Source organism: Oncorhynchus mykiss, chromosome 7 (genome assembly GCF_013265735.2).
Source record: "Oncorhynchus mykiss isolate Arlee chromosome 7, USDA_OmykA_1.1, whole genome shotgun sequence".
NCBI lineage: Eukaryota > Metazoa > Chordata > Actinopteri > Salmoniformes > Salmonidae > Oncorhynchus > Oncorhynchus mykiss.
Window position 1 is genome coordinate 47255252 of NC_048571.1, and position 103524 is coordinate 47358775.

A 103524-nucleotide genomic window follows, 5' to 3' on the forward strand; every position below is an offset into this window, starting at 1 on the left:
TGTGTCTGGCTAGACTGTAAACTCTCCTTCCAGACTCATATCAAACATCTCCAATCCAAAATCAAATCTAGAATTGGCTTTCTATTTTGCAACAAAGCCTCCTTCACTCACGCCGCCAAACTTACCCTTGTAAAACTGACTATCCTACCGATCCTCGACTTTGGCGATGTCATCTACAAAATAGCTTCCAATACTCTACTCAGCAAATTGGATGCAGTCTATCACAGTGCCATCCGTTTTGTTACCAAAGCGCCTTATACCACCCACCACTGCGACCTGTATGCTCTAGTCGGCTGGCCCTCGCTACATATTCATCGCCAGAACCACTGGCTCCAGGTCATCTATAAGTCTATGCTAGGTAAAGCTCCGCCTTATCTCAGCTCACTGGTCACGATAACAACACCCACCCGTAGCACGCGCTCCAGCAGGTGTATCTCACTGGTCATCCGCAAAGCCAGCACCTCCTTTGGCTGCCTTTCCTGACAGTTTTCTGCTGCCAGTGACTGGAACGAATTGCAAAAATCGCTGAAGCTGGAGACTTACATTTCCCTCACTAACCTTAAACATCAGCTATCTGAGCAGCTAACCGATCGCTGCAGCTGTACATAGTCCATCTGTAAATAGCCACCCAATCTACCTACCTCATCCCTATATTGTTTTTATTTATTTTTGCTGCTCTTTTGCACACCAGTATCACTACTTACACACCATCATCTGCTCATCATCATCTGCTCATCTATCACTCCAGTGTTAATCGGCTAAATTGTAATTATTTGCTACTATGGCCTATTTATTGCCTTACCTATATATCATTGAAACAATGTTGCGATTGTTGGTAAGTGTGTGTGTGTGTGTGTGTGCGTGCGTGCGTGCGTGTGTGTGTGCTCAAACACACATGTATGTGGGGGTCTGGGAGAGGAAGTGTGTCCATCTGATGAATGGGCATGTGCCTGAATTCAATTGTATACATTAATTGTCGTCTCACCCATTCATTTCTAATGACCGGTCATTTTTGACCGGGAACACCACAGGTGTTAGTACAATAGTACAATAGTTAAGAAAACACCCAAAATGTAATGAAAATCATAATCATGTATTTTGTGTGTTCAGATGCCCTGTATGGACAAAGTTATGGAACCATATAACAATCAGATAAAAATAACAACATTTTTCAGAGCGAAAATTCAACTGGATTGCAGCATGTTTAGTTTAGTTTATTAGGATCCCCATTAGCTACTGCACATGCAGCAGCTACTCTTCCTTGGGTCCACATAAAATGTACAAATACATGACAAAGTACAGAACAGTTATAGGCAAGAACACCACAAGATATTAAATTAAATTAAAAATTAACAATAGACAGTTATATAGTGTAAAGACACCAAGAGACATCCAAAATACTTGTTACACACTATTCATGTATACATATTAATGTTCTTACACAGTGCTTTCAGAAAGTATTCAGACTCCACTTTGTTACGTTACAGCCTTATTCTAAAATGTATTAAATTGTTTTTTTCCCTCATCAATCTATACAATAAGCCATAATGACAAAGCTAACTTTTTTTTGTTGAAATTGTTGCTAGTTTATTAAAAATAAAAAACTTAAATATCACATTTACACAAGTATTCAGACCCTTTACTCAGTACTTTGTTGAAGGACCTTTGGCAGAGATTACAGCCTCGAGTCTCCTTGGGTATGACGCTACAAGCTTGACACACCTATATTTGGAATAGTCTCCCAGTCTCTGCCGCTGTAAAACATCCCCACAGCATGATGCCGTCACCACCATGCTTCACCGTAGGGATGAAGCATTCTGATGCTTGGCATTCTGGCCAAATAATTCAATCTTGGTTTCATCAGACCAGAGAACCTTGCTTATCATGGTCTGAAAGTCTTTAGGTGTCTTTTGGCAAACTCCAAGCGAGCTGTCATGTGCCTTTTACTGAGGATTGGCTTTCGTATGGCCACTACTAAGGCCTGATCGGTGGAGTGCTGCAAAGATGGTTGTCCTTCTGGAAGGTTCTCCCATCTCCACAGAGGAACTCTGGAGCTCTGTCAGAGTGACCATCGGGTTCTTGGTCACCTCCCTGACCAAGGCCCTTCTGCACCGATTTCTCAATTTGGCCAGCTGCCCAGGTCTAGGAAGGGTCTTGGTGGATCCAAACGTTTTCCATTTAAGAATGATTGAGGCCACTGTGTACATGCGGACCTTCAATGCGACAGAAACGTTTTGGTACCCTTCCCCAGATCTGTGCCTCAATACTACAGACAATTCCTTCAACCTCCTGGCTTGTTTCTTTTGTTGACATGTACTGTCAGCTGTTGGACCTTATATAGACAGGTGTGTGCCTTTCCAAATCATGTCCAATCAATTGAATTTACCACAGGTGGACTCTAATGAAGTTGTAGAAACTGTTTTTGGTTTGGGTACCATGAAGAAACCCATAGTGGCATGTCTGGTGGGGTATGTATGTCTGTTTGAAGTGTATGCAATTGGATTATACAAGTAGTTAGGCATTTTTAACACTCAAATGTTTCTTAACCTTTTACTGCAGTGGGCTAAATCAGGGTCACACAGAGTGATTAAACAAATCTACTTTGAAACAAAAGTATGCACCTCACACACATGGTTAACAAAAAGAAGACACCTGTTCTACGACAGAGTTTGCACCCCAATATTACACTTGATATACATCACAGAAGAAGAGAAATATAACAAAACCATTTGACATCAACACCAGATTGTTTTTGGGGGGGATAATCTGTATTAATTATGAAACTATGAAAAATATGAATAACATTCCACCCATGAGGCCATTGACTGCAGGAACGGGCTACAAAGACTATAAGATAAGTACATTTCTCCTCAACCATGAAAGACTATTATGCATGCTGTTGATGTTAGTTCTGTGTGTGCAGTTAAGGGCAAGGCGTGCTGTTTTGTTTTGAGCCAGCTGCAACATTGCTAGGTCTTTCTTTGCAGCACCTGACCATATTACTGGACTGTAATCGAGATTGGACAAGATCAAAGCCTGAATCAAAGTTGATCTTTGTGTCAAAAACACAGAACGTCTTTTTTATAACAGACATACCTCTCCCCATCTTCACTACAACTTTGGCCATATGACTTGACCATGATAACTGACCATCCAATATCACTCCTAGGATCCGATGTTCAATGGTTACACCCTTTACGCACAACTCAAGTTGAGGTTTAAGTCTAAGAGAATGCTTTGAATCAAATACAATGCTTTTGGTTTTAGATGTATTTAAGACCCATTTATTATTATTACCCATTCTGACACTGACTGTAACTCTTCGCACGCACGCACACAGGCAGGCAGGCAGGCAGTGCGGTGAGAGAAAGAGCAGGCTCTTCATCCCCTCCTTCTGTAAAACCCAGGGTTCTGCCCTCCCCGGTACCCAGACACATTTTTTGACGATGTGCGTTTCTCTCAGAACGAATCAAAGTCTCCGCCATCTGGGAATTCACTTTTGTTCTTTGGTAGCTTGGAAATAAAGAAAAACTTTATGTTTATTTCCCTCTGGTTTTATTTGTCTTTTATTATTTTTGTGTGCAAGAAGCAGGATTATTGTGACTTCTTTTTCAACTTTGCTGCTATTTTCCACAGAAAGTCAGCTCGTCTTTGGATGAGTGTTTTATGGTTGTTCTTCCCATTTATTCATTACAAAAACAACTCATGAGCTACTGACCACTGTGTGCAGTCTTAAAGATAGATAGATATGCAATTTGAGAGTAAGGAAAGGATGTTATGCATATGGAAAGTACACCAATACATGTTTTTCAATGAGATGTCTCCATTTTACTTTATGGTGTTCAGAACATGTGATTTACATATTAAAGTGCTGTGTTTTCACCATAGTTCTCCAGTGTTCTAGTAAAACACTGGCCTCTAGTGGAAGTCTTGCTCAATGACAGTACTGATGGACAACTCATGAGGGTTTGCCAGTGATGGTTTACACAAGTCTCATTTGTATCTGTTACTGTAAGTGTACAGTAACAATGGATGAAGCCACCACATGGGAAGAAGCTCATGTTAAAAAAGAAATACTACTTAAATGACAAATGAAGAATCTAGAATAAATATGGCAATTTATTACACTATCTAAAACACATTGTGCACGTGTAAAGGTGCAATTCAATTGTTACATTCCTGAATAAAATGGGTATTCCGCCACCTCCTGGTAGATTAGTGTGTTTACATTGTCTAATACACTCAGCGATAAAGGCATGGGATTCTGGTTAATCCACAGTAGATTTATGGATAATTTCTATGAGTGAGTTGAAAATGGAATGGTCCCGGGATAGAAATGTAATAAATTGACATTACATCATAAAATCCAGATTTTACATCGTACATTAGCAATTTATGTTATTAGTAACTACTATTGTTGGCTTCGCATTAAATAAACCACTCTATATTTGTTATTTGCGGAATCTCAGTTTTCAGAATTTAAGCAAGCTAAAATTCCCACTTTGACATTGGTAGCTAACTCGAAAATGCATCTTCTTTAGGAGTGATATTTATATCTTGTAGATTACTGACCATTCATCCATACTGTGTGTATCCCATCATTGCAGGTCACTCATGAGCATCAGCCAGTTTAATAGCCTGGTTTTGTTAGTTTAGGAAAAGATGTGGCACATTCTAGGTATATTATATTCCTTCACCACAAATGTGACAATTTGTTCAGGTTAAGTTTATATATTTTTGGATACTAAAATGGATGATAGTTTATTGTGATGTTGTAAATATGAGATTACACATGGAAACAATGTATTTATTTTATTATAGTTAGGAATTAGGAATTTTTAGAAATTGTTAAATCCACCATACGATCACAATGACTTTGATAGACATTTCAATTATTATTTTTTTTTTTGTATATTACACAGCAGATTTATGAAGAATTGCTGTGGGAGTTCTATTTATATCCCGTCGACTACTGACCATTCATCCATACTGTGTGTGTCACATCATTGCAGCTTTGGAAATAAATGAACTATCCATCCATTGCTCCTTCCTGTGTTGACTCACTGACTTGAGGGACGGGACCAGGAAGGTCACACATTAAATAAAAGTAACAATAACAGGTCACTGTTAAAACGTTAGGGTCCATTTTGTTTTGTAAAAGTATGATCCAAATGATACAGTATAATTACTTTATCTCAAAAACAATTAAGAGAAAACATATGGACATTACATCCACTCTTATAATACAAAAAACTTTGCCAGGTAGTATACTATAATGTGAATGGGGGAAGAACTTTCAAGTCCCTTAGACTTTGTGCATTGCAACTGCTTCCTATCGACACTATGTAGTAAAAGATAATCAACAATCTTTAGTTAGACTTTTTGAGGTCCTTGTGCTCATAGCACCAAACCATACTACATGTACCTGTCCTGGTGTGACATCAGGACACTGAGCGTGTGTCTTCAGTGTCTGAGGAATCACACTCGTCTGCGGACTCAGTGAGGGCGGGATAGGGGCGTGGCTGGTCCAGGTTGACATAGGTGACCTTGAGGTTGATGTAGTGCTCCCCCTCCAGGCCAGACAGGATGGTCAGGACAGCAGACACCAGCGTGGCAAAGCTGGGCCTCACTTCTGGGTCTGGGTCCCAACACTGCAGCATGATGGCATACCTGGAGAGAGTTACATACAGCACTTAAATCAAATCAAATGTAGTGCCTTGGACCGCACTTACAGTTTTACTCAATCGCGTACAAGCATTTTTGGATCTGTGTTGAAATGTAACTATACAACTGACATTAAATTGCTTGTTACTGGGTAAGTACTTAGTAAATATGTGTATATCCATTGCAACAACATTGTAATTACAGAGTTGGTTGTTAAAGATTGTTATATTGTAAGTACAATGCAACTAAAAGGGATTAAACTAATGTTCTCCTGTCCCTTTCTCCTAGTAATCTTATTGTCATTCTAACTACATAGTAATTATAAAGGTTATACCCTACTGGGTTTCACTTTACATTGTAAGTTGTTAGCTCCTGGGTTGGTACATGAAAATTACAAGTATATCTTATGTAACTACATTGTTCTTACATTTCACTTTATTCAGTATACCCTTTGAGCCGGGTATGTATTGTAAGTAAATACATGTATTATTAAGTAAATACATTTATATTTAAATATGTACATGTATTGATCTACTGGGATTTTAAAAAGAGAGACTAACTTTCTGTTTAGTCTGCTTGGACTCTAAATAAGTATGGTTGCGTTAATCTTTTTGTAGACAGTTTCTTTTGATTATACGAAAATTGTCACGTTCTGACCTCTATTTCCTTTGTTTTGTATTTATTTAGTATGGTCAGGGCGTGAGTTGGGTGGGCAGTCTATGTTTGTTTTTCTATGTTTTGGGGCAGTTCTATGTTTTCGGCCTAGTATGGTTCTCAATCAGAGGCAGGTGTCATTAGTTGTCTCTGATTGAGAATCATACTTAGGTAGCCTGGGTTTCACTGTGTGTTTGTGGGTGATTGTTCCTGTCTTTGTACCAGATAGGGCTGTTTTGAGTTCTCACGGTTCTTGTTTTCGTTAGTTTGTTCATGTATCGTGTCTTCATTAAAATACAATGAACAACCACCACGCTGCTTTTTGGTCCGCTTCTACTTCACAACAAGAGAACCGTTACAGAATCACCCACCACAACAGGACCAAGCGGTGTGGTAATGGGCAACGGAAAAAGCAGCAGCAGGAGCAGCGCGAGGAGGTATGGACATGGGAGGAGGAATTAGACGGAAGAGGACCCTGGGCCCAGCCAGGAGAATATCGCCGTCCCAAAGAAGAACTGGAGGCGGCGAAAGCGGAGAGGCGCTGGTATGAGGAGGCAGCGCGGCGTCGTGGATGGAAGCCCGGTAGTTAGCCCCAAAAATTTATTGGGGGGGGGCTAACAGGGAGTATGGCTACGCCAGGTAGGAGACCTGAGCCAACTTCCTGTGGTTACCGGGGGGCTAGAGAGACCGGGCAGGCACCGTGTTATGCTGTGGAGCGCACGGTGTCCCCAGTGCGGGTGCACAGCCCGGTGCGGTACATTCCAGCTCCGCGTATCGGCCGGGCTAGAGTGGGCATCGAGCCAAGTGCCATGAAGCCGGCTCTACGCATCTGGTCTCCAGTGCGTCTCCTTGGGCCGGCTTACATGGCACCAGCCTTGCGCACAGTGTCCCCGGTTCGCCTGCATAGCCCAGTGCGGGCTATTCCACCTCGCCGCACTGGCAGGGCGACCGGGACCATTCAACCGGGTAAGGTTGGGCAGGCTCGGTGCTCAAGAGCTCCAGTGCGCCTGCACGGCCCGGTCTATCCGTCACCACCTCCACGCACCAGCCCTCCGGTGGCAGCTCCCCGTACCAGGCTGCCTCTCCGGCCCATCCTTGCAGGGGCTCCCTCCTCTCCAGCGCTGCCGGAGTCTCCCGCCTGTTCGGCGCTAGGAGAGCTACTCAGCCCAGCGTTGCCGGAGCTTCCCGTCTGCCCAGCGCCATCTGAGCTTCCCGTCTGCCCAGCGCCAGCGCCGCCCGTCTTCCCAACGCCGCCAGCGCCGCCCGTCTGCCCAGCGCCGCCAGCGCCGCCCGTCTGCCCAGCGCCGCCCGTCTGCCCAGCGCCGCCCGTCTGCCCAGCGCCGCCAGCGCCGCCCGTCTGCCCAGCGCCGCCAGCGCCGCCCGTCTGCCCAGCGCCGCCAGCGCCGCCCGTCTGCCCAGCGCCGCCAGCGCCGCCCGTCTGCCCAGCGCCGCCAGCGCCGCCCGTCTGCCCAGCGCCGCCAGTGCCGCCCGTCAGCCAGGGGCCGCCAGTGCCGCCCGTCAGCCAGGGGCCGCCAGTGCCGCCCGTCAGCCAGGGGCCGCCAGTGCCGCCCGTCAGCCAGGGGCCGCCAGTGCCGCCCGTCAGCCACGGGCCGCCAGTGCCGCCCGTCAGCCAGGGGCCGCCAGTGCCGCCAGTCAGCCAGGGGCCGCCAGTCAACCAGGGGCCGCCAGTGCTGCCAGTCAGCCCAGCGCCAGCGCCGCCAGTCAACCAGGGGCCGCCAGTGCCGCCAGTCAGCCAGGGGCCGCCAGTCAGCCAGGGGCCGCCAGTGCCGCCAGTCAGCCAGGGGCCGCTAGAGCCCCTCCGCCCGGAGCAGCTGCCCCTCCGCCCGGAGCAGCTGCCCCTCCGCCCGGAGCAGCGCTGCCCCTCCGCCCGGAGCAGCTGCCCCTCCGCCCGGAGCAGCTGCCCCTCCGTCCCGAGCAGCTGTCCCTCTGTCCCGAGCAGCTGTCCCTCTGTCCCAAGCAGCCCCTCTGTCCAGTGGGGTCATTGAGAGGGGTGGGCATGGTGAGTAAGCCACGGAGGCGGACAATAAGGCGGACTAAGACAATGGCGAAGTGGGGTCCGCGTCCCGCGCCAGAGCCGCCACCGCGGACAGACGCCCACCCAGACCCTCCCCTATAGGTCAGGTTTTGCGGCCGGAGTCCGCACCTTTGGGGGGGGGGTACTGTCACGTTCTGACCTCTATTTCCTTTGTTTTGTATTTATTTAGTATGGTCAGGGCGTGAGTTGGGTGGGCAGTCTATGTTTGTTTTTCTATGTTTTGGGGCAGTTCTATGTTTTCGGCCTAGTATGGTTCTCAATCAGAGGCAGGTGTCATTAGTTGTCTCTGATTGAGAATCATACTTAGGTAGCCTGGGTTTCACTGTGTTTGTGGGTGATTGTTCCTGTCTTTGTGTTTGCACCAGATAGGGCTGTTTTGAGTTCTCACGTTTCTTGTTTTCGTTAGTTTGTTCATGTATCGTGTCTTCATTAAAATACAATGAACAACCACCACGCTGCTTTTTGGTCCGCTTCTACTTCACAACAAGAGAACCGTTACAAAAATCAACAACATTGTCTTGAGAAAAACTGTTAGGTGGTGCTTTCTTATAGCAATAGGAGTATAATTCCTACAAAATGCTTAACTTAAATAAAATAGTATTGTACTAGCTATGTCCTCATTGAAATTTACAGACCGAAATGATTAAGCAAAAGCGATAGGGAGGTGATTTATGGCTTTTACATATTTGAGATATTGAGACCCATGTTTGTTCCCACATGGAAAAGTCAGCCATTATGTTGTGTTCTTCTTCTCTACAGTTTTTTTCTCAATCGTTAATCTGTCTTTCAACACTTCCTATTTATCACGGTGTGTGCACGTGCGCATGTGAGGATATCTTTGAAGTGAAGCATAGTGGTGATCATTAACTCTCAGACTACATTGCTTAACCATATTCGGATATGACTGTGGTGGACATTTACGAGTTTAACACTGCAGGTTGACCTTTCCAACATCCTTTAATTACTGGCTAGACTTTCCTGTTCCGCTTTGCTGCAACTGAAGAGGTGGGAAATTCATACTCCATAACTGTCTGATTTGTTTTAAGCCTCTCTGTTACAGTATAACAATATTTACTATAGACATATTTATTTACTTTGAACAGGGCATTTCTTCTTCTTTTGAGTTCTAATATGAGGAACAAAAAATTTTTTAAAAAAATTTAAATGAAATGTCACTAGACTATCATTACCACTACTTACAAAGGGTCAGGACAGAACTGTGGTTGGGGGAGTCTCCTGCCCTTCAGTAGATAATGTGTGATGTCATAGGGGTCCACCTCTGGGTAGGGGCTTGCTCCTCTCGTTAACATCTCCCACATCAACACCCCAAATGACCACTGCAGGGGTGGGCATGATGAGAAACTTAGCTTGGTGAGAAAGGATTTGGGGGTAATATAAAGTTGCTCTTATTACTATGTATGAACACTATAATTATTCAAGTAACAACATAGTCCGTTCTAATTCCACAAATGCTGCCTAATTCTTATTGTGTTATCAGAAAGTAATTCCTTCACTTACTACATCTGACTTGGCAGTGAATTTCTGTGTCTGGAGGCTCTCGATGGCCATCCACTTGACTGGTAACTTAGCCTTCCTGTGGTCCTGAATGCTGTAGTACTCCTTATCAAACACATCCCTGGCCATGCCGAAGTCTGCCACCTTCACGGTGTACGACTCATCCAGCCTGCACAAACAATAACAAGGGCAAACAGAAGGGCCCCAGATTGGTGATCTGTGAAAGCAAGCCTGCAACTATCATACAGCAGCATTACTAAGTAAAATATCATCTGTTTGCTTATGTCAGGTCTAATGTATAGTTTAAATTGGCGACTAGCCCCAGTTACAGAGAACTGAACTGATTGCTTAACCCTGACTTACATGCAGTTGCGTGCTGCAAGGTCCCTGTGCAAAAACTTCATGTGTGCTAAGTACTCCATCCCCTTGGCAACCTGAAGCCCAAAGCCAATCAGGTCCTTCACTGTGGGGTTCTACAGGAAGAATCAATACCACACAAGAATAATGTCTGTCACATAAGCCTTGAGACACACTGTATCATTGAGGTGTTAAGGGAATCCCTTGTATGCTGATGAAAGTGAACAGATGGTAGTTATTGTTTTGTCACTTCCTTACCCTTTTCTCACAGCGTATGAAGTGGCGGAGGTCCCCGTGTTTCATATAAGGTAGTACCACCAGGGGTAGCCCTTCCTGAGGCAACAGGATGCCCAGCAGAGAGAGAACGTTGGTGTGATGGAACCCCTTCATCAGGATGCCCTCCTTCAGAAACTGCTCTACCTCCTCTACATCTGTGATCCCTGATATGACACACACACACATGCATGTACGTACGCAGGGCATACACACATATATTAACGTAAAAACTGCTTATGAACAGCCAACATTTACAGATAAAGCCTAAAAACCCTAAACAAACCACATTTAACCGAGTTTGCATGTTCAATTATCCCCACACACTAGCAGGGTTGTTCCATATTTACCCAGTTGGTCACATGTACAGGTGACTAATACTCAGTCCACCTGGTTCAGCTCTAGAACATTGTGAAGGAGATACTCACTGTTCAATGACTTGACAGCACAATGGATTTCTCTGTTGTTGTGGTCTGTGAAGTAGCCATGATAAACTGTGCCAAAGTGACCTGAGGGAGATAAGAGAACATTATAATTGGAATGAGATGGGTTTAAGTCCCTATTATAAAAAATGGCCAATTTGATATATATGGTATAATAACAGAGACTAAAAGGTATGGGAGTAGTAGCCTATGTGCATTTGATTGTTGTCTAAAAACACGCAATTAAAAAGCATTCTATGTAGAGTGCTGTACACACTATAATGAGACTGACCCTTGCCAATGATCTGGCAATGCTGGACAATGAGCATGTCTGCTGGGATCAGCACATCCTTCACCTCTTCCAGGAGCTCTGGTCTGAAGCTGGAGATGGAGATCTTCTCAGGGGGTAGGAGGGGGGTGAGTGTGGGGTCCATTCTGCCTGCAGGGTAGGCCAGACTGGGGAACACCACTGGGCTTCCCAGAGCCGAACTTGGCCTCTGAGGCAGGACTACTAGAGTGGAAAAGGGCAAGGTCAGTAGATTTCCTTCAGTATGTGTCGATAATGCACATACATCAGTATGTGTCGATAATGCACATACATCAGTATGTGTAGATAATGCACATACATCAGTATGTGTAGATAATGCACATACATCAGTATGTGTAGATAAAGAATCAGTATGTGTAGACTTCAACCACTGTTGTTGAAACCTAAGAACAGAAACTGATCGAGACACAATATATATTAGCCAATTAGAGTCTCACCTCTTCTGTAGTCAGTTACAGATGACAGTTCCAGACTACTGCTGTTGGAGCGGTTGTGGTTTTGGGCCAAACGGGTCTCCACCTGAGAGTCTGGAAATGTCACCAGAGTTTTCAATCGTAAACCACGGGAGAAGGAAAATGCATCAAAAGTCAGCAAGACAATGCTAGCTACCACTGTCACTGTGCATGGCTGTAGATGTCCTACGTTAAACCAGTTGCATTAGACATCCTCATTACCAGTCATGGGGTTGTGTAAGATGGCCTGATCAAAGTCCAGACGGACAGGGAACCCCACCTTTCTTCTGCTTCCTCAGGTGCTTCATGACTACGAAGGCCAGCACAGCCCCCGCCACCAGGGCCCCCAGTATCCCCAGTACGATGCCCACCATGTAGTGATTACTGACCAGGACCACAGCCCCAACGTTGTGAACCTGCCCATTGATGGAGATCTGGGGAAGGAAAGACAGTGGGTGGGTCTTGATTGATTGATTTTACTTCCTAGTTTTAAAAAAACACATTCACATATAGATACAGACATATTTTTTTTGTCAGCTTTTGACATTCTTTTTAAACTAAGTTATGGTCGGCATGGTCACACACTACTGCCAGAGACTGCTGTCTTGTTTTCCTGTAATTTCACCACACATGTAGGGAAAACAACCAAGTACAGACCAATAGTAGGATGTTTATTGTTAACATATCCTAATGTTGAATGCACAACATAGTGTCCAGTAATCAACAAACCTTCACAGGCAGTCCTTCACTTATGGTTACGTTTCTGGGGATCCTGCAGGTGATTTCATTGTCCAGGACTTTCGCGTCACAATCCACTCCTCCCACTGTCATAGTGATTGTCATGCAGGAACTCACAAGGTTCAGTTTCTGGTGCTGTGATGGGGAAGAAAAAGAGACTTCTGAGTTTTCCTTCTTGAAAATGTTTAAACAATACATAAGCAATATAAAACTATATTCCTACTCCTTCTGACAGTAAGTAGCAGTCAAATAGACATTAATAAGGTGTGTTGTTATGGCACTGTTGCACTTACATGCAGTGACACTTCATCTTGCCCATGGTACAGCCTAAGTACATGGCCCTCAGTTTCAAAGGGTATGGGCTCGCCATAGGGGTGGTAGGAGAACTCTCCATTCCACAGTCCAACAGCTCCATCCATATCAAAGGAGAGCTCCCCTTCCTCTGTTTCTTCCCGGAGGAGAGCAGGAGTTATGCACTCCATCCGTGTAGGCAAAGACTTGCCTTTGCACACCTGGAGGGAATTATAAAAGAGTTGTATGCATCTGATTACATGAAAAAAAAATGTTTTATCTCTATCATGTATACAGTATGTGGTTGTATAATATTTTATTGGCCCGTACTCTGATGACAGGCTTCAGGTGTCCCTCGTTGGGCTTAAAGCGAATGATGGTCCTGTAAACAGAGTCCAAGTTCTTCCCTTCAATGATTATCTTTGACCCCCTGGAGTCGACAGAGAAAAACAATGGAGTGGAGCGAGTGACAATAACAGATTCTACTGAAACCCACCAGCAGGGCTTAGATCTATCCACCTTTTATTTTGGTAGAGATGGTGACAGATTGTAAAGGCTTGGCCTACCTGTCGAAACTGCAGTCTGGGAGGACAGCTGTGACCTCTGGGTTTTCTTTGTAGTAGAAGACTTTGGTGGTGAGGACAGGTGACTTGTCTATGAACACAGTGAGGGGGACGTCCCTCACCTCCGCGATGGGCTGAGACAGACAGATGATGGAGGACATGTTCCCTCTGGGCGCTGTGACACTGGAGGCAGGTGAAGTAGGGAGGAAGTCCAGGGTTAGTATACTCCTACAGGTAGGACTTATGGTCACCTCACTCCACATGTGGCTTTATGTGTTTATCACCCCACAACATGAAAATGACTACTTAGAAGATATGTATATTTTGAAAAGAAATAAAAGGATACACCACACTGAGTTAGTCATCACAACTACTAGTTTTTCATTCACTCCCTGTAATTGAATGGTACACAGTCAGATTGCGATCAGTTTGCGATTACTATACACACACACATGCTGGGACAAGCATGGGGCACACACAGGTAAATAGTCGATAGTAAATGATGTCATACAGGCAGGTATTTTAGAAGTACAGGTTAGAGGAAACAGGCTTTGGGTGAAAACATCACAGGAGAGCCATAATGACATAACCAGTAACTGGATCGTTCCACGAAATGAGTGCCTTTGCATCCTTTGATATTTTAATTAGACATTTTGCACCAAAATTGAAATTGAAATTAAAAGCCAGTTATATTCAACTAAGTGGCCTTTAACATAGACCACATGGAAAATTGAATAAATGTGTTTACTTTCAATAAAGACTTGATAACGGGCCAAAATCATAATTGTAAAGCCTTAGTTATTTTGTTTCTTTGACAAAGTCATTTCTGAAGATTATTATTTCTTTCATGTGATTAATGATTCATTTGATTAGGGATTCGTCCCATTTTTTAAGGTCAACCATGTTGACGTGAATTGAACTCTCGTTTTAATATGGTTAAACAATTCCATTTAAATATTATTTTCAAAAGAAACATTGAACATCTAATAGTCAAATCATAGTGTAAAAGCAGGTGAGCTGATCTGTCAATTTTCTGATGTTTTGTGATGGAAAACATAGTGGGCAAAGCATAACAAGTCAACCCTGTTACCCATAGTCATTTTGTTATTCAACCTCTTGAGATGGAAAAACTTGTTTTTTATTCAGTTGAACATGCGCTTTATGACAATGTCACATTTTTTTGAAATCAACAGTTTTTTTTCACCAAGTTACACATCTCAAAATGCACCGAATTGGTGGAATGACCCAACTTCATCCACCTGGTGATTGGGCAGGGATCTCCATTCAGAGTGACCCTCCTGTTCTTCCCAGCGTCCAGGTGAGGCCCAGTCACAGTAATCAGAGTTCCCCCAACACGAGGCCCGTAGTTGGGCTGGATGTCTGTGATGTTGGGAATCTGCCAAAGGGAGCAAAATGTCACCAATTTAATCCTAAAGCCATTCATAAAGTACCCCTGAAAGAGTGATGGTGACTTTGTATGTACAACAGAGGATACTTCCAAACTCACTTTGATATTTACAGTATGTCTCTGTTACATGCAATAATACATATTATTATTAACAGAGACATAATCAAATGAGTCACCCAACTGAAAATAGGTAGTGCAATCAATTGTAGATTCAAATTACCACAAAGGTAAATCCTGGCATTTCTGATTTTCCATCGATGGAGTAGCGGCCCTCTATCTTCTCCTCATGCACCTCCACAGTGATGTTAACTGATTTGGACAGCTCAATGGGCCCAGAGTGGATCTTACACACCAGGCTAAGGAGCGGCACAACAACAGTGTCAAAGTAACATAAAATGTAAAAAAAGATGAAGCAGAAATCACCATGAGACGTTTCAGTTGAGTTAACATCTACAGTATGTTTCCTTAATGTCCCATACTAGTTGAGTAAAACCTACCCACTGTACATACAATAAACCTATATGTCAATATGACTAATATGATCCACTGTGCATCTCAAATCAAATCAAATCGTTCACATGCGCCGAACACAACAGGTGTAGACTTAACCGTGAAACGCTTACTTACAATCCCTTTCCCAACGATGCAGAGTTAAAAAGTAAGAAAAATGTGCACCAAATCAAAAGGAAATAGTAACACAATAAAATAACAATAGCAAAACTATATACAAGGTGCACCGGTACTGAGTCAATGTGCAGGGGTACGAGGGAGTTGAGGTAATATGTACATGTAGGTAGGGGTAAAAGTCACTAGGCAATCTGGATAGATAATAAACAGAGTAGCAGCAGCGTATGTTAAGAGTGTGAACGTGTGTCTATGTGTGAGTGTGTGTGTGAGAGTTAGTGCAAATAAAAAGGTAGTCAATGCAAATAGTCCGGGTAGCCATTTGATTAACCATTCAGCAGTCTTGGCACTCTGGTACCACTTGCCGTTGAGTAGCAGAGAGAACAGTCTATGACTTGGGTTGCTGGAGTCTTTGACAATTATTAGGGCCTTCCTCTGACACCGCCTAGCATAGAGGTTGTGGATGGCAGGGAGTTTGGCCCCAGTGATGTACCGGGCCGTAAAAACTGCCTTCTGTAGCGCCTTACGGTCGGATGCCAAGCAGTTGCAATACCAAGCGGTGATGCAGCCAGTCAAGATGCTCTCAATGGTGCAGCTGTAGAAGTTTGAGAATCTGAGGGCCCATGCCAAATCTTTTCAGCCTCCTTAGGGGGGAAAAGCGTTGTCGTACCCTCTTCATGACTGTGTTGGTGTGTTTGGAACATGAGCGGTCCTTAGTGATGTGGACACCGAGGAACTTGAAGCTCTCGACCCGCTCTACTACAGCCCCATCTATGTGAATAGGGGCGTGCTCTGCCCTCCATTTCCTGTAGTCTATAATCAGCTCATTTGTCTTGCTGACGTTAAGGAAGAGGTTGTTGTCCTGGCACCACACTGCCAGGTTTCTGACCTCCTCCCTATAGGCTGTCTTATCATCGTCTGTGATCAGGCCTACCACCATCGTGTCATCGGCAAACTTAATGACAGTGTTGGAGATGTGCGCGGCCACGCAGTCGTGGGTGAACAGAGAGTATAGGAGGGGACTAAGCATGCACCCCTGAGGGGCCCTCGTGTTGAGGGTCAGCGTGGTGGATGTGTTGTTGCCGACCCTCTGTCATTGTGAGTGGTACTCACTGTGTGTTGTTGCTCTTCAGTGGCAGCACGGCGCAGGCTGTCTGTCCCAGTCTCACCAGGTGGGTTCTGGAGCTGATGGCAGGCCTCAGGGGAGACTGAAACTCCCAGCCACACAGAGTCAGCTCTGATTGACCATCAGGGGGAGCTGTCTTAGGAAAGAACTAGGCCAAACAGGAACAAACAGATTCAGCATATGAACTTTCAATCACAACCTATCATTATCACAACATACAAATACTATACAAAGTTATGGTCACGTTATGGTTATGCCCAGGAAATCTGTGACTATGGACAATCTCAAACATATCTTTATGATAACCATAAAGATATGTTTGGCATTTCTTTGAATTCAACAACACATTATTCCACATAGAACCTGGCCAGCAGTAAGATCCATTGTATGGTAGGGTAGCTAATTGCTCCAATCCAAACCTCCCTACACAAAACAAACACATTCCTCTCCCCAGTTCTTCTCACCTCGGTAATACCAGGGGGGCAAGACTCGTTCCTCCAGTGGCCACTGCACTCCTCCTCCCAGGAACACTCTCCAGAGCACCAGCCACAGACCATAAACTCAGGGGCTGTCAGGCACATGGCACAGGTCATGAAGTGCTGGCAGCCTGGCCCTCTCTGAGGCACCTGGATCACCTGCCAGCCAAAGAGAGCGATTTGATTAACTTTGATTTTTTTTTAAAGAGTCACTTTGATTGCTGTTTTTGCTAACTGTAACTGATTTTGAACTGGCTTTTCCAAACCTTGTCTCCAACCACAAACAGTAGAGATTCTGACGAGTACACAGCAGCAATTGGGGAGACCCTCTGGTTCTCTACCAAGGTGTAATTGGCAAAGATAATAGGGCTTGATCTTCTCAAAACAAGCTGCCAAAAAGACAGAGCAGAGCGTTAATAATCTATCGAAGAAGAGCAGAACTATAGTATGTTCACATTTTTCATTTAACTCCATCTTGGATTAGATCATCTTGGATCAGGATCACACTCTGTTGTGAGCTGTCCCCCTCCATACCTGGAGGAGCCGTCCAGTGGAGGTGCCAATGTGTGCCACGGTCTTGTTCTCTATGGTGGTGACAAGCAGGGAGGTGAGCAGGATGTCATTCATCTGCCTGTTGAAGAGGTCCACTCTGTAATAGGGCTTAGACACCATGGTGGGGTGGTCCCTGCAGGTGGCGTTGTTCTCCATGCTCTGGTCACAGGGAGATGGGGCATAGTAAATAGGGAGATGTACGTTCTGAGTAGGGCCAGGAGTTTTTTCTGGTCACGAGCCTAGAGCGGGAAAATAATTGGGCCCTAGCTCCCAGAGTTTTTTCTGGTCAAGATGAATCAGAATAATTCTGGGCTGCAAACCAAGGACTCATAGGGGCATGTGTTATTAAATCTACTTGTGCTATTCAAATAACATATTCAAAACTACTTACACAATACTTAGATAATACTTTTTCAGCTTTTGGTAATTTAGTGTTATCTTGATCCATGTACAATGTGTTCACATGTTGTAAAAAAAGAAATATTACAAAAGCTCTCCATCTACAACCTGTTAAAGTGCAATAGTAAATGTAGGGTATTATATCTGGTACTTGACATCAGGCCTTGAGGCACTAAAGCCTACTGCTGTTGTTTCGTGAACAGATGTTCTCGGAACAAGGAACTGGGTGAGCAGCTTACCTGATGCCAAGTGAAAAAGGAAGAAAAGGTTTTAAAGCAAATGCACCCTAGCTTGTGTAATGCTTTAGAAGGGAACACTTTGAGAACACACTGACCAATGAGTTCCTCCACAGCTCTGATAGTATTATATCAGCTATAGACTGTGCAACTGTATTGACTGGTTTTGCCCACCTTCCTCATGGGACCAGAAACTTTCCTGAATGAACCACAATGGCGTCTGACCTCAGATGACAAAGACCCATGGTGATTCATAGCTCTCGCTACTATATTATATTTATCATACTGACTTGGTGCAAAGAAACTCCATCTAAAGAGGTACAAATAACATGTTAAAAAAAACATAATCAATTGTCTCAGATCTCAAGTTCCAACAGTCATTGTCATGAATATGCACAAAAACTAGAAGAACAGGGATATAACCAAGGAACAGTATGTAATTATTAGTTCAGGTTCAACAGAACTGTTGGTGCTATTTGGGAATCAGAATTTGTACCACTGATACAGATGCCAAAATGGAATATGCCTTATCAGTGTATTTTTCTGACACTCTGTATGTATATGTTTTCTCCCACAATACTGTACTAGAAAAAGGTTGGCGAAGGAGGATTTGTTTCCATGGCTTCATAACATCTGGGCATGCTGGAGGTAGACAGTGTGGCAAAGACCAGACAACAATAAGCACTCAATGCCAGGAGCCAGTAAAAGTACACATAAATAGGCTTCAAATTATATAATAATTATATAGACAATGACACTCATGGGAGGTGTAGTTGTTCTTGTGAGAAGCAGGGTTATTGGTAGCAGCTGTGAGCTAACGTTGGAGAGGGAGGGACCCGGATTTCAGATTCCTGTAAATTCCAGCTGGCAGGCCACTCCTGTCCTGAATTGTGAAAACACAATGAAACAGCCAAGTACTGTGAAACTGCAGTTACGTTGGTCGTACTGGGGTACGGATGTAAAAATCCCTCAAAATCTGCTGTTGATTCAAATTAGCCCCCCTAAAGAATTTCAGAGCCAGAGATCTGTAGAGGTCGGGGAATATTTGGGGAGTCAAATGTGATCTCATAGTGGTAACACTCACTCACTGGCACGTTTTCAGCTATTTGCTGAGTAAATAAAAAAATGTAAAAAGAACAGTCAAAAATGTAAATGGTCATTATGGCAGACACGCAGTTCAATTTCACAGTATTAAAACATGTTCATTCCCAGATAAATGAGGCATACAATTCATTTGACTGACAATAAAACATTGCCAAAGGCACCGTTCCATGAGAGATTTATTCAAAGACGCATATCCGGAAAACAAGTTTAAAAGCTAACTAACTCCCAAATACGTTGGCCTCTGTCCAAAATCATGTTCTTTTTCAGCTATTTGTGTTGCTATCTTGTGTTGGCTGTTGTCTTTTGTTGGCAAACTGTTGTGTCCTTTTTCCATGAAGCAGTTTTCCATCCCACAAAAAAAAGCTTCCAAACAAATGGATTGCTCTCTAGAGGAGTCAAGAGCCAGTGAATGCTATTGGTTGCTACAGGAATCATGTTACAACTGTGTCATGGCCTTGTCTATCCTGAACCTGATAAAAAGGATAACAGCATATTTAGATTTCAAAGACACTGTTTGGCTTACTGCTAAATATACATGTAAACTGACAACTAAAGAATTTTGATTAAGCCTAAATCACAGTTTCCTTTTTATGGATATGTCATCTGGATCATGTGAGACGTAGAGGATGTGTGCATAGTGGATCGACTACCCAAGGCAGAGAAGAAAAATAACTTGAACACACTATCAAGTCTCTGCTTTGGACTGGGCAATACAGAAACATTTTGTGGAGCAATTGCATTATGACCTCAATGGATTTCTCTCTGTGCCTAGATAGCTGTTTGCACATGAAAATAGAGATAAAGGATTTTTTGTTGTTGTGATTAGTGATTGCTGTCGGAATCAAAATAACTCCTTCCTTTCAACCCTCATCTGCTCCTGTGTAAACCAAATTTAGCAGGTTGAGACAACCTATTGCGTGATTAAATACAGAACATTAAACTCTGACATGCCTGCTTTTGTTTAACATCCTTGGCATGTCCATGCACTTACTGTAAGAGAAAACATCATCCTTTCCTTACCACCCACAAGAAATTCCATTGGCTCTTACTATACCTAGCCTACAGTGGCGGTCGGTGTCATTTAAGATGAGGGAGGACGATTATTTTTTGGGAGCATGGCCTTCTTTCTATTACAGCATACTGGATGACTGTCATTCAAACTCCATTCACCCAGTTCAATGTAACATTGATAAGTTTAGGCTACTACATGCTACTCAAATATTGCCTATACCCATCATGAGATTGTGACAAACGAGCCTAAGAATTAAAGTTTTCAGTGTAGGTGCACAGGTTGAGAGAAATTTGAGTAATCAAGGGGACAGACATTGACACATTCAATACTGCCTGGCACAATCCTGCCTGCATCTAGCTGATCTAGGATGTAATCATTAGTCCAACAGTTGCAAACAAGAGTTTCTATTGGACAAATTCACGTATGTTTATCCCCGTTTCATTCCGTTTGCTTCCGTTTAAGAAACTTTTTTTCCAACAGAATTGGCAGAGTGAATACACCCCTGATCACACACAAACACAGTTCACTTTCATAGCAGCCACATACAAATAGCATGATTCCTTTTATCATTGGGATAATTCCTTCTCACATCTACACGCTCTCCTCCTCTCACCTATTCCCGTCGCTTGTGGACTTCAGTGCACAACACATCAGCTGTCTGTGACATGGCAAAAAAAACTTTCCAAGCCAAACCTTCAAAACCTCTAACCCCTACACACAGCCTACATCGTTGTCACCATATTAGCTAACATAGCTACTAGAACTAATGTGTTAGTAAAGCCGCTACATTCATACAGTACAGTGTACAGTTTGCAAGCAATTTAGCAGTTACAATACATCGGCGGGCCCCAGTGACAATACATTAAAGTTAAGCTTAACTTGACTTGGAAGAATTCCAGTGTTGGATAGCCATAGCCAGCTAGGTAGCATAGCATCCCTCTCTGTTTGAGCCAGGTGTTTGAGTAGGCTAAACAAGCTAGCTGCATTTGCTAGCTAAGAAAGTGAATATACAAAATACAGCTAGCTCTCTCTCTCTCTCTCTTGCTTCTCCTTAATTTTTGAAGAAATTAATTTGTTCAAAACTGTTCAACTATTGTCTTTCTCTCTCTTTGAGTCAACTGCTCACCACATGTTATGCACTGCAGTGCTAGCTGGCTGTAGCTTATGTTTTCTGTACTATGTTAATTATCTGATCCTTTCATGGGTGGGCAAGAGCTCTGATAGGTTTGATGACGTCCTCCGGAAGTTGTTATCACTACTGTGTAAGTTTATGGAAGGCGAAGAGAACCACGAGTCTCCTAGGTTTTGTATTGAAGCCAGTGTACACAGAGGAGGATGGAAACTAGCTGTCCTCTGGCTACACCATGGTGCTACCCTACAGAGTGCTATTGAGGCTACTGTATACCAAAACTGCAAAACAGTGTGTTTTAATCAATTATATGGTGACATGAGTATATTTAGGATATCAAAAAGGACATATTTTTTTATGTTTCACTAGTTTAATTGTCATGAAATTCACTGAGGAGCCTGGTCCTCCCATTCCTCCTCTGAGCAGCCTTCACTGATACACAGGAATGAGAGTCATTGAAATAATCTGTTTTTCTGCCGAAAGAGTAGTACAGGATGTTCCATTACTCCTCTGGAGAGTCCACTTCTTCCTGGTTGGAAAATAGCTCACACTTTTGTACAGTTGTTTTTTTTATTTTATCACTGGATCACCCACTCTCGCTGACTCCACAGACATCCAAGTCTCCATTTTACCAGTCCAGCCAGACATGTACGTAACGCATCTAGGCTCAGGGCCGGTCCGTCCTAGTCAAGACAAATAAATTGCCGTCCCTACTAGAATAGTCCCAGTAAGCAAAATGACGTTGAAAAGATATCTAAAATACATATTTTCCAGATATCAAAGTTGGGTTCACTTTAGGTTCTGAATGAATGTGAAAATATGTGTTTTCCAGATGTTGAAATCAGGTTAATTTTCAGTTCAGAATGAAAGTTGAAAATATGTATTTTCCCTACATTGAAAATATGTATTTTCCGGGCATTGAGATCAGATTCAATGAAAGTTGAAAATACGTATTTTCCGGATGTTGAAATCAGGTTCATTTTCGGTTCTCAATTAAAGCTGAAAATACGCTGTTTATAAACATTTATGTTTGGGCCAAATCAAGGCTGGTCCAGACGGACAAAATCTGAACGTCCGTGGACGTGGAAATCAAGGCCGGTCCGGACTGCACCAAAAAAGGATGTTCAAAAGTATTTTAGGAATGCCGATCTATGTGGTAAGCCTACCATATGTGACCGACCGTCTAGATCCGGTCTTATGTAGTGAACTTTTAAAGGGTGTTGACTGACTAAATAAAAGCAGGGCATCCTACTGGAGAATTTTAGAACTTGGACACTGTCTCATTGACCTAACGTTATATCCTAATTTGACTTTGATGCAGGTCATGTTGTTCTTCACATTACCTTCTATGGTAAACACACACTATATCAACTACAATCTAAGTGTATTTGTCACATGCACAGGACACAGAAGGTGTAAACGGTACAGTGAAATGGTTACTTGCATAGTGGAGTCTTTTGTTTAGACATGGAGCTAGCTAGCTAGCTTAACAATGAACCATAATCCCAACTCATAACATTACTACCCTGTATGAATCTACTGGTAGCTAAAGCTAACCAACTAGCTAGGTTGAACGTGAGCTAGCTAGCTAGCTAACATTAGGCTATAACTAGAAATGCAAATGTCTCTGAGATAAGAATAATATTAGTACACAGATCATACACGTAACATTAGCTAGCGAGCCAGCAAGCTAACATTAGCTAGCTAGCTAACAGTACGCTTTAACTTGCAATGAAAACGACTTTCTGACTAAATTAGAAACATATAATATCTGATATTATAGCTTTTTTTTTACCCGTATACATGGATGAACACTTCTCCCTCTCTGTCATGGATGCTATGGTGGCCCTTAGTTTGAAGATGTCATCCGGAGACAGGTGTTTTATACAACAGCCTTCTTCTGTGTGTTCTCTTTTCGACTCCCTCCGCAAATTCATAGGGCAGATATGAGACCCTTCTCTGTGGTAGAGAATGCGGGGTTCAGAAAAATGTTTAAAGTGGTCGAGCCACACTTCACTACTCCTTCCCGTACACATTTTGCCCAGACATTAATACCGGCCTTACACAAACAAACAAAAATGACAACTTGAGAGCGAGTTGTCAGAAACGTGGTCTGTTGCTCTAACCACAGACAGTTGGACATCTAGAGCTACCTTCCTGTAACGGCTAATTTCATTATGGCAGAGTGGGAGATAAAAAGCCATATCCTTCAAACAGGTCCCCTTAAGAGTAGTCACACCAGTGTAAACTTGGGGGAAGAGCTAAGGGAAGTAGTTGCAGTGTGGAAGTTGGAGAGCGATAATGTAATGATTCCTGTGACCACTGATAACACTAGAAATATTGTAAATGCAGTTGCGCTACCTGGATTAGGGCCACAGATAGGATGCTTTGCTCACGTTATTCATCTAGCATCTCAAAAAGCAATGTCAGTGAATCCAATCTCTCGCCTCTTAGCAAAGATCAGGAAGGTGGTATCCTTCTTTCATAAAACCACAACTGTTGCACATGTTTTCAAGACAAAACAGGAGATACTGGAGCTGCCAAACCACAAACTAATCCAAGATGTCCCTACTAGATGGAATTCAAGCCATTACATGTTTGAGAGATACCTTGAGCAGAAAGTTGCGGTGTATTCTACACTGACTGATCAAGCTGTGAGGAACAATGTCAAAGATATTGTGACTTTGTCTGAAAATGACATAAGACTAGCAGAGGAAGTAATCAAAGTGTGCAAACCTCTCAAAACAGTGCATTCCATCAGTTTCCATGGTCCTGCCTATGAAAACAATGATCCTGAAATCAATGATGGCATCTGATAAAGATGAACCCGTAGTAAGGGATGTCAAGACTGCTATCAGAGTTAACCTGGAGCCTAGTATGCTGACCCTGGTGTCCAAGACTTCTGACACAAGAGCACCGCTTTGGACCCCCAGTTCAAGTCCCTGCTGCACCTGGATGCTGCTGCTCGTCTGAGAGTCTGCAATGAACTCACAGCAGGGATTGTGACCAATATACAACAGGTATTGTAATTATTTTGTTACATTTATTTTATTAATTAGTGTTTTAACAATTCATTATAAAGCAATAATTGTAATTGTCATAATAGCGTCTGATATATATATTTCTAACAACAAATCATATTTTTAAAGCCACTTCAGAGATTGTCATCTAATTTAATTCTGCCAGGTCAAGCCACAGATACCACAGGAGCCAATCCCTCTCCAGAGACGGCAGACGACAGGGGTTCTCCTCCAGAAAATAAGTCTGCCATGGCTGAGCGTTTTGGGGAGTTGCTCACGACCCAGGAGTAGGGAACCAAGTCAAAGGTCAAGGTCGTAGAGGAGGTGACCTCATACAGGGAAGTGGACCTTATTCCTCTGGATGCTGATCCACTTACATGGTGGAAGACCAAAGAGTTAATATACCCTTATGTTACCATGTTAGCAAGGCGCTACCTGGCTGTGTCTGGGACCTCTGTCCCTAGCGAGAGGGTATTCTCCACAGCTACCCGGCTGTGTCTGGGACCTCTGTCCCTAGCGAGAGGGTATTCTCCACAGCTACCCGGCTGTGTCTGGGACCTCTGTCCCTAGCGAGAGGGTATTCTCCACAGCTACCCGGCTGTGTCTGGGACCTCTGTCCCTAGCGAGAGGGTATTCTCCACAGCTACCTGGCTGTGTCTGGGACCTCTGTCCCTAGCGAGAGGGTATTCTCCACAGCTACCTGGCTGTGTCTGGGACCTCTGTCCCTAGTGAGAGGGTATTCTCCACAGCTACCTGGCTGTGCCTGGGACCTCTGTCCCTAGTGAGAGGGTATTCTCCACAGCTACCTGGCTGTGTCTGGGACCTCTGTCCCTAGCGAGAGGGTATTCTCCACAGCGGCTGACATTGTCACAGTAAGCCGATCTGTGCTCACTATTGATAATGTGGATAGACTAATCTTCTGAAATAAAAACTAGAAAATCGGATTATTATTATTTTTATTTTTTTTAAGTAACCAATCTCAAGTGGTCCTATTTTGTTTAAAGCACTGCTATGTGACTTAATTTTGATATATGCTGCTGGACTAAACACTTGTTGAAGTTCTGTTTTAAATGACTATATTATTTCATGTTATAAGGCAGGCACTGCTGATTTTTGTTGTCCCTTTGTTTCCATATCCTCCTGAGAATTCAAGCTACCCATGTTTACTATTATAATAAATGGAAAATCTAAATACAAATGACATATTTCTGAGGCATTTATTTTGTCGATGTATCGAAACCGTACCGAACCGTGACACCACAGTACAGTATCGTACCGAACCATGAGTTTTGTGAATCGTTTCACCCCTATTTGGTAGCCAAACTAACTAACGTTTACCCAGTCTGTCACAAATATTATAGTGAAGTGAGGGAATAACTCTCATGCTATCTATGCATTGTGAAGACAACCTAAACAGACTGTGTACGCATAATGTATATAACACAATTTACCAACACCTCTCTGGATCAACCTGCATGAGTGAGTGTTGAGTTGGTGGGCTCACCTCATGAGGACAGCTCTCGCAGGCCTGGAAGTGGCAAAGTCCCCGGGACAGCTGCTCTGGGCCAGACTTACAGCAGTCATCCACCCCATCATCAATGGCCTTGTTCACATTGTCCATTGGAAAGGCACAGAGGGCTGAGTCGTGCTCTGTGACCCTATTGTCATCTGTGACGGCGAACACTCCATACAGGATGTCATCCTCTTCCTCTGCTCCAAGTTCATCCGCCAGCTCACTGCCTGCCTTCCCAAAGTGGGCGGCCTGCACCATGTTGTACACCACATCCTTAAAGGCCTCACTCCCGCTTACCGTGTTTCTTCTCCTCCGTTTGGGTTCAAACCGGCACTCCAGAACCACCTCCCGGTACCTCCTCATCTCCCACTCATTCCTCGGCAGGCGGCCCAGCCGTGTCTGAAACGGGGAGAACTCTTGGTCAGGGCTCTCTCTCTGGACGGACAGGAAGTAGACAAACTCCTGGGTGAAGAAGCTGTAGACATACTCAATGTTGTAGGTCCTGCGCAGGCTAGGCAGAACGGTCAGTCCCCGCACGTCATTGTAAAAACCGTCTTCTGATGCCAATGGTCGGCGCACTGATATGGACTTCCTGTCATATCTCTGTGTCATGCTATCATTTACAGTGGAAGCCACAAAAAAGTATACAGTCTGTCCCTCCTCCACCATGGTGACTTTGGTGCCCAGCGGGCTGGCAAGGCAGTCAGGACAATAGGCAGCAGAGTTAGATTCTTTTCTGAATAAACATTTAGATGAATTCTTATTGGGTGGTTGTCCATCTGTCTTAAGTTGGTGGAAATGGCATACACCATATTGAGAACTCCCACAAGAGTATAAATACATAAAGAATGTATCCAACAATAATACCTCATTGTCAGTGTTCTCTAGGAAGTTGGGATCCTTGTCAACGTCACACAAATCACAAATCTTACACTCAGGGCCGCCCACTGGGCCTGTAGGAAGCTCCCACACCTTCTCCAAACTCATGTTCACAGCCTCGATCACATTCTGAGATGCCACATACACTTCCTGGTACATTGAGTTGGTCACTATGTTTTGGATGGGGCTCTTTGTTTGGAAGAAGGGCATGGTGTAGACCACAGAGAAGTTGACAGGGCTAGGGGTTGTGGAGGGGCAGGTGTCCAATGTGGAGGTCAAGACAGTCTGGAGCCAGACACATGTCAACCACTGTGTGGCCCAGTGGACCATCTCCACTCTCAGATGCAGAGAGAAGGGGGGGGGGGGGGACGTCCTTGCGTTACCTCCAGGTCTGATTGTTGGACAATGTCATCCTTATTGAGACCAGCTGCAGATCTCTGAGGAAAATAAAACATGATAAATGATTAAAGTGGTCCTGACTGTCCACAAGATTGCAAATAATATGATTCCTAAGCTATAAACATAATGGGATTCTATCTAAAATAACGTAGAGTATAGTACTTTCTGGTCGAGACAAGTATGAGAGAGACAGTGATGAAGAAATGTGGTCATAAGGAAGCAATGTTAAAAGCTTCCGCTGTCTCATAGTAAACAACAGCCTAATAGGAAATGTTTAGATACCGGTAGCCAAAAAGAGCTGTGTTGGTATTACACAGTATGTGTCTGTGAAACCTCTTCCATCATGACATACAAAAGCCTTTTTTTAATTAACAATCTGAAGTATTTCAAAGTGCCTGAAAAGGTCATGCTCTGTCCTTTGAGCTTGAAAATGCCTTGCTAAAGCACAACCTAATAACGTAAAAAGCCCAGGTAGTGTCGAAGCATCTACCCCAAATTGTGCCATGTTCTCATACAAAGCAGGTAAAAGTCATTCCAACCCTCTGTCTTTCCAGTGCAATACAGATCAATTATCCAGACATCTTCTAATGCAAGAGAATAGCGATTTCCCTAGAAGCTTTAATTTCCCTAGAGGTCTTTACGTTCGAATGATGAATGGGTTAAACACATTCTAATTGCTAATCAATACTGAGCCATGACATGACATACATGTAGTTGACCAGAGCACTTCATTTTCCCGGGTAGTTGACCAGAGCACTCCATGTCCCGGACATTGCGCATTTGCATTGAGCCACATCCCCTGGGTTGATGATTAACCGGACATATCACAGCCAGGTCACAGGTAGCACTCAGGAACCTGGGCCTCTCTACTTTGCATTCCTGTCACAACCACTACATGCCTTTCTGGGAAAAAGATGCACACGGACTGATGGCCATACAATACGTGCCTCTTAAGTCCCACATGGAAAGCGGGAATTTCAACAACAGAAGCATTATAATGTGGTTATATAACAGTCTTCAAGATACAAAACAATACCTATTATAAAGTTATTAGCCTTTAGACTTGATGAAATGTTGGAAATCTTAATTTATATAAATATATATATACAGTATATCAATAATTCATAGAATAGCATTGGCATACATGTTACATTTTAACACCTTTAACTTCATGTGAAACAAACAGAGGTTTAGTGTTTAAAAGCAGCAGGGACATGGGTGTAAGGACTGAGTGACTTTCTTCATGCTCATGGTTAATAAACCAAAGGTTTGACATTTAGTTTCCATTCGTTGCCATTTACAGGTAGGCATGCAACGCATTGCAATCTGGTCTTGGTCATTGAAAAGTCACAAATAGCATTATCTTCATTCAGGTGCTTTCTGCAAAGGTCATTTGAAGAGTAGAGCATTTCAATATGTATCAATGAATAGAGTGGAGTTCAGTAGTTCTGAGAAACCCATGATTTGTCTCTGCAACTTGGTCTACTGTCTGAGCTTGTGAACATGTCCAATAGCGCTAATACATGTTTTAGCTATTCAACTCTACAGAGACGTGATTAATAGGTTTATAATTCCCACAGACACCCTGTTAAACATGGAATAACGCAATATGAGTTTATCTGGCTTGCAGGAAATGCCATGTGTATATCATATTGAAACAGTTATGATAAGGTACACAATTCCTCATAAATCCGGGTCGACACATACGGTCGTAATCAATACACTGATAATATATAATTTTGGGATTTCAGCAACTATCAATCAAATTCAAAGACTGACAAAAACAACAAACCGAATAAATGTTCTGTCATTCAAGTGGAGTAGATATAAACAGAATATAGAATACCATATAAACAGAAAGAATGGAGTTGACACGTTAGAAGCACCCCATGTAGGAAATGTTTCAGATTATTAAATCAATCAGTGTTCACAATATACATTTTAATTCACTATAAAGTTGAATATATTCGATAATGTTGTCTAAAAATCATAATATACATTTTTGGGTGAGAACCACAAAGAACGAATAAACTCAGAACTCTCTGCAAAATTATGTAACGCATGTTACTAAACCATAACTTTTCGCTACTTACCTGTTTGAGGTAATGCACGAACGTCACGAATCTCAGAGTTGTCCTCTTGACAGCATAACTGACAATTCCTTGACCACGCGCGGACTTCGAAAAGTTTTCCCTTCACCAATATTTATTTTCATGGAGAATGTGCTGTATGCGTAGCCTACGCTATTTTCAAACAATGAAAACAGTTTTTATTTCCAGGCGAAAGGTGAATCATAGACTGCAGTGCACCAGACGGTTTGCTGTACTCCTCAACTGAGCGCACGCATTCACCTCCTCTTCGCGCATAATACAGCGTGACAACTTCCAAGTGCATAAAATGACGGTGAGGTAGATAATGCAGCTTGCCACTTCACTTAAAACATTTATTTCCAATTTCATTATTCTAAAATAGTCATTGTCATTTTTGCCAGTTCCTGTTGGATATATTCGGACATTTTGGTTGAACATAAATGGTTATAAGCCTACTGTACTTTGTTTCGGTCTTGTTCTTGGAATAATGAAAATCTTACAAAAAAAGAAACAAAATCTATACGATCTCTTTTTATTTTACATAATAGTTTGTTACACTCCAGATACAAACGAACAACAATTTACAGACACACAAAAAATGACTACATCTCATCTGGCCGGACACGCATGCTTACATGCGTTGGTGGTTGACATGGTGCCATGAGATCGCCTAGGGCTAGGCTGAGAGCTCTTGTAAAAAATAAAATTGTAAAACTTTCAAATCCATAATTTTTTCGTTGCTAAATCTCTTTTTTTGTAGAATATTAAAACATACAATCTACTTGCAGTGAAGACACTCAACATTTACATTACATTCAGTAATCTAAAAGACTCCCATCCAGTGCGACCCACAGAAGCATCCAGGGTCAACGTCCTGCTCAAGGGTACGTCGACAGATCTCCCACAAGATCAAAAACGAGGGCCGAACCAGCGACCTATCAGCCACAGGCCAAAGCTCCCAACCACCAGCCCCCCCCCCCCCCCCCCCCCCTATCTGACAGACTGACTTGCTCCATGGCTCTAATGTTGGCTTACCATCGATGCACCCTCTGCTCAAGCCATACTGACTTTTCCAAACTGCCTCAACTCCATTCGTTTTCTATGTTTAATTCGTTGTTCATTGAGGGATGATGTAGTTTGTTAACAAGAGGACCACAATGGAAATACGTTTCAACACTTTTTTTGTGTTATATTCAATGGTTTTTACATACATTGTATCCACATGTGTGGTTGAAATGTGTCTTTATTTATGTTTCTAATAAATCAAATATATACACATACATATATCCTATACACCCCCGTCACTAGTGCCTGCATTATTGTTTGCCACCTGGCCTTAAATTGTACCAATTACTTTTCCTTGGGAACTCATGCTATTTCAATAATAAATCATTAGATTTTCCATTGTGTCAATGATGGCGGATTGATTGACTTCCAAGTTTTTTGTAAAAGTTTTTTCAAGATGTGTGATGAGAAGAAAATTGTCCAGCCCATTGGGTATCTCACTACACCCCCATATGCCATGTCTTGAAATATGCATTGTAATACCACAGACAGAAGGGGTAACCCAGACGGGTCACATGGCTATAAAGCTGAACCATCCGTTTAGAACGTTTTCTCGTTATCCTGTGAGAGCTTTTGTTCCGAAGATACTACAGTGTTTTAGGTGCCATTCTTATGTTCATGTTGCAGCAGTGTGCAGGTGGGAGGTTACTAGATGTGAGAAATGTGCGGGAGGGCATGAGATTAAGGAACGTGTAGTATTGGTGGAGAAAGTTGTGTGTCTGTAAGCTGTGGGGGTACCCATGGGGCTGGAGATCAGAGGTGTCCGGTCAGGGAAAGGTAGGTTGAGGTTGCCAGGGTCAGAGTAATACAGAAAGTGTCATATGCTGAAACAGTGAAGAGAGTGGTAGAGGAAGATGGGTACAGGGTAAGGGATCCTGAGAATATTCCTGTGAGTAGTCAGAGACCAATAGAGAGGGATGGGAATAATATTTGCTTCGGTCAGGTGGGTTTCTTAGCATTCATAGCCATGATTGTCAACAGTACTGCAGAAATGGAACTTAGGTCACAGAAAATAGAGGTTGTGGTGGCAGCTACAGACAATTACTTGGGATTGCAAGGTTTTACTGCAGAAGATTTGTTGGGGGTGTTAAGTGGTAGTGTTCTGTTCTTGCAGAACATTGGCCTGGAAGGCCTGGAATAGGATTAGATAGGGCTAAATAGTGGAATGGGGTCCAATCCCAAAGAAGAAGAAGAACATATTTTTCTCACCATCAAATATGGTAGTGAGAGGAAGTCCAGTCCCAGGTAATGGGAGAGGATGGATTTTTGTGAAACTGGGACAACATTCTGCAAATCTTCTGATCAATGAAACATCTGATCTCAATAAATGTTTCTGTTTCCAAAACTAGAAACTGTTACAAACACAGTGCACTAAGTTTTATAGACTTGACTAAGTTTTATAGGCACAAACAAAAGTGAAACAAAAGTGTTGTTTAGAAGGAGTGCAAGGTTGAATTAAGTTTGTGCACATGCACACTTCACTGAGGAGGCATTCCCTAATGGAAATATGCAATTCATGCTACAACACGCCAATTGGATCTCAGAAGCTCGTGATTGGCTTTGCCCACCTCCTTGTTGTTCTGCTCACTATGCTTCTCTCACAGTAAATGACATAGGTGAACTGTCTTAGGTTAGCGATAAATATCTTTGGTTATACTTCTGACAGCCAACGTCCTAGCTCCACCCACAACTTCCAGACTTTATAGCATTCCCAGAAAGCTTGGATTATTGAGTCATTATTGGTTTTACACTTAAGACATTACTACTAGTGTGCTGTAGAATTTGTGAATGTTGTCTCTTGTATAATACATTCTATACATTAGTTTATACTGGATAACATGTTCCAACTTTCCCTCCATATTGTGCCAACAAAACAGTTCTTTTTAAGTCTTGGTTCTAATAGTTTATATATTTGTTCTAAGATATTGTCAGTTGGATATGCTCTCTGCAAGATTTTATATATCTTCCCTGTCATATGAACATCCTTTTCTGACTCAAATAAGATTTCAAAGACACTTTTGGCTTGCTGCCAAATATAAGGTGACAACTAAATAATTGTTGATGAATCCTAAATCATCCTTTTCTGGATATGTAATCTGGATCATGTGAGATATAAATAAAAGTGTGCATATGGGATCAACTACCCCCAAGCAGATAAGAAAAAGAACTTGAACACACAATAATGTCTCTGCTTTGGACTGGGCAATACATGTATCACCAGGCCAGAAAAAATGTTGTGGAGCTTGCATTATGTGGTCAATGGATTTATCTGTCTAGATACCCGTTTGCACATGAAAACACAGTTAAAGGATATATTTAGTGATAAGTGATTATTGTATGTTGGAATCAAAATAAACCCTCCTCTAGCTTCTGTGTAAACCAAATTGAGCAGCTTGAGACAAACCATTGCTTGATTAAATACAGACCCTTAAACTCTGACACCCTGGTTTTGTCTGACATCCTAGTCAAGTCCATACACTTACTGTAAGAGAAAACATAATCCTAGACTTACCACCACCATGAAATTCAACTGACTCTTAATATACCTAGCCTACTCCCTGAGTCAGCAAGGGAATGGATGACACCCAAAAACAGTTCAATTGAATGCCTTTCATGCACTTGAGTATGATGCCAATCTTGACCCATTTAATAGATCACACTGTACATCATGAAAAATACCATCTAAAAATCATCACATATAGAATATACATTATCTTATACTGTATCTTCATATACACAGGAATGAGAATCATTAAAATAATCTGCATTCCTGCCAAGAGTAGTACAGGAAGTCCCATTGCTCCTCTGGAGAGTCCCTCAAGGTTGCTCTGTTGTCCAAAATACTTCAAATCAAAATATTATGATATGTAACTTTTAAGTTGCGTGTACAATATTTTAAACTATTGGTCAGTCCAAAACGTATTTTTAATTCTGTCATGTTACCAAGTCATTTACGGATTCTATGCCTTTAGTCTTCAATGTGGACCAATGTATTGGGGAATTCTGAAAAGCTCTCCAAGGATTGCTCCATAAGGTTTTGTTTTCAGGGTGTTATATTGGCTCTTGAGAAAACGTTTCATTTTCTTCCATGTTGTTATAGTGTTCTTCACTATGAAGTTGTTAATGTTCTTAGCTTTATCGTTTATCCACATAAAAAGACCCTGGAGATGAGCATGCGCATCTTCAATATGTACCCATTACTCCTCTTTAGTGCATTTAACTATATGTCGCAAGTAGAAGCCTTGGGTGGCAAGTTGATACCATTCCAAGTCTGGAAGGTTACAACCACTATCAGACTTAAGAAGATGTAAAACTTTCCTTTTTATTAAAATAATTTATTTGCCCATATGAAGTCTATATTGTCTCTTGTAAGTAGCCTATGTGGTTAAAGTGGCAACAGCAGATGAAACAATAAGTGTCCCCTGCCACTGCTTCGCTAAAAGCCTGAGGAGAGAAATGTAACCACTATCACATTTATAGACAGAGCTATGGATACAAGGACTGACCATCCATGATATCAACATTATAGTTTTAACCATGTTTTGAAGCGATATAGTGTTTGTTTACATTTACTTTGTGTCACGCCCTGGTCTTAGTATTTTGTGTTTTCTTTATTATTTTGGTTAGGCCAGGGTGTGACATGGGTTTATTATGTGGTGTGTTTTGTCTTGGGGTTTTTGTAGGTATTGGGATTGTGGTATAGTGGGATAGTGGGGTTGTCTAGAATAGTCTATGGCTGTCTGGAGTGGTTCTCAATCAGAGGCAGGTGTTTATCGTTATCTCTGATTGGGAACCATATTTAGGCAGCCATATTCTTTGAGTGTGTTGTGGGTGATTGTTCCTGTCTCTGTGTTAGTTTGCACCAGAATAGGCTGTTTAGGTTTTCACGGTATGTTTATTGTTCATGTTTATATTTTATTAAACATGTATCGAAATAACCACGCTGCATTTTGGTCCGCCTCTCCTTCGACAAAAGAAAACCTTAACGCTTTGTTTAGAAACATTGGAGTAAAACAAGCTTATAGTTTGTGTTCAGATTGAATACGACAGTTGAACTAAGCTCATGGGGCATTTATAAATTAAATCCTTTAAGAATCAATGGGTACATATCATTCATATTACAAGTCCAAAAATGGATGTAGCTACTGCAGATTGCTACCCTGACAACTCACACTAAAATCTTCCGCTGCTCTGTCGTTTGCTACATACTTTAGTCTGAGACTGCCATCATTGAAGTCGTTTGTGGTGACGAAGGGTGTTGTACAAAAATTTTTTATCAGCGATTGGATCGTCTCTAACCAATCAGAGTGTCAAAGCCAATGAAGAATTTTCAAACCAACACTTTACCCACGTGTGTTCTGGCTTTGGCCCAACCCATCAGTTTCTGGACCAATCAGATGGCCCAGAACGTGTTTGCATTCGGTGAAGGTTTGGAGAGGTACTCAGATCCAGGCTCATTGCGTAGAAGAAACTAACGTCTCTGGGCGTAGCCTAGCGTTTGGCCGGAGCTATTTAAGCGTCAAAGGTCATATCTGATGCCAGTTGTCTTATGATAGCCTACAGACAAAATCCTCACACTGTGTTGTATTCAGATATTAACACTTGTCCAATGAACTTGTCCAAATGAAATCCTTTGCCTGCTTTTTAAAGCTACTTTTACTATTAATTTGCTTGATCTCCAAGGGAAGGCTATTCCACAGACATACCTGTATGGAAAAAAAATGCTCCTCGCAGTACTGTTTACTCTTGGGATTTTACAAGACAAAACACTAGGGCTGGTATTGTGACTGTGTTGGTTATAGACCATATCAATGTGGTTTTTCATGTAACCTGGGGCACAATCATTTAAGATGTCAAACATGATTCAGTTTAAGTTGGTCCACTCTGGACTCCAAAGGCAACAAGTCCACCTCCCGGAACTCCTGCATCCCTATGTGGGTCCTAGGGGGGACATTCAGCATATACCTGATAACATTATTTTGCATGACCTGCATGCTCTCATTCAGCTTTAGCCCACTATACCACAAGATACTTTCCCAAGCAGATCACCTTTGACAGTGAAATCCTTCATCCAAAACCCAAGCAACAAATAAAGACACAAATAATAATTAAAATAACTAATCTGAGCAACACAACTGTAATCATGGGAGACTTTTCCCCTTGGAGTATGCAGATAAACAAAAGAGTGGAATTAATAGAAGTATGTGTTTAAAGTAGGTGCATATACAGTACTGTAAGTAGAGTGCATGGGGCTAACTGCATTACAGTCAGAAAGTGAGATTAATCTTTCTTGGTTTCATCAATTAATGAGCTAACCATTACGGACTCTTTTGACAATAGAAGGCATGTTTCCATTGACCCACGTGTATTTGACAAAAACAAGTCGCAAAAAAACAACATTAGGACGTGTAATGGAAACGGCAACTATAAGAGAACTGTTCTAAACAGCGTCATTTTTATCTGCTCAACGGGTGGATTCTTATTTTGTCTGGCTTTCTTAATTTGTCACGACTTCCGCTGAAGTTGGTGCCTCTCCTTGTTCGGGCGACGTTCGGTGGTTGTCGTCACCGGCTTTCTAGCTGCCACCGATCCATGTTTATTTTTCCATTTGTTATGTCTTGAGTGTACACACCTGGTTCCCATTAAGTTATTATTATTTCCCTATTTAACCCTCTGGTTCCCATTATGTTTTATGTGTGACTATCCCTGCGTGGATTATGTTGGCTGATATATTTTACTTTTTTTAAAGTACGTTATTTTACTCAATTCTGTGTCCTGCGCTTGACTCCGTCCTCACCTCTGCACAACTGACATAATTGCAACAAATGATGGAAACTGTTTTTCGAATAAATTATGATTGCTGAATCATTTTGAAGGTACCCGGGCACGTTGTGATCACGTAACTATAGCTAAAGCTCCACTCCACATTTAAGTATAAATCCCTACTGCTTGCTTCATCTTTTTTCTCAACTATACACATTGTTTCTTCCAGGACAAGGATTGTCCTGACTTTCAATAATGCCTGAATTGCTTCACCTTGTTTTTCTGGTTGGCTGGCTCACCTGGATAAAACGTTCACTATGCAATTATTTCAAATCTACAGGAGCGCACGTTTTACCATGGCACGGACCGTGGCGATACGTTGGCAGGGCACATTATAATTATTAACATATGGCAAATTAACGACAGGTCTATTACAGTTTCAAATAATCATCATCTTATAGCAATTTGGACACCCATCACAGATTTCAGCATTGTTATTAATAGAAATGTCTACTGCATATCTCTCAAGTCCCAATAAGTCAACCACCAATTAAAATCATGAAATTCTGTTTGATAAAACATAGCTTTACCCTCATTGTGATTACCTAATTTTACCCCCTGATGACCATAGACTGAAGAATCTGCAAAGAGCAAACAGACTGCATATGCACAAAAGTGATGCATGATGATTTGTTGGCATTACATCCATGACCTACAATAGTGTCCATCCGTCTTCAAGGTCACAAGGAAGCAGGTTTAGAGGGCCAGGGTTTCTTAGTACTGTAGCTAGGTCAGCTGTGGGCTCAGTATGTCAGGGAACTGAGGACAAAGAGGCAGTCGTCCTCCCTCTTGATCCACTCCAGCAGCTTATTAACAGCGGCCACGGCCTTGGTCCCCAAGGGACTGAAACAGCGGTAGAGCTCAATGCCACTTGTCACCTGACGGAGAGGTAGGGTAATGGAAGAGGGTTTAGAGGAGAGATTAATAACCATGGTACCACAGATATCCCCTGAAGAGAGCCACATGGACAAACATCTTCCTTCTACACTACAAGACTGTGCATTTCAAGATCAGCTGCAATGGTATAAAACCAGTGTACTATGCTTACCCAGGCCAGCATGTTCTCAGTCTCTCCACAGCGGTAGATGGAGCGCAGGGGGCGTGTCGGGTGGTGCAAGTGGCTTTGGAGGTACTGGTACAATCCCATCAGCCTCTCCTGCTCCTCTACAGATTGGTATAGCAGGGGCAGCTCAGGGCTGGTGGAAGACACAGAAACAGAATGGGGAAAAAAATAGGTAAGACGGGTATCAAGGACTATAAACCGTATAAGCCGTGATGGTGTACACCAGTGGCTCCCAAACTGTGGTTCCCCAACCAGTGGCTTCCAAACTGTGGTTCCCCCAAAAATTATATTATTGTTTATTTTTTAAAGGAACTCAGTCCGGCTTTCAACTTACTCTTGAAAGTTTTAATAGTAGAATGCACAAGGAGCAATTTAAAAATTGAGTAGTGTTTTCCTCTTGTCATGTCAGTCATGCATACCATAGAGAGCTATTTATAACTTTTCAGAAATGTCCACATCAACTAGTCCATGTCAGCTAACATTTTTAGCTAGGTTGTTTAGCCCATAGAATTTGTTGTAATGTTTGAGTCACTTAAATATCACACATTAGACATGGCAAAATGTATAGAATTGCAAGAAAATTAGCTTTAAAACTGCTACATTTGCTCTGCACCCCATGACAAGATGTGTAGAATTGCAGGAAAGCTTTAAAGCTGAAAAATATATATTCAGCAACATGAGGGGTGTGAACAGTTTGTACCATGAAAAGTGCTTGTGCCAATAGAAATAGACATGGCATGCATGGGGGGGCGTGTGATGTTCCCCAATACTTGAAAGGAGGGCCTGAGTGAAAAACTTTGGGAACCCCTGTTGTACATTACATAAATCGTCCATACTCACCTTGTGTAGATTCCAGAGCTCTTGGACTTGTACAGAAAGTGCCTGAGCTCTGGGATGTCGACCTGGCTTGACAGAGTAGCTGGGGCACTTCAGCGCCTCCTTCAAGGCCTTGTAGGCAGTGCATTGGCTCAGCCGCTCCAGGAAGCAGTGCTTGCAATCAGAAAGGTAAAAAAATTCCTCCCGGTCGGCGGACACCAGGATGAAGCAAAGGTCAGAGGCCAGTTCCAGGTAAGAGATGTGGGTGTGGAAGAAGCCAGCAGTGCTGAACTTAGGGTGGCAGATGGGCGTCCAGCCTTCACCCTCGCGGAAATATGACGCCCACCAGGTTGAAGAGCAGGTGCAGGTTCATATGGTGCAGGTACTGGTCCTTCTTGCGTACCAGAGAGACCAGGCAGTCCCCAGCCAGGAGGATGGAAAAGACCAGGTTCTTGGTCTTGGCAGCCTGGAGGAGACCAAGTCGCTGGTGGAGCTGGCAAGGGGGAGGCAAGTGACAGTGCTGACGAGCAGGCCCGGGTCACGGTCCAACAGACGCAGCAGGTTGTCCGTGAGATGCTCGGAGCCTGTCAGTAGGCGGCCCAGGTCATAGTTCTGCTTGTGCTGGAAGATGTGGTTGAGCTGGGTGAGGTTGAGCTGGCGGACGATCTGGTAGTAGATGTACTGCAGCTCACGCGTCAGCTCTCTATCTGACTGACAGGTACGGGATACGCCCACCAGGACCAGAGGAGTTTCGCGAAGGAACACCACTTTGTAACTGTCTTGAACAGAAGATTTGAATGAGAGGGCAATGACACATCTACAGTACAGACAGATTGTTTTTTTGCAATATGGCATATCTTACTGACTGCGATTTGAATTGCATAGCCTACTTTATAGTTGTTCACTATGTTTCACTGACAAAAACTATGGCAAAGCTACTTTACCCTCTAACTCTAATTTTCCACTCCACAGAGATACTCCCCAAATCTTCTACTCACCTGTGTGAATGGAGCAAATTATACTGTTGTCTGCCTTCACGACGAAGGCCAGGCACCATCATGACCCCCATGGTGTTGGAGAGGGCCTCCTTTGTGCCGTAGCGTGAGTAGATGGGCTTGCCTGCCTCGCTCAGTACAAACATGTTTCCTGTGGCTACGACAGGCCTCACTGCACACATCCTCTTCCTTAATCCTGCTTTCTGGGCACACCTCCTCCTCTACCTCCACCTTATGCTGCTGCTCCTTCTGGGTCTCCTCCTCAGCCCCCAGACACAGAGCCTCCTCCTTTACAGACGGTCTTGACTCCCAAAGCACAGTCTCTCTTTCAGTTTCGATCTCAGTAGTCACCTCACTGTCAGCAGTCAGGTCCTCAAAGGACTGTACATGAACAAACACTCTCATGGCCAGCACCTGTGAAGATGAGATGTTTTTAATACAGTGAATCTTGACATAAACCCATTCTCGTAAAAAAAAAAAACGTGAATACAGGGGGAGCATATATGGCTTAACTAACAGCAAACCCTGGGTTAAATATTGATTGGTCTGTTATACTGTTGTGAAGGACAATTGTATGCCTGTGCTTTTCTAATAACCAATTTGACTGGGTTCATGCAAGTGACTGATTGATCGTGCCTGGGAGGAATCCTCACTATCAGTATCTGCAATTTGGCAGTACGCCCAGAACATTGTCTTGAGAACCAAAAGGGGTGTCTCAGTTTCAAGGTCTCAGCTTGGAGGGAAGAGGCCTCGTGAGGTATTGGTTGGTTACATGCATGAACCAAACGTTAACGATGAATCAATTATGAATAATGAATAAGCTAAAATCATGCAAATATAACTTGTCTGTGTAAGAAGTATATACTGTGAGATAACTAATGGGACTTCCTCGTCAGAGCTCACTTCAGACCTGCACTTTATGCATCTAAGTTTGACTATGACCTCTCCAGCTTGCTGATTACTTTAGGTGTCCCTGGTGGTAATTTCCACGACACTGTACTATTACTTACAAATGTCAATTGATGAAATAGTGAAATCTACAGGGGAACAAAGGAAATTAGTAAAAGTGTAATAAAGTATAAGTGAATTCAGTTTATGGATCTTGCTGGAAGGACAGAGAACTGAGCTGTTTCAACTGTGCTTTGACTGCGACACTGAAAACAGTCATTCCAGATAAAGATCATGAATGGTGTGTATTATGAATTTGTTTATTTTACCTTTATTTAGCCAGGTAAGCTAGTTGAGAACAAGTTCTCATTTACAACTGCGACCTGGCCAAGATAAAGCAAAACAGTGCGACACAAACAACAACACAGTTACACATGGAATAAACAAGCGTACAGTTAAAAACACAATGAAAAAAAGAAAGTCTATATACAGTGTGCGCAAATGGCGTGAGGAGGTAGGCAATAAATAGCCAATAGGAGTGAAGTATTTACAATTTAGCAGATTAATACTGGAGTGATAAATGAGCAGATGATGATGTGCAAGTAGAGATACTGGTGTGCAAAAGAGCAGAAAAGTAAATAAAAACAATATGGGGATGAGGTAGGTAGATTGGGTGGGCTATTTACAGATGGACTGAGTATGATACACTGACAGTTTTTCTGTGTGACTATGTTGTTATCATGTTAAAAATAAAAGGGAAATATGACTGGTACAACACTCTTCAGTCAATGGCTATGGTCATAGAGATGGAAAGAGGCCTCATCATTGTACCTGTGCCATTGTGGTGTATGTCACAGCATGAGCAATGCCATTGAGCCTATCTCCATTTTAGGGAATACGTTTTCTTCTTCACGATTGGCAGATCCCTCCTGGTGACCCTGTTGGAGTCATGTCCAACTGGGTCACCAGGAGGGATCAGCCAATGAAGTTGGAAATTACACACTGTTGACTACATTAAAATGGTGGAAGCGCTCAATGGAGCTGCGGTGCCAATGCTAAGACAGCTTTTCGGCCACTAGAGGCCTCTATCATTCTCTGGCAATAATGTAAAACCACAATGTTAACAACTTGAGCTGAACTTCTTTGAGCTGTTCCTGATCTGCTGAGACGGAAAACAGATAGAAATATCTGTCATTGTTCTCCAGATGTATAAATGTGAAGCATCCGATTGGCGTTTCCACTCACTACCAAATATGGTGGTGAGAGGAAGCCCAGTTGCCGGCAGTGGGAAATTATGGAACTTTGGCCTTGCTACATTCTTCAAATGTTCTCATTGATGAAACATGTGATCTCAATACAGTTTTGTTTCCAAAATTCAAATCTGTTACGAGCAGAGTGGACCCTTTTGTCGACTTTACTCAGTCAAAGTTTCCAAAAAGTGCTAGATTCCAATCTCGCTAGATCCTGCTAGGTTCTGCCCCTCTCCTTGCTTGTTCTGCCCACTATTACACATTTGTTCACATTGGAAACGACAGGCCGTGGTCTATCTTGAGTTAGTTATGAACATCATTTAGCTGCTAGATATGCAGCTAAATAGAATAGTTAAGAAGCTGAAAAAGTTTCCTGCGTGTAACGTTACACAAAATATTATTAAATCATAGCTACCTCTAATTTCTTCGAGTCGAGTTAAAATGCATATTGAATGTTGTAACGTTAACCGTTGACTGTCACTGTATAAAATAATACCACTCGCTTGGGCTGGCTAGCACATCATTTTCTGACAGAGAAGGTACAGGGGTGCAATCATTAGTACACAGTTTCGTTTTGCAACAGAAACGAGTTTATTTTCGACAAATTCAGGTATGTCCCTATTTTCTCCACATTTTCGCTCGTATTGGATACGTTCCCGAATGCTTATATTTTCACTTCACGATGGTTTGCATGGCCTTGATTGCCACAGATTCGTTCATATTTTCGGCGGGTTTAGCTCGCTATTTGTGTTGCGGTTAACACTATTTCAGGGTTGAAAGAATGCCACGGTTTATCTCAGAGTAATCTCTTTTACGGCAGAACTCAGACTGAAAGAAAGCAGACAGGAAGATATCTGAACGTACCATTTAGATGATTACGTACACGCAAGGGGCGGGGACTTTTACGTTCGAACTGCGCCGCGCGAGTGTTGTGCGTGCTAGCTAGGCGTAAACAGGATTTCATAGTTATTCGAACTGCAATGAATAATATACGTTAATGTAACAAATACTCGATAGCTTTAAGGTAAATACGGGCGAATGTATGCAACACAGCCTGCTGTATCGTAGGTGACAATGAGGGTTAACAGCTATCTAGTTGGCTAGCTAGGTTGCTAACTATTGGTTAGATAACTATTGGCAATAATAGCAAAGCTAGCTAGCTAGCAATTTAGCTACCGGTAGCTGATATCAACATTAGAACCAGCAAACATGACTATGTTGAACACAAACATGATAACTTGCTTTTTTCTTGACAGGGTGGTCTTCAAAAATGCCTATTCGTGCCTACTGTACCATCTGTTCAGATTTCTTCGATCACTCCAGAGATGTGGCTGCCATCCACTGTGGGCACACCTTCCACTATGAATGGTGAGTTACCAATGACTGTCAGATGAATCAGTCTCTACATTAAGGAAATAGTTTGACTAGCCAGTACTTGTGGCCTAGCTAGCCAGTACTTGTGGCCTAGCTACACTAGCCAGTACTTGTGGCCTAGTCTAGCTATTGTTAAATGTCAGTTGTGTGTAACTTTTCACTCTTTCCTCTGCTTACAGTCTTCTTCAGTGGTTTCAGACCGCCCCCAACAAGACATGTCCACAATGTAGAAAACAGGTAGGACTAACTTGCTATACTGCTGACACCCTTCTGAACACTGGTGTTTCATTCTGTACACGTTACATCAATCCCATTCATCTCAAAATAACCCTACAAATACTTTTTCTACATGTTCATCTTTGTCTGGACTCTCCCCTCAGGTTAGCACCAGACACATTATCAACAAGTTGTTCTTTGACATTGGTGGTGAAGGAGAGGGATCCTCTGCGGATCCAGAGTGTTTGCAGGTAGGCCTACACCAGGAGGACTACCATCTTGACTCACGTTGTGGCAACATTGAATAGAACATTGTCATGGTGTGTGAATTTGGGATATTATTGTATGATGTCGCTTATTCAGTGTTTCATTTTTTCTTCTGCAGAACGAGCTCGATAGAATGAAAGCTGTTTTAAGTACCAAAGGTAAGAGGCCAGTGAACATAACTGATGCTTGCTTTGATAGACCACGTGTCATTATGATGGTGTAACTGTTTTTGCCATTTGGACAGCTGAAACATTGACTTGTATTTCTATCCTCAGAGAGAGACTGGAGGGACAGACTGAAGATGGTAGAGGGCTTGAAGGAGACTGTGGACAGGCAGAAGAAAGACCTGGACATTGTTAGGAAGGAGATTGGCGAGAAAGATATGCTCTGCTCAGTTCTCAGGGTAGGATGTTAAGTTGTCAAACATAAAGCCAAATGTATTTACATGCTCCTTTCTACCTGACATCTCTCTAACATTCTGAGGGTTTTGGAACTTTCAGAAACAGATGAAATACCTGGAGAACCAGCAGAGTGAGACTCAGGCTGCTAAGGAGGAGGCCCGACGACTCAGGACCAAAATGAAAACATATGAGAGGTAGCCCACAGACTCGCACAATAACAATTTTCTGACTTTTGTGCCAACCCAAACCATACTGTGCTGGCTTGTATATTTTACGTGTGTGTGTGTGTGTGTGTGTGTCCTTGTCCTTCCCAGTCTGGATGTGGTGTTACAGGGTCAGAGGGCTGAGGTGGAATCCATGATCAGTGACATGGGTGTTGGCCAGGCTGCCATGGAGGAGCTCTCCATCTACTGCATCTCTCTCAAGAAGTAAGGAATGTCAAACATTTACATTATACACTGAGTATAGCAAACATTAGGAACGCCTTCCTAATATCAAGTTGCATCCCTCCCTTGCCCTCTGAACAGCCTCAATTCATCAGGGAATGGACTCTACAAGGTGTCAAGCGTTCCACAGGGATGCTGGCCCATGTTGACTCCAATGCTTCCCATAGTTGTGTCAAGTTAGCTGGATGTCCTTTGGGGGTGGACCATTCTTCATACACACAGGAAACTGTTGAGCATGAAAAACACAGCAGCGTTGCAGTTCTTGCGTCTGGCACCTGCTACCATACCCCGTTCAAAGGCACTTAAATGTTTTGTCTTGCCCATTCACCCTCTGAATGGCACACATACACAATCCATGCCTTAGTTGTCTCAAGGCTTAAAAACCCTTCTTTAACCTGATTTTAAGTGATATCAATAAGGGATCATAGCTTTCACCTGGTCAGTCTGTCATGGAAAGAGCATGTGTTCTTAATGTTTTGCATTCTCAGTTTACATTGTCAGGGCAACAGTGTTTTGTAAGGATATTTATCAAGTAATTCCTATTATCCTTTGCAGAGAATATGAGAACCTAAAAGGGAGCCTCAGATATTCAAATGAAATGTCTGAAAAGCTCAAAAGGGAGGTGTTTGCTTCAAACAACAAGGTAATACATGTAAAAATATATATATATTTTTTAGAAACACATTCATTGAATTGTTCTGTGATAATGTGGGATGTCTCATCTATTTCCAATCTGAGACTGACACAGTTTCTCATATCTCTGTAGTTGCAGAAAGCCACAATGGAGATGAACAGGACCAATGATGACATGAAAGCTGTCCAAAATGACTTGACCAACGCAGACAAAGAGATCACTGTAAGGAGCCCTCAATTCTGTAAATTATGAGCACTATACAATTTGCAAAGCTATATTTGGGTAATTAAAAATACTAATGTATTTGAAAATCTGAGTTTACTATTCCACTACTTTTTAACACTGTTAGAGTCTGAAGAAAAAAGTTGAGATTCTTCAAAAGACCCTGAGCACACCAACCCGCACTAACGAAGCCTTGAGCCGACTAGTCTTTGAGAGGTTTGTCACTTCACGAATCGATTTTCTACACAGCGCGTGCTACTTAGTATATAGATACCTTCTTGGTAGATCTGGTGTTAGTCACTGATTGGGGTCTTTCCCCCTTGTCTTTCAGCCCTGCCCCAGTGCAGCTGCAACAGCCCCGTCTCCACCAGCCTGCCAACAGTGAGGACATTGACCTTAACATGACCTTTGACATCACCACCCCTGACCTGGTGGATAAGAGGGCGTCACAGGTCCCATCCAAAAAGATGCGTCTGGATCCAGCCACGTGAGTCTCCCTCTACAGTGTGTCATTGACGAGGGACACATGCTCCTGACACTTATTTGTTAAACGTTTCTGAAGTATTGATCATATTTATCTTTTGTTCTTTCTTTCTCAGGTTGTCGTCCTCGCCAACCAAACACCGTGACAGCGCCTCGTTTGGAAGCAAGGTATTTTACCACTTCCAAGGGTTCACTTAACACATGCACCACATGTACTGACTTTGTGATGACCACATTGCTTTGGATACATTTTAAAGCTAGACGTGTTGTACTTTAGTGTGCATGGCATGCCGTAAGCTTCTGTGTTTATGAATTCTCCCAGGCCAGAGAGGAGGAGGTGCCAATGGGTACATTCTTCCGTAACTCCATTCTGTTCAGGAAGAAGACCTTTGGCAGCATGCTGGACCCCCAGAGGAGTAAACTGGGAGCTGTAAGTAACCTGACTCTATTCTCTTTCCCTCACAACGCTACAGTTACTGTATGATTGTTCTGGTGTTTTTCTTACTATGAGCCTGTTCCACATTTTCACACCCTCAATTACAGTGAAGTACAGTGCATTCCACCTAATGACTTCCAAAACATGACCCACAATTGCCCTTGCTTCCCTGTCTTGTTCCTGTCAATGAAATAACAAAATGTATGACTATCTCATATTCCAGGTCAGAAGTGGTTATGATGGACTTGGAGGGAGAACCAAATTCTTCCAACCTGTATCCTTTTCTTAAACCGTACAATTCAGGTTTTGAAGTACATATTGTGACTGTAGTATATCCTCTATGATGTCTATTGATAAATGTCTGTTATACATTACTGTAACTAATCTCATAGGAAACAATCAGGGAGAACAGGAAAATGCCATTTGTTATGGAATGCCATTTTCCTTAATTCGGCCACCCACATCAGTCTCCTTTGTCAGATATTCGCCCGCTCATGATGACGGCAAAGAGAAAAAAGGTTTCCCGACCAGCTCCTCCCAAGATCTCCACCTGTCTTACTCTGGACAGTTATCTGGAGTGACCTATGACCTGTCCATCCCTGACTAATACAGACGTGTCAGATGTACCTCTGACACTAGGGGCCAGCCGGTCTGGAACAATCGAGAGAGGAGCAACCTGAATAGGTTTACCAGTCCAGTAAAAGGACTATGGTCTACTTTGGTTTGCACTTCTTACTTGAGGGCTTGTTCCAGGCTTTGGGCATGAATGGGCACAGTAGATGGTTTGGTGTAGAATATTTGTTTTGGTGTATTGAGACTTCTTTTGTCTCATCATGGAACTACGTAGTAATCTTGTTTTGAGGTGTTTCAGTTTCATCTAATTGTAATTAAGTGTGCGGTACAGAGTTATTCTGAGAACTTTCCTGTATTATGAGCATCTGTGAAATGTCAGCCATTTGACTGTTGCACATTACAAAAAAATCTCTTGCGCACTTGAACATTTATTGTTTTACTAACGCTGTCTGAATATTGTAATACAGCACTGTATTGAATATTTGTTTCCCACTTCCCCAGAACATCATCATCTTTTAGTGCTATTTATTTTAGATACATACTTTTACTTGTGATTATTGTGTAAGATCTCTTATGTTTGTGAAATAATAAACTATAGTTTCCTTAACTTGAGTGGGGTGTGTTAATGTATGTTATTTTTTTAGTTTCCACACTATGCATCTCACTATGATACTGTAGCAGAGACGTCCTCTCCACCGCATGGTCCAGTAATGTGTCCCACAGTCCAGTCTCCATGCTACAGAATGGTTAATTAAGTTTCTTTGCCAGCACGTTGCTGTTTTACTGTACATTTTTAATAAATCTCCAGCAGGGGGCAGTGTAATGATGATGGCAGCCTCACAATGGCTACAGTTACAGAAGTGCAATAGTACGAAGGTTGAATTATTGGGTTTTATCTATATTTTCGTTTTCACAGTATTTTTAAGTTAAAATTATTTTTTTAATTAAATACTTTGTTTCCTGAACTTGAGCATAATCCCAGCCAAGCCAAAAAAGAATCTTACTGCAAATAACTTAATGGAAACGGTGCCGCATCCACTGCATTGTGTTCTGACAAAATCAGAACGCAATACCGCTCGGCACAGAGTGATTGCTACAATCATGCGATATGCAATGTAGGACTGCTTGGAGTGTGACCTGAACTGGGCTACCGTCATTTTGTGTACCATTACAGTGCCAAAGCATTCATTTTCAAATACGTTTACATAATTTAAATTATATAGTAATTTTATTTTAAGGGAAACTTGTAACATTACATACATTTTGAGAACACAAAAGAGTGATTTAATGGCACAATATTGAAGAACACAAGTGATCATTGATGCTAAAACCAGTGATATTATCAATGAACTCAAGTGTTACCATCAACTGTTCTCACAACCGCAACACCAGCAGCACTATAAAGAAATTAGGAACAATCTACGGAAATGCCATAAGTTGCTGTCTAGTGTCTACCATGTGTTGTTGTGATTCTAACAACAATTGTCTCAGAACACAATATCCTGTTCAGATCCACTGCTTCTCAATTTAGAAAGTAGCATCGTATAGAAGTTATTACTGCTAAAGCAAACTAAACCAAAGCATAACAGAAAATGTTATAATATTAAAATGGTACCTTACATGAGATCTGGCAGTATTGATGTCAGTAATCAGAATTCCCTACAGTTGTTTCTCTTTATCACTATGTCATTCAAGAACCCAACACTAGTTATTCCAGGATAAAGTGGTGCATAGAGAAGCTAGTTCCTTCCAGTGTAATCAGTAAAGTATAACCACGTGTCAAAGTTGTGACACCCATACAAACAGTACTGTGGAAACATTCGTATAATGTACACACAAACTCACAACCCATGCAGTGCTGATAAATCACGTAAACAACTAAGCTTGTTCTCAAAGGATCCTACTTTAGGTCTTCCAGTGAGGAAAAGGTTTAACATTTTATTCACTATTGATCCAACTAATTGTCCTGAGAGAAATTAAAGATAACTAATTAATTGCCATGGTCGCTTAGACATATCCTAATGTAAAAGGAGACTTTGTCCTGAAATCTAGCAAAGCTGTCCACAATGTTCATTGTGTTCTGTTCAGGATTCAGGATGATCCAGGATGATCCAATGCGTTCCATTTACAGTCAGGTCACAGCATCTGTGGCGAGTCAGTGAGTGTGTATTTCAAATTACAGAAAAGGTAGCATCTCCATTTTCCTTTATTTCCATTCCACCCATGAGACAATGTAGCCTTCACCACTGATCAAAAACTGGCTTTTATTCATTTATTTGAATTTTACTTAACCTTTATTTAACTAGGCAAGTCAGTTAAGAACAAATTCTTATTTACAATGACGGCCTACCCTGGCCAAACCCTAACCCGGACGACGCTAGGCCAATTGTGCGCCGCCCTATGGGACTCCCAATCACAGCCAGTTGTGATGCAGCCTGGAATCGAACCAGGGTCTGTAGTGATGCCTTAGACCGCTGCGCCACTCGGGAGCCCCCTCTCTGCATGTGAAGGAGTGCTTTGCCAAGGGAGACCATTATAAGCTGTCGTCTGTTAGGTGCCAGGTGTCGTATTCATCTCTGGTTTCCTGCTGGATTATCTAAAGTGATTGAAGAGAGAGACAATTACCAATTGTTTTAGTGAAAAATGAACACTAATCTGTTTCTATATCATTGTGAATACATAAGGTAGCACAGGTGAGGGATCAGTGGATACCGTCGCTGCTTTACTCACTGTGATCGGTCAGGCACTATGGCACTACTTTTGGACTCTCCGTTCTGCTTGTCGTCTTTCTGGGAGAGTTGTGAGGTCACTGTGGAAGCCACAGCCTTGGAGCTGCGCTTGCGTTTCTGTACGTTCTGCTCCGGTTGGAAGATGATGACATAGACCTTAGGGACGTACAACATGCCCAGGGACACAGTGGCACTCAGGCTCATGGACACCGTCAGGGTGGTGGTCTGGATGAACATCTAGAGCAGAGGGAAAGCAGGATGAATGTTTATAATAAATACCTGAGTATACACCTAGACATTTTACAATAGGGTTTTGATTGCCTGGCTGAGTACTAAATGAATTGTTTGTATTGCGTTCACAATTCAAAAGACACCTTTTCCTATTTTTCCTTTCTATCCTATGCCTATCCTTCCATCTATTTATCTGATAATACCCTGAGAATGAGAATATAGTATTCTGATACTATTCTGAGAATACAGTAAAACTGTACATTCAATCAATATTAATAATAATGTATGTCTTACATAACATTTCCATGGCAATCCCCATGACATACCTTTATTATACCTAATTATTGTATGAAGAATTGATCGACAGATGGTCAAATAGGAGGTACACAGTATACAGACGTTGTTTCTTCATCTGAATGCTCAAGGAGACAGTTGTGTTTTTAGCCTGGGATGAATGATTTATATCCCAGTATAAGCACTGAGGAGTGGTGCTCTATTTATGGGCCTTCAACATGTCTATTCACGTGTTGTTCCTCTGTTGTCAGGCTGGCAACAACAATACTGAGAACAGACTTGTGATCCGAGTCCGATGCACTGACAATTCAAACGCAGTACATGTCATGAATAAATGAAGAAATACATGCCATAAAAAAAACGTATTAACAAAGACCCAAAGTGCATTTGGAAAGTATTCAGACCCCTTGACTTTTCCCTCATTTTGTTACGTTACAGCCTTATTCTACAATTGATTGAATTGTGTTTTTCCCCTCATCAGTCTACACACAATACCCCATAATGACAAAGCAAAAATAGGCTTTTAGAAATTTTTGCAAATCTATAAAAAAGTATCACACGTACAAAAGTATATAAACCCTTTACTCAGTACTTTGTTTAAGCACCTTTAGAGGCGATTACAGCCTCAAGTCTTCTTGGGTATGATGCTACAAGCTTGGCACACCTGTATTTGGGGAGTTTCTCCCGTTCTTCTCTGCAGATCCACTCAAGCTCTGCCAGGTTGGATGGGGAGCGTCGCTGCACAGGTTTTTTCAGGTCTCGCCAGAGATGTTCGATCGTGTTAAAGTCCGAGCTCTGGCTGGGCCACTCAAAGATATTCAAAGACTTGCCAAGAAGCCACTCTTGCGTCGTCTTGGCTGTGCGCTTAAGGCCGTTGTCCTGTTGGAAGGTGAACCTTCACCCCAGTCTGAGGTCCTGAGAACTCTGGATAAGGTTTTCATCACCATTCATGACCATTCATCTTTCCCTCAAACCTGACTAGTCTCCCAGTCCCTGCCGCTGAAAAAAATCCTCACAGCATGATGCTGCTACCATCATGCTACAATGTAAGGATGGTGCCAAGTTTCCTCCAGACTTGAGGCTTGGCATTCAGGACAAAGAGTTAAATCTTGGTTTCATCAGACCAGAGAATCTTCTTTCATGGTCTGAGAGTCTTTAGGTGCCTTTTGGCAAACTCCAAGTGGGCTGTCATGTGCCTTTTACTGAGAAGTGGCTTACATCTGGCCACTCTAACATAAAGGCCTGATTGGTGGAATGCTGCAGAGATGGTTGCCCTTCTGGAAGGTTCTCCCATCTCCACAGAGGAACTCTGTAGTTCTGTCAGAGTGACCATCGGGTTCTTGGTTACCTCCCTGACCAAGGCCCTTCTCCCCCGATTGCTCATTTAAGAATGATGGAGGCCGCTGTGTTTTTGGGGACCTTCAATCCTGCAGAAATGTTTTGGTACCCTTCCTCAGACACAATCCTGTCTAGGATTGGGGCAAGACTGTAACTACCAATTGGATATCATGAAATTGGGAAGAAAAAGGGGGTAAAGTTAAAAAACAAACATATATACAGTATATATATATAAAATAATAATTCACACATTGAGGGAAGTCAGTAGAAAAATGTAAGAAAAAATAGCCAACCCCCTAAGTTTGCCAACACCTTACATTCACACTTCCCTATTGATCAACTTGCAATTCTTTACACTTTTCTGAGTACCTCTCAAAGTCTAATGCATCAATAACCTTGCATCCAATCTAAGAACACTCCTTCCCTGTTACTGTAATGTTTTAATACTGTCTGGTCAAAAATGTCAACTAATGCGATCTGAGAACTAAATGTTATTGATGCTATATTTAGATGTTCTAAGCTGTAAGTGTGTAATTGAATAGCACGTAGTGGATATTTATTTGTCTCTCAGAGACCCATTTTATCACTGAGCTTATCTGACCTCTTTTTTGACCTCTTTGATTCATTTCATTTCGATTTGCAGAGGTGAAAAGACTTTAAAGACTTCATTTAGGCTGACTGATTTAACAACATACTCTACTAAACTGAACAGACACTACATTGCCAAAAGTAAGTGGACACATGCTCGTAGACTCTCTCATTCCAAAATCAAGGACATTAATATGGAGTTGGTCCCCCCTTTGCTGCTTTAACAGCCTCCACTAATATGGGAAGGCTTTCCACTAGATGTTGGAATATTGCTGCGGGGACTTGCTTCCATTCATCCACAAGAATATTAGTGAGGTCGGGCTCTAATGTTGGGAAATTAGGCCTGGCTTGCAGTTGGTGTTCCAATTCATCCCAAAGGTTTACGATGGGGTTGAGATCTGAGATCTCTGTGCAGGCCAGTCAAGTTCTGCCACAATGATCTCAACAAACCACTTCTGTATGGACCTCACTTTGTGCACGGGGGCATTGTCATGCTGAAACAGGGAAGGGCCTTCCCCAAACTGTTGGCACAATGTTGGAAGCACAGAATCATCTAGAATGTCATTGTATGCTGTAGTGTTGAGATTTCCCTTCACTGGAATTAAGGGACCTAGCCAGACCATGAAAAACAGCCCCAGACCATTATTCCCCCTCCACCGAACTTTACAGTGGGCACTATGCATTCGGGCAGGTAGCGTTCTCCTGGCATCCGCCAAACCAAGATTTGTCCATCAGACTGCCAAATGGTGAAGCATGATTCAACACTCCAGAGAAGGCATTTTCACTGCTCCAGAGACCAATGGTGGAGAGCTTTACACCACTCCAGGTGACGCTTGGCATTGCACATGGTGATCTTAGGCTTGTGTGTGGCTGCTCGGCCATGGAAACCCATTTCATGAAGCTCCCGACGAACAATTATTGTGCTGACTGTCACGCCCTGACCGTAGAGCGTTTTATGTCTCTATTTTGGTTTTGTCAGGGTGTGATTTGGCTGGGCAGTCTATGTTCTATGATTTTCTATTTCTGTGTGTTTGGCCGGGTGTGGTTCTCAATCAGAGGCAGCTGTCTATCATTGTCTCTGATTGAGAACCATACTTAGGTACCCTTTTCCCCCACCTGTTTTGTGGGAAGTTAACTTTGTCTTTGTTCAGAGCCCAAAGCTTCACGGTTTGGTTTTTGGTCTTCGTTTTGTCGGCGTCATTTTTGAATAAAGAAAAAATGTACGCTTACCATGCTGCACCTTGGTCCAGTCCTTCAACCAGCCATGACACTGACGTTGCTTCCTTAGGCAGTTTGAAACTCGGTAGTGAGTGTTGCAACTGAGGTCAGACGATTTTTACCTGCTTACACGCTTCAGGACTCGGTGGTTCCCTTCTGTGAGCTTGTGTTGACTACCACTTTGCGTCTGAGCCGTTGTTGCTCCTAGACGTTTCCACTTCACAATAACAGCACTTACAGTTGACCGGGGCAGCTCTAGCAGGGCAGAAATGTTACAAACTAACTTGTTTGAAAGATGACATCCTGTGATCGTGCCACGTTGAAAGTCACTGAGCTCTTCAGTAAGGCCATTCTACTGCCAATGTTTGTCTATGGAGATTGCATGGCTGTGTGCTCGATTTTACAGACCTGTCAGAAAAGGGTGTGGCTGAAATAGCCGAATCCACTCATTTGAAGGGGCGTCCACATACTTTTGTATTTATAGTGTACTTCCTTCTTTTAAATCCTGACTATTGTTCCGCTGTAAGTCAATGAAGAGGATGCTGAACATACTGTGAGTGCCTCATGGAAAAAATCTGATATTAAAGGTAACAAACAAGCATTTGATAACAGTCTAGAACCTATTCTAGAAAACATACTGATAGTTCTAGGGTTGCTTTTTTAAGTATATAAAAAATGGTCTTTCTCTGCCAATGGATAAATACCAGCAAATATAGAAATGTGATTGATTTTCAAACCTTCTCAGTAGACTGTGCTGTACCAAAGAAGATGGGCACAAAGGCCAGCCAGATGATACAGGTGGTGTACATGGTGAAGCCAATGGGCTTGGCCTCGTTGAAGGTCTCTGGCACCCCTCTGCTCTTGATGGCATACACAGTGCAGGTCACCATCAGCACGATACTGTAGCTCAAGCAGAGGACCAGGGCCAGGTCGGACATGTCACATTTCAGGACCCCACGTGCAAACTCTGGGTTGGGCGGCCGCTGCTCCTCATAGTCTATGATGGTGTGTGGGGGCACCACTCCGAACCAGATGAAAATGCCAAGTAACTGTGGAGATACAGAGAATGATCCCAAGATTGATGTGGCCCATGATTCAGCAGATCAATCTAATTCTCCTGTATACCATTCCAGATACCATTTCCTGTGTCTTTAACAAGCACTGTTGTATTACTGCCTTGTTTTCATCAAATGCAATAGGAGAGAGGCAGCAACTCACTCACCTGCACTCCAATGAGTATAAAGGTGATGATCAGCTGAGAAGCAGGGCTGATGAATGGAGGTGGCGTGACTGCTTTCTTGCCCTGCTCAAAAATACGGTAAATGCGGTTGGTCTTGGTGAGCATAGCTGAGTAGGTAATACACATGCCCAGGCCCAGCAGCAGCCTGCGGAATGCACACACTGGGGCGCTGGGCTCTGCGATCATGAGGAAGGTGATCAGGTAGATGAGGAAGATGCCTGTCAGGAGAACGTAGCTGAGCTCCCGACCGGAGGCTCGGACGATGGGGGTGTCGTTAAAGCGGATGAAGGTGATGATGCATCCGGAGGTGGCCAGGATGCCCAGGACAGCCAGGAACACAGGGATGATGGCCCAGGGGGAGCTCCACTCCAGTTTGATGATGGGTGTGGACCGGCAGCCCGTTCGGTTTGGCATGGGACGCATATCGAAGGGACACATGTCACAGTTTAGCTCATCCAGCTGGTATTGATATCCGTCGCACAGTTCGCAGTGCCAGCAACAGGGTACACCCTTCACCATCTTCTTCCTCTCTCCTAGCTCACAGGGGAAACTGCACACCGAGTCAGGGACTGCACGGTCCCCACCCGACCACTGCATCTCCTCAGCCTTTAAACAGAGACAGAGACAATGTTGAAGAACATCAAGTGAACTCCTGAAGTAGTCACATCATGTCATTACTGGGGGAAAGAGAATGAATGACTAAATGGAGCTAAATAAAAGTGCATGAATAACTGGAATGAGTTTGGTTAAATTGAAAGGTTGTCAACTCAAAACACAAACAGTACATTCCTCAATGCAATAGCAACACTGATAAAGTGAACATCGTCATTGAAAAATAAAATAGACCAAAACAAATGTTTACATTGAGTCGCAGATTGTTTGTCCACTGGCCAATACACCGGTAGCCAGGGTTGGTGGTGTTGGAAAGTTGGAACTGGAAGATGTCATAGCGACCAGGAGCATCTCCATTCTCATTGAACATGACCCCAGTCCCTGCACTGCCTGTTGGATAGAGGAGCAAGGATTTGTAACAGGGCTACCCGCTAGTGGGCCGTGCAATGCTTTTACCTTTGAACAAAGAAAAATGAAACCTACGGTGAACCTAAAGCTCATGTCTTATGCAACCAGTGCAAAGCTGAGCATAAGATTCTTCCTGCTGAGGGTTCCTTTCCATACATGCCGCTATTTCGGTACTCTCTGTTCCCTTCAAGCATTCAATCAGAGGGCTTCCACACAAGCAAAGGTCATCCACAAACAGGGAAAAGGAAATAGCTTTGCTTTTCATAGAAAGCTCCTTGGACTCCAAGAAAAATATTTGTTGTGAAAGATGGAGATGAAAAGAGGAGTGTTTCTTGTGTATGAAGAAAGAAGAGAGGCTGCCCTGTGGAAGAATAGTGCATTGAAGAGGTTAACACAGAGTGCAGTGATGTCTTCAGACTGACTTCCATCCACACTTTTTTGGAGTGACTGACCTCTCAGACTAACCTCTCTGATGGGATGTGATGGGAACCAGTAGTGGAAAATGCTTCATGAAACCAGGACATTTCCTCTGTTTGGGCTTTAATTATAAAAATATATCATTTCAATTATCAAGAGTATTATCTGACTTGACAGCCACAACAAAAAGAAAGGTCAGGATAGAAGATACAATTTCAAACTCGATCCAAACAAAGTTCATTGAACGTTCCCAGACCTGATTAACTACTGCTCCAACGAAATTTCTCAAGACCCTTTTTAACAATCCCTGGTCTGTACATTTCCAACTCACCATTAAAGTTGACTGAGCGAATGTAATGGAGCAGCTGACTCCCTTCCACTGGGTCCATCTTCTCACAGATGCCCATGGAGCCCGGACAGAGGTCCAGGTGCATGCTGTGTAAGGCATGGGCCATGGCATACACCGCGTCTATCACAAACTGTACTTTCCCTTCCTGCTCGTACTGAGATTCCTGTGCAATTCTCTCTTCCCCTGAAGAAGGGAGGAAGGGTGGCATACAATGGATAAAACCTGTGTAGCCTGTAAGTAAATCTGCTTATTTGAGATAAACCTTTGAAATATGTCAGAAATAACCTATTTTCCTACCTGTACATTTTCTTCTACCAAGGTCGTACTTGATACCTGGTCGAGTGAGTTTACATTTGAAGTCGTCCTCCCAGTATTCTGCAAACCAGATGTTCCTTCTGTTGTTTTTCAGAGATCTCGAGGTGAAGTAGTTGTCGAACCCTGGGCAAAGGACCAACAGAGCATCACTATCACCTTATGTTTAAGACTTTCCCAGACTTTCCCATCCCCCACTAAAGTTAAATTCATATTGAACACCAAAAGACAATGTATCTCTGCAATATCTTTTTCATGTGTTTGCCTTACCATCGATGGAGGCCCTCTTGGGGAGGATGGTGACAGCCCCCTCAGCCACATCCTCCTGGTCCAGGATGGGGGAGCTCTTGGCCCCCCAGCTGTCAGAGCCCACAAACAGGAAGTGACCCGTCAGGTTAGCCCTCTTTGCTGCCTCCAAGACACGTCTGTGATAAGTGGTGATCATGGATTAGCACACTGGACCTTCATTAGCTTTGAGTCTATAGGAACTTGGTACTGTGGTGCTTAGAGAACAAGTAGCATGGTAGTTATGTGACAGCAGTCCTAGGGAAAGGAACTAGTTTGCCACTAACCTGATGTCGTCCTCATTGGCAAAGATGATGACCCCACGAGCATTAGAGGTCTCCATTAGTCTCTTGATGATCTTATCAAATCCACCTGGTTTCGGCTCTCGAGGGATTTTGATGGATTGGCCGATGCATAAACCTCCTGAATGAAGGGAGAAGAAAGACAAGACCCAAACCAAGGCTGCTTCTCCATTGGACGTCATGTCCTCCCCATATAGTACCATCAGTTTCAACACCATGTTGGCCATGGTTAGGCCACACCAGAACATTTGAATTCCCCACTAAATTCGGTACAAACCTGCCTCTCGAGAAATCTGGAGGAAGGCATCGACGCCGCTCTCACCGTAGTTTCCTTCTGAGGCCAGTGTAGATACATAGTTCCACCCCATAGCCTTGACGATGTCCACCATGGCCTGGGCCTGGTAGGAGTCAGGAGGGACCACGCGGGAGAAGAACTCATAACGACTTTTGTCACTCAGCTCTGGAGCCGTGGACGCATAACTAATCTGGGGGATCTGAAAGATACATACGTTACATGATGTTAACGGCTGCATGGTTTTAAGAAGAGACCTGAGACAATCATTAGATTCAAAAGGAGCGTTAATGGACGTTGGACAGCTACTGAACCAGACACCATGTGTTATTATCAAATCAATCTTCGTCGGGATAAATCAGACACAGTTGGTAAACTAACCACTTAATACCTCATGATGACACGTTGCCAGTAATTGAGAGTACTGAATAGTTCTCACATGTCCAGCCAATGTAATCCACTAGGACATGGCGACAATCATCCACTGTAATATTTCTAGAGCTTTACTACTGGTCTGTGTCGGCCATAAAAACCAACGTCATGGTGAAATACAGATGGTAAATTTCACTGCTGTAAAAGCATTTGTTTGAAAAAAATTAATGGATTAGAGGATTAATTTACTGGTGTGCTACTTCCTTAATGACATAGTTTATGTGAGTGGGCTTGACTCTGATCCCACTAATGCCCGCCCATGGCTTGATGAGAGGTTCTTTAGAGGGAGTAGAGAAAGGTAGACATACAAAGGGTTGTGAAGGGAGAAGAAGAGAAGAGGGAGAGAACCATTTCACAGATTATCTGGAAGGATTATATGGGTTTTAGTCTAATTACATTGAACACAGAGGGACAGAGACAGAGATCAAGAGACAAGGTTACCATATCTCAGCTGTAAGCCATACAATATATTTAATTCTGATGGTCACGTGCAACTTACATTTGCTGCTTTACTTGAACTCTTTCTCTCTAGAACATTCATCTATTACTGTGATAGGTATGGCTCCTACTAGTTTATAATCTTCTGTCTGGGAGGGTGAAATTCGATACACCAAACATTGATGTGATCAATGATAACGTCATTTTCAAATATTTACATTCCGTCACTAATTCCTAAAGAAACATGAAGCCTCCTTTAATCCAAAATACAAGGATGGCATAATTTATCTTCAAAATCAAGTAATTATGGCTGTCAGACAGTCCATTAAAAAAAATACATCTGTAGACTGTTATGCTATGTTGCAACCCTAACTGGTTCTTTGGCCCTACCATGTACATTTCAGTGCCATGCGTGTTGAGTTCCATGACATATCCAAGGATCTCTGACCTCAACCCCATAGACAAACCTAACCTTTTTCTGACAGGAACATTTAGAGCATAATTATCTAGATTTCCATTCAAATGTTGTTGTAATCCTTATCATTGGCATAAAACATTCATAACTTAACTGACCTAGAGTAGCTGACATGTTATTTCAAGGTGTTATGACACATTCCTCTTCTGTGCAAACCATTTTCATTCAGAATATACTGAAATTACTGATGGCAATAGCATGGTATTGTTTCGTAAGTGCGCTAGCACTCTCCATTTATAGAATCCTATAGAAGCTCTTACAATTCAATCTCAATGTTTGTGTAGTCACAATTCAAATGTCTGTGCTGAAATTCAATAAAATACCACAAAGAACATTTAGTTCAGATGTCATGTTAAAATATTATGTAATGTGATTAAAGAGAACAATCATTCAAATATCTGATATGGGCAGAAAGCTTAAATTCTTTTTAATCTAACTGCACTGTCCAATTTACAGTAGCTATTACAGTGAAAGAATACCATGCTATTATTTGAGGAGAGTGCACAATTATGAACTTGAAAATGTATATAATAAACCAATTAGGCACAGTTGGGCAGACTTGATGCAACATTTTGAACAGATATGCAATGGTTCATTGGATCAGTCTAAACTGCTGCCATCTAGTGGCCAAATTCTAAATTGCCTGGGCCTTTCTCTTGCATTTCAAAGATGATAGTGCAAAAAAGCATGTTTATTTCTTTGTATTATCTTTTACCAGATCGAATGTGTTATATTCTTCTACATTAATTTCCACACACTTCAAAGTGTTTCCTTTCAAATGGTATCATGAATATGCATATCTTTGCTTCAGGTCCTGAGCTACAGGCAGTTAGATTTGGGTATGTCATTTTAGACAAACTTGAAAAAAAGGGTCAGATCTTAACTGAGTAACTGTGCATACTCTAAAAAAGTGCCTACTGGGAAATGCCAAAATAAAGGAATCACTTGAGTAAATGAGGGATAGAAAGTATATCGAAAACACAGGTGTTTCCACACAAGTGTGGTTTCTGAGTTAATTCAGTAATGAATTCCATCATGTTTAGGGTAATGTAAAATAATAGAGTCAGCTATAACTCTGAGTTGGACTGGGACAGACTGTATAGAGCACCGAGATGGACAGTATAGCAAGCAACTGGACGGACCCGCTAGGAGGAACCCTCAAATGGATGTTGAACTGGATGCAGTTCAACAATTGAAACAATTGTTATTGTTTCAAACATTTGTTTTGGTTGTAGCAGTTGGGCTAGCTAGCATGCTAGCTAACAATCATACTGGTTTGGTTAGCTAGTTAGCTAATACACACTAGCTATCTAGCTAGCACAATAGAGCACTAGCTAGTTGGGTTTGGCTAGCTAGCTAGTACACATTAGCTAGCTAGCACAATGCAACACTAGCTATTTGGTTTTGTCTAGCTAGCACAATACAACACTTGATATATAGCTAGTACAACACTCGCTAGTACACATATGTGCTTGAGCCAGACCCTACTGAACCCAACTCTTGATTGGCACTACTTGGTGGGCACGGTGTGTAGTTGATCGTCACTACACATTGCGACCCCCAATACTTATTTTCCACCATAATTTGCAAATAAATTCATTAAAAATCCTACAATATGATTTTCTGGATTTATTTTCTCATTTTGTCGGTCATAGTTGAAGTGTAACTATGATGAAAATTACAGGCCTCTCTCATCTTTTTAAGTGGGAGAACTTGCACAATTGGTGGCTGACTAAATACTTTTTTGCCCCACTGTATGTCCTAAATGTTGAGGATTTTATTTCACAACATGTTTTTCTTCATACACAGTACCAGTCAAAAGTTTGGACACACCTGCTCATTCAAGGGTTTTTCATTATTTTTCCTGTTTTCAACATTGCAGATTAATTGTGAAGACAAAACCATGAAATAACACATATGGAATCATGTAGTAACCAAAAAAAGTGTTAAGTAAGTCAATATATATTTTAGATTCTTCAAAGTAGCCACCCTTTGCTTTGATGACAGCTTTGCACACTCTTGGCATTCTCTCAACCAGCTTAAAGGAGTTCCCACATATGCTGAGCACTTGTTGGCTGCTTTTCCTTCACTTTGCGGTCCAACTCATCCCTAACCATATTAATTGGATTGAGGTCAGGTGATTGTGGAGGCCAGGTCATCTGATGCAGCACTCCATCGCTCTCCTTATTGGTCAAATAGCCCTTACACAGCCTGGAGGTGTGTTTTGGTCATTGTCCTGTTGAAAAACAAATGACAGTCCCACTAAGAGCAAACTAGATGGGATGGCATATCGCTGCAGAATTCTGTGGTAGCCATGCTGGTTAAGTGTGCCTTGAATTCTAAATAAATCACAACAGTGTCACCAGCAAAAACACCCCCACACAATCAAACCTCCTCCTCCATGCTTCACGGTGGGAACCACACATGCAGAGATCATCTGTTCACCTACTCTGTGTTTCACAAGACATGGCTGTTGGAACCAAAAATATCCAATTTGGAGACCAAAGGACAGATTTCCACCAGTTCATTGCTTGTGTTTCTTGGCCCAAGCAAGTCTCCTCTTTTATTGGTGTCCTTTCATTTTTTGCAGCAGCAGCAGCAGCAGCAGCAACGAAGGCCTGATTCACGCAGTCTCCTCTGAACAGTTGAAGTTGAGATGTGTCTGTTACTTGAACTCTGTGAAGTATTTCTTTGCAATTTCTGAGGCTGGTAACTCTAATGAACTTATCCTCTGCAGCAAAGGTCTTCCTTTCCTGTGTCGGTCCTCATGAGAGTCAGCTTCATCATAGTGCTTGATGGTTTTTGCGACTGCACTTGAAGAAACTTTCAAAGTTCTTGACATTTTCCATATTGACTGACCTTCATGTCTTAAAGTAATGGACTGTGGTTTCTCTTTGCTTATTTGAGTTGTTCTTGCCATAATATGGACATGGTCTTTTACCAAATAGGGCTACTGTATCTTCTGTATACCAACCCTACCTTGTCACAACACAACTGATTGGCTCAAACCCATTAAGGAAGAAAGAAATCCCACAAATTAACTTTTAACAAGGCACCCCTGTGAATTGAAATGCATTCCAGTTGACTACCTCATGAAGCTGATTGACAGAATGCCAAGAGTGTGTAAATCTGTCATCAAGGCAAAGGGTGGCTACTTTGAAGAATCTAAAATATACAGTATAATGACTTATTTAACCGTTTTTTGGTTACTACATGATTACATATTGTAATGACTCTCGTGGGTTGAAGAAGGAGACCAAGGTGCAGCGTTGTAGGCGTTCATGATTTTTAATAAACTGAACACCGCAACAAAATAACAAAGCAGAGAAACGAAAGCGCACAGTTCTGTCAGGAAACAAAACATCTAAACAGAAAATAACTCTCCACAAAACCCAAACGGAAAATCACAACTTATATATGATCCCCAATCAGAGACAACGATAAACAGCTGCCTCTGATTGGGAACCACACTAGGCAAAAACAACAAAGAAATAGAAAACATAGATTCTCCCACCCGAGTCACACCCTGACCTAACCAAATATGTGTTATTTCATGGTTGTGATGTCTTCACAATTATTCTACAATGTAGAAAATAGTAAAAAATAAAGAAAAACCCTTGAATGAGTACGTGTGTCCAAACTTTTGACTGGTACTGTAGATGTTAAGTTCACACAACAATCACCCCAGACTTTTTTTAACACCTTTCTATCAAGTATTTTAGCTACTTCTCAGATACATTTTATACCTACATTTCACTGTTTTGCTCTTGTCCCTGACCCAGACATTTGAGCTTCTACTATGTTTTTCTATGAGAAGACATTAATAATTACACATTATATAATGTTATTTACTATAGAAAGAGTCAATGGCATAAAATCTACATCAAAATGTACTTTGAGTATGCCCTTTATATATTTTTTTCACACAAAATATACCTGTCCTTTGGTAGTGGTGTCATTTCTACCACTGAGGACAAATAACTCATTGATAAACTTTTTTCAAGAGAATGTTATATTGGAAACTTAATGTGACACTGAAGCACATGGCTGCAGCGGACATTTGTTCCAGATGTGATGTCCAGAAGTTTGCTTGTGTAGAGAATATTATTTTTGTCAGGCATTTCCAAACAGGCTATAATTTCTTTAATTTGTGGTAGAATTTTGTATATTTGATGTATTTATTGTAAACTATATGCTAGTTGTAATACTAGCCAAAGCATGTCAAACTGCCTGTCATTTTTCTCTAAAAACTGTAGTAAGCATAATTTCCACCACAGTCATTTCCGTTACAAACTTAACTGTGGTGGAAATGACAGAACGTGGTGGAAATGATCCATTATGTTTTTTTTACTTTAGGTTTATTTAATCATGTTTTAAATTAATTAGAAGATGCCACATAAAACAGCACAGACATAGAAATAAAAATAAAAAAGGATCCTATACAATACCAGGAACATCTGCAAACAGACAGGGAGAGATACTGGAAGAAAAAAGAGAAGGGAGAAGTGAAATCTATCTCTGAACTTACAAAGCGAGAACAAAGAAGCAAGCGAAGAAAAAGGAAATGCAACCAACGGAATAGAAGACAGGCTTTAAAGATAAAAGTTGCAATGGAGACCTTACCTATCAGGCAACACACCACCTCAGTCACCAGATGACTTGCAGCCAGAGGTCAACATAACTGCCCCTAACTTACCTACCCCGATGCATGCCCTGATACCCCTTCCTCATTGTCTGCAAGAGGAATGAAAAGTCGAATACTCGCAGGAAGGAAAAAGGTTGGGAGAGGTCGCTCAAAAACATACAGAGATCTTTGCATGACAAATGTCAAACTTCATAATGCTTTACGCAAAGCTGAGAAATACAAAAAAGGTATTCCCCAAAGACAAAGACAAAACAGCAAATGAAGGGAACTCTGAATAACTTGAGAAGGATTTTACTGTTTCAAGATTCCATCATTGCAGAGTTAAAGCAAAAAGTATCAAAACATGTTCAGTGCCAAAAGGACAAACAAGTGGCTTCAAAAATGCTCAGAGGCCACATCCTGAGAAAGTATGGCCTGGTCAAAGCCACAAACAGAGAATGAGGGAAAAGGAAAACAGGCCAACAAGTCTTCAATACTCCATTAAAAAGCAGTGTAACAGATTTATTACAGCCACAGGAGACAAAATCACTAGATTCCATGAACGTGATGACAACAGAGCAACAACTGGGAAAAAGGACACACTAACGAGGAACAAGAAGAAAAAGATGCGCTTCTTGAATGGTACAATTCAGAACCTTTATCATAAGTTTAAGAGGGAATATTCAGAGATTAAAATGTCCTACTATGAATTCTTCAAAAGAAGAATTTGGGTTGTCAAGCCAACAGTCCAGGATAGGGACACATGCCTCTGCAAAATCCACGTCAACCTCCAGTTCATGGTGGACAAACGACAGTATCACAATGTGATCAGCTGCAACAACATTGAGAACCTTAGTGAGTCTTTCTGCTGTGAGGACCTAAAGAAAGAGTGCATGTACACAGAGTGCTCCCTTTGCCAAGCAAAAGAGCTTAAACATCTGACTTTGATGCTGGTGAGCAGACATGCTGGTTTAGGTGGAAAAACAAAGCTGAAGAGACAGAGAGAAGACAAACAAAGAGGGAAACATGGAGAAGTTCACGGTACATTTGACACTAAAATAAAATGTGTGCGGCACACTACAGACTCTACTGGAGGACTTCTCCAAAGGAATGAAAGAGAACTTTGGGAAACACGTGTACAATATTCGACACCAATAAAGACGAGATCATTGTGCATATTGACTTTGCAGAGAACCACTTCTGTAAATGCACCAGTTAAATCCAGGCAGTTCACGTTGGTGATTCTCACAAGCAGTTGACCCTCCACACCTGTGTTGGATATACCACAAACTATACAGTTTCACTTTGCTCACTGAGCTCTTCTATGCATCATGACCCCTCAGCTATCTGGGCCCATCACTCAGAAACACTGGCCTACTTCCTTGAGCTCTGCCCATCGGTTACTTTTGGAATCTTACTTTGTCTTATATTAATTAAATGTTTAACAATGGTTGTTGTTCAAAATGTTTGCAATAAAATATTGTTTTCATACGTTTTGTTTTAACATACTGTAGATGTCATTTCCAAAACACCCATATTTTCTGGGTAAATTACACATACAGTGGGGCAAAAAAGTATTTAGTCAGCCACCAATTGTGCAAGTTCTCCCACTTAAAAAGATGAGAGAGGCCGGTAATTTTCATCATAGGTGCACTTCAACTATTACAGACAAAATGAGAAAAAAAATCCAGAAAATCACATTGTAGGATTTTTAAGGAATTTATTTGCTAATTATGGTGGAAAATAAGTATTTGGTCACCTACAAACAAGCAAGATTTCTGGCTCTCACAGACCTGTAACTTCTTCTTTAAGAGGCTCCTCTGTCCTCCACTCGTTACCTGTATTAATGGCACCTGTTTGAACGTGTTATCAGTATAAAAGACACCTGTCCACAACCTCAAACAGTCACACTCCAAGCTCCACTATGGCCAAGACCAAAGAGCTGTCAAAGGACACCAGAAACAAAATTGTAGACCTGCACCAGGCTGGGAAGACTGAATCTGCAACAGGTAAGCAGCTTGCTTTGAAGAAATCAACTGTGGGAGCAATTATTAGGAAATGGAAGACATACAAGACCACTGATAATCTACCTCGATCTGGGGCTCCACGCAAGATCTCACCCCGTGGGGTCAAAATGATCACAGGAACGGTGAGCAAAAATTCCAGAACCACACGGGGGACCTTGTGAATGACCTGCAGATAGCTGGGACCAAAGTAAGAAAGTAACATCAGTAACACACTACGCCGCCAGGGACTCAAATTTAATTTAATTTAATTTGCAAATAAATTCATTAGAAATCCTACAATGTGATTTTCTGGATTTTTTTTCTCATTTTGTCTGTTATAGTTGAAGTGTAACTATGATGAAAATTACAGGCCTCTCTCATATTTTTAAGTGGGAGAACTTGCACAATTGGTGGCTGACTAAATACTTTTTTGCCCCACTGTATGTGTAATTTACATTGATTGGTTTGTTTTAGATAGGTGGTTGATATCATAATCTCACAAAAAGGTTGGGTGGAAATATTTTATTTTTCAGGATAAATAAACCTTTTCAGCTATCACAAAGGTAGGTTTATTGAATTATTAGTATTAGGAAAACCTTAAACATCACTTAAAATAATATTCAATACAAGTTCATGTACAAATGTATAAGAAATGTGTTCTAAATAAATTGTATGATATTTCATTTTCAACTAAAATTGATTTTTAATGACGTAATGGAATTGACATTTGTCCATGGCTGTCAGGGGAAAATGACAAAAATATATACATTCCTGAATAGTACGATCGCAGCCATTATCAGATATTGTTTCTAGACAAATCAAAGACAATTATAATACTGGTAAAATGGTGTTTCAATAAGTTTTAATTTCTGAAATCTTGCAGGGCCAAAGTGCCCGAAATTGCAGAATCACCCAGTTACCATGTTGATCATTTTACATTTGTCTAACTACTGTTGCCAACTTTTAGGTAGACCCACAACTTTTGTTTAGTCTGGAAAATATAATAACCTCCTACCTATAGGCTGTCTCATCGTTGTTGGTGATCAAGCCTACTACTGTTGTGTCGTCTGCAAACTTGATGATCGAGTTGAATGGCCACGCAGTCACAGGTGAACAGGGAGTACAGGAGGGGTCTGAGAACGCACCCATGTGGGGTCCCAGTGTTGGATCAGCGAAGTGGAGATGTTGTTTCCTACCTTCCCCACTTGGGGGCGGCCCATCAGGAAGTCCAGGACCAAATCGCACAGGGCGGGGTTGGGACCCAGGGCCTCAAGATTAATGATGACCTTGGAGGGTACTATAGTGTTGAATGCTGAGCTGTAGTCAATGAACAGCATTCTTACATAGATATTCCTCTTGTCCAGATGGGATAGGGTAGTGTGCAGTGTGATGGCGATTGCATCGTCTGTGGACCTGTTGGGGTGGTATGCAAATTGCAGTGGGTCTAGGGTGACAGGTAAGGTGGAGGTGATATGATCCTTGAATAGTCTCTCAAGGCACTTCATGATGAGTCCAGTTACCTTTGCCTTCTTGGGTACATGAACAATGGTGGCCATCTTGAAGCATATGGGGACAGCAGACTGGGATAGGGAGAGATTGAATATGTCCATAAACACACCAGCGAGCTGATCTGCGCATTCTCTGAGGACGAGGCTAGGAATGCCATCTGGGCCGCAGCCTTGCGAGGGTTAACACATTTAAATGTCTTACTCACGTTGGCCATGGAGAAGGAGAGGGGGAGGGCACAGTCCTTGGTAGCGGGCAGCGTCAGTGGCATTGTATTATCCTCAAGGCGGGCAAAGAAAGTGTTTAGTTTCGCTGGAAGCAAGATGTCGGTGTCCGTGACGTGGCGGTTTTCTTTTTGCAGTCCGTGATTGCCTGTAGACCCTGCCACATAGGTCTCGTGTCTGAGTCGTTGAATTGCGACTCCACTTTGTCCCTATTCTGAATTTTCGCTTGTTTGATTGCCTTGTGGAGGAATTAACTATACTGTTTGTATTCGGCCATATTCCCGGTCATCTTTCTATGGTTTAACGTGGTTGGACACGCTTTCAGTTTTGCGCGAATGCCGCCATCTAGCCACGGTTTCTGGTTAGGGTAGGTTTTAATAGTCACAGAGGAAACGACATCTCCTATGCACTTCCTTATAATCTCCCTCACTGAATCAGCGTACAAACCTATATTATTTTCTGAGGCTATCTGGAACATGTCCCAGTCTGCGTGATCAAAACAATCTTGAAGTGTGGATTCCGATTGGTCAGAACAGTGTTGAATGGTCCTAGTCACGGGTACATCCTGTTTGAGTTTCTGCCTATAGGAGGCGAGAAGCAAAATGGAGTCGTGGTCGGATTTGGCGCACGGAGGGCAAGGGAGGGCCTTGCATGCATCGTGGAAGTTAGAGTAGCAGTGATCCAGTGTTTTGCCAGCCCGGGTACTACAATCGATATGCTGATAGAATTTAGGTAAGCTTGTTCTCAAATTTGCTTTGTTAAAATCCCCAGCTACAATAAAAGCAGCCTCCGGATATATGGTTTCCAGTTTGCATAGAGTCCAGTTGAATTCCTTGAGGGCCGTCGTGGTGTCTGCTTGGGAGGGGATATACACCGCAGTGACAATAACCGATGAGAATTCTCTTGGGAGATAATACGGACGGCATTTGGTTGTGAGGAATTCTAGGTCCAGTAAACAGAACGACTTGAGTTCCTGTACTGTATGTTGTTACAATTACACCATGAGTTGTTAATCATAAAACATACACCCCCCACCCCCGATGTTTATTCCTCTCGTCGTGACGCACAAAGAATCCCGGTGGCTGTACCGATTCCGACAGCATGTCCCCAAAGAGCCATGTTTCCATGAAACCGAGTATGTTACAGTCCCGGATGTCTCTCTGGAAAGCAACCCTAGCCCTAATTTCGTCTACCTTGTTATCAAGAATCTGGACATTAGGGAGTTAGATACTCAGAAGCGGTAGGTGGTGTGCGCACCTCCGAAGTCTGACCAGAAGGCCGCTCCGTCTACCTCTCCTGCGGCGACGTTGTTTTGGGTCAGCCTCTGGTAACATTTTGAATGCCTTAGGTGGTTTGAACAAAAGATTCGCTTCAGGAAAGTCATATTGCTGGTCGTAGTGCTGGTAAATTGATGTCGCTCTGATATCCAATAGTTCTTCCCTGCTGTATGTAATAATACTTCAGATTTTCTGGGCTAACAATGCAAGAAATAATAAATAAAAAAACAAAATACTGCAGAGTTTCCTAAGGACTTGAAGTGAGGTGACCCTCTCTGTCGGCGCCATCTTGCTAAGAAGAAGAGATTTGCTTGGTCCAAGAAAAACGAGCTATGGACATTAGACTGGTGGAAATGTGAGATTTTTGATTCCAACCGCTGTGTGTTTGTGAGACGCAGAGTAGATGAATGGATGATCTCCGCATGTGTGGTTCCCGCCATGAAGCATGGACGGGGAGGTGTGGTGGTGCTGGAGTGCTTTGCTGGTGACACTGTCAGTGATTTATTTAGAATTCAAGGCCCACTTAACCAGCATGGATCCCACAGCATTCTGCAGTGATACGCCATCCCATCTGGTTTGCGCTTAGTGAGACTATCATTGGTTTTTCAACAGGACAATGACCCAAAACACACCTACAGGCTGTGTAAGGGCTATTTGACAAATAAGGATAGTGATGGAGTGCGCATCAGATGACCTGGCCTCCAAAATCCCCCGACCTCAACCCAATTGAGATGGTTTGGGATGAGTTAGACCGCAGAGTGAAGGAAAAGTAACCAACGAGTGCAAAGCATATTTGGGAACTCCTTCAAGACTGTTGGAAAAGCATTCCAGGTGAAGCTGGTTGAGAGAATGCCAAGAGTGTGCAAAGCTTTCATCAAGGCAAAGGGTGGCTACTTTGAAGAATCTAAAATTCTTCAAATTCTTCAAAGTACAGGGAGTACAGGAGGGACTGAGCATGCACCCCTGAGGGGCCCCAGTGTTAAGGATCAGCATGGCAGATGTGAATTTACCTACCCTTACCACCTGGGGGCAGCCCATCAGGAAGTCCAGGATCCAGTTGCAGAGGGAGGTGGTTAGTCCCAGGGTCTTTAGCTTAGTGATGAGCTTTGAGGGCACTATGGTGCTGAATGCTGAGCTGTAGTCAATGAATAGCATTCTCACATAGGTGTTCCTTTTGTCCAGGTGTGAAAGGGCAGTGTGGAGTGTGGTGGTGTGCAAATTGGAGTGGGTTTAGGGTTTCTGGGATAATGGTGTTGATTTGAGCCATGACCAGCCTTTCATAGCACTTCATGGCTACAGATATGAGTGCTACGGGTCGGGAGTCATTTAGGCAGGTTACTTTAGTATTCTTGGGCACAGCGACTATGGTGGTCTGCTTTAAACATGTTGGTATTACCGACTCAGACAGGGAAAGGTTGAAAATGTCAGTGAAGACACTTTCCAGTTGGTCAGTGCGTGCTCATAGTACACGTCCTGGTAATTCGTCTGGCCCTGCGGCCTTGTGAATGTAGACCTGTCTCACTCACATCGGCTGTGGAGAGAGTGATCAGACAGTCGTCCAGAACAGCTGGTGCTCTCATGCATGTTTCAGCGTTACTTGCCTCGAAGCGAGCATTAAAGTAATTTAGCTCGTCTGGTAGGCTCCTGTCACTGGGCAGTGCTTCTGTGCTTCCCTTTGTAGTCTGTAATTGTTTGTAAACCCTGAAACATCTGACGAGTATCGGAGCCGGTGTAGTATGACAGTGCCGACTGAGATGGCAGCATAGCGACTAGCTCTTAGAAAACTTTGCAGTATTTTTATTTATTTTTTACTATTTTTTACATTATTAGCTCAGGAAATGTTTTGTGTCTTTATATACAGTTGGGAAGAACTATTGGATATTAGAGCGGCGGTAACTCACCAGAACTGCCAGCATTATGTCCAGGAATACAACTTCCATGGAGAAGATTCTTTGTTCACTCTCCCCAGAGCAATTTAACTTATTCCAGAGGCCAACCCAAAACATCACTGGCAGTGGAGAGGCACTCAAGGCGGTCTACTGGTACACGCATACCACCCACTGCTTCTGAGTATATTACTCGCCAATGTTCAGTCTTTGGATAATGAAGTTGATGAGCTTAGAGCAAGGATTTCTTCCAGAGAGACATCGGGGCCTGTAACATACTTTGTGTCGGAGTCGGTAAAGCTCAGACATGAATAAATATTTATCCGGGAAGCAGAAGGGTGGAGGGGTGTGTTTCATGGTGTGATTCTAGGAACGTACAGGAACTCAAGTCATTTTGTCCACCCGACCTAGAATATCGCACAATTAAATGCCGACCTTATTATCTCCCAAGAGAATTCTCCCCCATCATCGCCACGGCCGTTTACATCGTACCTCAATAAAAAACTTTGATGGCCCTCAAAGAACTTCACTGGACTTTATGCAAATTGGAACTCACATATCCTGAGGCTCAATTTATTGTAACAGGGGATTTTAACAAAGCCAATCTGAGGACTAGGCTGCCGAAGCTCTATCAAAATTTTGACTGTCTTTCTCACGCTACTAAGACTCTCGACCATTGAGGGCCTCCCGGGTGGCGCAGCGGTTAAGGGCGCTGTACTGCAGCGCCAGCTGTGCCATCAGAGTCCCTGGGTTCGCGCCCAGGCTCTGCCGTAACCGGCCGCGACCGGGAGGTCCGTGGGGCGACGCACAATTGGCCTAGCGTCGTCCGGGTTAGGGAGGGATTGGTCGGTAGGGATCTCCTTGTCTCATCGCGCACCAGCGACTCCTGTGGCGGGCCAGGCGCAGTGCGCGCTAGCCAAGGTTGCCAGGTGCACGGTGTAGCCTCCGACACATTGGTACGGCTGGGTTGGATGCGCGCTGTGTTAAGAAGCATCACTGGCTGTTTGGGTTGTGTATCGGAGGACGCATGACATTCAGCCTTCGTCTCTCCCGAGCCTGTATGGGAGTTGTAGCAATGAGACAAGATAGTAGCTACTACAACAATTGGATACCACGAAATTGGGGAGAAAAAGGGGTCAAATTCAAAAAAAATAAGAAAAAAAAGACTCTCGACCATTGCTATTCAAACTTCCGGAATGCTTACTCCCCCGCACTCCCTTTGGAAAATCTGACTACGACTCCATCTTGCTCCTCCCGTTCTATAGACAGTAACTTACAGGAAGTGCCCGTGCTTCGTACTATTCAACACTGGCCTGAACAATCGGAATCCACTCTTCAGGATTGTTTTGATTACGTGGACTGTATGTGTATGTACATATGTCCAAGGTAGCTTGCGAAAATCATCTAGACACATACACAGATACGGTGACTGAGTTCATAAGAAAGTGTATAGGAGATGTAGTACCCACTGTGACTATTAAAACCTACCCTAACCAGAAACCGTGGATAGATGGTAACATTCATGCGAATCTGAAAGCGCAAACCATCACATTTAACCATGTCAAGGTGACTGGTAATATGGCAGAATATAACAGTATAGTTATTCACTACACAAGGTAAAGGAGTCGCCATTCAACGACTCAGACACGAGACCTATGTGGCAAGGACTACAGACAATCACGGACTACAAAAGTAAAACCAGCTACGTCGCAGAGACCAACATCTTGCTTCCGGACAGGCTAAACACATTCTTCGCACACTTTGAGGATAACACAGTGCCTCCGACGCGGCCAGCTACCAAGGACTGTGGGCTCTCCAAGGACTGTGGGCTCTCTATTATTGGTAACATTTGAAAGGAAACACTTTGAAGTTTATGGACATGTGAATGGACTGTAGTAGAATATAACACAATCGATCTGGTTAAAGATCAAATAAAAAAAACGTTATTTTGTATTTTTTTTGTATTTCATCTTTGAAATGCAAGAGAAAGGCCATAATGTATTATTCCAGCCCAGGTGCAATTTAGATTTTGGCCACTAGATGGCATCAGTGTATGTGCAAAGTTTTAGACTGATCCAATGAACCATTGCATTTATGTTCAAAATTTTTAACGACTGCCCAAATGTGCCTAATTTGATTATTAATAACTTTTTATGTTCAAAATTGTGCACTCTCCTCAAACAATAGCATGGTATTCTTTCACTGTAATAGCTTCTGTAAATTGGACAGTGCAGTTATATTAACAATAATTTAAGCTTTCTGCCAATATTAGATATGTCCATGTCCTGGGAAATGTTCTTGTTACTTACAACCACATGCTAATCATATTAGCCTACGTTAGCTCAACCGTCCCGTGGAAGGGACACCAATCCAGAAGATTTATTAACCCTTGCAAGGCTGCCGGCCCTGACAGATCCCTAGCCGTGTCCTCAGAGCATGAGCAGACCAGCTGGTTAGTGTGTTTACGGGCATATTCAATCTCTCCCTATCCCAAGCTGTTGTCCCCACATGCTTCAATATGGCCACCATTGTTCCTGTGCCCAAGAAGGCAAAGGTAAATTAACTTAATGACTATCCCCCCGTAGCACTCACCTCTGTCATCATGAAGTGCTTTGACAGACTAGTCAAGGATCATATCACCTCTACTTTACCTGCCACCCTAGACTCACTTCAATTTGCTTACTGCCCCAATAGATCCACAGACTATCCAATCGCCATCACTCTGCACACTGCCCTATCCCACCTGGACAAGAGGAATACCTACGTAAGAATGATGTTTATTGACTATAGCTCAGCGTTCAACACCATAGTACCCTCCAAGCTCATCATTAAGAGGCCCTGTGTCTGAACCCCATCCTGTGCAAGAGGGTCCTGGAGTTCCTGAAGGGCCACCGACAGGTGGTGAAGGTAGGAAACATCACCTCCACTCCGCTGATCCTCAACACTGGGGCCCCACAAGGGTGCGTGCTTAGCCCCCTCCTGTTCACCCATGACTGTGTGGCCAAGCACGCCTCCACCTCAATCATCAAGTCTGCAGACGACACAACAGTAGTAGGCTTGATTACCAACAATGACAAGACAGCCTACAGGGAGGAGGTGAGGGCTCTGGGAGTGTGGTGCCTGGAAAACACCCTCTCACTCAATGTCAACAAAACAAAGGAGATGATAGTGGACTTCGGGAAACAGCAGAGGGTGCCCCCCCCTATCTATATCTATGGGACCGCAGTGGAGAAGGTGGAAAGCTTCAGGTTCCTTGGCGTACACATCACTGACAAACTGAAATTGACCACCCACACAGACAGTGGCGAGGTCAGTACAGGTGCATCAAAGCTGGGACCGAGAGACTGAAAAACAAGGGCATAGACTAGGAATCACTGGCCACTTTAAGGAATGGAACACTAGTCACTTTAATAATGTTTACATATGTTGCATTACTCATCTCATATGTATACACTGTATTCTATATTATTCTACGATATCTTAGTCACTTAATACCGTTTACATATCTTGCATTACTCATCTCATATGTATATACTGCTGTTTTCTATACTATTCTACTGTATCTTAGTCTATTCCGCTCTGACATCGCTCATCCATATGTATATAGTCTGAATTCATTCCTACTTAGATTTATGTGAATTGAGTATATCTTGTGTAATTTGTTAGATATTACTTGTTAGATATTACTGCACTGTCGGAGCTAGAAGCACAAGCATTTCGCTACACCCACAATAACATCTGCTAATCACGTGTATGTGACCAATAAAATGTTATTTGATGATTCGATCTTAGTCCTGTTGTCACGCCCTGACCTTAGAGAGCCTTTTTATTTCTCTCTTGGGGTAGGTCAGGGTGTGATTTGGGTGGGCATTATAGTTTTCTATTTCTTTGTTGGCCAGGTATGGTTCCAAATCAGAGGCAGCTGTCTATCGTTGTCTCTGATTGGGAATCATACTTAGGCAGCCTGTTTTCCACCCTAGTTTGTTGGATCTTGTTTTAGTACAGTTATTGTGTAGCCTGCAGAACGTTATGTTCGTTTATCTTTTCTTTTCTTTTTTTTGGTGTTCATAAAAAATAAAGAAAGATGTACGCTTACCACGCTGCGCCTTGGTCTCATTCCAACAACGGACGTAACAGCTGTATTGACACATTGCCTGTTTGACGGTTCGTCGGAGGGCATAGCGGGATTTCTTATAAGCTTCCGTGTTAGAGTCCCGCTCCTTGAAAGCGACAGCTCTACCCTTTTAGCTCAGTGCCTGAGCTAAATGGCTTCTGGTTGGGGTATGTACGTACAGTCACTGTGGGGACGACATCATCGATCCACTTATTGATGGAGCCAGTGACTGATGTGATGTGCTCCTCAATGCCATTGGAAGAATCCCGGAACATATTCTAGTCTGTGCTAGCAAAACAGTCCTGTAGCTTAGCATCTGCTTTATCTAACCCCTTTTTCATTGACCGAGTCACTGGTGCTTCCTGCTTTAATTTTAGCTTGTAAGCAGGAGTCAGGAGAATATAATTATGGTCAGATTTGCCAAATGGAGGGCGAGGGAGAGCTTTGTACGCGTCTCTGTGTGTGGAGTAAAGGTGGTCTAGAGTTTTTTTTCCTTCAGGTTGCACATTTAACATGCTGATAGAAATGAGGTAAAACAGATTAAAGTTTCCCTGCATTAAAGTCCCCAGCCACTAGGAACGCTGCCTCTGGATGAGTATTTTCCTGTTTGGTTATAGTGGTATACAGCTCATTGAGTGCGGTCTTAGTGAAAGCTTCGGTCTGTGGTGGTGGTATGTAGACAGCAACGAAAAATACAGATAGTGTGGTCTACAGCTTATCATGAGATACTCTACCTCAGGCGAGCAAAACCTTGAGACTTCCTTAGATATCGTGCACCAGCTGTTGTTTACAAATATACATAGACCACACCCCTTGTCTTACCAGAGGCTGCTGTTCTATCCTGCCAATGCAGTGTGTAACCTACCAGCTGTATGTTAATCATGTCGTTGTTCAGCCATGACTTGGTGAAACATAAGATATTACAGTTTTTTATGACCCGTTGGTAGGATATATGTGCTTTTAGCTCGTCCAATTTAGTATCCAGCGATTGTGCGTTGGCCAGTAGTACGGATGGCAAGGGCAGATTAGCCACTCGTTGGCGAATCCGCACAAGGCACCCCGATCTCTTTCTGCAATATCTTTTCCGTCTCTTTCTCCTGTGAATAACGGGGATGAGGGTCTGTTCGAGTGTCTGGAGTAAATACCTCTCATCCGACTCATTAAAAATAAATTATTTGTCCAGTTCAAAGTGAGAAATCGCTGTTCTGATTTCCAGAAGCTCTTTTTGGTCATAGACGGTAGCAGCAACATTATGTACAAAATAAGTTACAATTTTTTTTTTTTTAAACTGACAAAATTGCACGGTTGGTTAAGAGCCCATGAAACGGCAGCCATCCTCTCCGGCTCCATCTTACTTGCGCCAATTGTGTACAGATCCTTGCAACATGATACATTATCATGCTGAAACATGAGGTGATGGCGGCACGACAATGGGTCTCAGGATCTCGTCACAGTATCTCTGTGCATTCAAATTGTCATCGATAAAATGCAATTGTGTTTGTTGTCTGTAGCTTCTGCCTGCCCATACCACAACCCAATCCACCACCACGGGGCACTCTGTTGACAACGTTGACATCAGCAAACCTCTCGCCCACACTACACCACACATTCTGTCAGCCATCTGCCCAGTACAGTTGAAACCGGGATTCATCCGAGAAGAGCCTACTTCTCCAGTGTGCCAGTGGGCATCGAAGGTGAGCATTTGCCCACTGAAGTTGGTTATGATATCGAACTTCAGTCAGGTCAATACCCTGGTGACAATGACAAGCACGCAGATGAGCTTTCCTGAGACGGTTTCTGACAGTTTGTTGTGCAAACCCACAGTTTCTTCAGCTGTCCAGGTGGCTCGTCTCAGATGATCCCGCAAGTGAAGAAGCTGAATGTGGAGGTCCTGGGCTGGCATAGTTACACGTGGTCTGCTGTTGTGAGACCGGTTGGACGTACTGCCAAATTCTCTAAAATGACTTTGGAGGTGGCTTGTGATAGAGAAATGAACATGCAATTATCTGGCAACAGCTATTGTTGACAGTCAGTATGCCAATTGCACGCTCCCTCAAAACTTGAGACATCTGTGGCATTGTGTTGTGTGACACAATTGCACATAATAGAGTGGCTTTCATTGTCCCCAGCTCAAGGTGCACCTGTGTAATGATCATGCTTCAGCTTCTTGATATGCCATACCTGCCAGGTGGATGGATTATCTTGGTAAACGAGAAATGCTCACTAACAGGGATGTAAACAAATTTGTGTACAACATTTTAAAGAAATTAGCTTTTTGTGTGTATGAAAAATGTCTGGGTTCTTTTATTTCAGATCATGAAACACGGGACCAACACTTTACATGTTGCCTTTATATTTTTGTTCAGTGTATGTGAAAATATGTGAAAATATTTGCTATTGGACTGAATGTAAATATATACTTTTACATAATCTATACAGCTAAAAACAACAATGGCATTGACATTGAGGTTAAGAACGTGTACTATATCAATTTACCTAATTTTGCTAACCATTACTTTGGACAAAAACATCAGTATTGTTTAATGCTTTAAATATAAAAACTAAATCTTAAAATTACAGCACAATGAGCAAACTCTGAAATTTCAATTAATCTTAATTTATCACAGCAAATCCTACGATTAACTTGATTGCATGTGAAAATCCATGTGGAACTTCACATGTCCTAAAACCACATGTCTGACTCGTGTGAAAGATATAAAAATATATTGTGTTTTTTTTACGTGTCATTTGTCACTTGTGTCCGAAAGCCACATATTATTTTTTTTCCACAATATTGTTTTAGCACATTTGGTTCTTTGGAAGTTATGGGAACATATATTTTTGGTTTCACATTGGTTGGGGGAACAAAACCATACGTTTCCTGCAAACACATTTCTTTTTTATTGTGAAACAGCATAACTGAGATTCACACCTATAATCTTCTGGTCTCTATCTGTGGAATTAGACCACTGCACCACCAGAATAGAGCTACCATGCCATGTTTTCTTAAGTATGCAAAGCTGTTTATTTTAGTTGATTCAAATTAGAGGATAGACAGAGTTTTGTTGATGCTGATAAAGGAATGTATATGTTTTTATATAACATTCTTAGAACGTTCTCTGAACGTAATTAAAGTTTTATTGTGTTTTTTTATGGATAGTTTTCTTAACGTTCTCTGAACAATTTGAGAACATGACTTTAAAATAGAACAATGAAGAAACCTGTAGGGAATGTTATGCTGAAGTACTGAAATTCCCACAGAAGAACATTATTTCTTAACATTCTTGGAACAATGAGAACATGACTTTAAATAGAATCATGAGGAAACGTTATGCTGAAGTACTGAAATTCTGAAGTACTAGTGTTTCTTAATGTTTCTTAATGTTCTTAATGTTTTTTCTTAATGTTCTCTAAACTACAGGACCAGTCAAAAGTTTGGACACCCCTACTCATTCAAGTGTTTTTTTTGTTTGTTTTTTACTATATTCTACATTGTTGAATAATAGTAAAGACATAAAAACTATGAAATAACACATATGGAATCATGTAGTATCCAAAAAAGGTTTAAACAATTAAAAATATATTTTATATTTGAGATTCTTCAAAGTAGCCACCCTTTGCCATGATGACAGCATTGAGGTGCAGTTAATTGCCGATTTCTGAGGCTGGTAAATCTAATGAACTCTGCAGCAGAGGTAACTCTGGGTCTTCCTTTCCTGTGTTCGGTCCTCATGAGTGGCAGTTTTATCATTGCGCTTGATGGTTTTTGCGACTGCAATTGAAGAAACTTTCAAAGTTCTTGAAATTTTCCAGATTGACTGACATTCATGCCTTAAAGCAGGGGTGGGCAATTCCAGTCCTCAAGGGCCTGAATGGTGTCACAGTTTTGCCCCAGACCCAGCTAACACACCTGACTTCAATAATCACCTAATCATGATCATCAGTTTAGAATGCAATTTGATTAATCAGCTGTGGGGGATGGAGAAAAAGTGTGACACCAATCAGGCCCTCGAGAACTGGAGTTGCAAAAGCCTGCATTAAAATAATGATGGACTGTCGTTTCTCTTTGCTTATTTGAGCTGTTTTTGCCATAATACGGACTTGGTCTTTTACCAAATATGTCTATCTTCTGTATACTACCCCTACCTTGTCACAGCACAACTGATTGGTTCAAATGCATGAAGGAAAGAAATTCCACAAATAAACGTTAAACAAGTGACACCTGTTAATTGAAATTCATTACAGGTAGCTGGTTGAGAGAATGCTAAGAGTGTGCAAAGCTGTCTTCAAGGCAAAGGGTGGCTACTTTGAAGAAACTAAAATCTAAAATATATTTTCATTTGTTTAACACTTTTTTGGTTACTACATGATTCCTTATGTGTTATTTCATAGTGTTGATGTCTTCACTATTATCCTACAATGTAGAAAATAGTAAAAATAAGGAAAAACCCTTGAATGAGTAGGCGTGTGCAAACTTTTGACTGGTACTGTAGGTCTATAACCTCTCATATAGTTTTAATATTAACTCATGCAAAAATCAGTAGCTGTGCATTGGTAAAATCACTGTGGAAGTCAAGCCCCCCCCCCCCCCCCAACAAAAACAACAACATATTACAACTTACATGTTGTGATAATTGCGTTGTTTGCATTAAAGGGATGACACACACTGTCATTGCACTCTGAAAACTCTCATAGGGAAACGCTGTCGTAATACCTTTCATGGCAGGCCTCTGGAAGAATCACAATACCATAGTAACAATGGTGAACTTTTAACTTTTAAGGCACACCTGTTAATTGAAATGCATTCCAGGTTCTACCTCATGAAGTTGGTTGAGAGTGTGCAAAGCTGTCATCAAGGAAAAGGGTGGCTACTTTGAAAAATCTGAAATATATTTTGATATTCTGTTTAACACTTTTTTGGTTACGACATAGTTTTGATGTCTTCACTACTATTTTACAGTGTAAAAAATAGTACAAATTAAGAAAAACCCTTGAATAAGTATGTGTGTCCAAACTTTTGACTGGTACTGTATATTAACTCTGATGAAGAAAATGTGTGTGAGGATGAGAATTCAGCATGTGATTATAGTATAGGGAGGGCTAAAAATGCACAGCACAGGAAGGAGTCTCACCGCAAAGAGTCTCAGCACGTTGGCCACCATGATGGACACAGAGCTGCCTGATGCCCCGATTACTCCCACCACCCTCTCTGGTTTGCGAATAATGGGTGGCTCATTGTTGGAGCAACGCACGTCTGAGTTATCCTTCTGGATGAGGGCCTGGACGAAGGTGAGTGACTGCTCCAGAGCGTAGGTGTCTCTGGAGCAGGTGTCCAGGACCATGGCCCCCAGGGTGATGTTAGGAAGGAGGTCAGGGTCACTGTTGATCTGATCCAGCGCATACAGCATGGCCTCCATTCGGTGGATCCCCTTCTCCCTCTTGATCTCCCCACAGGGCACACCGGCTGGCCCACGGGAGTGCACTGGAAACAGGCCACCCAGGGTGATGTCCCCCTTGATCTTGATGGAGTGTGGTTGTGTGCCCTGCTGAGCCCATGACTCTGGACTTAGACCCAGAAACAGCATCCACAGTAACCTGAGCAATGTAGTTACATGGCATCCAAACAGTGGACCAAATTGACAGCAGAACTGTGATGTGTGGCACTGTGATATCATGATTCTGGCCACCAAAGGTTCCTGTATCCAGTGTTAAAGTACCAGGCTTCTCCCTCTACATGTGATACCTGTGAACAGTAATGAGGACATGTTGGTCTTTGGTTTAAGTTCAGTTATAGCTTTTGTTACATCAATTTTAGACTAACACTGAGTGAATAAAATAACTGTTAATCATACAAATGGATCTGCAAGTGCTCTTACCATGACATCAGAAATGACTATACAGTATGTCTTGGCATCAATGGCATATTACCAAACATTGTCACTCAATCGGACAATATAGGACATGCCACTTCAGTTCTTTCCCACAATCTCAAAATGGGAATAAAAATATGTGTCTGTGTAAGAGAAGATCTACTGCTTCTAGACTTAAACATAGTCACACTCAAACCCCACAGCAAAGAGTCTTCTAAGTAAAGGGTATCTGCATGGTTGGACAAGTAAAACACAGCCAAGAGAGCAGCAAAGAGCATAGTGACACATCTCATAAATATTGCACAAAAGCTAACATGGACAAATATGTGTTTTATGAATGTTTTTCATGTTCTGTAATACTATTTAGGTTTAATGAAACATTAGGGAAACATTGGGGTGAGAAATAGAATTAACGGGCATGATCAAGATACAAATATGTGTTACGCAAAGATCAAGTCTTATCCTAATTAATTTAATCCTGATATGAAGCTAAGAATATAAATATATACTGAAATATTTATAGCTCAGTTTGACTGCCTATCCAGCTTACTTTCCTTCCAATTTCACTGTGTCATCCAATTAAGTTATAACAGTATTGAAAAATGGCATATGATGTAAAAGATTTGGTTTAAGACAAATCCGACTAAAGATATTGAAATTACAAATATGATGTTCCACCGAGTAAGTTTAATTAAAGTTGTATCTGTTCACGTTTTTTTGCAAAACAGAGTTTAATCTTAGTTGTATGATTAGCATCAAACCAAACATTATATTCTATCATTTGATGCAACATATCAATATTGTGCAAACAATGAAAAAAATGCGTTGGATACTGGCATGAAGTTTACACAAATGATGCAATGCATTGAAATAGAGATATGCCTCCCAGAGATTAAATGTTCAATACAGTATGGGTAGCAAGCTTAACATGTATATGACACATATAATAAAATAGTCAAATGTGACCTAGGTACTTGAAATCTGAAAAGAGGTTTATGGGTGTAATAAATATAAGAATTGACTGCTTACCTGAACATTTCATTTGGACCAGTCTTGATTTCATCCATCACGCCAACACTCCCAAACAGGTCTATTCCCATATTCAATATGTGATGATGTTCAGTGCCAGATTCTTCATTGTTTTAGCAAAAAGTAAATCCATTAACATCTCAGATATTATATGTATTTTCTAAAAAATAACTGGAATGGACTCAAAACCTTCAATAACATAACATTTTTTTTAGTTAGCAAAAAAGGATCGAACATTTTGGCTTTCAAGGCTTTAGTGTGTAGCATTGTCTGAATCACGGAAAAGTAGAAAAAACACCATATTACGCCACTGAGATTCTACAAATCACTGCCAAATCCCTTTAAAGTTCTCTCCTACTTGCTCTCTGTTTATGTCACTGCCTCGCTCTCTCTGTTGAACCCTCTTCTCTCCCACTTGCTCTCTGTTTATGTCACTGCCTCGCTCTCTCTGTTGAACCCTCTTCTCTCTCAGTGCACTAATGGGCACAGATTGAGATTATCATGCGGCCGTCTGTGAAGAAATCCCTAGGTGGACTAGCCTTTATATGTGTATGCAGCTGTACTATATGTAGTACCCTCCCCCTTTTATGATGGAACTCCGTCACTTTGCAGGGGAGATTAGAAAGGCAGCGACATGAGAACACATTCTCATACACACCTGTAGAATATCATGTTCTAACTACTGAAACATGTTCAACTAAAACAATAGTGATTCACACAATCACATGGAAATGATAAAGATGCATCTGTTTCTCTGCTGTATAGACAAAATCATTTTCTATAGCACCCCCAGGATCAGTCACATTAAATAGTACTGTTAATCCACGGCTTGAGTTGATATTTTAGTGATCTGTTCGATACCCATTGGATTTGATCAAATCAACGATTTTGGTGCAACAGACCTTTCTCACAGAATCTTTAATAACTAAATGGAGACCTGATACAGATTTATAACAAAACATAAATCATTATTTACAGGTGCTAGATATGGTGTGAGATTTTAGTCCGTTTTCTGTCTGCCTGTAGCGGAAAGAATGATGATGGGGCCACTTTGCAAGCTGCTTTTCAGTTGTTTGATTGGAATCTCTAAAAAGGCACACTACTGCCACCTAGTGTATTAGATCCATGTTTGACATCACACTACCGTAATCCGGCAGCGGTAAAACTGACAGCACTAAATGTAACTGTCAAGACCTGACATTTTAACAATTTGCATAGCTAGATAGCATTGTGACAAAGTCAAAACACACAGAAATACTTTTCAAAGACATATCGGTTTACTTTAGATAAATTATACAGGGAAAGAAATGCTTACCACAGTAAGTTACAGTATGTCATAACTCACATGTAAGGCAGTGCTTAAAATTGAAACAAACAAAAAAATACATTACAAAGAGAGTTACAGTGTTTTAAAACAAGAGGTTCAATGTTTGGCTAGTACCCTAAGAACACAGACTTCTCCAAGCCGTCCTCTACTTTGGTGTACTCCAGGTGGGATCTGTAGTACTGGCTGTTGTAGTGAGGGCTGTTACGGACGTACTCCAGATAGTCAGGGGTTCCTGGGCAGATTACATTGTCTGCCAGCAGCACTGTGCCTTTCTGTATGAGACCACACTCCTAGAGAGAGAGGGATATAGGAAGAGATATAGTTGGGGGAATGGGAGAAAGAGAGGGAGATGGGAAGACATATAGTTAGGGGAATGGGAGAAAGAGGGAGAAAAGAGAGAATGACGTGTTTTGTTTATTCATATCGGGGTTAGAGTGTAGGACTATCAATGCTTCACTATCATCACAGGATGATCAGACTAGTTATCTTACTTACCTCCAGCAGTTTTGTGTCAGGAAGGTAGCGCTCTTTCCAGTGGTCCAGGAAAACTAAGTCAAACGCCTGGACCCCGAAATGCTCCTTCATCCAAGGGATCCAGTCTCCTGAGGCTCCCTCCACTAGCTGCACCTGGACAACAGTAATGAGATCTCATCTAAGCTTCTAAATTACAACTGACCCGTATCTTTTAACATCTACTACCCACCCATATTTACATGAATGTACATCACGTTCATCATCAGATGTAATTATATTCATCTATCCTAATCTCCTTTTACCTTATCTTCCAGTCCTGACCATTTGATGACTTGACGAGCAATGGCAGCATAATCTGGGTTGAACTCCAAGGTAATGACACAGGCTCCAGGGGGTAATAGGCGGGCTATGCGTACTGTTGAGTAGCCACAGTAAGTGCCTAACTCCAAGACAGTGACTGGACTCACTTCATTGACCACCGAGTCCAGAATGGAGCCTGTAATGAAGTCACAATATATAGACACACACACGAAGATGTGGACACTGTCAAGACCAGGCAGACATGTGGCCTGGGGTGGTCTAGAGGTCTAAGAACACATCCTGTATATACGGCTGCAACAAGGGTTAATTCAATCTGACTGCTCTTTCAGCACTCTCCCCTACCTTTCACCTCTATCTATCCAATAAACATACAATATATTTACTACATACTGTGTTTGTGTATATATATATATATATATATATATATATTATATAGGTTTTAAATACCAGGCAGACTGATGATAGGATAAAGATCAATTAAAGACTTTTATTCTCATTTAGCTGGTTATCTGAGGCCACCTGATTATAAAATGTAGGCACACATGACTAAGTCGCTTTTGGATAAAAGCGTCTGCTAAATGGCATTTGTTATTATTATTAATAACCCATTCAAAGCACATGTAGAGTACCTTTCTCATCCCCCACATTCATGGCCCATTCTCTATGTCTGCAGAAGTGGTCGATGGCTGTGATCACACTCTGGGGGTCTCCTACAGTGGCTTTGGTCTGCACTGCCTTCAGAATACGCTAGATATTTCAGAGGGAAAAATTACGGATGGTATTGTACCTACGATGATGCCTACATTACATTTAGTATTTACTATTTTATTAGGATCCAAATTAGCTGCTGCCAAGGCAGCTGCTTCTCTTCCTGGCGTCCAAACAAGAATAAAACGACACATCACAACAAAACAATAATCTACTCTACATCATAAATAAAACAACACATCACACAATACATTGTGCACTATACACATTTACACTGGTCCATCATAACAAATGTACAATATAACATGTACAACATTACAACAATACAATATCACAAATACAATGTGTGTGTGTGTGTGTACGTGCATGCATGCGTGGCAATGGGTGTGTGTGCGTGTCTCTTCACAGTCCACTATTGTCACGCTCTGACCTTAGATATCTGTTTTCTTTATATTTTGGTTAGGTCAGGGTGTGACGAGGGTGGGTATGCTAGTTTTTGTATTGTCTAGGGTTTTTGTATTTTTTTTTCGGGGTTTTGTAGGTCTAGGTAATATGTATGTCTATGGTGGCCTGATATGGTTCCCAATCAGAGGCAGCTGTTTATCGCTGTCTCTGATTGGGTATCATATTTAGGTAGCCATTTTCCCTTTTGTGTTCGTGGGTTCTTGTCTATGTGTAGTTGCCTCTCAGCACTCATTCGTGTCGTTTTGTTATTTTGGCTAGTTTGTTCAGTGTTCATTCTTATAATAATAAAGAATGTACGCATACCACGCTGCGCCTTGGTCCGATCCTTACAACGATCGTGAAAGAAGAACCCACCACAAAAGGACCAAGCAGCGTGTTAATGAGGAGCGGACATCATGGGCCCGGGAGAAAGATGAGTGGAGGACATCCTGGACCTGGGAGGAGGTAATGGCAGGGGACAAGACCCTGCCATGGAAGCAGGTGGAGATAGCGCAGGAGGAAAGGCGACGATACGAGGGGACACGGTTAGCACGGAAGCCCGAGAGGCAGCCCCAATATATTTTTTGGGGGGAGGCACACGAGGAGATTGGCTGAGTCAGGTTGGAGACTTGAGCCAACTCCTCGTGCTTACCGTGGGTAGCGTGTGACTGGTCAGGCACCGTGTTATGCAGAGATGCGCACGGTGTCTCCGGTTCGCATTCATAGCCCGGTGCGCTCTATTCCAGGTCCTCGCATTTGCCGGGCTAGAATGGGCATCCAGCCAGGACGGATGGTGCCGGCTCTGCGTACTGTGTCTCCGGTGCGTCTGCACAGCCCAGTGCGTCCTGTGCTGGCGCCCCGCACTTGCCGGGCTCAAGTGAGCATCCAGCCAGGACGCATTGTGCCAGCTCTACGCTCCAGATCTCCAGTGCGCCTCCACAGTCCAGTACGCTCCCCGCACTCGCCCTGAGGTGCGTGTCATCAGCCCGGTACCACTAGTACTGGTCCCACGTATCAGGCCTCCAGTGCGCCAACAAACGTCCAGAGCTTCCGGCGACATTTCACAGTCCGGAACCTCCAACGACGGGCCACAGTCCGGAACCTCCAACGACGGGCCACAGTCCGGAACCTCCAACGACGGGCCACAGTCCGGAACCTCTAACGACGGGCCACAGTCCGGAACCTCCAACGACGGTCCACAGTCCGGAGCCTCCAGCGACGATCCCCAGCCCGGGGTCTCCAGCGACAGTCCCCAGCCCGGGACCTCTGGCGATGATCCGCAGCCCAGAGCCTCCGGCGATGATCCACGGTCTAGTTCTACAAAGGCGGCGGGATCAGTGTAAAGAGGGGGGGCGGCGTCCAGAACCAGAGCCGCCACCAAGGGTAGATGCCCACCCGGACCCTCCCCTATAGGTTCAGATTCCCACCTTTAGGGTGGGGTACTGTCATGCTCTGACCTTAGATATCTCTGTTTTCTTCATATTTTGGTCAGGTCAGGGTGTGACGAGGGTGGGTATGCTAGTTTTTGTATTGTTTAGGGTTTTTGTATGTCTAGGGGTTTTGTAGGTCTAGGTAATATTTATGTCTATGGTGGCCTGATATGGTTCCCAATCAGAGGCAGCTGTTTATCGCCGTCTCTGATTGGGGATCACATTTAGGTAGCCATTTTCCCTTTTGTGTTCGTGGATTCTTGTCTATGTGTAGTTGCCTGTCAGCACACATTTGTATAGCTTCACGTGTTGTTTTGTTATTTTGATTAGTTTGTTCAGTGTTCATTCTTATAATAATAAACAATGTATAAATACCAAGCTGTGCCTTGGTCCTATCCTTATAACGATCGTGACAGCTATGTTTTATCATTTTTTTAAAATCTGAATTTACTGCTAGCTTCAGTAACCTGATGTGGAAGAGAGTGCCATGTAATTATGGCTGTATAGTACAGTAAGTTTCCCAGCCTCTGTTCTGGACTTAGGGACTGTGAAGAGACCCAGGTGGCATGTCTTATGGGGCATGTATGGGTGTCTGAGCTGTTTGTTAGATGTTTGAACAGACAGTTGGGTGCTTTCCACACGTCAATACTTCTGACAAAGACAAGTAGTGATGCAGTCAATTTCTCCTCTACTTTGAGCCAGGAGAGATTGACATGCATGTTCTTGATATCAGCCCTCCGTGTACATTTAAGGGCCAGCTGTGCTGCTCTGTTCTGGGCCAACTGTAATTTGCCTATGTCCTTCTTTGCAACACTTGACCATATATATATAGAAATATACAGTACCAGTCAAAAATGTGGATACACCTGCTTATTCAAGGGTTTTTCTTTATTTTTACTATTATCTACATTGTAGAATAATAGTGAAGACATCGAAACGATGAAATAACACATGGAATCATGTGTTAGTAACCAAAAAAGTGTTAAACAATTTAAAATATATTTTAGATTTTAGTTTCTTCAAAGTAGCCACCCTTTGCCTTGAAGACAGCTTTGCACACTCATTGGCATGCTAGTTAAGTGTTCCTTGAATTCTAAATAAATCACAACAGTGTCACCAGCAAAGCACCCCCACACCATCACACCTCCTTCTCCATGCTTCACGGTGGGAACCACACATGCAGAGATCATCTGTTCACCTACCCTGCATCTCACAAAGACACAGTGGTTGGAACCAAATATCTCAAATTTGAACTCATCAGACCAAAGGACAGATTTCCACTGGTCTAATGTCCATTGCTCGTGTTTCTTGGCCCAAGCAAGTCTATTATTCTTATTGGTGTCCTTTAGTAGTGGTTTCTTTGCAGCAATTCAACCATGAAGGCCTGATTCACGCAGTCTCCTCTGAACAGTTGATGTTGAGATGTGTCAGTTACTTGAACTCTGTGAAGCATTTATTTGGTCTGGTAACTCTGATCAACTTATCCTCTGCAGCAGAGGTAACTCTGGGTCTTCCTTTCCTGTGGCGGTCTTCATGAGAGCCAGTTTCATCATAGCACTTGATGGTTTTGCGACTACACTTGAAGAAATGTTCAAAGTTCTTGAAATTTTCTGGATTGACTGACCTTCATGTCTTAAAGTAATGATGGACTGTCGTTTCTCTTTGCTTATTTGAGCTGTTCTTGCCATAATACGGACATGGTCTTTTGCCAAATATGTCCATCTTCTGTATACTACCCCGACCTTGTCACAGCACAACTGATTGGTTCAAATGCACGTAGGAAAGAAATTCCACAAATACACTTTTAACAAGGCACACCTGTTAATTGAAATTCATTACCTCATGACGCTGGTTGAGAGAATGCTAAGAGTGTGCAAAGCTGTCTTCAAGGCAAAGGGTGGCTACTTTGAAGAAACTAAAATCAAAAATATATTTTCATTTGTTTAACACTTTTTTGGGGTACTACATGATTCCTTATGTGTTATTTCATAGTTTTGGTGTCTTCACTATTATTCTACAATGTGGAAAATAGTCAAAATAAAGAAAACCGATTGAATGACAAGGCGTGTGCAAACTTTTGACTGGTGCTGTAGGTCTATAACCTCTCATATAGTTTTAATATTAACTCATGCAAAAATCAGTAGCTGTGCATTAGTAAAATCACTGTGGAAGCCAAGCCCCCCCCCCCCCCCATTAAAGGGATGACACACACATTGTCATTTCACTCTGAAAACTCTCAAAGGGAAACGCTGTCGTTATACCTTTTCATGACAGGTCTCTGGAAGAACCACAATACCATAGTAACAATGGTGAACACCAAAGACTGAACTATACATCTGTTTAGAGAGCTCACTTGAGGACGTGAAGTCCGGGTCAAGGTGTCCAGTGCACGCTCCACGATGACATCATGCCACAGTAGTGCCAGTCCTCCATGATACTGCACAGCCATGGGGATCACCCAGCGGTAAAGAACAAAGAGGACAGCCGCTCCCATGATCAAACCAGAAAGAAGGCTCAGCAACATCCTGGGACACACAAAGATGGCTGTCATAAAAATGAATTCACTGTAATATAAACGATTTCTAATTTAGTTATGAAGACGGATAAACAGATAAATAACCATAGACACACTGTATCCATTTTAAAAGATTTTGCAATACAGTATGTCCTCTTATAAACAACAAGAAATCTGTGTGATCATAATGAAATGAATACTTATGGAAATCAATGCCCACGTCCATCAGATCTTGTATCTCTCCTTTATTCCTCCTTTTGTACTAGGCTAATGAAATGGGTATTTACTATGCAGCAGATGACACTCAAACATGTCCTCCTCTCATTATCATTCAACCACTGTTGTCATATCCACTCATTACTCTCCATCACTCTCACCATCACTCGTCAAGGGGAAATGTATTTCATGATTGGCACTTTATATTCTTATTTTTAACAAATACATTCATGTGTCCATGTGTTTCAAAATAATACTAACTAAATCACACTGGACTATGACAAAGTAACAACAAATACAACAAGTGTCAATTCGTGAAGAAAAGTCAACAACCTAGCGCTCATATTGAAAATCAAAAACACCTCTGAAACATGGTGGTTGAGTTGAGAAAAGTGCAAAAAGGGATAAGAACAAAGCCTTAACAAATGGTTTGCACGTATGGAGGTCGGGGGGGGGGGAGGGGGTGGACTATTGAACCTTTCATAGAGAATGCAACTCATGTCTATAAGCCCAGGAGAGGCTGAGCGGAGGTAATGCCTCGAGATGGGCTTTGCGTTGCATAGCAACGGGCAGAACAGGTCAAGCTGTGAGACAAAACCCATGGCACTTGGGCTGAGACCATCTTTACTTAGCCTTTCTTACACGTTTGTGTACTGTAGCTACACACGTAAAAGCTTCTGGAAATGTAGTCAGGCGCTTTGAGAGAGTGCCTTAATTAGATGGCAAATATACAGCAAATTGTTTGATGAAGCGGATTAACTGTACCATATTCCAGTGGGCCTTGCACCCTCAAGGTGCTTGAGATGTATAAAATGTATAAAGACAAAGTAAAACGTATAAAGACAAAATATTAACATCCGCTTATACTAAATAAGTATAAACTGCAGTGTACAGAGAGAGAGCTCAATAAAACAACTCTGAAGATCGTTCCAGGAGATCATGAGGTGAAGAGGGGCATGCGAATCAGATGATAGAAAACACATGCCACACATATTTAACCCAATCCCCTCTGATGTAATTATGGAATCTAAACAGTTCCAATGAAATCTACACAATTCAGTCAGTCAAACATCAGAATGCTCCGCAACATCTTAAGCTTTTTAAAAAGGTAGAAGACAATTTACTGCACTGTTATCATGAAACCACAGTTTAAACCAAAAATGTAAGCATGCAAAAAGTAGCAGCTATTTCCTATACTATTTCAGCATGCAAAGGTAGATTAAAGACATGTCAATGGCATAATAACATAGCTATACTTACATCTGAAGCTTGTCAGTCTCCAATCAGGATGGAGATATTCTTCCTTTTCTTCACTTACACTTATCCTTCTTGATGGCACCTCTCTCGCCATAAAACTGTTCCACACCTTCCAGCACAGTTCGTCTCACACACCAGCGCACGCACATTTTCACGAGACTAACCCCTCCCTACTTGCCAACCCTCCCCCTCACTTTCCGCTACTGAATAATAGCTAACCCTTAGTGTGAACAGAGAGGAATCCCACTGGGCACGGACGTCAATTTAACATCTGGTCCACGTTGGATCGACATAACTTCGTTGAAATGTGGAAACAACAACGTTGAATCGACCAGTGCGTGCCCAGTGGGATGTGGAGGTCTCACTAGAGAAAGCCCGCTTTCAGTCATCAACACACTCACAGCCCACCTCACGCATAAGTTGGATCAGAAGGGACAACACAGAAGGAAGCAACGAAAAGAGAGGAGGTATGGCTTACCTTGCATGGACTGGGTGACCGGGCTGCAGTTTTGAACCCTACTCATCAGTATCCTAATCCCCTTTGAAGCAACTCCTCCTCTGCCATTCCACGAGATCTCATCACAGGAGTCAGGTGAATCAGAGTATTATGAATTCATGCATGAATTGGCTAAATTAACACAACGTCTAATTCTAACCCGATTTCTATTAATTGTTTTAAGAAACGTGGTAGATAATGAAAGCCTTGTATAAACAAATAGCATTTATTCAATGAAAGACAACAACAAAAGTAATGTTCCCAGTGTCCTTTTGAAAAGGCAGTATTCCAGTAAGTCTTGCCTTCTTTATGATTTTGGTCATTGATGTGCTCCAATTTGAATAATCTGAACACAGGCCATCACATCAGAAATAATCTGGAATATCAAATTAATATCTAAAGAGAGCTGTAAAATTAAACAGTGACAGTTTTACATTGTTTCTCATGTCACCTCTCCATATCAAAAGTTATTTTCTCCACATCAAACGCTTCAAATCACCCGACAAAATATAGTGATAATTGATTGCTCTGGCAGAGCAAACAGAAAAATAGCACATGCAGAAAATCAGCTGAAAAAAATAACACTTGCTGAATTTCATACGTGACCCACAAAACCCCTTCCCCCACTTTAATGGCAATTCTGCCACTTTTCAACCTCATAATTATCACCAGCACCAAACCAGTGTCTACATACGGTATGTGAAAACAGCACGTTTCTATGATCTGTGGTTAAACAGATAAGGTCCTAAAAAAGACTTCTCTGTGACATCACAGGGTAGGATTAAAAGTAAGAGAAACTGATTTTCTAAACCTGCAAAAAGTTTCTAGTCAGAGGGAGGGTATTTTCTTGCTCCCCACGTTGCCGCGTATCTCAGTGTTAGAAAATCACATTTTTTAAAAATGTTTCAACTTTTGATGATGTCATCGCGTTTAACTTTTTTTATTTATATTTTGTTCTACAAAAAGTAGAAATATGCTAATTTCATATTTAGACACTGGTATTGTGCTTGAGATAATGACATGAGGTTTAAAATGGGTGGAATTGCCCTTGAAATCATCATCATATTATGGGACTTCACCTCTGTAACCTCTGTAGCCTCGGTGAGACGGCTGTGTCTACGATGTAATCCGGGGTGGTTCAGACACTGGGCAGTGGTGGCGACTCTGTGTCCATGAGGGGATCCAGAGGGGTTCAGACACTAGGTAACAGTATGATGTCTATGAGGAGATCCAGGGATGTTTTAAACACTGGGCAGCGGTGGCTCTCTTCTCTGGGAGGGGCTCCAGCATGGTGAGGAGGAAGGCACTGAACTGGACTGCCTGATCCCGTGGCCACTCGTATTTATCCAGCAGGATCTCACACAAACTCCACGGCTTCAGCCTTGAGATGCGCCTCAGATGCCCTGTTAGCAAACAAGGGAAAGAGTCTTAGTATTGACTGAACAGAATATGTCAAATTAATTTGATAGTCATTGTGTGGGTGAAATTAAAACAAGGGTGATTCACATAAATATGAATCAGATGCTACAAGAAACCCTTTGTGGAAACAACAGTTCACAAGTCATTGTGAATAGATATACCTTTGTGATTGAAATATCGCCTGGAGTTTCTCCCTGAGAGGGCAAACTGGGATGGAAGGGGTCCCAGCAACTCAATTATGTGAGCAATGTGATCTGAAAGGAGACATTGGACTATGCTGGTGAAATAAATATTATAGCATTTTATTTTCTTTCCTTTTTTATGAGCAAGACCAATCACCAGGAAAAACACAGGACAGAGAGGAGAAAGAACAAGGCTTTACCTTCCTCTCGAGAGAAGTTGTCCCCTGAATGGGGTTCAAACAGATATTCCCCAGTGGCCAGCTCAAATGCCTGTATGGAAATGTTGAGAGTTCTTAGTATTAGATATTATGGACAGTCATTAGGGTGGATGTGGTGCTCCTGGGTTCTCACCATGCAGGCTGTGCTCCAGATGTCTGCAGGAGTGCCATAGCCAGCCCCAATCAGGACCTCCACAGAACGGTACTGACAGGTCTGGATGTCCTCTGTGAAGTGTTTGTACTGGAGAACAGACGTGAAGAATTAGCCCTCCATACTATGAGCAATTACTTGATATTAGCCTGTTGAATGTTATATTAATGTACAGTGCCTTGCGAAAGTATTCGGCCCCCTTGAACTTTGCGACCTTTTGCCACATTTCAGGCTTCAAACATAAAGCTATAAAACTGTATTTTTTTGTAAATAATCAACAACAAGTGGGACACAATCATGAAGTGGAACGACATTTATTGGATATTTCAAACTGTTTTAACAAATCAAAAACTGAAAAATTGGGCGTGCAAAATTATTCAGCCCCTTTACTTTCAGTGCAGCAAACTCTCTCCAGAAGTTCAGTGAGGATCTCTGAATGATCCAATGTTGACCTAAATGACTAATGATGATAAATACAATCCACCTGTGTGTAATCAAGTCTCCGTATAAATGCACCTGCACTGTGATAGTCTCAGAGGTCCGTTAAAAGCGCAGAGAGCATCATGAAGAACAAGGAACACACCAGGCAGGTCCGAGATACTGTTGTGAAGAAGTTTAAAGCCGGATTTGGATACAAAAAGATTTCTCAAGCTTTAAACATCCCAAGGAGCACTGTGCAAGCAATAATATTGAAATGGAAGGAGTATCAGACCACTGCAAATCTACCAAGACCTGGCCGTCCCTTTAAACTTTCAGCTCATACAAGGAGAAGACTGATCAGAGATGCAGCCAAGAGACCCATGATCACTCTGGATGAACTGTAGAGATCTACAGCTGAGGTGGGAGACTCTGTCCATAGGACAACAATCAGTCGTATATTGCACAAATCTGGCCTTCATGGAAGAGTGGCAAGAAGAAAGCAATTTCTTAAAGATATCCATAAAAAGTGTCGTTTAAAGTTTGCCACAAGCCACCTGGGAGACACACCAAACATGTGGAAGAAGGTGCTCTGGTCAGATGAAACCAAAATTGAACTTTTTGGCAACAATGCAAAACGTTATGTTTGGCGTAAAAGCAACACAGCTCATCACCCTGAACACACCATCCCCACTGTCAAACATGGTGGTGGCAGCATCATGGTTTGGGTCAGCTTTTCTTCAGCAGGGACAGGGAAGATGGTTAAAATTGATGGGAAGATGGATGGAGCCAAATACAGGACCATTCTGGAAGAAAACCTGATGGAGTCTGCAAAAGACCTGAGACTGGGATGGAGATTTGTCTTCCAACAAGACAATGATCCAAAACATAAAGCAAAATCTACAATGGAATGGTTCAAAAATAAACATATCCAGGTGTTAGAATGGCCAAGTCAAAGTCCAGACCTGAATCCAATCGAGAATCTGTGGAAAGAACTGAAAACTGCTGTTCACAAATGCTCTCCATCCAACCTCACTGAGCTCGAGCTGTTTTGCAAGGAGGAATGGGAAAACAATTCAGTCTCTCGATGTGCAAACCTGATAGAGACATACCCCAAGTGACTTACAGCTGTAATCGCAGCAAAAGGTGGCGCTACAAAGTATTAACTTAAGGGGGCTGAATAATTTTGCACGCCCAATTTTTCAGTTTTTGATTTGTTAAAAAAGTTTGAAATATCCAATAAATGTCGTTCCACTTCATGATTGTGTCCCACTTGTTGTTGATTCTTCACAAAAAAATACAGTTTTATATCTTTATGTTTGAAGCCTGAAATGTGGCAAAAGGTCGCAAAGTTCAAGGGGGCCGAATACTTTCGCAAGGCACTGTATTTTGTCATCTAAGGTACCATATCTAATACCTATACAGTACCAGTCCAAAGTTTGGACACACCTTCTCATTACAGGGTTTTTCTTAATTTTCACTATTTTCTACATTGTAGAATAAAAGTGAAGACATCAAAACAATGAAATAACACATATGGAATCATGTAGTAACCAAAAAAAGTGTTAAACAAACATATTTTATATTTGAGAATATTCAAAGTAGCCACCCTTTGCCTTGATGACAGCTTTGCACACTCTTGGCATTCTGTCAAACAGCTTCATGAGGTAGTCACCTGGAATGCATGTCAATGAACAGGTGTGCCTTAAAAGTTAAAAGTTCATTTGTGGAATTTCTTTCCTTCTTAATGCGTTTGAGCCAATCAAGGGTGTTGTGACAGGGTAGGGTTGGTATATAGAAGATAGCCCTATTTGGTGAAAGACCAAGTCCATTTTATGGCAAGAACAGCTCAAATAAGCAAAGAGAAATGACGGTCCATCATTACTTTAAGGCATGAAGGTCAGTCAATTTGGAAAACGTCAAGAACTTTGAAAGTTTCTTCAAGTGCAGTCACAAAAACCATCAAGCGCTATGATGAAACTGGCTCTCATGAAGACCTCCACAAGAAAGGAAGACCCAAAGTTACCTCTACTGCAGAGGATAAGTTCATTAGATTTAGAGTTACCAGCTTCAGGAATTGCAGCCCACATAAATGCTTCACAGAGTTCAAGTAACAGACACATCTCAACATCAACTGTTCAGAGGAGACTGCGTGAATCAGGCCTTCGTGGTCGAATTGCTGCAAAGAAACGACTAGTAAAGCACACCAATAACAATAAGAGACTTGCTTGGGCCAAGAAAAAATGAGCAACGGACATTAGACCAGTGGAAATCTGTCCTTTGGTCTGATGAGTCCAAATTGGAGATTTTTGGTTCTAGTCTTTGTGAGACACAGTCTAGGTGAACGGATTATCTCCGCATGTGTGGTTCCCACCGTGAAGCATGGAGGAGGAGGTGTTATGGTGTGGGGGTGCTTTGCTGGTGACACTGTCTGTGATTTATTTTGAATTCAAGGCACACTTAAACAGACCTGGCCTCCACAATCAACCTACCTCAACCCAATTAAGATGGATTGGGATGAGTTGGACCGCAGAGTGAAGGAAAAGCAGCCAACAAGTGCTCAGCATATGTGGGAACTCCTTCGAGACTGTTGGAAAAGCATTCCAGGTGAAGCTGGTTGAGATAATGCTAAGATTGTGCAAAGCTGTCATCAAGGCAAAGGGTGGCTACTTTGAAGAATCTCAAATATAAAATATATTTAGATTTTGAATTATTGAATACCTTTTTGGTTAATACATGATTCCATCTGTTATTTCATTGTTTTGATGTCTTCACTATTATTCTACAATGTAGAAAATAGTCTAAGAAATTAAGAAAAACCCTGGAATGAGTAGGTGTCCAAACGTTTGACTGGTACTGTATTCATTCATAAACATAATGTCTGTCAGATAGTAACTCACCACCCAGCAGGCGTTGCCCAGATCTGCAATCTTGATGCTGATTTCATCAGCATTCTGTGGCTTCAGAAGATTCACCAACATATCTGTTTCACTGAACCCTGAAACAAAATACAAGACAGATGGTGCTGATAGATATTATGGTAGATGGATGTGCCGTGAGTGCTCTGGTGTAAAATGGATGCTATTTATGATGTATTACAACATAAATATCATTCATATACACTGAGCATACAAAACATTAGGAACACCTGCTCTTTCCATGACATAGATATGAAATGAAAGCTATGATCCCATATTAATGTAATTTGTGAAATCTACTTCAATCAGTGTAGATGAAGGGGAGGAGAGAGGTTAAATTAAAGAAGGATTTATAATCCTTGAGACAATTGAGACATGGATTGTGTTTGTGTGCCATTCGGTGGGTGAATGGGAAAAAACACGCTCAAGTTTCCCTGTGTATCAAGAATGGTCCACCACCCAAAGGACAGCTAGCCAATTTGACACAACTGTGGGAAGCATTGGAGTCAACATGGGCCAGCATCCCTGTGGAATGCTTGACACCTCGTAGAGTCCATGCCCCAACAAATTAAGGCTGTTATGAGGGCAAAAGCTGTTGCTACTCAATATTCGGAAGGTGTTCCTAATGTTTTGTACACTTAGTGTAACTTAATCATCAGCATATGCATGAAATACTGTAATGCAAATCATGAAAGTTCAATTGAAACACTGGACAGGTATTCTGACATATACTACACGGAAATATGCTGTGACAATATACTCTATACAGGGGGCTCCAGATCAAGACTGACCATGTGATGGTGATGAGGGCTGGTTGTCTCTCTGGGTAGAAGGATGCAGCACTGTAGATTGTCTAGAGCAGTGAGACATTGTAGTCAATGATGGTGCATCTTCCATCGGTGACGAGACTGACTCCTTGCTGTCAGAGCCCATTGCTTCTTCATGCAGCAGGTTCCGTCTCCATGTAGTACGCACAGGACCTGAAGGCTTAGGGGGAGAGGTGGAACTGGGAGTGCTACAGGGAGTGGTGATATTGGAGAATGACACATGAGCTTTTGCCCTCTTCTGACGGTCAACTAAAGTGTCCTCGTCCTGCTGCGGCTGTTGATGTTTGTTCCCCTTTCTCGACAACCTGGCCCTCGGGATCCTGGAAACCTTCCCGGTCTATGAGCACAGTCACAGGACTTTGATGGGAAACTTAAAATGAGACGTCTTTCATTTTGCAGCATGTTAAATATATTTTAAACCAATCTCTGCAAATAAGGTACATTTCTTTAAATATTAGTACCACAAATCCCTTTTGCATGCAGTGCATGCTAATTTTCAATGAATTGATCAAGGTGAACAATTTCACTACAAACACAAAGGTATTTTTGGTAGTTACAAAGGTAGTTATACATACATACTGAATGAATACAAATAGCAATTAGTCAACTGTGCATCTTCATTCAGAAATGCTGTTCATGTGCAAGTTAATGATTAATACATATTTGTTATAGCACACACACACCACTGCTGTTGTAATGGTTGAATGAGTAGAACACCTGAAACAGTACTGTAACTATTGACAACAGTCAGATTCACAGATCAATGCTTTTCTCCAGAAGAACCTTAATAGGGCCAAGATCCAGTGAATCAGCACACACTCACAATGCCAAGTCCATCTTACCCAAACCCCAAGAGTCTGGAAAGCCACAGTCAACTTCCCCAACAAGTTTGACACAATCTAATACCAAAATTATGATAGGAGGGGTCAGAGAGACATAGGTGAAATATGAGGTCATCAAAAGATTACCAGAAACTATGTTTCATCCTTTGTAGCAATATGGTTGGTTCATGATTTGAAACAAGACAAAGAGTTGATTGCCATACCTGCTTCTCTCTTAGACTGGTATTTTCTGGCATCAGTAGTAGATGAAGAGATCAGCAAGGCACAAGAGAGCATGAAATCAAATCATAGAGAACAAAAATAATAACATTAGGTAATATTAAACTTTGACTCATAATATTCAACATTGTTATTGCATCTCCATCTATCTGTAACAAATATTTTCCATTTCCCTCCATCTAAAAACTAAATTAAGTTTAAAAAAGACAAGGTGGAATTGTACTTAATGACACATGTATGCCAACTTGGAATAGAGAGCAATCCTAACCTGAACAGCTTGTGGGAGCAGGAGAAACTGGCAGCTCCTGTAGGTTGGTGTCGGCTGCCAGCTCCTGGACGTAAACATCATCCACTCTCAAAAGGATGTTCTCTGGCTTGATGTCTGTGTGGATAATCTTGCATTTAGTGTGCAAGTAATCTAAGCCCTGGAGAACCTGTGATATGAGACAACAATGGTGATATACTGTTGCTACATGACACCAGGGAACACACAAAGGAGATCATCCTTTCACAGAAGCTGCTCTGGATGATAAAACGGTAGAGACAGGATGTGGAGATCACAGGGGAAAGACACCACCTGTCTGAGGATGCTCTTAACGCAGGGCAGGGGAAGGCCAGTGTAGTTGGATTTGATGATCCACTTCAGCAGTTGGTGACCCAGCACTTCAAGAACCATGCATACATCTGACACATAGCTGAATTAAGGAGAAACCATTTCACTCAGATGTGCAAGTTAACATACAACACATACTGTATGAGAAATAGATCACGGGTAAAATGATAACACGTGGATGACTTTTAAAAGGATACGCTCCCCATTGACTCCAGAGACCTTGAAGTCATCGATAAGTTGCACAACAGTGTCTCGTTTAGGGTCAGATGGGTCACTGTCCCTTACCTAAATGCAATTGATAACAGGACATAACTGGGGAGTAAACATGTGACGTTTCATTATCACCATTGTGCAACTAATAAAAGGCAATATTTCCTAATAAGCTTGGCTCTGGTTGATGAACAAGCAAGGTATTAGACTGATTAAGCCTATGTAGCAGAGAATAAAAGGTTGAACATGGGTATACAATACTAACACATTTCAGAAGCTCGATCTCATCCAAACCAGTCTCTGTGAAGGTTGGAGCACTCTTTACCACCTTCAGAGCCACAAAACGCCTCTTCCTGCTCATACAAATAAAAAATGTGAATCACTTGCTTTAACTGTCATAATCACAATATGAAACCGAAGGTCAATCAATAACAAAAACAATGTTATCAGTATACTGTAACTATTATACTTACTCAATGTCCCAGCCTAGCCACACAGTGGAGAAGTGGCCCCATCCCAACTTCTTCACCACCTGGTAACGGTCAATGAATATTGCTCCAATTTCCACTGGGTAGTATCCACCTACAATGAACATTGACGCCTCTTTCCGATCAGCAATAAACTGTATAAAAACTACTACCACACAATATTGTATTGTTGTTTGGTGATATTTGGCACACTGGTGAAGTACCTATACAGTAATCAGATGGATTCTCCTGTTCCTCATCATCTGATCCAAAAATCTCAGGTGAAGGGGGATATGATGATAGTTTGATGGTAAGGGGTGGTTTGGGGGTAGGGTCAACTAGTGGTTTAGGGGTCAGGGATTTGGGGGTAAGGGATGATTTGGGGGTAAGCGGTGGGTTGGGGTTAACAGCAGGTAAACTGAGGGAAAGGGCTGATATTGCAGCAGCATATCTAGATGAAGGCACATTGGACATTGTGACAAGGGACACACAATAGAACAGGGAGCCGACGCCTTCTAAGCCTAGACAGCACAGGTCATGCAAGTGTGGGGTTGAAGAAAATGGAGATGAAGATGGTACACGCAGAAGGCCTACGGCAAAAAGAAAAACAGACAAACTGTTCATTAAACACTTTCACACTATTATAAATTGACATCCTAATCATTCATACATAGGATATATGAGGTTAAATCAGGCAACACAACGTGGCCAATGTACAGGTAACTGCCAAAATAAAGGAAACACCAACATAAAGTGTCTTAGTAGGGTGTTTGGCCACCACAAACCCCTCTTTTAAAGTCGTGAGATCTCTTCTAGCCATGGTAGTCAAAACAATGGGCATTTTCATACATGACCCTAAGCCACTGATGCAGACCTTTGGACAATCTACATTTTAAAAAGTCTAATAAAATCCATGTAATATAGCCTACACCTTCACAATAAATCTATAATTTATTTTAGACAGGTCTAAAGAAACATGATATGAAGAAAATGTAGCCTATTTCAGAAGAATGAATAGCATACTCTGAGTTGTCCTTAATTAGTTCCTGATCTGGCTATGCCAAATGGCTGTGGGCTACACTAGTTCATTTAACAGACAAGACTTGCTTAGAATTCCGAGGCATTATTTAATATTATTTTGTAGTATGAAGAATACAATTGAACAAAGCTGAATAAAATAGACAGGATATTTTCTCCAACCGATTTGAGGGAGTGCACGCACACATGTGGCTATTCTGTTGAGCGGTTAACAACGAAATATGTACTCCTATATGCTTATTTATAGTTATTAATGTAACTTTAGTTGTTCTACAAACGCTGGTTATATGTTTGGATTTTTTAATACATTGTAAGGCTGAATGATGCGACTCTAATGATGATTTTTAAAAAGTTGCTTGAAAGACATGAGCTCTGCTTTGTTTTTTTTGCGCAGTCTGTACACTCTTTGTCAGTCTCTAAATTACAAATTGAGAAGCACTTGATTATGCCTCGAATTTCCCGGCGGCCTCCCCTTTGTGTGGCGATAATGCACCCTAAAATCAGAAGCACTGGGGACGCAACTTTGCGCGTCCGAATCCAAATCCGAGGTGCATATTGAAGATATATATAGCCAACAAGATGAATAGGCTTAACGAACTGCAAAAGCACTAGCCTATGTCAATTTACTATCCCCCATAGTACAAATTCTACTCTGTGGGATAAATACATATTCCAAACATATTCTGGGACAGTTGTAAAATGCGATAGATCCCAAATTAATATAACCACTAGCATCCAAAAAAAGATGTTTTTACGCAATGAGGCTGACGCAACAGATCAGAACATTTAGCTAAAAATGTTGATAAACTATTCGGCTATATCTTCCCATTATAAGTACAGTAATGCACACACAGCAGTAGGTTATAAGCGCAAATGTTCCATTAGCGGGAAAACACCATTATCAAAAGTGACCATGAATGCGATTATGCATATAATGCTTTTATTATAAAGGTGCATTTTTATGGTGAAAATTATCTTCCCCAAACTTGAAATTCACGCGCTGCATACAGTATGTATGCCCGTTAGGCTCTGCACCCCTTGTAAAGAGGATTACTATGCTTCATTTTAAGAAGTTTTTTGGCCACTTTAGTTGTGATTACAAACCTTATCAAAACATATAGGCCTATGGGTTAGGCTACATGAGGTGTCCGACTCTGATTCGAAACAGTCACACAAAAATCTTGTCTTGACATATAATAAATAATATATGTGTGAAATTCGCTTTGATTTAGAATGGCACTGTTATTGGAGAAGCCCAATAACAGTGACTGAAAGGTCACGTGGAATTTGACGGCCTTCATGACTGGTGGCACACGGTGTGGCGGTAATATGGTCACCACAAAAGCCCTAGGTGTGAATACTTATGTAAATTAGGTATTTACTTTTGATTTTCAATAAATCTGCAAAACATGTTTTCACTTTGTAATTACGAGGTATTGTGTAAGGGTGAGATTTTTATTTTATTCATTTTGAATTCAGGCTGTATGTAACAACACAATTTGGAGTAGGTCAAGGGGTATGAATACTTTCTGAAGGCACTGTACTTCGTATTCCTCATTTACTGAAGTATTTTCCTTTATTTTGGAACTTACCTGTATCTACAAAAGAGTAAAGCCTATTCAAATTCTACATTTAGTAAATCTTATCATTCTAGATACTGTCTGCAATTACATTTTCAGGGTCCAGTGAATGGGCAAGAGACAGTTTATTTTTAGCTGGGTTTCGATGAATGGCTTGTCAACTTAAATAGCTCTTCAAAGCTGGCCTGTAACTATTGACTGGGTGCATGCTCTCTAGCAGAGTCCTTCTTGTAAACATGTCACAACTATAGCTAGATAGGGCCGTCTGTCAAGTCATTCTCTCAGTCAAGTCATGAAGGTGTCAAACACAACCTCCAGTTTGAGTTGTTTGGTAAGACTTCAGCACTGCCAAGTGCAGCAAACCTGTCCTCTAAATACACTTTTTTTTGTTTTATGTAACAGATGATTTACATTTGTGTAACTGATTTATAAAAGTAACTATCTAAGGCAAAACAGAAATTAACGTGCTAATAATAGTCGTTAGGTAGCCTGAGTCTGTTCTCGACAAAAGTTGTTTATATGTTGCAGTTTGTCATTGTTTTGAAGCTGATATCAGCGAACAACTTCAAGTTCATGCAGTTATTACAAGGTGACATATTAAATAACAATTGGTTCTAAACTTTATTACACTCTGTAACTGTGAATTTATTTTAAAAATATTTACCCAAATACTTACATATAATAGTGAAAAACGGTGTCCTCCGATTTCTTTGGCAGCTGAGGGACCGTTCTTCCCTCGTCAATGTTTGCTCTGCGTGCCTGCCTGCCTGCTTGCCCATAAGCACAGCATATGTTCTGAAAATGACGTGAGCTGAGCTGTGCTGGTGGCTGGCTGGCAGGACACTGGTTTCCACTTTCCACTAGAATCAGTGGTATTTAACTGGGTCTCCGCGGCCCGCTGTAGGGGGTTTCAATGTTTTTATGAATATTGCTAGAAACAACAGAATACGTTCATTTGGAATTTCAAACCTACAAGTGTATGTGCCGCTGCCTGCTGGTAAGGTTTCTTAACTTGGACATACATTTTTGCCAACACATGGCTAACCTTTGTTTAACCAGCTAAACAGCTGCTCTTAGTGAAAATGTGTTTGGGAGTTATCTTTCTAGCTAATAGGCTATGTTAGAGTGTACAACTCCGGTTCCAATCATAATGTGGGGTGGTTAAAATAATGAAAAACGGTCTACCAAATCTATTCATTTTAAAATGTTGATTACTTCTCCGTCCCATTATCATTCACCTGATGAGAAAACATATGATTGGGTCTCTGGTTTGCCTGGGAGGTGGTCCCTGGGCAATCATTTTTTTAAAGACCCCTGCACTAGATAACACAGGCAAAGTTATATTGGCTATATTATAAAGATTCATGCTTTTTGGTCTAAATTTAAGGTTAGGGTTAGGCATAAGGTTAGCACTGTGTTAAAAGTTAGGGTTTAAGGTTAGGTTTAAGAGTATTTGCAATGAGTTACTTTGCACCTCTGTAAAAAAGTAATCTGTCAAATTGTGTCATTCTTCAAGCAAAGCCAAAGCCATTAGAATTAGGCTAATAAGGATGAACTGATGAAATGTCCTATGATACATATTTTATTTAACTGAGGCACTCACAGTCATTACATTGTAAATACATGAAAATCAATATACTGTCGTTTTCTTTTTGAATGATTCCATTTCAACATGTTTAATTAACCATGATTACACTTTATTAAAAAAAGATCAATGAATGCACCCCATCCTCCTCCCACAGAAAATGTACAGTATGTCTCACCCCTTTGAAATATGATCACCGTGTCATGGGATGAAAAAAACATGTCTCAACTCATTCCAGTCAATCAATATAACTCATTTGTGGCATTACTCTAAAAATCGAAAAACGAATACATTTGTAAATGTCAATTAACACCACACTTATCTTGCTGGTGCTGAGAATTGTATGGGCTTTATGACAGAAGTGTATTTCACAAAAAGATACAAAATATTATAAGTTCATAAATATACAATATATATTCTGGATAAATTTGCTTTGAGCTGAGTGTATATTCATTTATGTTTTACAGACATAAGTTACATCATCGGAAAAATACATTTACGACCCCCAATGCACAGCAGTTTGGTCATCAGTTTCAGGTTTAGACTAGCTGGAAGAATTTCACATACCAACTACTGAATGGGAAAAGAGCAACATTTAAAACCATATAACATTCCACTAAAGGTACTTGAGAAGAAAGGAACATTTTCAGCTGTAAAACATGCCAATAGATGAAAAGCCATGGCATTCATGAGTCTATTATCCTCAGTAAAAATGAAAGATCATTATTAGCTACGTACATACTTTTTTTTGTTTTCAGATGACAGTTTGCACCATAATGATCAATGAAGAAATACACTTACACTTTCAATATTATTCCAGAGGTATTCCTTTCCTACCATTAATTTAGGTAATGATGCACTTTTATAATGGTATAATCATGAACCTATGATACACAAGAACAGACAAGCAGATACACTATAA

General features: G+C 42.0%; 5 protein-coding genes and 1 pseudogene across 9 annotated transcripts; 1 reads left to right on the forward strand and 5 right to left on the reverse strand.

Moving 5' to 3' along the window:
• Positions 1 to 5073: 5073 nt before the first annotated feature.
• Positions 5074 to 29540, reverse strand: LOC110527888 (macrophage-stimulating protein receptor). 2 transcript variants are annotated; one of them, XM_036983370.1, is made up of 21 exons: positions 29284 to 29540; positions 25904 to 27228; positions 17482 to 17658; positions 17214 to 17336; positions 16936 to 17106; positions 16459 to 16619; positions 14942 to 15077; positions 14573 to 14709; positions 13317 to 13496; positions 13081 to 13180; positions 12753 to 12971; positions 12451 to 12594; positions 12002 to 12155; positions 11707 to 11796; positions 11234 to 11452; positions 10948 to 11028; positions 10505 to 10686; positions 10253 to 10362; positions 9893 to 10058; positions 9575 to 9711; positions 5442 to 5670 (listed from the first exon to the last, which is right to left on the reverse strand). In XM_036983370.1, the coding sequence occupies exons 2-21, from the start codon at positions 27119 to 27121 to the stop codon at positions 5442 to 5444; spliced, it is 4134 nt and encodes a 1377-aa protein (XP_036839265.1). In that variant the 5' UTR covers positions 27122 to 27228; positions 29284 to 29540. The 2 variants fall into 2 exon arrangements, with proteins under 2 accessions (XP_021465153.2, XP_036839265.1); XM_021609478.2 differs by lacking the exon at positions 29284 to 29540 and having other exon boundaries at positions 5074 to 5670; positions 25904 to 27121.
• A 4698-nt stretch (positions 29541 to 34238) lies between these two features.
• LOC110527117 lies at positions 34239 to 39468 on the reverse strand (annotated as a pseudogene).
• A 2018-nt stretch (positions 39469 to 41486) lies between these two features.
• LOC110527889 (TRAF-interacting protein) lies at positions 41487 to 46844 on the forward strand. 3 transcript variants are annotated; one of them, XM_021609480.2, is made up of 16 exons: positions 41487 to 41790; positions 42437 to 42548; positions 42734 to 42791; positions 42935 to 43021; positions 43156 to 43195; positions 43313 to 43440; positions 43538 to 43632; positions 43753 to 43866; positions 44440 to 44527; positions 44651 to 44740; positions 44868 to 44956; positions 45072 to 45227; positions 45340 to 45391; positions 45546 to 45653; positions 45883 to 45933; positions 46127 to 46844. In XM_021609480.2, the coding sequence occupies exons 2-16, from the start codon at positions 42451 to 42453 to the stop codon at positions 46238 to 46240; spliced, it is 1368 nt and encodes a 455-aa protein (XP_021465155.1). In that variant the 5' UTR covers positions 41487 to 41790; positions 42437 to 42450; the 3' UTR covers positions 46241 to 46844. The 3 variants fall into 3 exon arrangements, with proteins under 3 accessions (XP_021465155.1, XP_021465154.1, XP_036839266.1); XM_021609479.2 differs by lacking the exon at positions 41487 to 41790 and adding an exon at positions 41992 to 42204; XM_036983371.1 differs by lacking the exon at positions 41487 to 41790 and adding an exon at positions 42228 to 42248.
• A 594-nt stretch (positions 46845 to 47438) lies between these two features.
• On the reverse strand, positions 47439 to 81828 carry LOC110527890 (metabotropic glutamate receptor 6). The gene is made up of 12 exons (XM_021609481.2): positions 80729 to 81828; positions 78962 to 79572; positions 56833 to 57049; positions 56541 to 56676; positions 56239 to 56393; positions 55954 to 56094; positions 55639 to 55839; positions 54733 to 54872; positions 53853 to 54476; positions 53368 to 53679; positions 48963 to 49198; positions 47439 to 48828 (listed from the first exon to the last, which is right to left on the reverse strand). Exons 2-12 carry the CDS (start codon positions 79502 to 79504, stop codon positions 48825 to 48827), a joined length of 2709 nt encoding a protein of 902 aa, XP_021465156.1. The 5' UTR covers positions 79505 to 79572; positions 80729 to 81828; the 3' UTR covers positions 47439 to 48824.
• Positions 81829 to 81983: 155 nt separating this feature from the next.
• On the reverse strand, positions 81984 to 90066 carry LOC110527893 (catechol-O-methyltransferase b). 2 transcript variants are annotated; one of them, XM_021609485.2, is made up of 6 exons: positions 89899 to 90066; positions 87786 to 87957; positions 83480 to 83597; positions 82832 to 83025; positions 82551 to 82682; positions 81984 to 82345 (listed from the first exon to the last, which is right to left on the reverse strand). In XM_021609485.2, exons 2-6 carry the CDS (start codon positions 87954 to 87956, stop codon positions 82163 to 82165), a joined length of 798 nt encoding a protein of 265 aa, XP_021465160.2. In that variant the 5' UTR covers position 87957; positions 89899 to 90066; the 3' UTR covers positions 81984 to 82162. The 2 variants fall into 2 exon arrangements, with proteins under 2 accessions (XP_021465160.2, XP_021465159.2); XM_021609484.2 differs by having other exon boundaries at positions 89424 to 89994.
• Positions 90067 to 90128: 62 nt separating this feature from the next.
• Positions 90129 to 101830, reverse strand: LOC110527892 (SRSF protein kinase 3). The gene is made up of 15 exons (XM_036983372.1): positions 101694 to 101830; positions 98624 to 98989; positions 98406 to 98514; positions 98198 to 98285; positions 97920 to 98007; positions 97687 to 97793; positions 97378 to 97543; positions 97094 to 97119; positions 96891 to 96947; positions 96013 to 96385; positions 95204 to 95301; positions 91869 to 91976; positions 91718 to 91787; positions 91497 to 91589; positions 90129 to 91319 (listed from the first exon to the last, which is right to left on the reverse strand). The coding sequence occupies exons 1-15, from the start codon at positions 101794 to 101796 to the stop codon at positions 91135 to 91137; spliced, it is 2037 nt and encodes a 678-aa protein (XP_036839267.1). The 5' UTR covers positions 101797 to 101830; the 3' UTR covers positions 90129 to 91134.
• Positions 101831 to 103524: the final 1694 nt, after the last annotated feature.

Bases quoted from the DNA above. Each gene is read 5' to 3' on its own strand.
- LOC110527892 (XM_036983372.1), bottom strand. From the start codon at position 101,796: ATGGGCAAGCAGGCAGGCAGGCACGCAGAGCAAACATTGACGAGGGAA. The intron at 98,990-101,693 runs GTAAGTATTTGG...TTTTTGCCGTAG, and splicing joins ACCGTTTTTCACTATTATAT to GCCTTCTGCGTGTACCATCT. The intron at 91,320-91,496 runs GTATATCTATTC...GTTTGCTAACAG, and splicing joins GCGATATTTCAATCACAAAG to GGCATCTGAGGCGCATCTCA.
- LOC110527890 (XM_021609481.2), bottom strand. From the start codon at position 79,504: ATGATATCACAGTGCCACACATCACAGTTCTGCTGTCAATTTGGTCCA. The intron at 56,677-56,832 runs GTTTGTACCGAA...CCCTTCATTCAG, and splicing joins CCAGATTTCTCGAGAGGCAG to GAGGTTTATGCATCGGCCAA. The intron at 56,394-56,540 runs GTTAGTGGCAAA...CACTTATCACAG, and splicing joins GCCAATGAGGACGACATCAG to ACGTGTCTTGGAGGCAGCAA.
- LOC110527889 (XM_021609480.2), top strand. From the start codon at position 42,451: ATGCCTATTCGTGCCTACTGTACCATCTGTTCAGATTTCTTCGATCAC. The intron at 43,196-43,312 runs GTAAGAGGCCAG...TTCTATCCTCAG, and splicing joins AGCTGTTTTAAGTACCAAAG to AGAGAGACTGGAGGGACAGA. The intron at 45,392-45,545 runs GTATTTTACCAC...GAATTCTCCCAG, and splicing joins GCGCCTCGTTTGGAAGCAAG to GCCAGAGAGGAGGAGGTGCC.
- LOC110527888 (XM_021609478.2), bottom strand. From the start codon at position 27,121: ATGGTCCACTGGGCCACACAGTGGTTGACATGTGTCTGGCTCCAGACT. The intron at 12,595-12,752 runs GTAAGTGCAACA...TCCCCATCACAG, and splicing joins AAGATGAAGTGTCACTGCAT to CACCAGAAACTGAACCTTGT. The intron at 9,712-9,892 runs GTAAGTGAAGGA...CCACCCCTGCAG, and splicing joins TCACTGCCAAGTCAGATGTA to TGGTCATTTGGGGTGTTGAT.
- LOC110527893 (XM_021609484.2), bottom strand. The intron at 83,026-83,479 runs GTACTCTACATG...ACTTCATTACAG, and splicing joins GAATGTGGGGGATGAGAAAG to GCTCCATTCTGGACTCGGTG. The intron at 82,683-82,831 runs GTAAAAGGAGAT...ACTGTTGTCCAG, and splicing joins GGTCAGGACTGGAAGATAAG to GTGCAGCTAGTGGAGGGAGC.